At 42.4% G+C, this 144179-nt stretch overlaps 5 protein-coding genes and 2 long non-coding RNA genes across 12 annotated transcripts; 4 read left to right on the top strand and 3 right to left on the bottom strand.

Annotated features, from left to right (window-relative positions):
• The first annotated feature begins 5421 nt into the window (after positions 1-5421).
• LOC124008732 lies at positions 5422-8393 on the top strand. The gene is made up of 3 exons (XR_006834146.1): positions 5422-6139; positions 6243-6407; positions 6538-8393. It is a non-coding gene; the product is annotated as an uncharacterized LOC124008732 (long non-coding RNA).
• Positions 8394-32471: 24078 nt separating this feature from the next.
• On the bottom strand, positions 32472-34611 carry zgc:112271 (uncharacterized protein LOC553698 homolog). The gene is made up of 3 exons (XM_046319845.1): positions 34318-34611; positions 33125-33222; positions 32472-33017 (listed from the first exon to the last, which is right to left on the bottom strand). The coding sequence occupies exons 1-3, from the start codon at positions 34378-34380 to the stop codon at positions 32918-32920; spliced, it is 261 nt and encodes an 86-aa protein (XP_046175801.1). The 5' UTR covers positions 34381-34611; the 3' UTR covers positions 32472-32917.
• A 431-nt stretch (positions 34612-35042) lies between these two features.
• slx1b (SLX1 homolog B, structure-specific endonuclease subunit) lies at positions 35043-43030 on the top strand. The gene is made up of 5 exons (XM_046319423.1): positions 35043-35592; positions 35691-35742; positions 41777-42100; positions 42260-42472; positions 42620-43030. Exons 1-5 carry the CDS (start codon positions 35420-35422, stop codon positions 42647-42649), a joined length of 792 nt encoding a protein of 263 aa, XP_046175379.1. The 5' UTR covers positions 35043-35419; the 3' UTR covers positions 42650-43030.
• On the bottom strand, positions 42761-45557 carry LOC124008271. The gene is made up of 7 exons (XM_046319424.1): positions 45434-45557; positions 44985-45163; positions 44637-44747; positions 44405-44458; positions 44046-44207; positions 43574-43699; positions 42761-43377 (listed from the first exon to the last, which is right to left on the bottom strand). Exons 1-7 carry the CDS (start codon positions 45438-45440, stop codon positions 43342-43344), a joined length of 675 nt encoding a protein of 224 aa, XP_046175380.1. The 5' UTR covers positions 45441-45557; the 3' UTR covers positions 42761-43341.
• A 1159-nt stretch (positions 45558-46716) lies between these two features.
• On the top strand, positions 46717-47932 carry LOC124008164. Its single transcript, XR_006834062.1, has 3 exons — positions 46717-46941; positions 47646-47706; positions 47794-47932. It is a non-coding gene; the product is annotated as an uncharacterized LOC124008164 (long non-coding RNA).
• A 10848-nt stretch (positions 47933-58780) lies between these two features.
• On the top strand, positions 58781-71665 carry LOC124008817 (inhibitor of growth protein 2-like). The gene is made up of 2 exons (XM_046320381.1): positions 58781-59080; positions 70068-71665. The coding sequence occupies exons 1-2, from the start codon at positions 58939-58941 to the stop codon at positions 70772-70774; spliced, it is 849 nt and encodes a 282-aa protein (XP_046176337.1). The 5' UTR covers positions 58781-58938; the 3' UTR covers positions 70775-71665.
• Positions 71666-73963: 2298 nt separating this feature from the next.
• LOC124008721 lies at positions 73964-143958 on the bottom strand. Of its 6 annotated transcripts, none has more exons than XR_006834142.1 (13): positions 143701-143958; positions 126500-126552; positions 98969-99056; positions 98625-98748; positions 81756-81812; positions 79524-79679; positions 76890-77719; positions 76393-76619; positions 75642-75759; positions 75290-75435; positions 74948-75110; positions 74597-74781; positions 73964-74141 (listed from the first exon to the last, which is right to left on the bottom strand). XR_006834142.1 is itself a non-coding variant. In XM_046320233.1 (3 exons), exons 2-3 carry the CDS (start codon positions 126529-126531, stop codon positions 119487-119489), a joined length of 810 nt encoding a protein of 269 aa, XP_046176189.1. In that variant the 5' UTR covers positions 126532-126552; positions 143701-143958; the 3' UTR covers positions 119238-119486. The 6 variants fall into 6 exon arrangements, 1 of the variants encoding a protein (XP_046176189.1); XR_006834144.1 differs by having other exon boundaries at positions 74597-74729; XR_006834145.1 differs by having other exon boundaries at positions 74597-74676.
• Between the last annotated feature and the right edge of the window lie 221 nt (positions 143959-144179).

Genomic DNA, 144179 nt, shown 5'->3' with positions numbered 1-144179 from the left:
TATCTTCAGAGCTCGTGCTGCTAGGTGACCTAAACTGGAACATGCTTAACACCCCAGCCATCCTACAATCTAAACTTGATGCCCTCAATCTCACTCAAATTATCAATGAACCTACCAGGTACCCCCCCAAAGCCTTAAACACGGGCACCCTCATAGATATCATCCTAACCAACTTCCCCTCTAAATACTCCTCTGCTGTCTTCAACCAAGATCTCAGCGATCACTGCCTCATTGCCTGCATCCGTAATGGGTCAGCGGTCAAACAACCTCCACTCATCACTGTAAAACGCTCCCTGAAACACTTCAGCGAGCAGGCCTTTCTAATCGACCTGGCCGGGGTATCCTGGAAGGATATTGATCTCATCCCGTCAGTAGAGGATGCCTGGATATTTTTTTTAAATGCCTTCCTAACCATCTTAAATAAACATGCCCCATTCAAGAAATTTAGAACCAGGAACAGATATAGCCCTTGGTTCTCCCCAGACCTGACTGCCCTTAACCAACACAAAAACATCCTATGGCGTTCTGCATTAGCATCGAACAGCCCCCGTGATATGCAGCTATTCAGGGAAGCTAGAAACCGTTATACACAGGCAGTTAGAAAAGCCATGGCTAGCTTTTTCAAGCAGAAATTTGCTTCCTGCAACACTAACTCAAAAAAGTTCTGGGACACTGTAAAGTCCATGGAGAATAAGAACACCTCCCAGCTGCCCACTGCACTGAAGATAGGAAACACTGTCACCACTGATAAATCCACCATAATTGAGAATTTCAATAAGCATTTTTCTACGGCTGGCCATGCTTTCCACCTGGCTACTCCTACCCCGGTCAACAGCACTGCACCCCCAACAGCAACTCGCCCAAGCCTTCCCCATTTCTCCTTCTCCCAAATCCATTCTGCTGATGTTCTGAAAGAGCTGAAAAATCTGGACCCCTACAAATCAGCCGGGCTAGACAATCTGGACCCTTTCTTTCTAAAATTATCTGCCGAAATTGTTGCCACCCCTATTACTAGCCTGTTCAACCTCTCTTTCGTGTCGTCTGAGATTCACAAAGATTGGAAAGCAGCTGCGGGCATCCTCTTCAAAGGGGGGGACACTCTTGACCCAAACTGCTACAGAGCTATATCTATCCTACCATGCCTTTCTAAGGTATTCGAAAGCCAAGTCATCAAACAGATTACCGACCATTTTGAATCTAACCATACCTTCTCTGCTATGCAATCTGGTTTCAGAGCTGGTCATGGGTGCACCTCAGCCACGCTCAAGGTCCTAAACGATATCTTAACCGCCATCGATAAGAAACATTACTGTGCAGCCGTATTCATTGATCTGGCCAAGGCTTTCGATTCTGTCAACCACCACATCCTCATCGGCAGACTCGACAGCCTTGGTTTCTCAAATGATTGCCTCGCCTGGTTCACCAACTACTTCTCTGATAGAGTTCAGTGTGTCAAATCGGAGGGTCTGCTGTCCGGACCTCTGGCAGTCTCTATGGGGGTGCCAAAGGGTTCAATTCTTGGACCGACTCTCTTCTCTGTATACATCAATGAGGTCGCTCTTGCTGCTGGTGAGTCCCTGATCCACCTCTACGTAGACGACACCATTCTGTATACTTCCGGCCCTTCTTTGGACACTGTGTTAACAACCCTCCAGGCAAGCTTCAATGCCATACAACTCTCCTTCCGTGGCCTCCAATTGCTCTTAAATACAAGTAAAACTAAATCCATGCTCTTCAACCGATCGCTACCTGCACCTACCCGCCTGTCCAACATCACTACTCTGGACGGCTCTGACTTAGAATACATGGACAACTACAAATACTTAGGTGTCTGGTTAGACTGTAAACTCTCCTTCCAGACCCATATCAAACATCTCCAATCCAAAGTTAAATCTAGAATTGGCTTCCTATTTCGCAACAAAGCATCCTTCACTCATGCTGCCAAACATACCCTTGTAAAACTGACCATCCTACCAATCCTCGACTTTGGCGATGTCATTTACAAAATAGCCTCCAATACCCTACTCAACAAATTGGATGCAGTCTATCACAGTGCAATCCGTTTTGTCACCAAAGCCCCATATACTACCCACCATTGCGACTTGTACGCTCTCGTTGGCTGGCCCTCGCTTCATACTCGTCGCCAAACCCACTGGCTCCATGTCATCTACAAGACCCTGCTAGGTAAAGTCCCCCCTTATCTCAGCTCGCTGGTCACCATAGCATCTCCCACCTGTAGCACACGCTCCAGCAGGTATATCTCTCTGGTCACCCCCAAAACCAATTCTTTCTTTGGCCGCCTCTCCTTCCAGTTCTCTGCTGCCAATGACTGGAACGAACTGCAAAAATCTCTGAAACTGGAAACACTTATCTCCCTCACTAGCTTTAAGCAACAACTGTCAGAGCATCTTACAGATTACTGCACCTGTACATAGCCCACCTATAATTTAGCCCAAACAACTACCTGTTTCCCAACTGTATTTAATTAATTTATTTATTTTGCTCCTTTGCACCCCATTATTTTTGTCTACTTTGCACATTCTTCCATTGCAAAACTACCATTCCAGTGTTTTACTTGCTATATTGTATTTACTTTGCCACCATGGCCTTTTTTGCCTTTACCTCCCTTCTCACCTCATTTGCTCACATTGTATATAGACTTGTTTATACTGTATTATTGACTGTATGTTTGTTTTACTCCATGTGTAACTCTGTCGTTGTATCTGTCGAACTGCTTTGCTTTATCTTGGCCAGGTCGCAATTTTAAATGAGAACTTGTTCTCAACTTGCCTACCTGGTTAAATAAAGGTGGAAAAAAAAATCTGCGTTGCAGTTCTTGACACAAACCGTTGCACCTGGTACCTACTACCATACCCCCTTCAAAGGCACTTAAATATTTTGTCTTGCCCAGTCAACTTCTGAATGGCACCCATACACAATCCATGTCTCAATTGTCTCAAGGCTTAAACATCCTCCTTTAATCTGTCTCCTTCCCTTTATCTACACTAAAGTGGATTTAACAGGTGACACCAATAAGGGATCATAGCTTTCACCTGGTCAGTTTGTCAGGGAAAGAGAATGTTTTGTACACTCTGTGTTTTTGTTGTTTTAAGAACATTCAGAATTTCTATTCGACGATAGGATCAAGTTCTATTGTTTGATATTCCAATTTAGACTTTAGTCAATATTTTGGTCTGCCCTGTAATTTAATTTACTGTGGAATCAAAGCTGGGATTTCTTGTCACACCATAGATTGTGCAGAGATATATTTGCTGTCACCTACTCACCTACTATGTGCGTTTTAATAGATTCATTATATAATATTATTCATTTAATCCTTTCCCATTTTGTGTTTAAAAAAAGCAATACTTTGTCAAGAAATTAACATCCTCCTAGCTGATTTAGAAGACCCTGAGTGTGCAAATCCTGCTGTGCCTGGTGCATGACACAGTTGGAGTGTGAGGAAGGAACTCTCACAGGATAGGCAGAGGGAGTCCAGGCCTGAGATTTTATATTCTCTGCTGGCTGCAGAGCATGCTTCTTAAAAGATCTGTCAGTCATGCAATGTGAAAAGGGCTGTTCTGCGATGTAGAGACTGTCTGCTGAAACGGCTTTACTGCGATGCCTCTAAACATGCAAAGTTCCCCCTGCACAACAGACAGTCCATGATCGAGGAGTTCTACACGCCCCTTCCTCCAACTACAGCCATATCGCTCCACAGTGATGGCAAATATGCACTTCATGAACAGGGTGTGTTTTATTTTATTTTTGCGGCTGAATGTATTATGTCAAAGTTGAAATGTATTCTTGTTTATTGTTGTATATAAATATTGTCCCTAGATTGTTTCTTACCATTGGACGTACCAGAGGTGATATGTGGTTGCCTGACAAGCACCATCCATGTTGGCCTTGGGAAACATATAAACCTTGTAGGAATAAATGGCATGTGCAATATCTACAAGAACCAAACAGTGATTTAGCAATGCAATGTAAAACAACATTAATTCAGACTACATTTTTCCCTCAAGGTCGTTACAATGTCACAGTGCCTGTGCTGACCTGCACAACCTGTCTTAGCACCGGGACAGCAAACTTGGCAGATCTGATAAAGAATGGGCGCTGGCCTGCCACTGTCAACTGTGACACCATATACCAGGTAGATCTGTTCAGCTCTTTTGAGGAGCTGAACGTGTCAGCCCCAGGAATGTCCCGTCTGGCGTTTATGCGGATTTTGGAGCAGCGAACTGACTTCTTTGGCAGGGTAACAATAAATTATGCTCAGCTTTACCAATGTATGACTTCAGGTTAACATATTGTTAAGTTATGTTACACAAAGCGTTGTAACAAAATGTATTTCCTGTACTATAACTAGGTTAAAACTGCAGGTGTCTTGCTACAGTATGTGTTAGCCTCCTGCACCACTGTCCTGCCATGCCCCTTATCTGTGCCCCTCTTGCATCCAATATTTCCTGCTCTTTACAACATAAGTACTCATCCTACTTTGCATTGGCTTTCACCTGCTTTGCTGTCAACACTATGTACTGTCCCTGCTTTAACTCAAATCCAGTCAGCCACAGTGAATTATATGTTTTGTTTATACTATTGTTGTAAGTTATTTCATATTTTCTCTATGTATTTTTCCCTTACCTGAACGGAATGACCTGTGGGGACACTTATATTTATACTCTTCTACTTCCTTGTCGAGGGTTATGGAAAAGGGCTATGTTGAGCATCCCAGTGGACTGCAGCTAGTCGTCAAGGATAACAAACAACAAACTTGATGAAGAGGGACTCGGAAGTTGCCGTCTGCCGCCACAGAATACTCCTAAGAAGCATCAACATGACGCGTGGAGAGATATTTGCTGTTCTTGCAGAAGGAATTGTCTGGCAGCAGGAACATACAATTCATGTATACGGATGTGATCTGCAAATTTTGGCCATCCTGACCAAAGTTGCCATTCATTGTCCAGAGCTTGCCACTCTTCTAGACATGAAACCACTTCTTTCCGTCATGCATGCAAAGGCACATTGTTTGAAGTGCAAGTTTTTCTTTATTAAACTGTTCAAAGAGATTTTCCAGCTTCAGTCCTTTACAAGGCTTTCCATTTAGATGTTTGTTATTCACATAATTGCAATAGGAAGTCAATAATGTAAATTAAGATGAACTAGTGAGGACGGAATCAGGAAGAAGCTTGCACAACTCTGGGGGAGGTAGTGGAACAAGGGAACAGCTTCAATCTGTTCCAAGCAAATGTCCAAAGGAGGTAAACAATTTGTTTAAGGTTGTTCTATTCAGCTATTCTATTTGGCTTGTCTAGCAAGAAAGACATGCTAACCATCCAGGCCGTGGGGTGGAACAGAAGGAAGAAAGACAACCTGCACAGAGTATTGTCCAGAAGATACTTTAAGGTGTATTGTGTGGATGAATACATTTATTTTAGAAGTATTATATCTATGCATTTAATTTATTTTAAAACAATCAATTATTCTGTTTTGTTTTTGTCATAATTCTCAGACAACAGCAAAAATCCAGGAGGAGACCCAGACTCTCAAACTTTAAGAGTGATTTGGGTGTAGGCGATGAGACTGTACATTGGAAGTTCAGCAATGGGCTAATACAGGTAAATGAATACAACAACAAAAAACAACCTACTCTCCTGGGCTGTCACCTTGACATAGTGGAGAGGCCTGCGTACTCCAATGACCCTGAGAGCTAACCCTTAGAGGGTGTTCCACTGGATGTCATAAGGTGAATGCACCAATTTGTAAGTCGCTCTGGATAAGAGCGTCTGCTAAATGACTTAAATGTTATGTTTAATGTTAATGTGTATTCCACCAGCAGGTGCAATCAAGCCGGACAGGTGGAAGGGTAGGAGGCAGACAAAACATTCCCTGGTCCTCCAGGTTGGGGCTCACTCACCCCCCACATAACAAATCATTTTTTAAAGAAACCTTCACAGGCCCTATGTTCCTCCAGGAAGTGAGTGCAACTACTCACCGTTGGAGATACGTTGTTCATTTATAGATTTATTGTATTTCAGAGGAAACTAATGAGAACATGGATGGTCCTCAGGTTCTACAGAATTGAAGTTCTGTTTCTTAGCATCAAACAAAAGAAACAGAACCTCTACCGTCACAGGTTTGTTACATTTCATGAATATTGAATTGCACTCTCTTCACTTTTTTCATTTCAAAGCCAAGCAATGTAACAAATAATTCCATTCTCCTTTTTTTGATGACAGGTAGATAGTATAGACACCTTCTGACCAGAAAGCTATTGGAAGAAAAAGCTAAATTGACAGCTGCCATAGAGTACAACACCCGTGTACCAGATTCAGCAATACCATCTGCAGATGAGATCCTTTCCGCAGACCTTCATGCATGGCCTTGGGAGCTGCATGGACAAAGTAAGTAGTAAGTTATTGTAACACACAAACAATGTTTCTGTTTTGCTATCTGTGTTTGTTCAGTTGCTCAAACACAGACAGCACTGCCATTAAAGTTACAAATCCACATTGCATTCTTATGAATTTACAGCTGACCTACTCAAAGACAATAGTCTTTGACCGGGTGATGCTCCTGAGACAGCTGAAAGAGGAGGAGTTAACTATCCTAAAGGAAGTCAAGCAGCACTGGGAAAGCTTAAAGAAGGAATCGGAGAATGTGCAAGACCTTGCTTCACACGTGACAGTTGACCTAAGCAGGAAAAGTAGGGGAACTTTCATGAATTGATGTTGGCACCCTGTAATTGTTATTGTATTTAAGGAATACTTCATTGTATTTACCCTACACATTACGATTGTTGGTGTTCGGCTGGCAATTGAATCAGTCGGAAGCTGGGAGCAGAGTTCTCTTCTCCATGCTTCAGAGGAGAGTCAGCAGCCTCAGAAGACACCAGGACTGTGTCAAACTGATATACAGCAAAGCTATGGGCCAAGACACCACCCTCCTAGAAAATAACTTCATAGATGACCTCCTGGTAGAGGACCTAGATGACAGCATCCATCTGACAGCATCCTCTGATGACGAGTAATCTATGACAGACTGAAGGTGTTCGTTTGGGTGGTTGCAGTTTGCACTGGGTGAAAAGTGATTCCATTTGTTTTGCATATGTGCTTTATCTGCCTTCCTAAGGAAAAATAGGGGTGTATAAAGGTTCATGGCAGAAAACAAGTGTATGCATAGAAATGCTTATATAAACTATGTTACATCGATGTTGACGCTTCTAGAAGTTCAAAAATAGACACTCAACAGTCTAGGGTAGCCTAGTGGTTAGAGCGTTGGACTAGTTGCCGGAAGGTTGCAAATTCAAATCCCCGAGCTGACAAGGTACAAATCTGTCGTTCTGCCCCTGAACAGGCAGTTAACCCACTGTCATTGAAAATAATGTTTTTTTCTTAACTGTCTTGCCTAGTTAAATAAAGGTAAAATAAAAATAAAATGCAGAAATCTTTTTAGAGGAAAACATAAAGCTTACCAGTTTGTTTGCTACATTAACCAAGATAGCATATCTTCCATGTTTCATTGTCTTATTTGCCCATTCATCTTTTGCCTTCATTTTTGGGGGCTCTAACTTGACCTTTAGCCTTTGATGCTACTGCTATTGATGTGTTACAACTAGGACACAGCTTAAGGTTGGAGCCATTCTGCATGAAAGGTGGATACGAAAGTGTCAGAAAGAATAGCCCTATACACATAACTTTGACTGATGGAATGCACCAGGGAGGTCCACTCTGGCATGAGGCTTGAATTGACAAGGAGAACAAGAGATTGTGAGATAAAAAACTACACTAACAATAGCAATTAATAAAGAGAGTTTGGACAACTAAGGAGCTGACGTTGAATTTGCATTAAACATCAAGCCCTGACCCTTCTCAAACCCACTAAAGAAGTGCTGTGTGTGTGTTTGAAGGTGACATGGGTTTGAATGACTCAATCATATGGGTCAGATCTGATAATGGACCTCGCCTAGTAATAAAACTAAGCCTGAGGCTTTAACATGCCACACTGTAACGTAATGTCTCAGACTAACTGTTGACTACTATTGTAACCTAGATGTAGGCTACCTGCCATAGCCTCAGGTGCATAGGGCAATGAGTGTCATTAGTTGACAGATGAAACAATAACTGGGTCAGTGGGATTTGGTTACTTATTTTAAGATGCCATTTTTGAATAGTCTCCAATTGGTTTGCATTTTTAAACTACAACCTGGTTTGTTTTTGAAAACACAAGAAATGGGAAGAAAGCTGAATTAAAAGAGAAAGTTTCCACTTAATTAAAAATGCAGGATACATATTTTAATTTAAAAAATGTAACTGAGCATTAAAATGTACTTAATTTGTAAGTAGATTACATCACAAAAATTACAGGTGGTGTACAAAAATGTAAAGAATGTGAATGATGGATAACAAGATGACCATTGAATAGATACACATTCATTGTGGATGGGAGTATTTCTGTCTGGTGGTCCCAATTCATCCATTGTTTGGAATTGTTTTCTCCACAAGATCTAAAACTGTCATTAGAAAGGTTTTGCAAAGACAAATTGAACTAGAGGTGTCAAACTCATTCCACAGCGGGTCGAGTGTCTGCGGGTTTTGGTTTTTCCATTTCAATGAACACCTGGACAACCTAACCAGGTGAGGGGAGTTCCTTAGTCATTTGTGACCTCCATGTATCAATCAAGGGTGGAGAAAAAACCTGCAGACACTCGGACGTCCTATGGTAGGAGTTTGACACGTAGATTAAAGTAATTAACCACTCAAACGAGTTTAATCAGGTGTTTAGATGTTTCCCAGAACAAAACCCTGCGCCCACCATGAAACTTCATAGACTGTAGCCTAGCTCGCTAGCTGAAACAGTTCGAGTAGGCCTATAGCTAAGATTTTGATTGAAAACATTGACAGATCAGTGAAAATGCATAGTGGTTTGAGAAATGTGGTAAAAAGCAATAAATCAATCTCAACAACATTACATACTAGCGATTACAACCACATTGTTTAATTGCATACTTCACTTACCGGGAAAGAGAATGGTCGCATGGGAGGATCGGGTACGTTACAAGTTGCCTTCTTTGTTGAAGTAATGATGCGCATGTGTGTTGTAGGTCAAATTACACCGATTCCGCACAGAATAAGAATATACATTCAAACTGCCTGCAAAAGCGTTTCTTAGATTCATTTAATTTTATATTATTATATAAACTGAACACAGAAAGTAATCTCCCCTGCAGCCGATTGTGTTGACGAGCTGGAACGTGCTCCGCATTACATTGGATTGAAGTTGCCTATGTACAGGACTGATCTTGGGTCAGTTTTCCGTTATTTTCTCGTACGACTTGAGGAGAAAGCAACATCACCCGCAAGGGCCAACATATGTTTTCTGACTGCAATGAGCGCAACACCCATAAATATTAAGCGAAATCAAACATATAAAACAGTATTTGCCATTGATAATGTATTTAAATGTTCCCTGGCGAAGATCCCAAAGAGTGCCATTAATCTCTGAACGGTTTCAAAATGCCTACCTATTGAATATCATCTTGTCTGCAGCAAATAAATGTATCGGAATAGCGGAGTGGAAGATTAAATACATTTCTTTCAATGGAACAATCACCCATAAAATCAATCTAAAGACAGATGTAGGCTAAACATTGGAACCGCTCCAATATTATTGTGTAAACATGACTTATTAGTCTTAAAGCAAGCAATCAAACATTTAATGTTATATTTAATTTTTTGCATTTATTTCCTTATTACTTTAGTTTCTTAATTCTATAGTTATATTGTTTGTTGTATAGCCTGTATCTCAGACGACCAGAACCTTAATAATAATCCCCATGCTTACGTCAAAAACAATAATTATACTAGTTGACTGCACGGACACATAGTAGGATACTGACACTCACTCCGCGGTGGTGGTGAATGGGTATGAGGGCTGGACACGCCGCGACCCAGACCCTACTGTTGTCTATTACGCAATTACACATACTAATGCCTCGTTCAGGGGCTATCGGTGTTCTCGGAAATCCCTAGTTCCAACGGGGAGGTTTCACTTGAAAGACCCTCCAAATAGGAATTACAAGTGAGAAGTGAGAAAATGATGTGGCCTATCTTATTGGTTTAAGAATTGTTCCGACTTCAAAAGCACTTGAACACAATCATGTCGGAGTTACAACTTCCCATTTTCCACGAGAATGTGAAGCCAGCATAATATTGCATTCCAGTGCTAGTTAATACTAGGAAACTGACATTTCTGACTTGCTAACTAGTTGAACGCGTTACAGTACCCTAAGTATATAACATGGCCGTAATAATCATAATGGAAAGGCCTTGGAAGTGCCATAAGTGTAAGCTAACATAATTCATTATTTTACATGAACCTGTTTAACATGTAATGAATGCATTATGAATAAAATTGTTTAATTTAGGCTCCACGAAATATGAAATGGGTAATTTAGAAAATCGTGTACTGTTGCCTACATGACAAAAGGGCCTTCTGATTACAAGTGCACCAGTATCCCAAGGTATTAAGCGAAATCAAGAATAGAAAACAGCATTGGCATTAATAAAACCATTTTCCCCACGAAATAAGTTGCATGTAAATGTGCGTCTTTTCTCAATAATAATGTTCAGCAAGTCTAAAACAGTACATATGCATACGACACATTTTAAAACATGGTTAAACAAAGACAACCTTTCTGTATATTCTTAACGTTGAATTAGCCATTAAGAAGAAAAAAAAAGAAATATAAACTATCGCGTCTATATATGGTTGTTGCTAAGGCTTGTGTGTGGCCTACTTGTTAAATGTGTCTTTTCGCATGAATTAAGAAGAACATAAATTCGTGTCTTTCATTAATTAATACACACAAAAACACACGAAATTTGCTGAAATGCATTATGTACATATATGCACGAATTTAATGTGACACTGAAGGGGCTTGTGCACAAAAGCGCATGAATCCTAACGTTATGTGAAGGGAGACTCTTCATCAAAGAACAACAGCATGGATGAAGTGAATGGATGGATGAATCATGGATGAATCTTCGTCCACCTTACAGGTCAGTCAACATGCACCACGCACTCCATCGATGTCTTCAGTTATATCTCAACCTTTATTTCTTGCGCCATTCTATAAAAAAAAAACTTGATAGGCGCCCTGCTACGAAAATCCATGCAGGAAACATTCCACTCCGACATCTTTTTGAGTCTTAAAACACGCTTCAACTCCACAGACACACCAACAATCTAAATAAGTAGCATTGATCCAAAACCCTGACTCCAACTAAAAACGACTCTAGTGGTTTCCTATTTTCCAACATAGCTTTACTTCTCGGTTCCCTTTTTCTTTGCCACTGTAACCCACTCATTCTCACTTTCTGTACTATTAGCTTCACCCGACTCATTAACAGTTTCAAACAAAACCTCAGTTTCCGTCACATTCCAATCAGACCACGCTCCCCCTTGATTAGTACTTCGCCTTCTCCAACTGGTATGATGACAACCAGTGTTGCCAACTAATTTGCAGGGCAAATTGCTAGAGGCAGGTTGATTTGTTGCTAAATTACGTTGTGATGTCATTGCGTGATAACGTCAAACTGCGTCATTATGTAGAATACACAATAACGTTACTCAAATTGACTGGCCATCTCGGCGATAAATATGATTTGACATTTGTTCAGGTACAGACTCCCACTCTTCTGCGCAATTTTGATTGAGACATGTTGATTGATGTTGTAAGTTCTGTTCAAGATCAAACATTCGTGACCAACTACATTCATTGGGTTTGGCATGTGGAAGCCATACTACTGCTATTGCAGTCAGCCAACAATGATTAGCAATTTGCTGAAATTGCTGCTGGCCTGCTGCTGCCTGTGCACGAGCTGAGCGCCTGCTGCTGACGTCACTCACAATGTACTTTTGCAGCCAGACACTTGTGTATGACAGAGAATTTTATGTTTGTGTCAGTCAGAGGGAAAATGTGTGCATTTTAGCATTTGAGTCACTTTTCAAAAGTTGCTAAAAGTTCCAAATACATTTTAAAGGTAGCTAAATTTGTTGCTAGGTGCTGTTTGACAAAAAAGTTGCCAGGGTCGTCTGAAAAGTTGCGCTTATCTCGCAACAAAATTGCTAAATTGGTATCACTGGTCCCAGGATTGCCCAGAATGCACCGCGTGGCCCTTTGACTTAGCATTGGCAACATACACAATGGGCGTTAATACGATTTCACTGTATGAATGTATGAATCTTATTATAATCTAAATACTGAATATAATGTGTGTAGTTTTAGTCAAGAATTAGAACAAGGACTTTCTGTTCCTTGTTAGAAACGAATGGAGCTATCATCAGACCGGCTGGAATACTGTGTTCCTTACAAGACATTCTTTCCCCACCCAGGGAGGGGAGAGATCTTGGGCTTGTAGTAGATTGTCTGACACCTGTTAAACAATGTGAGAAGGCTTGTGAACTATATTGCCATTGTATCTGATAGGAGGGACATTTATGACGAAATGTGAGGTATATAAACCAATGTACATGGTATTATGACCAGAGGTCTCGAGAATAAGAGACCTTCTGTAAATAAGAACCTTACAAATTATTTTAAATGGACAGTGTTTTAATTGAATTGGTTAATGAACACATAGGAACTAAATTCCTCTAACAGGATGGCAGTTAGCCTAGTGGTTAGAGCATTGGACTAGTAACTGAAAGGTTGCAAGATTGAATCCCAGAGCTGACAAGGTTGAAATCTGTCGTTCTGCCCCTGAACAAGGCAGTAACCCACTGTTCCTAGGCTGTAATTGAGAACAAGAATTTGTTCTTAACTTACTTGCCTAGTTAAAATAAAGAGAAAAAGTGTATTTATAGCCTACATTAGATGCAAAATATTTCTACCAACCTTAATATAATGGCAAAATCCAAAACACTATAAGAATGAGTGGTCTTGGGTGGATTTTTCCTTTAAGTCAAAACTAGCCACTCACATATTCAATGTCGTCCTGGTAAGCAACTCCAGTGTATATTTGGCCTTGTGTCTTAGGTTATGCTTGAAAATTTGACGAGTGGTACTCTGTGATATGTTGTGTTGGATTTGCCCCAAACATAAGGCTTTGTATTCTTTGCCACATGTTTTGCAGTATTACTTTAGTACCTTATTGAAAACAGGATGCATGTTTTGGAATATTTGTATTCTGTACAAGCTTTCCTCTTTTCACTGTCATTTACAGTGTGTTCGGAAAGTATTCAGACCCCTTGATGTTACCTGATTAAATTAATCATGTAACAATGAACTCATTAGGATTTGGGGCACCATGGAATAAGTTGTTTAGAGAGTTACCATCTCCCGAATTAAACTATATGTCTTTATCTATTTCATCGATAAACATTCATCTTATTAATCATTACCTCATATCAAATCATCATCATTCTGACCAGTTGTAACCTTGGCTCTAAACAGCCTTGCTTTTTATTCAGTACTACACAAATTGGTTTAATTATTTATTTACTAGCAAACTAAGTAATAACACAGAATACACACACACACACTTACATGAGACAAAGGTCCCTAGTGGACTGATATAATATGTTGGTTTATACACAACGAATGAAGAGGGGTGGGGAAAAGAGAGAGATAGAGAAAAAGGGACACTTATTGTGGATACATTCTATAACTATTCTCCCATTTGGAGTAAGAAATCATTTACGTGTGAAATGCCTTCATTCGTCGCTATCTCATCTCTTTCTGAACCAAGCCTTCTTGGAAAGGGTTTTGGTGGGCTCTCCTGTGGATGTAAGGCTCTGATTGTCCACAAGAGGTCACAATGTCCTTCTAAGTTATCTGGTCTCCATGGGTGTTCATTCCTCAGTGATTGTCTGAGATGAGCTTCTCCTCTCTCCACCTCGGGTAGGTCTGGTAGGTGAGTTCATTTTCTTCAGCTCATGTTGAGGTTGAATGTTTTAACCATTTCAAACGTGTAGCTCACCACTTCATGTTTACTGGTCCAAAGGTTGATTTCTCTTCTAAACCTCTTGGTCAAAGGAGATGTTCAGTCATGCTGTCAAGTTCTCTGACCTCACTCGGGTTCGTGGCTACTTAATGTGCAAAGGATATCAAAAACTATTATCTCATTAGAAAACTAAAATCACATTCCAATCTTAGCACAAATACCTTAATCTATTTTCATAATATATACACAACGAATTGGATGGAAACTTGACAAATAAAGGAGGTATCCTTTCCAAGTTACAGTTTTTAATACATCACAAAATTAAAACCAATATTACATTCATTTTCTGCATCTCCCCACTGACCATTCCCCACATCAGGTCGCAGTTGTAAATGACAACTTGTTGTCAATTGGCCTACCTGGTTAAATAAAGGTGAAATTAAAAATGAAAAGAAAAACATTGTTAGAAATATTTTTCCAATATTTACTTTTTGGACGTTAGAGTTTTGGATGGGCAAAAGTCTCTTGGGACAAAGGGACATTCCTTTAGTTGATACTAAAGGGTAAAGAGAGAGTTCTCTCCTGCCTAATTTACGACAGAGTGTGAATGGTCAACCATCCAGCTGCTCCCCCTCTCCCCTCTGTGGGAGAGAGAGAGGCCTGGTTACTGTCACAATCCCATCAGTCTGATCTGAACTAATTCTGATCCTCACAGGACAGTCATGACACTGGAGAGACCTGAAAATAGCTGTGCAGCGACATTCCCCATCCAACCTGACAGTGCTTGAGAAGATCTGCAGAGAAGAATGGGAGAAACTCCCCAAATACACATGTGCCAAGCTTGTAGCGTCATACCCAAGAAGACTCAATGCTGTAATCGCTGCCAAAGGTGCTTCAACAAAGTTTTGAGTAAGGGTCTGAATACTTATGTGAATGTGATATTTCCATTTTTCTTTTTAATGAACATTTCTACATTTTCTAAAACCTGCTTTTGTTTTGTCATTATGGGGTATTGTGTGTAGATTGATGAGGGGATAACAAGGTTTAATCAATTTTAGAATAAGGCTGTAACGTTAAAAAAAAGGAAAATGTTAAGGGGTCTGATACCCTCCAAATGCACCGTATATAAGCAGGGATTTGCCATCACCAAATGGACAGGCTGAAATCAACATTGAACGGCAAACAAATGGCATCACTATAGTCTCTAGGCCATTCCAAATTCAATGCGGTGCCCCACTTGACCATAGCTTGCTCGGTCTGACCACAGCGACCGTGCAAACAAGTGTGCCTGGAATTAAACCTAACTACTAGTAGTGCTTTCAACATGCTTTTGACATATTGTGGCCTGCGATTTGTAAAATTCCTTTTGCCATGCATTCAGGGCCACCTCTACTCCTTTATGAGAGTATGCGATCCCCTTCATATCCTAAAAGGGAAGTATGAACTTGCAATATATCATATGGCCAATGCACCATATTGCAATTGGACAGCCATCAAGTCAATTTCATACTGCAAATGTTGGTACTGGCAATATATCATATGTCTAATGGACACTGTCCATTTCCAATATATTTAAGCAGTGATTTATGGTCACCAAATTGACTGGTTGAAATCAACACCATGAGCAAGGGAGAGGAACCACTATCACTACTAGGCCATCCCGAGTTCAACGAACCAGACAACATGTTATACTGCAATTGGACAGTGTCCATTGGACAGCACAGATAGTGTGTGTGTACTGTATCATGTCCCAGTAGTGGACTTCAGTAGTTTAAGCCCTTTAACTGCATGTCCAATTTGTGATGCTAAATGCCCATTGAACATACGATGTATTGCCAGTGCCAACAATTGCAGTATGAAATCGTGTGTCTACTGGACACTGTCCATTTCCAAAATATTTAAGCAGTGATTTCCCATCACCAAATTGACAAGCTGAAATCAACACCAATGAGCGAGGGAGAGAAACAACTAGCTCTGCTAGGCCATCCCTGAGTTCAACGAGCCCAACAATTGGGCATCACAGCAATGTACCTGCATGTCCAATTTTGTGATGGTAAATGGTAATATATTGCTAAAAGACAGTGTCCATTACACATATGATACATTGCCAGTCTGAACATGTTATACTGCAATTGGACAGTGTCCATTGCCAATAGGAAAACCACCAAAAACCCTGAAATCTCCAGCATTTTCTGCCAAGATTGAACTGCCAAAGGGGGCGGTGTTGCAATCTACTGCAAAGAGAACGTGCAGAGTTCTGTCTTAGTATCCAGGTCTGTACCGAAACAATTCAAGCTTCTACTTCAAAAAATGCACCTTTCCAGAAACAAGTCTCTCACCGTTGCCGTTTGCTATAGACCACCTTCCGCCCCCAGCTGTGCCCTCAACACCATATGTGAATTGATTGCCCCCATCTATCTTCTGAGCTTGTGCTACTAGGTGACCTAAACTGGGACATGCTTAACACCCCGGCCATCCTACAATCTAAGCTTGATGCCCTTAAACCCACACAAATGATCAATGAACCAACCAGGTACAACTCCAAATCCGTAAACACGGGAACACTCATAGGTATCATCCTAACTAACTCGCCCTCAAAATACACCTCTGCTGTTTTCAATCAAGATCTCAGTGATCACTCCCTCATTGCCTGCATCCGTAATGGGTCTGTGATCAAACGACCACCCCTCATCACTGTCAAACGCTCCCTAAAACACCTTAGGCCTTTCTAATCGACCTGGCCAGGGTATCCTGGAATAACATTGACCTCATCCCGTCAGTAGAGGATGCCTGGTTATTCTTTAAAAGTGCCATCCTCACTATCTTAAATAAGCATGCTCCATTCAAAAAATGTTGAACTAGGAATAGATATAGTCCTTGGTTCACTCCAGACCTGTCAGCCCTTGACCAGCACAAAACCATCCTGTGGCGTTCTGCATCAGCATCGAATAGCCCCCGTGATATGCAACTTTTCAGGGAAGTTAGGAACAAATATACACAGGCAGTTAGGAAAGCTAAGGCTATAGATTTTTCAACCAGAAATTTGCATCCTGTAGTACAAACTCAAAAAAGTTCTGGGACACTGTAAAGTCCATGGGGAATAAGAGCACCACCTCCCAGCTGCCCACTGCTCTGAGGCTAGGAAACACTGTTACCACCGATAAATCCACTATAATTGAGAATTTCAATAAAGCATTTCTCTACAGCTGGCCATGCTTTCCACCTGGCTACCCCTACCCCGGTCAACTGCCCGGCACCCTCCACAGCAAACCGCCCAAGCCCCCACCATTTCTCCTTCACCCAAATACAGATAGCTGATGTTCTGAAAGAGCTACAAAATCTGGACCCCTACAATTCAGGCGGGATAGACAATCTGGATCCTCTCTTTCTAAAAATGATTTGCCGAAATTGTTGCAACCCCTATTACTAGCCTGTTCAACCTCTCTTTCATATTGTCAGAGATCCCTAAAGATTGGAAAGCTGCCGTGGTCATCCCCCTCTTCAAAGGGGGTGACACTCTAGACCCAAACTGCTACAGACCTATATCTATCCTACCCTGTCTTTCTAAAGTCTTCGAAAGCCAAGTTAACAGATTACCGACCATTTCGAATCCCACCGTACCTTCTCCGCTATGCAATCTGGTTTCAGAGCTGGTCATGGGTGCACCTCAGCCACGCTCAAGTCCTAAACGATATCATAACTGCCATCGATAAGAGACATTACTGTGCAGCTGTATTCATTGACCTGGCCAAGGCTTTCGACTCTGTCCAAATTGTTATTGACAGACTAGACAGCCTTTTGTTTCTCAAATGAATGCCTCGCCTGGTTTACCAACTACTTCTCTGACAGAGTTCAGTGTGTCAAATCGGAGGGCCTGTTGTCCGGACCTCTGGCAGTCTCTATGGGGGTGCCACAGGGTTCAATTCATGGGCAGACTCTTCTCTGTATACATCAATGATGTCACTCTTGATGCTGGTGATTCTCTGATCCACATCTACGCAGACGACACCATTCTGTATACTTCTGGCCCCTCTTTGGACACTGTGTTAACTAACCTCCAGACGAGCTTCAATGCCATACAGCTCTCCTTCCGTGGCCTCCAACTGCTCTTAAATGCATGTAAAAACTAAATGCATGCTATTCAATCGATCACTGCCCGCACCTGCCCGCCTGTCCAGCATCACTACTCTGGACGACTCTCACTTAGAATACGCAGACAACTACAAATACCTAGGTGTCTGGTTAGACTGTAAACTCTCCTTCCAGACTCACATTTAAGCTTATCCAATCCAAAATTAAATCTAGAATCGGCTTCCTATTTCGCAATAAAGCATCCTTCACTCATGCTGCCAAACATACCCTCGTAAAACTGACCATCCTACCGATCCTCAACTTTGGCGATGTCCTCTATAAAATAGCCTCCAACACTCTACTCAACAAATTGAATGCAGTCTATCACAGTGCCATCCGTTTTGTCACCAAAGCCCCATACACTACCCACCACTGCGACCTGTATGCTCTCGTTGGTTGGCCCTCGCTTCATACTCGTCGCCAAACCCACTGGCTATAGGTCATCTACAAGTCTCTGCTAGGTAAAGCCCTGCCTTATCTCAGCTCACTGGTCAACATAGCAGCACCCACTCGTAGCACGCGCTCCAACAGGTATATCTTTGGTCCCCAAAGCCAACACCTACTTTGGTCGTCTTTCCTTCCAGTTCTCTGCTGCCAATGACTGGAATGAACTGCAAAAATCACTGAAGCTGGAGCTCACTAGCTTTAAGCACCAGTTTGTCAGAGCAGATCACTGTACCTGTACATAGCCTATCTGTAAACAACCCATCTATCTACCTCATCCCCATACTGTATTTATTTGTTTATCTTGCTCCTTTGCACCCCAGTATCTCTACTTGCACATTCATCTTCTGCACATCTACTATTCCAGTGTTTAATTGCGATATTGTAATTACTTCGCCACCATGGTCTATTTATTGCCTTAACTCCCTTATCTTACCTCATTTGCACTCACTGTATATAGACTTTTTTTCCTACGGTATTATTATTCCATGTGTAACTCTGTGTTGTTGTATGTGTCAAATTGCTATGCTTTATCTTGGCCAGGTCGCAGTTGCAAATGAGGACTTGTTCTCAACTAGCCTACCTGGTTAAATAAAGGTGAAAATAAAGGTAAATAAAGGTTAAATAAAGTTGGAAAAAAATGAAAAAAGAAATTATGTTTTGCCAATAAAATACGCTGCTAATTGGACAGTACATGTGTCATTGCTCACAATAAGGATATTGACAATGGGCACTGTCAAAAACAGTCCAAGGACAGCACAGGTAGAGTGTACGTACAATGTACAATGTCCCAGTAGTGGACTTGTGAGTTTATGCCATTTAACTGCATGTACAATTTGTGGTGGTAAATGCCCATTGTAATAGATTGTTTTCAGACAGTTTCCATTTAACATATGATATATTGCCAATGTCAAAGTTTCATACTGCAAAGCAGGAGTTGCTTAATTAAGGAGAAGTGTCAGGGGCCTCCCGGGTGGTGCAGTGGTCTAGGGCACTGCATAGCAGCGCTAGCTGTGCCACCAGAGACTCTGGGTTCAGGCTCTGTCGTAGCCGACCATGACCGGGAGGTCCGTGGGGTGACGCACAATTGGCCTAGCGTCGTCCGGGTTAGGGAGGGTTTGGCCGGTAGGGATAACCTTGTCTTATCGCGCACCAGCAACTCCTGTGGCGGACCGGGCAAAGTGCACAGTGTTTCTTCCGACACATTGGTGTGGCTGGCTTCCGAGTTGGAGGCGTGCTGTGTTAAGAAGCAGTACGACTTGGTTGGGTTGTGTTTCGGAGGATGACATGGCTTTCGACCTTCGTCTCTCCCGAGCCCGTACGGGAGTTGTAGCGATGAGACAAGATAGTAATTACTAACAATTGGATACCACAAAATTGGGGAGAAAAGGGGGTAAGTGTCAATGTCCTTGAGTGGCCCAGCTGGGGCCCGGGCTTGAACCCGATTGAACATTTGTGGAGAGACCTGATAATAGCTGTGCAGCGACGCTCCCCATCGAACCTGATAGAGCTTGGGAGGATCTGCAGAGAAGAACGTGAGAAACTCCCCAAATACAGATGTCACAAGCTTGTACCTTCATACCCAAGAAGGCTCGAGGCTGAAATCGCTGCCAAAGGTGCTTCAACAAAGTACTTAGTAAAGTGTCTAAAAACGTATGTAAATGTGATATGTTTTTTATTTTTAATAAATTTACAAAAAATCTAAACACATTTTTTTGCTTTGTCATTATGGGGTATTTTGTGTAGATTGAGGGGCTGTAACATAACAAAATGTGGAAAAAGTCAAGGGGTCTGAATACTTTCTGAATGCACTGTATTTTGCAAACCAACCTAACATCCTGAGTTGGTACTTTCAATACTTACATGTGCCATTTGGACATTATATGGGCCATTTGGACATGGTTTGCTGACTTAGGCATTTGGAACTTGACTTCCTATGATCATATGTGGCGAATGGACATATCAACCTGATTTGGTACTTTAAATACATACATGGGCCATTTGGACATGGTTTGCTGACTTTTGTGACAAGTGGACATGTTGTCCATTTGGAGTATTACATGCCTGATATCAAATCAAATTTGATTTTTCACATGTGCCAAATACAACAGGTGTAGACCTTACTGTGAAATGCTTACTTACAAGCACTTAAGAAAATAGAGTTAACTGCATTGTTGGTTAAGAAAATATTTACTAAATAAACTAAAGTAAAAAAATAAAAAAAATCGTACAATAAAATAACAATAATAAGGCTATATACAGGGGGGTACCGGTACCGAGTCTATGTGTGGGGGTACAGGTTAGTCGAGGTCATTTGTACATGTAGGTAGGAGTCAAGTGACTATGCATAGATAATAAACAGCGAGGAGCTGGGTGGGGGGGGGGGGGTCAATGTAAATAGTCCGGGTGGCCATTTGATTCATTATTCAGCAGTCTTATGCCTTGGGGGTGGAAGCTGTTGAGGAGCCTTTTGGACCTAGACTTAGCGCTCTGATATCAGTTGCCGGTAGCAGATGGAAGAGTCCATGACTTGGGTGACTAGAGTTTGACAATTCTTTGGGCCTTCCTCTGACACTGCCTAGTATATATGTCCAGGAAGCTCGGCTCCGGCAACCTACGAGCTGTTGGACATAATATAGGCCTTATGGACAAAATCGCATTAAAAAAATACAAGAAACTATATCCATACGGCTCTTTAGTAATGGATAATTGACAAACAATTCAAAACATTTTCAAAAAGGGTGCAAAACGTACTTTCATTTGCCATATGGTTTCTGACAGTAGAGTGCACCTGCCATCTATAGGATTTTTAGTTTATTACATGGTACATTAAGCATATACCATTTGCAAAATGTTTTGGATGATCCGCCATACAAATCTGTGGTATTTTCTTTTGTGTATCTGGTTTGTCCAATGGCAATAAGTCACCATTCATTTTTGTACATAAAGCATATAGTTTCACTTACCATATTAATTACATTGGTAGAAAAGACAAAACAACCTACTAGTTCGCTGACTATATAGCTAAACACTGCAACAATTTCCATGGGACAGAGAGCAATCATTTGAGCTCCACCACTGATGTGCTCGACTGTACCAACCAAGGTATTATGACATAATAGGACTGGTTAATCTAAGAGCTATTACCCAAGTTTGACCGTTTCAAACAAACAAATGTCTGCTGTTTAATTTAATATTTCACTCACCTAGACATCGTTTATCAAAGTGCAAGGACTTGTCTGAATCCATGTCAGTAACCAACATAGATACAGCCTCTTTCACAGTGAAAAATAATGGCCGCATCAGCGCCGTCATTTTGAGTAATGAAAAAAAAGAAGGTAAAGTGACAGCATACCCTGTTTACGGTTTCTGGATGAGGACAACAGTCACCCGAACACGACAACAGATTGCTGTTAAGAACAATACGAAATGTATTTTTGATACTGTCGCAAAGCTAACTAAAAAGCAGCATTCCCCAAGTGAGGATGGCTTTCACTTCAGCAGTAATAAATTCATTAACTTCTTTGAGGAAAAGATCATGATTATTAGAAAGTAAATTACGGACTCCTCTTTAAATCTGCGTATTCCTTCAAAGCTCAGTTGTCCTGAGACACTCGTGTTTTAGTACTATATCTCTTGAAAAATAATCATGGCCTCTAAACCTTCAAGCTGCATACTGGACCCTATTCCAACTAAACTACTGAAAGAGCTGCTTCCTGTGCTTGGCCCTACTATGTTGAACATAATAAACGTCTCTCTATCCACTGGATGTGTACCAAACTCACTAAAAGTGGCAGTAATAAAGCCTCTCTTGAAAAAGACAAACCTTGAACGAGAAAATATAAAAAACTATCGGCCTATATCGAATCTTCCATTCCTCTCAATAAAAAAAAGCTGTTGCACGGCAACTCACTGCCTTCCTGAAGACAAACAATGTATACGAAATGCTTCAGCCTGGTTTTAGACCCCACCATAGCACTGAGACGGCACTTGTGAAGGTGGTAAATTACCTTTTAATGGCATCAGACCGAGGCTCTGCATCTGTCCTCGTGCTCCTAGACCTTAGTGCTGCTTTTGAAACCATCGATCACCACATTCTTTTGGAGAGATTGGAAACCCAAATTGGTCTACACGGACAAGTTTTGGCCTGGTTTAGATCTTATCTGTCGGAAAGATATCAGTTTGTCTCTGTGAATGGTTTGTCCTCTGACAAATCAACTGTAAATTTCGGTGTTCCTCAAGGTTCCATTTTAGGACCACTATGGTTTTCTCTATATATTTTACCTCTTGGGGATGTCATTCGAAAACATAATGTTAACTTTCACTGCTATGCGGATGACACACAGCTGTACATTTCAATGAAACATGGTGAAGCCCCAAAATTGCCCTCGCTAGAAGCCTGTGTTTCAGACATAAGGAAGTGGATGGCTGCAAACTTTCTCCTTTTAAACTCGGACAAAACAGAGATGCTTGTTCTAGGTCCCAAGAAACAAAGAGATCTTCTGTTGAATCTGACAATTAATCTCAATGGTTGTACAGTCGTCCCAAATAAAACTGTGAAGGACCTCGGCGTTACTCTGGACCCTGATCTCTCTTTTGACGAACATATCAAGACTGTTTCAAGGACAGCTATTTTCCATCTACGTAACATTGCAAAAATCAGAAACTTTCTGTCCAAAAATGATGCAGAAAAATTAATCCATGCTTTTGTCACTTCTAGGTTAGACTACTGCAATGCTCTACTTTCCGGCTACCCGGATAAAGCACTAAATAAACTTCAGTTAGTGCTAAATACGGCTGCTAGAATCCTGACTAGAACCAAAACATTTGATCATATTACTCCAGTGCTAGCCTCCCTACATTGGCTTCCTGTTAAGGCAAGGGCTGATTTCAAGGTTTTACTGCTAACCTACAAAGCATTAAATGGGCTTGCTCCTACCTACAAAGCATTACATGGGCTTGCTCCTACCTATCTCTCTGATTTGGTCCTGCCGTACATACCTACACGTATGCTACGGTCACAAGACGCAGGCCTCCTAATTGTCCCTAGAATTTCTAAGCAAACAGCTGGAGGCAGGGCTTTCTCCTATAGAGCTCAATTTTTATGGAATGGTCTGCCTACCCATGTGAGAGACGCAGACTCGATCTCAACCTTTAAGTCTTTACTGAAGACTCATCTCTTCAGTGGGTCATATGATTGAGTGTAGTCTGGCCCAGGAGTGTGAAGGTGAATGGAAAGGCTCTTGCTGTCTCTGCCTGGCCGGTTCCCCTCTCTCCACTGGGATTCTCTGCCTCTAACCCTATTACAGGGGCTGAGTCACTGGCTTACTGGTGCTCTTTCATGCTGTCCCTAGGAGGGGTGCGTCACTTGAGTGGGTTGAGTCACTGATGTGATCTTCCTTTCTGGGTTGGCACCCCCCCTTGGGTTGTGCCGTGGCGGAGATCTTTGTGGGCTATACTCGGCCTTGTCTCAGGATGGTAAGTTGGTGGTTGAAGATATCCCTCTAGCGGTGGGGGCTGTGCTTTGGCAAAGTGGGTGGTGTTATATCCTTCCTGTTTGGCCCTGTCAATTTGTGCCATCCTGAAAGAATTGTTAGGATGGAGATGGGGCCACAGTGTCTCCTGACACCTCCTGTCTCAGCCTCCAGTGTTTATGCTGCAGTAGTTTATGTGTCGGGGGGCTAGGGTCAGTTTGTTATATCTGGAGTACTTCTCCTGTCTTATCCGGTGTCCTGTGTGAATTTAAGTATGCTCTCTTTAATTCTCTCTTTCTCTCAGAGGAAAGGACCATGCCTCAGGACTACCTGGCATGATGACTCCTTGCTGTCCCCAGTCCACCTGGCCGTGCTGCTGCTCCAGTTTCAACTGTTCTGACTGCAGCTATGGAATCCTGACCTGCTCACCGGACGTGCTACCTGTCCCAGACCTGCTGTTTTCAACTCTCTAGAGACATCAGGAGTGGTAGAGATACTCTTAATGATCAGCTATGAAAAGCCAACTGACATTTACTCCTGAGGTGCTGACTTGCTGCACCCTCGACAACTACTGTGATTATTATTATTTGACCATGCTGGTCATTTATGAACATTTGAACATCTTGGCCATGTTCTGTTATAATCTCCACCCGGCACAGCCAGAAGAGGACTGGCCACCCCTCATAGCCTGATTCCTCTCCAGGTTTCTTCCTAGGTTTTGGCCTTTCTAGGGAGTTTTTCCTAGCCACCGTGCTTCTACACCTGCATTGCTTGCTGTTTGGGATTTTAGGCTGGGTTTCTGTACAGCACTTTGGGATATCAGCTGATGTACGAGGGGTTATATAAATACATTTGATTTGATGTCAACAAATGAGAGTGCCTGGGTTAACCTCCACATCACCCGAGGAGCGTAGGATGAGGGTAAGGCTAAAGGCTATCAAAACTGGTTGTCTAGTGCGTTGGGAACAGAGAATAAAAGGTGCAGATTTCTGGGTGTGGTAGAATAGATTCAGGGCATAATGTACAGACAGGGGTATGGTGGGGTGCGGGTACAGTGGAGGTAAGCCCAGGCACACATGCACGACCATGGAAACCCATTTCATGAAGCTCCCAACAAACCGTTCTTGTGCTGACATTGTGTCCAGAGGCAGTTTGGAACTCGGGAGTGAGTGTTTCAACCAAGGATAGACGAGTGTTACGCGCTTCAGCACACGGCAGTTCAGTTCTCTAAGCTTGTGTGGCCTACCACTTCGCAGCTGAACCGTTTTTGCTCCTAGACATTTACACTTCACAATAATACCCCTTCAGTTGACTGGGGGCAGCTCTAAAAGTACTGTTGGAAAGGTGAAATCCTATGACAGTGGTGGAATCCTATGACAGTGCCACGTGAACTCGTCAGTAATTCTACTGCCAATGTTTGTCTATGGAGATTGCTTGGCAGTGTGCTCCTTTTTATTCACCTGTTAGCAATGGATGTGGCCGAAATAGCCAAAACAGCTAATTTGAAGTGTGTCCACATACTTTTGTATATATAGTGTATGAACCGATTGGGACCGGCTAGCATATTGATTAGAGACAATGAGGGCACAGTGGGAGTTGCTTATCAGATGGAAGATCAATCAACAAAGTGAATGGTCTGGGGAGCTAAAGGTGAGAAAATCTTAGGAAATCAGTTCTTACACAGTAGGAATTGTTGTGTATTGGAGATTGAGGAGAAATGGCACCTCAATCACTCTCATACACAACAATACATTTACTGTCTACGCACATCCCTGCACAACCAAAAAACCCTTCTTCATCTCAAAGTACTTACTGCAAACCTCCCCCCAGCCCATTGACTTTGACAGACCAATCTTGTCAATAGTAGCCCTTTGCAGGGAAATTATGCAGACATGTCTTTGTATTGCGTTTTGAGAATCTGCAGAGAATAATGAGGTGGTTGTGTCATTACTGTTGTAGACTTCATTTTATATTTTTCAGTGTCCGTTGCTGGTTTCTGTTCCAAAATCTTGTTGTGCTCTATCACCGCAAGGTGTGTCCACTCCCTCATGCTTGTGTACCCAAAATGCCCCCGCTTTTGGGAATTTTTCAGCAGGGCACTGGAATGACACCAGATAACCTGAGTTTAACAAAAATAATATGTCAAAACAGAACAGCTCCTCCGCTCTCTCCACTGGCTTCCAGTTGAAGCTCGCATCCGCTACAAGACCATGGTGCTTGCCTACGGAGCTGTGAGGGGAACGGCACCTCAGTACCTCCAGGCTCTGATCAGGCCCTACACCCAAATAAGGGCACTGCGTTCATCCACCTCTGGCCTGCTCGCCTCCCTACCACTGAGGAAGTACAGTTCCCGCTCAGCCCAGTCAAAACTGTTCGCTGCTCTGGCTCCCCAATGGTGGAACAAACTCCCTCATGACGCCAGGACAGCGGAGTCAATCACCACCTTCCGGAGACACCTGAAACCCCACCTCTTTAAGGAATACCTAGGATAGGATAAAGTAATCCTTCTCACCCCCCCCTTAAAAGATTTAGATGCACTATTGTAAAGTGGCTGTTCCACTGGATGTCATAAGGTGAATGCACCAATTTGTAAGTCGCTCTGGATAAGAGCGTCTGCTAAATGACTTAAATGTAAATGTAACGGGGAACTAAACACTACCCAATTCATGTTTATACCATGCCTACTGTAAATCTTAGTCGTCAGCTTGTAAATGTTTTGGCCAATTTACCCTTACATTGTGCAGAGCTAGGTGTTCGAAGCATATGTTGGTGGAATCAGATTCTGTACCACCTACAACAAAATACACCATTTAACCACCCCACTAATTGTATTGATCTCTATTAGGCTGGCTAGCTAAGCATACCTAACGTGGACATTTCAATATTGTCAGCTTGCTGTTAGCTAACTAGCGTCACAAGATTGCTAGCCAACTGACAACCCACCATATACAATTTATACACATTCATCATTGCTTGCAACACACAGAGTGAGTTAGCTATATCAACAATTCTATTTTTAGTAACAGTGTTTTCCAGACAAGGGTGGAATAGATGGCTAGATACTCTTAATTTGGTAACATGAGCTAGCTTACATTAGCTTAACGTCAGTCAAAGATAAAACGAACAAACAAATATGTTTACTCTGCTGAAGGTAGCTACCAGTCTAGTTGTGACACAGCCTCAACCCCCACCACCAGGGGATTTGTATCCTCCACTAGACAACCTAAAAATGTCCCGCAGATCGCTCAGATGTTCCTCTGCATCCTCCTCTAGTTCATCGAAGTATTGCATGGAAGCTATTAAAAATAAATCCACCAAAACTGACAGTCGCTTACAGGCAGCTCAGCTACAGTTTTACACAGCAGGTGCTTTTCAAACTGGGGGCCATGGTCGCAGTCGTGGCAGGGGTGGTGACAGCAGAGCAGCTAGGGGGATAGTGATGGAGTTGGAATGGAGATTGAGGCTGCTTCTATTATCACAACCTCGGCCACTGGAGAAATTAGTGTCCAAAGAGGTTGGAACCACAGAGGAGAGGAGATGGCTCAGAATACGGACACCACTCAGGGGAAACAACATCTTTAATACAGCAATGCCCACAAGTAAAAGTAGACCAATCTAGCCCAAACCTTATGGTAAAAATACAGGGAAAATAAATTCCTATGTTGTTAGATACGGGTGCTACTACATCCACTTTTGGTAAAGGAACTGGATTTGGCTTTACCCTAACCAATAAAACTATAAACGCATTCCACCACCCCATTAGTACAATTTGAAACAAAACACATGCCCAGTAAACATTGAAGATTATTTCATATATAAATATTCTTCAAAGTAGCCACCCTTTGCCTTGATGACAGCTTTGCACACTCTTAGCATGCTCTACCAGCTTCACCTGGAATGCTTTTCCGACAGTCTTGAAGAAGTTGATAAGCACTTGTTGGCTGCTTTTTCCAACTCATCCCAAACTATCTCAGTTGGGTTGAGGTTGAGTAATTGTGGAGGCCAGGTCTTCTGATGCAGCACTCAATCACTTTTCTTCTTGGTCAAATAGCCTTTACACAGCCTGGAGGTTTGTCGGGTCATTGTCCTGTTGAAAAACAAATTATTATCCTACTAAGCGCAAACCAGATGGGATGGCGTATCGCTGCAGAATGCTGTGGTAGCCATGCTTGTTAAGTGTGCCTTGAATTCTAAATAAATCACAGACAGTGTCACCAGCAAAGCACCCTCACACCATCACACCTCCTCCTCCATGCTTCACCGTGGGAACCACACATGCGGAGATCATCCGTTCACCAACTCTGCATCTCACAATGACAGCGGTTGGAACCAAACATCTCAAATTTGGACTCATCAGACCAAAGGACATATTTCTACCAGTCTAATGTCCATTGCTCGTGTTTCTTGGTCCAAGCAAGTCTATTCTTCTTATTGGTGTCCTTAAGTAGTGTTTTCTTTGCAGCAATTCGACCATGAAGGCCTGATTCATACAGTCTCCTCTGAACAGTTGATGCTGAGATATGTCTGTTACTTGAAGTCTGTGAAGCATTTATTCGGGCTGCAATTTCTGAGGCAGGTAACTCTAGAGAAATTGCAGCCCGAATAAATGCTTCGCAGACTTCAAGTAACAGACATATCTCAGCATCAACTGTTCAGAGGAGACTGTATGAATCCTCTGCAGCAGAGGTAACTCTGGGTCTTCCTTTCCTGTGGCCGTCCTCATGAGAGCCAGTTTCATCATAGCACTTGTTGGTTTTTGCGACTGCACTTGAAATTCAGATTTCTTGAAATTGACTGACCTTCATGTCTTAAAGTAATGATGGACTGTCATTTCTTTGCCTATTTGAGCTGTTCCTTCCATAATATGGACTTGGTCTTTTACCAAATAGGGCTATCTTCTGTATATCTTGTCAAAACACAACTGATAAGCTCAAATGCATTAAGAAGGAAAGAAACACACCTGTTAATTGAAATGCATTCCAGATGACTTTGACTGGTACTGTATGTATTTCACCCACCCAACCATTTCATTTACTGGGAAGAGACTTGCTAACGACACTAAACACTACGATTTATTGTACTCATGAGTGGGCAAATTGAACCACTCCTCGAGACGGAGTGGGAAACTGACTCTGTCTCAGTATATTCTGTCTCAAGTTCCAGACTCATTATGAACAGAGCACTCTAATAATGCAATATTTTAGTAATCTGAAGCTAATCTACCTTTTATTGTTTGCTTTCCTATGGGAACAGAGGGATCAAGCTTGGGACTGATATTACATTTGAGGTCTCCATTCCCCGACACATCTGGAGTTTGGGTCAAAGATAAGATGTGTCCTTGGTGTTGAACTCAAATAGGCTGTAAGGGACTGAGGACAATTTGGAACGGAGGTATGAATAATTGAAAAGGATACAGATTTTGTCAACCTGACATGATGATTTCCAAATACTATTTCGATAGCGTTTGAATAACACTGGTGATTTAAGTAAGAAGGTCATTTTAAAAGAAAGAAGACATGATGTCCCTGATGTGCTCAATTGGATTCAGGTCTGGGGAACGTGCGGGCCAGTCCAGAGCATCAATGCATTCCTCTTGCAGGAACTGCTGACACACTCCAGCCACATGAGGTCTAGCATTGTCTTGCATTAGGAGGAACCTAGGGCCAACCGCACCAGCATATGGTCTCACAAGGGGTCTGAGGATCTCATCTCGGTACCTAATGGCAGTCAGGCTACCTCTGGCGAGCACATGGAGGGCTGTGCGACCCCCCCCCCCCAAAGAAATACCACCCTACACCATGACTGACCCACCGCCAAACCGGTCATGCTGGAGGATGTTGCAGGCAGCAGAACGTTCTCCATAGCGTCTCCAGAGTCTGTCACGTCTGTCACATGTGCTCAGTGTGAACCTGCTTTCATCTGTGAAGAGCACAGGGCGCCAGTGGCGAATTTACCAATCTTGGTGTTCTCTGGCAAATGCCAAACGTCCTGCACAGTGTTGGCCTGTAAGCACAACCCCCACCTGTGGACGTCGGGCCCTCATACCACCCTCGTGGAATCTGTTTCTGACCGTTTGAGCAGACACATGCACATTTGTGGCCTGCTGGAGGTAAATTTGCAGGGCTCTGGCAGTGCTCCTCCTGCTCCTCCTTGCACAAAGGCGGAGGTAGCGGTCCTGCTGCTGGGTTGTTGCCCTCCTACGGCCTCCTCCACGTCTCCTGATGTACTGGTCTGTCTCCTGGTAGCGCCTCCATGCTCTGAACACTACGCTGACAGACACAGCAAACCTTCTTGCCACAGCTCGCATTGATGTCCCATCCTGGATGAGCTGCACTACCTGAGCCACTTGTGTGGGTTGTAGACTCTGTCTCATGCTACCACTAGAGTGAAAGCACCTTCAGAGTTCAAAAGTGACCAAAACATCAGCCAGGAAGCATAGGAACTGAGAAGTGGTCTGTGGTCACCACCTGCAGAACCACTCCTTTATTGGGGGTGTCTTGCTAATTGCCTATAATTTCCACCTGTTGTCTATTCCATTTGCACAACAGCATGTGAAATGTATTGTCAATCAGTGTTGCTTCCTAAGTGGACAGTTTGATTTCACAGAAGTGTGATTGACTTGGAGTTACATTGTGTTGTTTAAGTGTTCCCTTTATTTTTTTGAGCAGTGTAAAATGGATTAAAAAAATCCTCATCAATCTGCACACAATGCCCCATAATGACAAGCCAAAAGCAGGTTTAGGCATTTTTGCAAATGTATTAAAAATAAACTAATTAAATATGGCAGGGTAGCCTAGTGGTTAGAGTGTTGGACTAGTAACCGAAAGGTTGCAAGTTCGAATCCCCGAGCTGACAAGGTACAAATCTGTCGTTCTGCCCCTGACCAGGCAGTTAACCCACTGTTCCTAGGCCGTCATTGAAAATAAGAATTTGTTCTAACTGACTTGCCTAGTAAAATAAAATATATTTTTTTACATAAGTATTCAGAACATTTACTCACTACTTTGTTGAAGCACCTTTGGCATCGATTACAGCCTTGAGTCTTCTTGGGTATGACGCTACAAGCTTGGCACACCTGTATTTGGGGAGTTTTTCCCATTCTTCTCTGCAGATTCTCTCAAGCTCTCTCAGGTTGGATGGGGAGCGTCGCTGCACAGCTATTTTCAGGTCTCTCCAGAGATGTTCGATCGGGTTCAAGTCCGGGCTCTGGTTGTGCCATTCAAGGACATTAAGAGACTTGTATTGTCTTGGCTGTGTGCTTAGGGTCGTCGTTCTGTTGGAAGGTGAGCCTTTGCCCCAATCTGAGGTCCTGAACGCTCTGGAACAGGTTTTCATCAAGGATCTCGCTGTACTTTGCTCCGTTCATCTTTCTCTCAATACTGACTAGTCTCCCAATCCCTGCTACTGAAAAACATCCCCACAGCATACTGCCACCATCATGCTTCACCGTAGGGATTGTGTCAGGTTTCCTCCAGACGTGCTTGGTATTCAGACCAAAGAGTTCAGTCTTGGTTTCATCAGACCAGAGAATCTTGTTTCTCATGGTCTGAGAGTCCCTTGGGAGCCTTTTGGCAAACACCAAGCGGGCTGGCGTGCCATTTAACTGATTAGTGGTTTCCGCCTGGCCACTCAACCATAAAGGTCTGATAAGTGGAGGGCTGCAGAGATGGTTGTCCTTCTGGAAGGTTCTCCCATCACAGAGGTCCTCTGACCAAGGCCCTTCTCCCCCGATTGCTCAGTTTGGCCAGGCGGCCAGCTCTAGGAAGAGTCTTGGTGGTTCCAAACTTCTTTCATTAGGAATGATAGAGGCCACTGTGTTCTTGGGGACCTTCAATGCTGCAGAAATATGTTGGTACCCTTCTCCAGATCTGTGCCTCGACACAATCCTGTCTTGGAGCTCTACGGACAATTCCTTCGACCTCATAGTTTGGTTTTTGTGCTGACATGCACTGTTAACTGTGGGACAGACAGTGTGCTTTTCAAAATCATGTCCAATCTATTGAATTGGCCACAGGCGGATTCCAATCAAGATGGAAACATCTCAAGGATGATCAATGGAAACAGCATGCAGCTGAGCTAAATTTCGAAAATCATAGCAAAGGGTCTGAATACTTATGTAAATAAGGTATATCTGTGTTTAAATTTGAATAAATTTGCAAACATTTCTAAAAACCTGTTTTCGCTTTGTCATTATGGGGTAGTGTGTAGATTGACGAGAAAAAAATATAATTTAACTGACTCGCTACAAATGAAGAGCCAGTGATAATTGAAGTCTCTTCAGAATTGGACTACTTGATAACCAACCACAACTATAAAAAAGCAGGTCGCTACCTGTACTGTGAAATCTCCAGCTCTCTGACGGTTGTGTGGCATCTAGCATTATCTGAAGCTTCAATAGACATCAGTGCACATACACACTATCTAGTCCTTGGAAAGAGAGCTTTGTACAACAGACGAGTCATATAATAAATTCTCAAAGCTATACCAGCCCATTTTATTCATTTACACACTTGATCTCACATAAATCATTTTATTTGGGGCTTTCCCATCTGAAAAGCCATTTCCTTGAGTCAAGTCATTCATTGTTATGACCGACAAAAGCAGTAATGGTTTACTTAAGTGATAAGATTTCATTTGAGTTTTTCTGCCCGTTCCGTGTTATGCGTTGTTCCATTCCTAATAACAATTTGGTATAATGTCAGTAATAATCACATACCTCCACAACAAAAACTGAAAGTGAAGTTTCAGTACACTCATTCAATCATTAAGGAATTCGGACCAGGATTGTTTTGTCATCATGTTTAATACTTAATTTCAGTCATCATTGACGTTAGGCCAGAAAGTCAACATTGTGTGAGCAAGTGTTGCTTATTTACACATAATAAGTTGTCAAGTAAATATGGTCAGTGTGTGTCTTCATCACTGTGCATTCTGTTTCTCCCACTGTTCTGGTGTCAGCGTCTTCTGTTCAAAGGCATGGATCTCTTTTAGCTCTTCAGCCAAGCAGGTGTTCACCATCCTGAAAAAAACAAAAATCAGAAACAAGAGTCAACTACAGTCTACTCCACATATCCATTCAAAGTTAGCTCATAAGACATATCAGCTCTACCTGCCCACTGTGCCTACCTGTGTCTCGCCAGCAGTGGTTTCCCCTCAAACTGGGGAGACACTATTAGAACTTTGAAGCTGGCAGCACATCTGTTAGGGGATGTGTCTTCAACTTCCTGTGAAAATAAAGCCGGTAGAACAGGTCATTGGTGGGATGTGTCACACCATAGCTCAGGAGTGGCAACGCACCTCCCGGGTGTGAATGGTTTTGCTCCAGTCCTGTACTAACACACAAGACTCAACTAAGGTTCTGATCATGAGCAATTGATTAGTAGAATTGGGTAAGAGCAGAGCTAGAACAAAAGCCTGTACACCCAGTAGCTCTCCAGTAAGAGTGTAAATGTACAAATACAAAATGACCAAAATGACCAAAATCAGCCCAATTCTGTATCACTAATTGTTTTTTCACCAATCAATCACAGCATAGGGCTCACAGCATTGGATTTTTTTTAACACTTTTTTTCTCCCCAATTTTGTGGTATCCAATTGAGTTACAGTCTCGTCCCATTGCTGCAATTCCCTTACGGACCCGGGAGAGGCGAAGGTCGAGAGCCGCGCGTCCTGCAAAACACGACCCAATCAAGCCGCACAGCTTCTTGACACAATGCCTGCGTGCCAAACCCTCTCCTAACCCAGACGACGCCTCATGGGTCTTCCAGTCAAGGCCAGCTGTCAGACAGCCTGGGATCAAACCTGGGTCTGTAGTGACACCTTAGACCACTGCGCCACTCAGGAGGCCCACGCACATTGAATTTAACAAACAATTGGTCCCCCAAAACATGCACACCTCTGTTGAATTTCAAAATCCCGATGTGGCCCGAGCTTAAAATAAGTTTGCCCACCCGTGGCATAGGGGTATACTACAAAGCAGTATCAATGAGTTAGCCTGCTAACTTGGCAAAATATTCTAAAATAACTTTTTATTCTTGGAAATATAAGCTTGAAAAGTGCATGTTCTAATGGTCCAACAACCAAAACCACATGTCTAAGTTTCTTAATTAAGCAGAAAATCTATATTAATTTCTGGTTGTTTATCAAAGTTGTTTATCAAAGTATAACACCCATATCTCTTCAAATCAGATTTTCAGAGGTGATCTGATTAGTCAAAAGACCAATTAGTCCAAAAAAATATCAGAATTGAACACCCTGTGTAAACGCAGCCTATGATGCGCAACATCCATGTTCATTCACTGCAGAATAGGGATACATACCACATGCACCGCTCCGATCTCCTTGATTAGTTTGTCACGGATGTGATCTGTTGTAACAGACATACTTTTGGTGTCGCTTTATGATCCAAAACGTTACGGTAGGTTATTTTGTTAAACAAGATGACGAAGCGAAAGGGAAGGTCCACTACCATGTATGTATTGAGAGGCGGAACTAGATACTCAGGAAATGTGAAAGTATCCAATCGCAACTATGGAGTCAGAACTTCTAACCAAACAGCTACCAAACAGGGCTGGAAAAATATTTTTACACCAGTGAGCGCTAGAATTGGACCATCTCGGAGTGACCAATCAATCGGGACATGTGGGGGTCCTTATTTTACGATCTTGTTTCATTTCCTGCATGAATAAATAGTTTGTAAATATACCTTCTCACGTGACCAAAGATACACAATTGTGGGATTTTTCTCGTAAATTCACATTTTGAAATGTATAAAATGTTAGTAGAATGTGTGCTTTGAACTATGTTGTGTCAGGCATTAGCTTGAACCTCTATTAATTTGAAAAAAATAAACGTTTTGTTAAAACAAAGATTATCTATTATACTGAGAAGATAGTCGAGTGACCGCTCTAAACAATGGAAATACATGTCCTCCAAGATGGAAGGCAGGCGAGATCAGGTGGGACTATTCTAGCCAATGAGAGGGCAGATACGCTTGACACACCTATACGTCGTTTTTCTCAAAGTTGCAGGAATGCCACGTGCATCCACTTATAGTAAGTAGGACGTCTGTAACAGCATGAATATTAAACGCTATTAGTCAAATAAGCCTCAAGTAATTCGACACTATCATAGATCTAAATACAAAATGGGTTTACCTCACATGGACAGATTTTGGGTGGAGTAAATGCTCTCGCTTCGCTTCTTCCTTCTTTTGTTTACCGTACATTTTTCTCACGTAGTATCGGTTAGGGGGAAATTAATGTGCATATGTATGTATCATAATGCTGGAGTAAAACTATATATTACCATACTACTCACATCAGGTTTAAGTTCCTTTTGTAACCAGGTAGAAGTCAGACTAGTTAGCTAACTGTTAGCTGACACTAACTTGCTTATTATTGACACAACTCGACATATACTATGGTCTTGGAGGTAGAGAGTTTATTCGGGGTGTACATGCTGTATTGTACCAATCCCAAATTCAAGGGTCGTATCTACATTGGTTTCACTGTGAATCCAGAGCGTCGTATAGGACAGCACAACGCCGGGCGACACCGAGGTGGAGCCAAGAGGACCAGTGGAAGGGGACCTTGGTAACTAACAGAACTCATGTAAAATAATATGTTGCCATTTCTACAGTCTTTGAGAGACCTTGTGCATCATGTGGATTTTGTCTTTGTGCTGTCTCCAGGGAGATGGTTCTCATCATTCATGGCTTCCCCTCTGACATAGCTGCTTTGAGGGTAAGTCAGTAGGAGCTGCATATCTTTAGCCTAATAGGCTGATCACACCGCTGGCGTCGCGAAATTTAGAAATCGATGTTATTAAATGAATGTGCCAACGAGCATCTGCGTTGCTAAGGGCTAAAATAGAAGTCATTCCTATTTCTGACGCAGATCGCGCTGCAAGTCCTGCCTCTCCCACATCTCCTCATTGGTTTAAGCTTCGAACACACCGACTGTGTCTTTGCGTTTTGATACATCATTTGCACTGGAACTGCGCTTGCCTTGCAGCATTGTGTTGCAGAGGCAGTTGCAGTGCGTTCTGCGTGGTGCATATTGGATTTTTCGAACGTATGCATCAAATTGTATGCATTGAATTGACAGAAAGTAGCAAAATGTGAATGTTGAATTTTTATTGCACACATATCAAGTAAAAACAAATGTGGGATAACATAATTAAAACATTTTGGCTGTAGAACTTCTTTACATTTTTTTATATAAATGTATTAGTCAAGTATATTATTTATTCGATGACATCCACAAATTAATTGTGAGAGAGAGCCTATCGTATAATTTCCCTCCAAAATACCGTTTTGGAGCGAAATGCAATAATAAATAGTCAAGATAGCAGAGTAGGCTCTTTCAACAATGAGAACAACATTGAGGAAGGTGGTCTTGATCGTGCTGTTGGACCGGGACCAGCCCCGCTGAAAGCGCCGTTCTGTGTGGGTCCAGAGATGGTTAAAGTCCCGAAAGCAAGTAGGGGAGTACCACCGTCTCATTGTTTGGAAGAGGAATTCCGAAGTTACTTTCGTGATGGACCGAAGCCAGTTCGATCACCTGCTCCAGATGGTCGGAGCCAGGATCGCTTGAATGGATACCAACTACCGGGAGTCCATCAGCCCAGATGAACGCCTGGCGATTTGTCTCCGGTAAGCTAAATTCTAGTACATTTTTAAAGCCGTTGATAGCATAATTGATTGATATTTGATATATTGCTTGTATGTGCAAGCTAAAGGGCTCTCTAGTTAATAGTCCCTATTTGACATCAGATGTATTTTTACAGAATGTCCATTAGGACTATAACTTTTCCCAAAGTTGGTTTATAATCCTTTTTTAATTATGCAATGTTACCAAATGAAAAGAAAGTTGGGGTGCCTTCTGCTCTGATGACGGTAGGCTAGTCTTCTCCAGGACCCATTGTTGTTCAAGACAGTTAGTCATTCATTACGTTCTTATTGGACTCGCATTCACTCTTAGAGAAAAGTGTTCTAAAAGTGTCCTTCTGCTTTCCCCATAGGTTAACACTTTTTGGTTCCTGGTATAACCCTTAGGGGAAAAGGTTATACATGGAACCAAAAAGGGTACTACCTGGAACCAAAAAGGGTTCTCCTAATGGGGACACCCGGAGAACCCTTTTAAGTAGATGGTACCATTCTTTCTAAGAGTAGAGTTGGCCTGGGCTACAGTTTATTGATATAGTCATAGACTGAATTGTACTGTTTCAAGGCATTGTTAATGATGGTTGATGAGTATTACAATATAATTAGTAGAGCATAATAAACAGTAATGAGTAACAGTAACAGTACTCAATATGAGTATATAAAATATGTGGGTGGAATTCAGGTTACACACACTGTTGATAATTATTTTGAATTATATTTTAGATTCTTGGCGAGACTCCTACAGGACCATCAGATTCAGCTTCCGAGTTGGACGTTCCACGGTGGCAGGCATTGTCCCCTCTGTGGCACAAGCCATTTGGGACTGTCTGGTTGGTGAATACATGTCTCTCCCCAAGGAGGAAGATTTGAGGGGTATCGCTGCCGAGTTCCTGGAGAGGTGCTATTTGCCCAACTGTCTTGGCTCCATTGCCGGGAAACATGTGGTAATCCAGGCTCCACCGTGCTTAGGTTCACAATTCTACAACTGCAAGGGTACATATTCAGTTGTACTCTTGGCTGTAGTAGATGCCGTCTGTGGTTTCCGTGTTATCAATGTTGGTGCTTACGGCAAGGGAAGTGATGGCGGGACCCTCCGGGACTCTGCCTTCGGCCAAGCATTTCAGGATGGCACCCTGGAGATTCCACCACCTGCATCACTCCCTGGGGCAGAAGACCTGGGACCTGTTCCCCACGTCTTCGTCGGCGACGAAGCCTTCCCTTTGCGACCCAACCTCATGAGGCCCTACGCAGCGTAGGGCCTCATGAGGCCCTACGCTGCCATTGCTAAAGCCTGTAAGGATCTTCAACAAACGACTGTCCAGGGCAAGGTTAGTTGTTGAATGCGCCTTTGTGATTCTGGCAGCCAGGTGGAGAATGTATCGGAGAGTGCTTGGTCTCAGTCCCTCAAATGTTGATGCCTGTGTGAAGGCCACATGTGTTCTCCACAACTACCTGCGGAGGTCTTTTCCAGAAGCCGCTCTGGATGAAGATGTGCACGCCAAATGGTTACCTACCTGATGTCACCAGGGCAGGTGTCAACAACACCCCCAGACAGGCACTCCAGGTGAGGGAGAAACTGACCACCTACTTCTCATCGCCAGCAGGTGAAGTTCCATGGCAGTATGCCGTGGAGTGAAACAGCTCTTTTAAGAGCCCCCTAACACAAAGGTTATTTTAAGAACCATCCACCGTTGTCCATAAAATTGCATTTTTTACCCATATTATTTTATGTATAATTTCCTCTCTTCATTTGGAAGTTATATTTAAGTGAAATTTGGGAGTAAAGATCACACCTTAACCCCTTCCCTCTCCCATTAACGGCAGTATTATACACCTGGCATGGTACATCAGGTGAGCGGGAGCACTAACTAAGGTTATACGACATGATAACAAAGGGAAAGGGTAACCTAGGGTCCATACAAATATTACAATTTACAACCATGTTCACTGGTCTGACAAAATACAGGTGGGGAAAAAAAACTAATTAGGAAGAGAATGTGTTTTTACTTTTTTTTCATCTGCAAATGTGTAGGGAAGAAATAAGCAGATTAAGTCTAAATGAGATTTTAATAAACAACTGAAACAACTGACTATGAAAACATAATTTAATAAGTCTTCAAGTACAGGAAAGAACATGACAGGTATGTATGTTGTTGTTTTTTTAACTATTGAAAGAGGTGTGTATGTGCTTGTAAAAATGAAAAATAAATGAATGTATAGCCTGTAATCTGTAAGAGAACAACAAGAGCATATATTTTTGGCACAACTGCAGACAGATACAGGCACTACTCATAAAGCCTAGACATAGTAGGGGAACTTCAGACATGGCCATAGAGAGAGAGAGAGGGCAGGGCACTGAAGATCTGAGGTACAGAGGGGACTGGAGGAGAGGTGTGTGTGTGTCTGTCTCTGAAAAAAAGAAAATAATATTTAGCCATAACACAGCTAAACAAACAAATGGCCCCTGGATGTCATGGACCAGTCGATGGAACTTAACTTCACAAAAAGTTTCAACACCCTGGTTTTCAAGTGGTTTTAAATGAAATAAATATATTTATCTTTAGTCTTGTAAGAGACCAACAAGAGCATCTGTGAATTCTCCAGTGTATGAGTTTGAATTCTGTCAATTCAGAAATCTAATAATAGATAATAATAACTAATAATGAATGCTGTCCTAAGACTTTATAAACAAATTACTTTATGAATTGACTGAATTTAAACGGAACTGGCGTGTGTGAAAAGAAAGGTACAATGATGAGGGAGGTCAAAACAAAAACCAGACAACTCCTCTTCCTGTCCTTCCTGTGAGCTGGTCGGCTAAATTGACTCCATTTATGGAAGGGAAGAGAAAAACAACACATACAAGCTTAACATAATATAACACCATAAAAGGTGAGATTTATGTTAACTAAATACTGCTTGTATAGTGTAGTTAAAGTTGTAATACTTACATTTACATTTGTCATTTAAATATTGGAACAGTGTGGTAAAGTGCATCTAAATATTTTTGGTAATACTTGCTGTTTACTCATTGAATTTGTATTTCAGATCAAAAGATTAATATGACAGGCAAATATTTAGACAGCAAACCATGGTTGTTTTAGGATATTTTCTAGACGGGCTGCGGCGTTCTGGATGAGTTGTAGGGGTTTAATGGCACAGAAACAACAGCTATAGTGCCATTTGCCTCATGCGGATTAATACTTTGATCAGTTTGTTGTCCAGGATACCAAGGTTCTTAGCTCTGGGAGGAGGACACAGTTTAGCATACTGTTAAAATGACCTCACTGAGGTTGACTTCACTGATATGTCTGCCAGACATGCAGAGATTACCTGGACACTGTTTACTTGTGATGTGGAGGACAGCAAACCGTTGTTTTAGGATAAACGGATCATTGATCTGAAATCAATTAGACTTTGTTAAAATGACCTACTTTACTTCACAGCTGATACTTGTGATGTTTTAACGACTTTGAAAATGACTGCTTGCTTTTCTTTGCTGGCAGCCTCTTCGGTGTTGGCACCAGGCTCATGGAAAAGAGGGTCTCTTCATCCTCCTTCCTGTGAGCATCAGGTTGGGCTGCATCCCTCTCGACGGCTTGGAGGAGCCTCTGCTGAAATGAGTTGAGTGGATCTGGCGATGGTCGCCCTTGTAGATGACATTGAGGGTCTTGATGCACCGGTAGCGACAACGCTTGTGGATGACGTAGTAGAGGGTCTGGCTGTAAAATTGTCACTCGTTGCCCTAGGCACAATAAATGGATCCAGAAAAGAAAAAATGTGGCAGAAGCGCCAAGGCTGTTGGTCTGAAGCTGCTGACCCAGACCTCTTCTTCTCTTTCTCTGCCCTTCTCTCTCTCTGATACCTGTCCCTGAGTCCTCTCCACTTCCTCCTACAGTCTTCTTAAGATAGACATGAACATGATAAGCCAAACCATTACCTAGCATAATTATAGTTATTAGATAGCTATCATGGACATGTCACCTACTGTACACAGACACACACATGGTTCTGACCAAAGTACTGTACCACTAATAATATCTACCAATTCTATTACTATTTATCTGACATTCAAAGGATAGTAAACTAGCATAATTTATATGACTATTTCACACACACACACCTCATTAGCTAGGTTAGCTAGCTAATGTTAAAAATCTGTCGCTATGCCCCTGAACAAGGCAGTTAACCCACTGTTCCTAGAATGTCACTGAAAATAAGAATATGTTCTTAACTGACTTGCCTAGTTAAATAAAGGTTAAAATAAAATTGCTACATCTAACACTGCTCACTACCAAACTGACCTGGCAATCCTACTCTGGTGGACACTTGTCTCCAAGCAGCGTTCTTTGTGTTTATGTCCCTGTAGCTGTCAGCAGTTGTGTCAAAAAGACACTGTTTTGAGGAAACTGCGAAAATAATTCTCCCTGTGTCCAACCGCATGCGACCATCTGCAAAAGATACCTGCATCGGTATAGTTACTTAGCTGCACAAAATGTTATGCAGTAGTGATGCAAACATGCAGTCGGTGTGTTCGAAGCGTTACAGAATCAGGTACCCATGTGCCATCTCATTGGTTATACCCACGTGGGTGACTGAAAGACAAATGAGGTCAGCAGCGGTAATGAACCTAATTTATGAAAGTTGCAAATCATAGTATAAAGTCAAGAGAAGAAAAGGCCTGGCAGGAAGAGAGATGACTAGAAACGATTCGGTTTACCCTTTTATGTGTGGATTAATTGGCGAAGTAGAGGATCTTGTGTATTTCAGGTAAAATAACAACTCAATGTTTATATCCCATGACAAATTAGTTAGCAAGTGCAAGCTACTAGCTAAATTGCCATAAATGTTTAATGCTTTTCGACCTGTCCCCAAATTAATATAATTGGTTCAGAGTTTGTTTTGATATTTTAACCTGCGTGTCGTGATCACGTTTGGTGTGGGGTGACAAAAGACATTTATGCACGATGGCGCACGCGCGCAGCCGGTTTGGGTTCTGTGTAACTTTCAATTCAACAACCTTAGTTACACCCCGCCCCATACGTGTCACTTCCCCACCAGATTGACGTTTCAAGACCTAACCTCTGTCTTCTCCTTCCTTCCATCAACAGTTTGAATGGGCATGGCAGAATCCCCACTCCTCCCGACGCCTGTCCCACGTTACCCGGCGCTCAAAGAAGGAATCCAGCCTGCAGTTCCACTGGCGTGTGGTGTCCAACATGTTGCGAGTGATGCCGTGGAGCCGCCTGCCCCTCACCACCCGCTGGATCAAGCAGGAGTACAGGATGGACTTTGAGCCTGGCCTTCAGCCGCCGCTGCACGTCCCTTTGGCCTTCGGCAGCATCAGGGTCAGGAAACAGAAACCGAAGGATGTGGAAGAGGAACAAGAGGAGAAGGGTGCAGATATATGCCTCCTTTGTCAGGGGACTGTTAAGGTAAAGCTCATGCCGCTTTATAGTAAAGCTGTACAGTGGCCACCTATCCTGGTCCTGGAGAGCATTGAAGACGCAGGGTTTTGTTCCAAACCTGCATCGAAACATCTAATTTAGCTAGTTGACTGCTCATGTGGACCTTGATTAATTTAATCCTTTCAGTCTGCAGATAAGATGACTTGCTTCCATCCCTTATGTCACATGACCAGCCACCTGATTTGCTTAGCTAAACACTTTCTGACGGGTGAAGCCGCACATCTCCTTCCTGTGGAGGGGGAGTGTCCCGGTTGCCGTCACTCAGTACTGTGGGGGAGTCTGATTCGCCACAAGAATGGCTGTTACGGAGACCTGGAGAAGAACACATCCTCATCCCAAGTAAGTGGCAATTTTTTTTTTTTAAATTTTTATTTTACTTATTAATTGCCTCAATAACTAACAATAAAAATATTAGGATGAAGGCCCAAGGCATCTGTGATACTTCTGTTAAATTACTTGTAATAATGCATCTGTGCTGTTCCACAGAACCATTGGACAGATGAACTGCAGTTCTAATCTGAATGTGATCAGTCAGAACCTTCCTAATATGAACTTTGAACTGCTACCGAGTCACCATGATTGTACAGAGAAAAGACTGCGAAGATAGGATGAAATACAGTAGATCAATGACTAGCAAGTTACTCTTTAATGGACTTCCTGCAACAGCAAAGGGTTGATCAATTGATTGATCCATCAGAAGATTTAATGTATGCACAAAAATCATGCTGATCTGGTGTGAAAAATGTTTTTAATGCAGCATCTGAACCCTTTTTAGATTGTATCTGTTAACTAAAAAACAATCATGAATAAGGCAGTTTTAAATGTGTGTAAAACCTATATGTATTGTATGTACAACCAATAAAACATAGATGCTTTGTTTTGGAGCCAAGGAAAGCACATGTTTTTGACCCTGAGGAAGTGTTTATTTCAATATGATGTACCCACAAAGTTTCACCCCTTAAACCCATCACTAAAATAGCACCTGAGACCATATAGATCTAAACAGACATACTCTATCATCAGAACACACAACAAAATAACCAAACTATATCATAAAAAAGGCAACCATATAACATATCAACATCAAGTGTTTGTGCAAGACAGAAAACATAGTGACAAATAGATTTGAAAAAAGTGCATGGCTAGATAGACCCATCAGTGTCTCTTCATGATGGCTTTAGGTTCCTTTCTATGTACTTCATCTCTTGTCACTGAGCAGGGCTAGTATATGCAGTGACCACAGGCTTTAAGAAAGAAAACATGATTAAACAACAATGAAAGCATTCTCAGATTAAGCATAGCAGCTAAACTGTAAATACATTGTGTATGTGATCAAATAGCTTCAGTGAAGTGTTCAAGAGCATGTGAGTATGGAACATGCATCTGGTCAAACCATTTGGCATGTGTTCAAATTCTCATGCTCTTGAAATGAACTCTTACCATGCTGGGTGCTGCAGGGGAGCAGAAGCGGAGCAGCTTGCAGCTGTAGATAGTCAGGGTGACAGAAATGCCGAGGAGAGTTGCGTGCACGAGGAACCACTCGACATAGAATGGATACACTGAATTCTGGGTTGGTGTGGGCGATAGCAGACAGAAACAGAGTTTGAGGTATGAGTGAATGACGCTACCATACTGTTGCTACGTTTACTTTTCTAACCATCTTCAGCGCTATTTGTATTGTGTTTTAATATTCATGTATTCCATCAACAACCTTTGATTGACACATACAGATGTTCTGATTGCTACCAATTACTAAGTCTCTGAGCTGTACAAGACAATAGTTTCCCCAGAACTTCCCCAAATCTTGTCACTGAGATTCAGCTGAAGTAGTTGATCTCGGGACAGATACATTATATAGGCCTTATATACAGTATACTGGATAGTCTGTTCTAACTATTTCTATGCGACTCACCATCAGCTTGTCGCAGGTGATGTGATGATGTGTGTTGTTGTAATCAGTGAAAAGCCAGCAGTCTGGCACTAAGTGGGTGTCAGACAGCTTTCCTCCTACGACGACCACGTTGAACATGGCCATAAGGCAGGTAGCCAGCTGTGTCCCCAGACACGCCTTCAGCTGAAAGGACGAGGAAAATAAGACAATAGATGTTTTTGTCTTCCAGATATAAATGAACTCTCAGAAAAATCAGGTAATCTCAGTTAGATAATATGATAATTTATCCTGGTCACAGATCTGTTTGTGCTTTCTTGCCAACTGACTGTGAGTAGGCAAAACAGCACAAACAGATCTGGGTTCCGACTATGATGACTCACTGTGGGAACATGAAGACTCTGTGCTGCTATGGCCACACTTCCCGCCACTATCGCCTACAGAGAGCACAGCACAGTTAGCTGAAAATCCCCCATTTCATGGCAAGATACAGCAAGGAAAAACAAGAACAAATCATAACTTTTGTCACTTGTTCAATAATAGCATGAATTTATTTACCATAGTAATAAACCTAATAAGCGGCCAAGGACATGCATAAAGAAGTATCCTACTCACAGACAGGGAGCCTATCGCCCTGGTTACTTCTTCATTTCTCTGATCCAATCGGTTGGCTACACTGACATAAACTGAGTTGAGCACAAACACACCCAAAGTGATCTGAGAGACCTATGATGAGAGGAAATATCCACAAAGTTAAGATTCCTACAGAAAAAAATGCAGTAGAAAGAACAGTTTTATGGTTGCATTTCAGCGTTATTAAATCAAGTTAAGTAATTGAGAACCAATTAACAATGGAATACATTATCAGTAGTTTAGAAAAATAGCCTTATTTTGTAGGGAATTGATGAGGATTTAGTTAGTTGTTTCTTAGATTTCGCCTTCCGCAAAAATAGACTCACACACCCCCAGTGCTTTGGGCTGGAACTCCTGGTATGTCTTGCGGGTCGGGGTCTCAGTCTCAGCACCTGGAAAGTCGTGGTCCAGAAATGTAACATCGAAGAGGGAACCTCTCTCTTCATTCACGTCGCCGGCAGGTTGTGAATTGGCGGGTGAGTCCGCAATAACCCCAGTTTCAGCAACAACTTCGGCGGGATAGAGGATGGAAAACCATATGCCAATGTGGAAAACAGACCCCTAACTGTTTTAGCCTATACATAACCATAACTGTTCTAGGCAATAGGCCAAGGTAGGCTTCCAGAATTGGACAAAAATAAACCAATTTATTTTTTAGGGTTAGTTTTCGTTTGTTTGGAAATTACATTTGTTGACCACATTATCCGGACATTTTGAAGGAATTATGCAGCCTAGTAGGTTGAATTTAAATAAACAAATGCAATACGAAAATAATTTACCTTCCATTTCCACAGAGTTGCTGCAAAGATATCCTACAGCCTATTTAATAAACAGCCTACGTTTTGTATTTGAACGTAGCACATAAAATGAGACGAGTAAACGCCCAGTAAAGTTTTATTTTCCATAATGTCTGCCCTCTAGTGAGAGAAATTTGATCCTACATTCCGAAGTTGTGGCATAGGCACATGGGCAAACCATTTTTCAGAAATTGTATTCCATAATCATACATCTTATTACTAAAATCCCAGTATGTTTTGAGTCGCACATTAATCAATCAACCAAATTGATTTATAACGCCCTTTTTTACATCAGCCGATGTAAACAAGTGCTATACAAAAACCCAGCCTAAAACCCCAAACAGCAAGCAATTCAGATGTAGAGTCACCGTGACTAATTTGGACATTTGGAAATATAACAGAACGTAAAAGTTACCTCAATACAATTTATTTTAAAAATAACACTTTTTTTTAATTACAAGAAGAAACACAATATTACTCTTAGCAATCAGAAATGACATATACTGTACAACCATATACAATATTTCAGTCAATGGGGAAAAAAATAAATGTTTCTGCTGGTTGATTAGTTAATATAAACTCAGCTAAAAAAGAAACTTCCTCTCACAGTCAACTGTGTTTATTTTTAGCAAACTTAACATGTGTAAATATTTGTATGAACATAACAAGATTCAACAACTGAGACATAAACTACGCAAGTTCCACAGACATGTGACGAACAAAAATTGAATAATGTGTCCCTGGGGGGGGTGGGGGGTCAAAATCAAAAGTAACAGTCAGTATTTAGTGTGGCCACCAGCTGCATTAAGTACTGTCCAGTGATGGTGGGTTTGTGCCCATAGCAATGTTGTTGCCAGTGATGTCTGGTGAGGACATGCCTTACAACAGGCCTACAAGCCCTAAGTCCAGCCTCTCTCAGCCTATTGCAGACAGTCTGAGCACTACTGGAGGGATTGTGCGTTCCTGGTGTAACTCAGGCAGTTGCCATCCTGGTATCTGGTCAAATAGTTGATTTTAAACTATTAGAATATAGGCCCAGTCAGCTCAGACACACCATAGGTCTAGTATTTGTGGGCATGCAGTCGAAACTAAAACTTCGACCTGGTCGAGTCTGTTATTTAAACTCCAACCAAACGTTTATTTTCCATGAATGCTAGTGTCTATTCTTTATGTTATATTTCTGTTGACACGGACCATTCTGGCAGCAACAGTAGACCACCTTGCAGCAGCCAGTGTGACAGAGATAGCAACGAGAGCAGCCTGTATCAGGACCTGTGAGAAGCTCCTGACTGCAGCGTGCAGTTCAGGGCCGGGCTCAATGTGGGCGGAATCAAACATCGGGGCAGGGCTCAATGTGGGTGGAGTCAAATGTGTTTAACCCGAACCCTTCCCGTCTCCTTCAAGGTCACCCAAGTTGAGGTAAACGTCAAAGGTATCAACGTCAACAAATCTTAATCGAACCTACATGGATAAAAATATAAACCATGGAAGTAAGTGAGACTGTCATTATGCATAATGTACTTTGTAATATTAATGTTATACCAGTGCAGTGGTATATTTTTATATGACCAACTACCGCACAGATGTTAGCATAGCGTTAATTAGCACCCATTTGCACGTGAGCTAGCTAATTGCTCACAATGAGGGAATCTTATTTGGACAAATTTGTCTACTTGAGCAGTAAGCCTAGGTTTAAATGTACAGTTTATGCAATCGATTTGATTGTTGATTTTCTGTGTTTCTTCAATGTATGCCTTGTTGTGTTTGGTTGACTCTAAATGTGTATCATTGATGCCATTCCCTTAGTTACACATAGCGGGTCTACACAGCCTACACAAAGTATGTACAATAATGAAATCACCTGGTTCCAACAAACATGGCAATTCAAGAAAATACATTACAACTTGTCTATATTGCAAACTGAAGTTAAATAAGAAAAACTTCAAAACACATTTCCGAAGAAAGCATATACACATTGCTTTGAAGGATTTTTTGCACGTGAGTGCATTGATGTGAGAAATGGTGTGTTTGCAGTCAAAAAATAAATTTTCTAGTCCAGCAACACCCATACATGTTGTGAAAAATACTTGGGCTAATTCAGTTCCAACTGTGTTCAAACCTGTTATGCACGCTGGAGTATAAAAAGCTGTTGAATTGTACTTTTTCTTTACTTTCACATACACTGTGTTCACAGAAACATTGCTCGGATCTTGTCCCCTGGACCTTGGAGGACTTTTGGTGTGGATGATGTTCAGGTTAGATATTCATTTAAATTATTCCACTGAACTGTACCATTTGATTGTCATTCCTTTATTGAAAATTGTACCTTGTTCACACCACAGGGCCTACAAAGCAAGGTTTCTCAAACAACTGGGAGGAGTTTGTTTTGAAGGTAAGATGCTGGCTATTCAGTATATTATATTTTTTCTGTTATAACATTTGAAAAGCTATTACTATTTCTGTTCTTGCAGCATGAAAAGCACACTATTGTTATTGCTCATACCTTTTCTTGTCTATTATTCTTGACACTTTTTGGGACCTATTTCCTACCATTTTTACACTACATACACAATTCATACATCAAACTCCTGCAAAGCTGGATGCTGATGTGACATGCTGTGACTTATTGGTGTCTTCTACATCCTGAAATATATTCCTAGAGGGGGGGTGGTATTATTATTATGATTTACTATTGTCATTATTGTTATCATAACTATCTAACTGAACAACCTACTCTTTCTTAACTTACAGTACGCTCTGATAATCAGACGCCTCACAAGTCTTCAACTGGCAGCTTCAGGAAATAGTAACCGCAAAACACCAGTCTCAACATCAACAGTGAAGATGCGACTCCGGGATGCTGGCCTTCTAGGCAGAGTTGCAAAGAAAAAGCCATATCTCAGACTGGAGTTGCCTCTTCACTGTTGACGTTGAGACTGGTGTTTTGCTGGTACTATTTAATGAAGCTTCCAGTTGAGGACTTGTGAGGCGTCTGTTTCTCAAACTAGACACTCTAATGTACTTGTCCTCTTGCTCAGTTGTGCACCGGGGCCTCCCACTCCTCTTTCTATTATGGTTGGAGCCAGTTTGCGCTGTTCTGTGAAGGGAGTAGTACACAGCGTTGTACAATATCTTCAGTTTCTTGGCAATTTCTCATATGGAAGAGCCATTTCTCAGAATAAGAATAGACTGACAAGTTTCAGAAACAGTCCTTTGTTTCTGGACATTTTGAGCCTGTAATCGAACCAACAAATGCTGACTCTCCAGATACTCAACTAGTCTAAAGAAGGCCAGTTTTGTTGCTTCTTTACATTTACATTACATTTAAGTCATTTAGCAGACGCTCTTATCCAGAGCGACTTACAAATTGGTGCAATCACCTTATGACATCCAGTGGGACAGTCACTTAACAATAGTGCATCTAAAACTTAGGGGGGGGGTGGGGTGAGAGGGATTACTTAACCTATCCTAGGTATTCCTTAAAGAGGTGGGGTTTCAGGTGTCTCCGGAAGGTGGTGATTGACTCCGCTGTCCTGGCGTCGTGAGGGAGTTTGTTCCACCATTGGGGGGCCAGGGCAGCAAACAGTTTTGACTGGGCTGAGCGGGAGCTGTACTTCCTCAGTGGTAGGGAGGCGAGCAGGCCAGAGGTGGATGAACGCAGTGCCCTTGTTTGGGTGTAGGGCCTGATCAGAGCCTGGAGGTACTGAGGTGCCGTTCCCCTCACAGCTCCGTAGGCAAGCACCATGGTCTTGTAGCGGATGCGAGCTTCAACTGGAAGCCAGTGGAGAGAACGGAGGAGCGGGGTGACGTGAGAGAACTTGGGAAGGTTGAACACCAGACGGGCTGCGGCGTTCTGGATGAGTTGAAGGGGTTTAATGGCACAGGCAGGGAGCCCAGCCAACAGCGAGTTGCAGTAATCCAGACGGGAGATGACAAGTGCCTGGATTAGGACCTGCGCCGCTTCCTGTGTGAGGCAGGGTCGTACTCTGCGGATGTTGTAGAGCATGAACCTACAGGAACGGGCCACCGCCTTGATGTTAGTTGAGAACGACAGGGTGTTGTCCAGGATCACGCCAAGGTTCTTGGCGCTCTGGGAGGAGGACACAATGGAGTTGTCAACCGTGATGGCGAGATCATGGAACGGGCAGTCCTTCCCCGGGAGGAAGAGCAGCTCCGTCTTGCCGAGGTTCAGCTTGAGGTGGTGATCCGTCATCCACACTGATATGTCTGCCAGACATGCAGAGATGCGATTCGCCACCTGGTCATCAGAAGGGGAAAGGAGAAGATTAATTGTGTGTCGTCTGCATAGCAATGATAAGAGAGACCATGTGAGGTTATGACAGAGCCAAGTGACTTGGTGTATAGCGAGAATAGGAGAGGGCCAAGAACAGAGCCCTGGGGGACACCAGTGGTGAGAGCGCGTGGTGAGGAGACAGATTCTCGCCACGCCACCTGGTAGGAGCGACCTGTCAGGTAGGACGCAATCCAAGCGTGGGCCGCGCCGGAGATGCCCAACTCGGAGAGGGTGGAGAGGAGGATCTGATGGTTCACAGTATCGAAGGCAGCCGATAGATCTAGAAGGATGAGAGCAGAGGAGAGAGAGTTAGCTTTAGCAGTGCGGAGCGCCTCCGTGATACAGAGGAGAGCAGTCTCAGTTGAATGACTAGTCTTGAAACCTGACTGATTTGGATCAAGAAGGTCATTCAGAGAGAGATAGCGGGAGAGCTGGCCAAGGACGGCACGTTCAAGAGTTTTGGAGAGAAAAGAAAGAAGGGATACTGGTCTGTAATTGTTGACATCGGAGGGATCGAGTGTAGGTTTTTTCAGAAGGGGTGCAACTCTCGCTCTCTTGAAGACGGAAGGGACGTAGCCAACGGTCAGGGATGAGTTGATGAGCGAGGTGAGGTAAGGGAGAAGGTCTCCGGAAATGGTCTGGAGAAGAGAGGAGGGGATAGGGTCAAGCGGGCAGGTTGTTGGGCGGCCGGCCGTCCAGGACAACAGTTTTCAGCGGTGCTAATGTAATTGCAAATGGGTTTTCTAATGATCAATTAGCCTTTTAAAATTATAAACTTGGATTAGCTAACACAACTTTCCATTGGAACACAGGAGTGATGGTTGCTGATAATGGGCCTCTATACGACTATGTAGATATTCCTTTAAAAATCAGCCGTTTCCAGCTACAATAGTCATTTACAACATGAACAACGTCTACACTGTATTTCTGATCAATTTTATGTTATTTTAATGGACAAAAAATATGCTTTTCTTTCAAAAACAAGGACATTTCTAAGTGACCCCACACTTTTGAATGGTAGTGCACGTATGGTTCAAGCAAACCACCATAGTCCCTGTGCCTAAGAACACCAATGCAACCAATGCAACCTGACTACTTTCCTGTAGCAATCATATCTGTAGCCATGAAATACTTTGAAAGGCTGGTCATGGCTCACATCAACACCATCATCCCAGAAACCCTGGATCCACTCCAATTCACATACCACCCCAACAGATCCACAGATGACAAAATCTCAATTGCACTCCACACTGCACTTTCCCACCTGTACAAAAGGAACACCTACGTGAGAGTGCTGTTCATTGACTACATCTCAGCATTCAACACCATTGTGCCTTCCAAGCTCATCACGAAGCTAAGGACCCTGGGACTGAACATCTCCCTCTGTAACTGGAACCTGGACTTCCTGACGGGCCACCCCAGGTGGTGAGGGTAGGCAACAACACATCTGCCAGACTGACATTAAACACGGGGCCCCTCGTGTGCTCAGTCACCTCTTGTACTTCCTCATCACTCAGGATTGCGTGGACGCGCACAACTCCAACATCATCATTAAGTTTGCCGATGGCATGACGTGGTAGAACTGATTAAAGACAACCTATAGGGAGGAAGTCAGCGACCTGGCAGTGTGGTGCCAGGACAATAACCTCTCCCTCAATGTGAGCAAGACAAAGGAACTTATCATGGACGACAGGAAACGGAGGGCTGAACACACCCCTTCACATTGACGGGTCTGTGGTAGAGCGGCATTAAGGACCTATCCTGTTCCAAACACAGTCGTGAAGAGGGCACGACAACACCTCTTCCCCTCAGGATGCTGAGAATATTTGCCATGGACCCTCAAATCCTGAAAAAGTTATTCAGTTGAACCATTGAGAGAATCTTGAATTGCTACATCATCCTTGGTATGGCAACTGCTCGGCATTTGACCGCAAGGTGCTACAGAGGGTAGTGCGCATGGCCAGTACATCACTGGGTTTGAACTCCCTGCCATCCAGGACCTCTATTCCAGATGATGTCAAAGGTGTTATGCAGGTGAGTGAGGACCCAAAAGCGATATAACAGAAACAGAGTCTTTTAATGTCCAAACAGGGAGAACATAAATCCTCAATCATTACAGGGGAAGTCCAAACAGGGAAAACACAAATCCTCTAGTTTAACAGGAGAGTCCCCCTTCTAGTTGTTGAGGAGAGTTGCAGGGCTAGCGGCAACAGACTGCAGGTCCCTTCGGGTAGGCGCGGGCCGTAGAGGATAGAGACACCTGCTCACACGCAGTATCTGATGACGAGGCAGAATACAACAGGACGGAACAAAGGCAAAGCAAACAAGAATCCGACAAGGACAGAAGCAGAAACAGAGAGAGAAATAGAGATCTTAATCAGAGGACAAAATAGGGAACAGGTGTGAAAGAGTAAACGAGGTCGTTAGGAGAATGAGGAACAGCTGGAAGCAGGAACGGAACGATAGAGAGAGAGAGGGATAAAGAGAGAGAAAGAAACCTAATACGACCAGCAGGGGGAAACGAAGAGAAGAGAAAGCACAGGGACAAGACATGACAATACAATACATGACAAAAGGAAGGCCCTGTCACATGAGTTGACGCTGGAGAGACGAAGCAGGCACGGGGAGTAAAACATTTCATATATAACGGACATGGAACGTGACAGGAACAGCGTCAGCAAACTAATACAAAGACAAAAAACAATGCAGCAGCTGGGAACAGAGCAAGGGAACTGGCAAATATAGGGAAGGAAATAAACAGGTGATGAATGAGTCCAGGTGAGTCCAATATCTCTGATTTGCGTGACAAGGGAAGGCATGTGTGCGTGATGCAGGGCAAATCAAATCGAATCAAATTGTATTTGTCACATACACATGGTTAGCAGATGTTAATGCGAGTGTAGCGAAATGCTTGTGCTTCTAGTTCCGACAATGCAGTGATAACCAACAAGTAATCTAACTAACAATTCCAAAACTACTGTGTTATACACAGTGTAAGGGGATAAAGAATATGTACATAAGGATATATGAATTAGTGATGGTACAGGGCAGCATACAGTAGATGGTATCGAGTACAGTATATACATATGAGATGAGTATGTAGACAAAGTAAACAAAGTGGCATAGTTAAAGTGGCTAGTGATACATGTATTACATAAGGATGCAGTCGATGATATAGAGTACAGTATATACGTATGCATATGAGATGAATAATGTAGGGTAAGTAACATTATATAAGGTAGCATTGTTTAAAGTGGCTCGTGATATATTTACATCATTTCCCATCAATTCCCATTATTAAAGTGGCTGGAGTTGGGTCAGTGTCAATGACAGTGTGTTGGCAGCAACCACTCAATGTTAGTGGTGGCTGTTTAACAGTCTGATGGCCTTGAGATAGAAACTGTTTTTCAGTCTCTCGGTCCCAGCGGTCCCTGGATGATAGCGGGGTGAATAGGCAGTGGCTCGGGTGGTTGATGTCCTTGATGATCTTTATGGCCTTCCTGTAACATCGGGTGGTGTAGGTGTCCTGGAGGGCAGGTAGTTTGCCCCCGGTGATGCGTTGTGCAGACCTCACTACCCTCTGGAGAGCCTTACGGTTGAGGGCGGAGCAGTTGCCGTACCAGGCGGTGATACAGCCCGCCAGGATGCTCTCGATTGTGCATCTGTAGAAGTTTGTGAGTGCTTTTGGTGACAAGCCAAATTTATTCAGCCTCCTGAGGTTGAAGAGGCGCTGCTGCGCCTTCTTCACAACACTGTCAGTGTGAGTGGACCAATTCAGTTTGTCTGTGATGTGTATGCCGAGGAACTTAAAACGTTCTACCCTCTCCACTACTGTTCCATCGATGTGGATAGGGGGGTGTTCCCTCTGCTGTTTCCTGAAGTCCACAATCATCTCCTTAGTTTTGTTGACGTTGAGTGTGAGGTTATTTTCCTGACACCACACTCCGAGGGCCCTCACCTCCTCCCTGTAGGCCGTCTCGTCGTTGTTGGTAATCAAGCCTACCACTGTTGTGTCGTCCGCAAACTTGATGATTGAGTTGGAGGCGTGCGTGGCCACGCAGTCGTGGGTGAACAGGGAGTACAGGAGAGGGCACAGAACGCACCCTTGTGGGGCCCCCGTGTTGAGGATCAGCGGGGAGGAGATGTTGTTGCCTACCCTCACCACCTGGGGGCGGCCCGTCAGGAAGTCCAGTACCCAGTTGCGGGCGGGACCCAGTGTCTCGAGCTTGATGGCGAGCTTGGAGGGTACTATGGTGTTGAATGCCGAGCTGTAGTCGATGAACAGCATTCTGACATAGGTATTCCTCTTGTCCAGGTGGGTTAGGGCAGTGTGCAGTGTGGTTGAGATTGCGTCGTCTGTGGACCTATTTGGGCGGTAAGCAAATTGGAGTGGGTCTAGGGTGTCAGGTAGGGTGGAGGTGATATGGTCCTTGACTAGTCTCTCAAAGCACTTCATGATGACGGAAGTGAGTGCTACGGGGCGGTAGTCGTTTAGCTCAGTTACCTTAGCTTTCCCAAGGAACAGGAATAATGGTGGCCCTCTTGAAGCATGTGGGAACAGCAGACTGGTATAGGGATTGATTGAATATGTCCGTAAACACACCGGCCAGCTGGTCTGCGCATGCTCTGAGGGCGCGGCTGGGGATGCCATCTGGGCCTGCAGCCTTGCGAGGGTTAACACGTTTAAATGTCTTACTCACCTCGGCTGCAGTGAAGGAGAGACCGCATGTTTTCGTTGCAGGCCGTGTCAGTGGCACTGTATTTTCCTCAAAGCAGGCAAAAAAGTTATTTAGTCTGCCTGGGAGCAAGACATCCTGGTCCTAAGATGACCTGGGGTACTAATGTAAGAAATAACACGTAAAAAAACAAAAAGCTGCAAAGTTTCCTAGGAACGCGAAGCGAGGCGGCCATCTCTGTCGGCGCCGGAAGTTCACTCATCCAGCTGAGGCAAAGCACCTGGCGATCCCGCTGTAGAGAGGGAGCCTGATGATTCTGTGGAGTTTGATGTGGAATGGGAAGCCACCGAGCCAACCGGGGCAAGGAAACCTCTCGAGCCAGCTAGGGCGTGGAAGCCTGACAGGCTGTCTTAAGCACCCCCGGTTCCATCGGCGGCGGAATCCACCCCGACGTCACCAACAAAACAAAAGACAAAAAAACTCCTGGACCGGCCAGGCGAACAAGAACTGACGATCTGGCTGAAGCCTGACGTGGGATGGGCGCCGTCCGAGCCACCCGGGGCAAGGAAACCTCTCGAGCCAGCTAGGGCGTGGAAGCTCGACGAGCTGGCTAGGCACCCGTGGTTCCATCGGCGGCGACCCAGAGCCAATGTCACCATACCAACCAGAACGCCAGTACTCCACGATGCTTTGAATGTTGGCTGCTGTCACATGAGTTGACGCTGGAGAGACGAAGCAGGCACGGGGAGTAAAACATTTAATACATTGCTCAAAAAAATGAAGTGAACACTTAAACAACGCAATGTAACTCTAAGTCAATCACACTTCTGTGAAATCAAACTGTCCACTTAGGAACAACACTGATTGCAATAAATTTCACATGCTGTTGTGCAAATGGAATAGACAACAGGTGGAAATTATAGGCAATTAGCAAGACACCCACAATAAAGGAGTGGTTCTGCACGTGGTGACCATAGCCCACTTCTCAGTTCCTATGCTTCCTGGCTGATGTTTTGGTCACTTTTGAATGCTGGCGGTGCTTTCACTCTAGTGGTAGCATGAGACGGAGTCTACAACCCACACAAGTGACTCAGGTAGTGCAGCTCATCCAGGACGGCACATCAATGTGAGCTGTGGCAAGACGGTTTGCTGTGTCTGTCAGCGTAGTGTCCAGAGCATGGAGGCGCTACCAGGAGACAGGCCAGTACATCAGGAGACGTGGAAGAGGCCGTAGGAGGGCAACAACCCAGCAGCAGGACCGCTACCTCCACCTTTGTGAAAGGAGGAGCAGAAGGAGCACTGCCAGAGCCCTGCAAAATGACCTCCAGCAGGCCACAAATGTGCATGTGTCTGCTCAAATGGTCAGAGACAGACTCCATGAGGGTGGTATGAGGGCCCGACGTCCACAGGTGGGGGTTGTGCTTACAGCCCAACACCGTGCAGGACTTTTGGCATTTGCCAGAGAACACCAAGATTGGCAAATTCGCCACTGGTGCCCTGTGCTCTTCACAGATGAAAGCAGGTTCACACTGAGCACGTGACAGACATGACAGAGTCTGGAGATGCCGTGGAGAACGTTCTGCTGCCTGCAACATCCTCCAGCATGACCAGTTTGGCGGTGGGTCAGTCATGGTGTGGGGTGGCATTTCTTTGGGGGGCCGCACAGCCCTCCATGTGCTCGCCAGAGGTAGTCTGACTGCCATTAGGTACCGAGATGAGATCCTCAGACCCCTTGTGAGACCATATGCTGGTGCGGTTGGCCCAGGGTTCCTCCTAATGCAAGACAATGCTAGACCTCATGTGGCTGGAGTGTGTCAGCAGTTCCTGCAAGAGGAAGACATTGATGCTATGGACTGGTCCGCCCGTTTCCCAGACCTGAATCCAATTGAGCACATCTGGGACATCATGTCTCGCTCCATCCACCAACTCCACGTTGCATCACAGACTGTCCAGGAGTTGGCGGATGCTATAGTCCAGGTCTGGGAGATCCCTCAGGAGACCAACCGCCACCTCATCAGGAGCATGCCCAGGCGTTGTAGGGAGGTCATATAGGCACGTGGAGGCCACACACACTACTGAGCCTCATTTTGACTTGTTTTAAGGACATTACATCAAATTTGGTTCAGCCTGTAATGTGGTTTTCCACTTTAATTTTGAGTGTGACTCCAAATCCAGACCTCCATGGGTTGATAAATTTTATTTATATTGATAATTTTTGCGGGATTTTGTTGTTCAGCACATTCAACTATGTAAAGAAAAAAGTATTTAATAATAATATTTCATTCATTCAGATCTAGGATGTGTTATTTTAGTGTTCCCTTTATTTTTTTGAGCAGTGTATATAACGGACCAGGAACGAGACAGGAACAGTGTCAGCAAACTAATACAAAGACAAAGAACAATTAATGCAGCAACAGGGAACAGAGCAAGGGAACTGACAAATATAGTGGAGGAAATAATCATGTGATGAATGACTTCAGGTGAGTCCAATTTCACTGATGCGCGTGACAAGGGAAGGCAGGTGTGCTTGATGAAGGGCTCCCTGGAGTCCTCAAGCACCAGGGGGAGGGAAAAGCGGGAGCAGACGTGACAGGCCCTAGAACATGGGTCTCCAACCTTGTTCCTGGAAAGCTACCCCCTGTAGCTGTCACTCCAACTGTAACTAACCTGATTCAGCTTGTCAACCAGTGAACTGATAGAATCAGGTGCGCTCGATTAGGGTTGGAGTGAAATTCTACAGGACATTAGCTCTCCAGGAACAGGGTTGAAGAGCCCTGCCCTAGAAATTTTCAAAGACTCCATCCACCCAAGTCATAGAGTGTTTTCTCTGCTACCGCACTGCAAGAGGTACCGGAGTGCCAAGTCTGTGAACAAAAGGCACCTGAACAGCTTCTACCCCCAAGCCATAAGACTGCTGAACAGTTGGCTATCCGGACAATTTATATTGACCCGATTTGATATTTATTTATCTTAATTGTTTTGCACGAACTCCCTTGCACTGGCTTTATGCACACTCAATAGACTCTACCCACACACTCACACATACTACAATGCTGGGGCGGCAGGGTAGCCTAGTGGTTAGAGCATTGGACTTGTAACCTAAAGTTTGCAAGTTCAAATCCCCAAGCTGACAAGGTACAAAATCTGTTGTTCTGCCCTTGAACAGGCAGTTAACCCACTGTTCCTAGGCTGTCATTGAAAATAAGAATTTGTTCTTAACTGACTTGCCTAGTAAAATAAAGGTAAAATACATTTTTAAAATGACACACTACATACGCTCACACACACACATGCATATTGACGCCATTCACATACACTGCTGCCACTCTGTTTATTATATATCCCGATTGCTTAGTCACTTTTACCCCTACCCACATGATCATACCTCAATTACCTCGTACCCCTGCACATAGACTCGGTACTGGTACTCATTGTATATAGTCTCGATATTGTTTTTATTGTGTTACTATTTCCTTTTTTATTTAGCAAATATTAGTCTTACTTTTTAAATCTGCACTGTTGGTAATGGGCTCATAACTAAGCATTTCACGGTAAAGTCTACACCTGTTGTATTTGGCGCAATTTTATTTTAATATGATTGCTTTTGGGGTTTCCTGCCAGACATTGAATATCTTGTTTTGAAAGATGTACTTTGTACTTTGTTGAAGCACCTTTGGCGATTACAGCCCCAAATCTTCTTGGGTATGACGCTACAAGCTTGGCACGCCTTTATTTGGAGAGTTTCTCCCATTCTTCTCTGCAGATCCTCTCAAGCTGTCAGGTTGGATGGGGAGCATCGCTGCACAGCTATTTTCAGGTCTCTCCAGAGATGTTCGATCAGGTTCAAGTCCGGGCTCTGGCTGCGCCACTCAAGGACATTCAGAGACTTGTCCCAAAGCCATTCCTGCATTGTCTTGGCTGTGTGCTTAGGGTCGTTGTCCTGTTGGAAGGTGAACCACCCCAGTCTGAGGTGCTTGAGCGCTCAGGAGCAGGTTTTCATCAAGGATCCCTCTGTACTTTGCTCCATTCATCTTTTCCTCAATCCTGTCTAGTTTCCCAGTCCCTGCCACTGAAAAACATCTCCACAGCATGATGATGCCACCACCATGGTTTACCGTAGGGATGGTGCCAAGTTTCCTCCAGACGTGACACTTGGCACATCTGGAGTGAACAACTATTTTACCAGTCGACCAAAATAGTAGTACTTAACGGTTTACTTTCCCGGGAAAAGTTCATAAAAATAAAGGTGACCTTTATTTTATTCATAGCCAATCCAAACGCTGGAAATAAAAATGGCCAATCCCCCTGTCAAGTAAAATGCGAAAACGCTGTGCATTGCCATAAAAGGAATACACCGTGCTCATGCGCACTGTGAACAGTTCTGTTTGAAGTGAACTGACCAGTGAATATAGTATGCAACAATACTGGCGCAAGAAAACCATTAGAAATCATACTAAATGCATTATCTCAAATCTATTTACAAGTTTTCTTGAGTGGCTCAATGCATCGGTGGAACAATGTTAGGTCATCACTATCCAAACGTGGAAAAGTCACAACTGGTCAGCTATGTGGAGGATTATTTGGAATGTGTTGAGTCCATGCCATTGGATATACAAAGAAACGTCTCTCTGCTGCGAGAAATTGACTCAAAGTATCAAGGTATTGTTTTTCCTCTCGTTGTTTTAGTACTTATATTTGCGAGTTTGACGATAAAATTACAAAACCGGGTGTGCTGGATTGACAAATTCCCGATCCACTTTAGCTAACGTTAATGTTCCACATACTAGCTAGCATTGAAAGCAAGTGTTTTGTGTGCTGAAATATAGATAGTTTAGTCTTTCGAGTACGATATATGCCTTCAATTTGTTATCCTCAACATGTCCCGGTGTCAGGTCCGAGTTGGCTTGATATAGCTACAGAGGATCAGCCATTTTGACAAGAGAGGTGTTGTGGCGTTTAACGGCGTTCTTTCGAGTTGGTAAACCTGTTATCTGCATTCGTTTTGTTTATTTGACAAGGGGTGTTTACTTATTGTTGATAGTGTTGCCTATTAGCAAATATACAATTCGTAGTGTAACAGTAACGTTAACAGAAAGAAACGAAACTGTCGTTGTTGCAATCCATTCTAACGCTGGTGATGAAAATGTGCCATGTACGAGAATTTTGGTAGTAATTTGTGCCGCGTTCAAAACAACTAGGACTCGGCGATTTCCGAAACCGGTGCATTCACGACAACTGGGGATTTTTCTCGGACTGTGATTTTTCTTGAAGCATCACCCATCTCGCATCGGGTCACTTTCTAGAACACAGACTGGCTAAACCTGGATATTTGTATTATTTCGCTCTAAAAATCGGATTAAAAACTTAACCACACTGCAAACCTTTTATGCCTATGGTAATCCCTGCCCACTCTAGTGCCATTACGAAGGTTGGGTTGGCAACAATAGCTAGCTACTTCCCTCGCTGTAATGTTAACAACACTGTGGGAAAGCAGTGCTCGGCAGGTGGGTGTGGAGGACACTACCGTTGTCCCCAGGAAAACTAGCAGCATCCTTCTTTGGTGTTTTTCGGCAGTTGGCATTACTACCACCCACTGTGCTGGATTGTGGGCCAGAGACAGCGCTGGCAGCCCAATGGCAGTGGGCGCGGCATGTAAGTAACCGCAGTGTGCAGATAGACGGTATTGGCTGTTCAGGCGGAAAGGTTTTTTCACTTCTTGAATCGGGTATTAGAACAACCTGTGGTAACCTAGTTTACCCAATTGGCTAGCAGCAAAAACTTTACCTTTTTCAAACCTAATTTTATTGTCTTCTTGTTTTAGTCAATGACAACTAGATTTAAGTACGTGTTAAGATTTATTTCCAACATTGCTCGCTCCTGAGTGTTCTCACTACTTAGAAAAACATATTTTAGGGCTTCCCTCAAACCCCCTTTTCACGTGAGTGCTAGCTAGCTTCTGATGTAACATTAAGCTAGCCAAGACAAGCAACAACACAAATGGATTATACAGCGACAAGTAGAGAGTGGCGTTAAACGGACTATACCAAACAAGTTAAATGTATTGCCTGTGATTTAAATGTGATCCCCACACATAGCTACATGTAGCCTCCTTGGATTCCCTACATTTCCCACTCTCCCATGCCGAATAGTCTGAAGCTACATGACTCTACTCGCTGGCTGTTTCCTTATGTGGGAGCATTGTGAATTGTAGGTCGGGATTTTTGCTTTTGCACAACAAACACAGCTTTTCGGCATGTTTTGTTATTTCTGTATAACTAAACATCGACAAAAGTTCTCTTTTACAGCAGTAGTCGATGTCAAATAATGTTGGTTTTCCCCAGTGTGTGTGTGTGTGTGTGTGTGTGTGTGTGTGTGTGTGTGTGTGTGGTGGTCGAGGGGAATTCCTACGGTGCCGAGCAATCGATTTGGCTGCTGTGGGGCAAGGAGATCCCCAGCTCCACTAAAACCATTGACAACTACGTGCCGTTTAAGGGATTGTTAAATCAGTAGTAGAAACAATAAAAAATCTACCTCCCCACACCTTGTTTGTTAAAAAGCTAAGGGATGGGGCTGGAGAAATGTAATCACTATCAAATTCATAGACTCTATGGATGCATGGATTGACCATCCCTGATATCATTTACATTACATTTAAGTCATTTAGCAGACGCTCTTATCCAGAGCGACTTACAAATTGGTGCATTCACCTTATGACATCCAGTGGAACAGCCACTTTACAATAGTGCATCTAAATATTTTAAAGGGGGGGCGGGTGAGAAGGATTACTTTATCCTATCCTAGGTATTCCTTAAAGAGGTGGGGTTTCAGGTGTCTCCGGAAGGTGGTGATTGACTCCGCTGTCCTGGCGTCGTGAGGGGGTTTGTTCCACCATTGGGGAGCCAGAGCAGCGAACAGTTTTGACTGGGCTGAGCGGGAGCTGTACTTCCTCAGTGGTAGGGAGGGGAGGCCAGAGGTGGATGGGCGTAGAATGTATGCACACATGACAGTCGCTTTGGATAAAAGGCTAAATGGATGAACGCAGTGCCTTTATTTGGGTGTAGGGCCTGATCAGAGCCTGGAGTTATCACAATATCACAATGAGTTTTAACCAAGTTTTTGAGGCTATAGTATTTGTTTACATTTTATTTTGTTTACACACATTGGAGTAAAACAAGTTTATTTGTTGGGTTCTGATGAGCTTAGTTCAACTGTCGTTCCCCATGAGTCATTTTTAAGTTAGGGACTGTTATTTGTGATGAGGGATACCTGGAGAAAATCGGACTTCTGAAATAAAAATAGATGGCCTTCCCTAGAGTAAAATACATTTTTACCCGATCCTCCCTGAACGCTTGTAAAAAAGACAAGTGACCCTCCCATATACCCAAAATAATAACACAAATAGCAGAGAACATGCCTACCGTTTATCCTCACTCCTAGGACAGACCAGCCTTGGCAAAGAAGGTTGCAATCGCTGACCACTGCGGACAATGGTAGGGGTGAAAAGATATTCATGTTGTGTTTTTATTATGACTATCTTATTTGCGTTCCAAGAATTAGCCTTTTTATAAATGCATTTCATGCAATTCTATGTCGTTTTACGTGACTGGAGACAAGCAGAATATTTTAATACCACAACAGAGCATGACATTGAATGTGCACATGCTGCCGCCACAGAGACGTTTTGATTTCTACACATACTATTGTTAACAAGAAGTTAGAGTCTAAGTTTGGGACGGTCCTAAAGTTTTATCAGCTGTAAAAGTTGAGCTCAACAGAACCAGTCACATCTGAAGTATCTGATCATCAATGAAATCGAGAAGGCTATTTCCTTAACTTATTGACGCTACCCATCCCTGTCGCGGGATCTTTTTCGTCAGCAACCACTGAATAGCATAGCACAACAGTTACTAAAAAATATTCATATTCATGAAATCACGAGTGCAATATTGCAAAACACAGCTTAGCCTTTTAATCCACCTGTCTTCTCAGATTTTGAAATTATGCTTTACAGCGAAAGCAATCCAAGCGTTTATCGATAGCCGAGCATAGCATTATTTACACTTAGCATCAGGAAGCTTGGTCACAAATCAGAAAAGCCTTTTAAAAAAAAGGCCGTTTACCTTTGATCTTCGGATGTTTTCACTCACGAGACTCCCAGTTACACAGCAAATGTTCCTTTTTGTTCCAAAAATATTATTTTATACCCAAACGCAACAAACAAACGTCGGTATTTATCTTCAGAAATCCACAGGAAAGAGCTGTCACGACAACGCAGACAAATTCCAAATAGTCTCCATAATGTCCACAGAAACATGTCAAATGTTTTTTATAATCGTTCCTCAGGTTTGTTTTTAAAATATATATTCAAATTAAAATCAAATCAAATTTTATTTGTCACATACACATGGTTAGCAGATGTTAATGCGAGTGTACCGAAATGCTTGGTTCCAACAATGCAGTAATAACCAACAAGTAATCTAAATAACAATTCCAAAACTACTGTCTTATACACACAAATGTAAGGGGATAAAGAATATGTACATAAAGATATATGAATGAGTGATGGTACAGAGCGGCATAGGCAAGATACAGTAGATGGTATCGAGTACAGTATATACATATGAGATGAGTATGTAAACAAAGTGGCATAGTTAAATTGGCTAGTGATACATGTATTATATAAAGATGCAGTAGATGACAGATTACAGTATATACCCTACATTATTCATCTCACATGTATACGTATGTAAACATTATATTAGGTAGCATTGTTTAAAGTGGCTAGTAATATATTTTACATAATTTCCCATCAATTCCCATTATTAAAGTGGCTGGAGTTGAGTCGGTGTGTTGGCAGCAGCCACTCAATGTTAGTGGTGGCTATTTAACAGTCTGATGGCCTTGAGATAGAAGCTGTTTTTCAGTCTCTCTGTCCCAGCTTTGATGCACCTGTACTGACCTCGCCTTCTGGATGATAGCGGGGTGAACAGGCAGTGGCTCGGGTGGTTGTTGTCCTTGATGATCTTTATGGCCTTCCTGTAACATAGGGTGGTGTAGGTGTCCTGGGGGGCAGGTAGTTTGCCCCCGGTGATGCGTTGTGCAGACCTCACTACCCTCTGGAGAGCCTTACCGTTGTGGGCCGAGCAGTTGCCGTACCAGGCGGTGATACAGTCCGCCAGGATGCTCTCGATTGTGCATCTGTAGAAGTTTGTGAGTGCTTTTGGTGACGAGCTGAATTTCTTCAGCCTCCTGAGGTTGAAGAGGCGCTGCTGTGCCTTCTTCACGATGCTGTCTGTGTGGGTGGACCAATTCAGTTTGTCTGTGATGTGTATGCCGAGGAACTTAACTTGCTACCCTCTCCACTACTGTTCCATCGATGTGGATAGGGGGGTGTTCCCTCTGCTGTTTCCTGAAGTCCACAATCATCTCCTTAGTTTTGTTGACGTTGAGTGTGAGGTTATTTTCCTGACTCCACACTCGGAGGGCCCTCACCACCTCCCTGTAGGTCGTTTCGTCGTTTTTGGTAATCAAGCCTACCACTATAGTGTCGTCCGCAAACTTGATGATTGAGTTGGAGGCGTGCGTGGCCACACAGTCGTGGGTGAACAGGGAGTACAGGAGAGGGCTCAGAACGCACCCTTGTGGGGCCCCAGTGTTGACTATCAGTGGGGTGGAGATGTTGTTGCCTACCCTCACCACCTGGGGGCGGCCCGTCAGGAAGTCCAGTACCCAGTTGCACAGGGCGGGGTCGAGACCCAGGGTCTCGAGCTTGATGACGAGCTTTGATATATCGATAATATATCAACAGAGTGTGTAGGTTATCAATAACAGCGGGAGGAACAATGGCGGCTTTACTCAGTTGTGTAAAAACTCACTCAGAGCCCCCACCTATCCACTTAAGCAATGTGATCTTTCACACTCATTTTTCAAAATAAAAGCCTGAAACTATGTCTAAAGACTGACACCTTAGGGAAGCAAGAGAGAAATGAATCTGGTTGATATCCCTTTAAATGGAGGATAGGCATGCATAGGAACGGAAGGGTTTCAAAATAAGAGTCACTTCCTGATTGGATTTTCCTCAGGGTTTCGCCTGCAATATCATTTCTGTTATACTCACATACAATATTTTGACAGTTTTGGAAACTTTAGATTATTTTTCTATCCTAATTGGTCAATTATATGCATATTCTAGCATCTGGTACTAAGATATGGGCTGGTTACTTTGGGAATGTTTTTTTTCCAAACATAAATAGTGCCCCCTAGCTTCAAGAGGTTAACATGTTGGAGACACCCGTTCCAATTTTGGAACACCCCCCCCCCCCCCACGTTCAGCTGGAATGTGGCGCAGGGAACGCAAGAAATATTCCTAAAAATATTTAACCTCCACACATTAACAAGTAAAATAGCTCAAATGAAAGATAAACAAGTTTATCTACCCAGCAAGTCAGATTTCTAAAATGTTTTACGGCGAAAACATAGCACATATTTATGTCAAACCACCACCGCAGACATAGCTCATTAGCATAGCCAAGTAGGAAAAAATATGCAATCAACAAACGCAGGATTAAAAAGAAAATCATTTCACTAACCTTTTGAAATCTTCATCAGATGACAGTAATATAACATGTTACACAGTACATTTTTTTTCAATAATATGCTATATATATCCATAAATCTGTTTACAATGATGCATCGTTCAAAAAATGCTACTAAAATGTCAGGAGAAATGAAATGGCTCCGCCAGATAACGTCAGCTAACAAGGTATACACATCATAAACTTTGACTAAATATGCATGTTTTACATATGTATAGGAAGATACAGCGATTACATTTATTTTTAACGTTACAGTTTGCGTTCATTAGGCTATACTAGGAGGCGGCGCTCCAAAGGTATCATTATGCCTCTATCTTGGAGTCGACAGAAACCCAAAATTAACACAAATATTCCCTTACCTTTGCTGTTCTTCCATCAAAAGACCTGGAAGGGATTATACTTACCAAAACAGCGTTTAGTTTTCAAGTCTGCGTCTTTCGGTTCTCAAAATAGCCTCATTTCGGTCAACATGTAGGCAAAATTCAAGTGGATGCGCACCAAAACGTCGAAATTATATATTATATGTCGAGCAAACTTGTCAAACTATGTTCATAATTAAGCTTTAACATGTTATAAAGGTGTAGAGCAATTGTGAGGGCGAAGCGAAACACACTACTTTTAATTGATCCTGATGAAAAGAGAGAGCGGGAGCAGAGCCCATAAACGTACACTTTTTTTGGCGTGACCGAGACCTTTCGGCACGCTCAACGTCTCGTGTGGGCGCGGATGTCACAATGAGAAGCCCCATTGAAAGCAGGCTTCGCGCTGAACACGTAGGAACTGTTCCCAGAGCGGTAGCCTTTTGGGAAGTGCGTTTAAGATGACGTCAAAGTTGGGGCAACTTTTTCCATGACGAGAGATTTTGGGAGAATGCATGCCCTGACACTTCTGCTTTACATAGAGACAAAATTTAAACGGTTTTAGAAGCTTTAGTGTTTTCTATTTGATAATATCTTTTATATGCATATATTAGCAACTTTTGACAAAAAATTATCCTGTTTTATATGGGTACCCAATTTCTCCAGAAGGGGCAGTAAACAGGGGGTATCCTTAATTAACAAGACAAAACAAACATTCAGATAGGATGATGGGGACAATTTCAGTGAAAAATATAAGAGGGCAACAGTACTCGTTTCAGAATTATAACTTCCAAAATGAGTGTGCTACATGACATTTATCATGAAGTCACCCAGGTGTCCCACACAAGTAGCCCAAATGTACCCAAGTGGCCAAATTGGTGAAGGTATACATTTCAAAATGTATACCTTCACCAATAACTATATACAAAATTGCAAATATGGTATTCTAACACCCCCCCCCCCCCAACCCCCCTATATATATAATTGGTAGATTTGGATAGATTATTTTTTCTTTTCTAACACATAAGTCACTACTCCTAATTTCCTTCCATATTTTGATACATACTTAAACATTCTCAAAACATTTTTAGTCAATCTCCTCAGGAACAATATACACACTTATTTTCCTCAAAACAAAAATAAATTGACCAAACAAGAACAAATAGAAAAGTAAATTATAATAACTGCATATTTGCAATAAATTACCACTATTTGTAATGTAATTCAACCTGGGGAAAACGTCCATCCGTTTCATTCTATGTACAGGTTATGTTTGTCTCCTTCATCCTTGGGTATTATCGCACAACAGCCTACCTTTGACATTATAAAACAAAATAAACAACATTTAATCTAGGATTCTGTCACCCTGTCTCAGGATTAGTTTCCAGAGCTTCCCTAGGCCTAGTAAATTTAAACAGTCCTATATCCAAATCATAACTAAACATTGTTTATACATTGTCCAACCCAATATTCAGGATAAGTCCTTAAAGTAAGCACTAACTCAAATTTGACCTTATCTATTCAATACACATCATCCCTTTACTAATGAACATTTATACTAAACTTTTAGTACCAGTAATATCTATTTTCTAATACACCCTTTTGTCTCTATTTTTCTGTCATGAGTGGCCTGGTAATAAAATGTCAGTAACTCATTCCCTTTTAATCTTTCTTCTCCCAGCACATATCATTCCCGCATGTCTATTTTAGATACAGTTCACAGATCCGACACAGTTTTCCAGTAGGGTGGGTTTGAGTTTCACACACACTTGTTGTGGTGATAATCTCTCCCATTCATTAAAGCATTCTGACGTCACCTTATTCTACTGGCGATCTCTCAGACGAGTTACAGGTTTATGTAGTTATCAACACAACCCTCGCAGAGACCCCCACTCCAATTAACCATTTGGAGTAACTGTCATCCCGTGTTAACATATATTTCCCTTTTATATGCAGAATGAACAAAGCACATTTCTGTATTTACCCAAAGACCATAACCCCCAGGGAACTGATAATTTCTCCTATGAACCCATGTTAAATAAAAAAAGTGGTCTCGTCAATATAATATCACAACTCATCATTTTCCCAAGTAAATAATAGAATTACAAAGTGATTGTACACTTATCCGGAACTCCATTTATAGCCTTATCCAGATACTTTGACTTTAAAGTGGCCGAATATCTCTTAACTGCTTTCCCCAGTACCGCAGTCTCCAATTACATTTTGAATAGAGAAAATTAAACTTCTTTTTTTCTGGAAAAGAAATTTACATTTTGTTAACATTCACAATGTTACCTTTTAATCAGCAAGCCAATAGTATTACTTATATTGATTTTATTCTATTCTTATTCTAACCCAATTAACCCCTTTTACTTTTTGGTCATTCATAAAAGTTTTAGCCATGCCACAAAACGCATAGTTTCTTCTCTCACATATTTATTTTCAGTCTTTGACGCTAATAACAAATTATCCACGTATTTTATCACCACAAACTATTGTTTCAATGCAAAATGATACTACGTGGGACTATGAGTAAATCCCATCGGTACATTACTAGAAGTCAGGTAAAACGTGATCTAATACGTCTTTCAACACATATAACTGTAATCTCTATGAACCACTCATTGATGGATCAGAGACTATATACCGCCAGGTGAAAATTCCATTCTTACTAACCTCAAAACGATTAGTTAAAGTCAAATGTATTTATTTATATAGCCCTTCGTACATCATCTGATATCTCAAAGTGCTGTACAGAAACCCAGCCTAAAACTCCAAACAGCAAGCAATGCAGGTGTTGAATCATTAGTTGTTTCTCTTTTGAAAAAAGTGCAAACTCTTGTATAGCGGCATTTCCTGCTACCGCACTAAGTTCCAGTGTCATCTTACACTCATTTTCCCCATACTTGTTAGCTCCACACCTACATATTAGATATTTTCTATAGCTCTGCTAACCACTCGCACGTCTGCAAGGGCGAGCAGAGTCATATCTGTCCCCATCGTAATGTATTTTCTGATGATAGAATGTGCCATCTGAATGCTGGTAAATTGAGCTTCTTATTATGGTTTTATGTAATTGTTCCAATTCCTAATTGTCTCCCTAAATTGTTTATTTTATTTATCCTGTTTACCGGGTAATGTTGTCCTCCATTATCCAGTTTGCTCTTTCATATTCAAGCCGAATTTGGTAGAATTCACGTGCGCTTCCTTCAGCGACTCCATGGCTTTATTAAATTCCGCTATCTCTGTATGCTGGGGAGAAACAGTCCTTTTGTTTCCTATGCCACTATACATTTTTCCTAAACATTCCCATCATATTATACACCTTGTGATATTTTTAATATGTGTTTTTGGACTTCTATTTTGGTGTCTCATGCAGTTTTGTCACTTTATTCTAGACCTCCCTATCTATTCACCTGAGCAGTCCCTCTCTTTTCTAGAGGTGGTAACTGTGAATACACCACCCAAGCAGACCCCTTTTCTAATCTCTTTTAAAGGGCAGTATTCATGGACTTTAACTACTTATTTATGCAGAGCTCTATTCATAAGTAACCTGTCCATTCAGTCCTACTATCTTTATTGAAGCGGTATTACAGGATTTTAAAAACTACTTATTGATTTGTTTTGACCATATGATCAGGCCGCAGCAGCCCTACATCGGGCCAAGCAGCTTAGCCAGAGAGTGCGAACAGCCACACTAGTCATCCCACACAAGGTCCCCAAATTAATGGCTCAATGAGAGGGGCAGTCCGAATCACACACTCTACACAAGTCGCCCGCTCAGGTTGATTGGGCTGTGTTTACGCACATCCCAAAGCAGATCCTGAGACAGTCGAGCCCGGCCAAGCAAAATCAGACGGAACAACTGCCCCAATCAACCCAGACACGTGGGTCCGTTCGAACGGTCCGACCAGAACGAGTGCAAGCCCCCTCCGCTAAATGCCTGACTCCAGCAAGGTTCACAACCCCTATTCACTTAGTCCCTACACATGGACACATACATTTACATTTAAAACAACCCCAAATTCACACATGCATGCAATTCATTAATTTAATTTTTTTTAGCTTTTACTGGATTTTTAGGAAATTTAAAGAGACACCTACGTGACGCCCCTCTCGCTGAGACAGGATCTCTGAAGCGATCTATACAAACATTTTAACTATGTAAGAACATGCTTACCTTTTTATAGACTATGCATTTTACACCCTAAACATTTATGCATTTTATGGCTTTGGCCATTACGTCTGTTATTTCTTGGTTTCCTGTTTTTACCAGAATGTCAAATGCACTCGAAGTGGATCTTCCTCTTGTGGTCTAATGTTTACCTGTCTTTGCTCAATAGTGTCATATCTGTCTCTATATGTAACAATAACTACAACACTAGCTAGCTAAAACACTGGCACACATTTTCCAGCTCATTACTCATTTGTCAGATTGCTATTAGGTGATTTTCAGTGCTCCCAGAGTTTGCAGCAGCTATTTTAGACATGCATAGAATTGTGCTCACCACATTTCTCATGCATTTTTCCCCTGTTCCTACCAGGGTCCTTAATGAGCACTTACATTTTCCCTGCCCTGACTGACGGTGTCAGATGTTATTTCATCCCTCATGATTATTCTACTCAGTAACTAAAACAAATGCAGGAGATGCCCATCCTAACAACTATTTTCTCATTCTGTGTGCTTTGCAGAGGTCCTGAAGGAGGTTGACGATGTCTATGAGCGTTACCAGGGCGAGCAGGATGCGGCACAGCGCAAGAGGCTTCAGATTCAGCTGCAGCGGGCCCTCATCAGTAGCCAGGAGCTCGGCGACGAGAAGATCCATGTGGTTACCCAGATGACCGAGCTGGTAGAGAATCGCTCCCGCCAGATGGACTCCCTCTGCCTCCAGGAGCCCAGCGAGACCAGTGATCGGGTCGTCACCGAGCGGCGCTCCAGTTCTGTCCAGGAGGCGGCAGTGTCCACCCCTGCTGAGCGTTCCTCGGCCCGCCGGCCGAGACGCCAGCGCAACAGTGAGAGCCGTGACTCCAACCACACCTCGGGGAATGGAGCGGTGATGGACGACCCGGTGGATGAGCTGCCCCTGCAGCCGCGGGAGAAAAGGTCCAAGTCGTCCAAGAAGAAGAAGCGCAAGGCCAAGCAGGAGCGCGATGCCTCGCCCGTGGAGTTCACCATCGACCCCAACGAGCCCACCTACTGCCTGTGCGAACAGGTGTCATACGGCGAGATGATTGGCTGCGATAATGACGCGTGCCCCATCGAGTGGTTCCACTTCTCCTGTGTGGGGCTCACCTACAAGCCCAAGGGGAAGTGGTTCTGTCCCAAGTGCAGAGGGGACAACGAAAAGACTATGGACAAAAACCTGGACAAGAACAAAAAGGACCGGAGGTCCAGGTAGTAGGTACAAGTCTTCCGTCCGTTGTCCCTTTCCTCTCGGAACATTGTTGAACTGAGGGTGGAGTTTATTGAAGTGATTCATTCAAGGGATGATGAAATGTCAAGTTCTGAGAGCAATCGGAACACTATTTCCATCAGCGCTTACTCTGAGTAAAAGACTTGACCAATACTGAACTGGTGCTGTTACAATACTGGCAACTCACACTGAAGCCTAAATGTTGTTTTGCGAAGTCCGATGTTGACTGTAAAAGGCTCCTCAGCCTAAGCTGCCATCTTCTCTGTAATGTGTGTTACTTAACTTCCGTTCTAACAAGTGTATTGAGTAACTCGAGAAGCAAATTTTGGCTTACTGGCCCATTTGGAAATGTTGATTTGATATAATGTATCTGAATGAATGATGTCCTTTTTGTAAAAATTAATACATTATGTTTGGCCCATTTTTCTTAATTATGTGTTTTTAAAATAAGTCTGTTCCAAATCGTGTGTCGATTCATGAATCACTGTACCAGACGGGGCTAAATAGATTGTGCAATGTTATATTTTGTATGGCTGACAGAGGGGTAGTTTGCGCTGTTTCTGTGAGGTGTTCATCTGAGTTGGGATTTCAGGTCATTTTATGATTTCCCAACTGTCATTTCAATTGACCATCCACAGGTGCAGCACTTCAATTTGCTAAAAAGTGATGGTCTGTCTGGAATGGGATTTCATATTTGTGGAGACAGTCTACGTATTCTGTCAAATGTGTAATCCCCCCCCCCATTTCTGTATATCCATTAAAACAAAGTTATACCGGTGAGAGGGGAACCAATTTATGACTTTTATATCTGTTTCACTACACCCGCAATAACATCTGCTAAATAAGTGTATTCGACCAATAAAATTGAACTTGAAATATACATTTTACCTTCCATTCTTCTGCTTATCAGGTCATATTGTTAAACTGAAGTGTTTCAGTAAGTCAAGATATTTTCAAATACTCATAAATAACATGAGTATCACAGATAAAGTTCCCAAAAACGAACTACTCCTACATGCGTCTCTGACTGTCCTATGTGTTCATCCTCGCTACTACTGGACCCTCTGAACAAGTAGTCCTTCCTGGTTATTGTGGTGATCCCCTGTGATTGTGATGTCAGCCTGAGGGCAGGGCTGAGGTCCAGCAGTAGGGTCAGACACTGGACGTGGGTATCAGAGAAGAGGACGGACAGGATGTTGCAGTCCTCCAGGTCCTATAGCAGGGGTACCCAACCAGTCGATAGTGATCTACTGGTCGAGCACAGCGTGCTTGCCAGTCTTATTGAGATTATGCTTCTCTAATTTATCTACACAACTCAATGCCTATAATCTTTGTTTTAATGTTCAATAGTCTTCCATTAAAGCAATGTCTGAAGTCACGTGATTTACATAAAATATGACCAGTCCATGCCCAGTTATTGACATATGCCTAGTTAGCGTGGTCAAATGCTGCCCGCCAACTCAAAGTTGAGTTCACGGTGATGCCAGGCAGGTAGCTAGCTAACTTTGTAGCCAGATTTGTTAAGTTCGGTCGACAATAGCAATGAGTGAAGGGAAGGATACAAAAGAAGGAATGGGAGGATCATTTTTTTTCATGTCAAACTCAATGTGTATGCCTCATCTACCATAATGGCATCGATATCCCATAGAAAAGTAACATTTTAAAACCACACTCAAAAGATTGTCCAGCATAGACTGAATTATGAAAAGTACAAGAACTAAAAAAAATAAACTGGCAGTGCAGCAGTCAATTTTCACAAGGCCTGTGACCAAAGGGAAGGCGGCAACCATAGCATCTTATCCTGTGACTCTGGTTCTGCCCCTGAACAAGGCAGTTAACCCACTGTTCCTAGGCTGTCATTGAACATAATTTGTTCTTAACTGCGTTGCCTAGTTAAATAAAGATAAAATAAATTCCCTCCAGTTTGACGAGTCCACAGATATGGTAGATGTGGCACACTTATGCATTTTCATCAGAATGGTATTTGATATGAGTACAAAGGAGGAACAACTCTCCATTTTTTTCACTGAAAGGACATACAAGGGGCGAATATATTTTTCCATCTTTTATGGAGTTTGCTAACAAATTCCAACTGCCCTTTTGTAAGCTCGTCTCCATTACTACCAATGGGGCACCTGCTGTGGTGGGTTCGTTACATTGTGCAAACGAGATTATTTCGTAATTCATCAGCAAGCTTTGTGCAGGAAGATGTTAAACATGAAAGAGCTGATGGGTGTTGCGATGAAGATTGTGTGTTCTATTTGAGCAAGAAGCCTACAGCGGAGGCTATTTCGTGCTCACTTAGAAGAGACTGAAGCATAGCACACTGGCTGAGCCGAGGTACATTATTAGGGAGATTCAGTGAGTCGTTGCCTGAAATCAAGGAGTTTCTCAAGGTCTCCAAACATGCAGAATATGCACAGCTAGAGGACATACAGTGGCTCTTGGATTGAGCCTTTCACTGACCTAACTTACATGCTTAAGGAATTGAATGTAGAGCTGCAAGGAAAAGGCAAACATGTAATCAACATGATTAGCTCTGTGAACACTTAAATGCAAACTACAGCTGCTCACAAGAAAGCTGCAACGTAAGGACCTGCACTTCTTTCAACACATGCATTCAGAACTTGAACACCAGGGCAAGGATACAGCACAGCTTGACAGTGCACGTTACGTGGAGCAAGTCCAGAGCGTCTTATCTGAGTTTGACATTTGTTTCCTTGAGTTTGCTTCACTTGAGCCTATTGCTACTTAGATGTGCTTTCCATTTGGCACAGACATAAAAGTGGAAGTCATTGCCTCCAAAATGGGATCCCTTTTTCAGTTGGACACAACTATAGCAGAAACTGAAATTCTCACCCTTAAAAATGAAATTCAGCTGAAATCCAAGGCAACCACTGAGATGAAGGAAGAATTCTGGGAGCTATTGCTAGAGGTATCTCAACTTTAGAAGATCTGCTCTCAACTTATCAACCCTTTTTGGATCAACCTACCTCTGTGAGTCTGCATTTTCTCACATGAAGATAATAAAGTCCAAGTACAGATCTACTATGACTAATGACCACCTTGTGGCCTGCATGAGACTTGCAACAAGCTGCTTCAGCCCTGACTATGAAAAACGACTTGCCAATGCAAAAACGACCCAATGCCAAAAGTTACACAAAGGTAGGAAATTATATTAGTTGCATTTATTTGTGGAAAACATGTTATTGGTCCACATATTTGCCTATCAAATTGGTATCACAGCGGCAGGTCCATACTCAGTGGTGGGTTGTGTTTCATCCATTTTGTTGGTTGGTTTAGATTTATAGACTGGTAGATCTCATCAGGCTGGCAAATAGGATCAGCTCACCTGTGTGAACACACAAATGCCATGAATTGTCACTTTACCATCACCTGGGTGTCACACACTAGTGGCACTCAGTAAATAAACAAATTGTAACTCCCTCAACTTTTACCCAACACACGTTTCTATCACTTGTCTGTGAACGTGGCTTCAGAAAGTATTAATACCCCTTGACTTTTTCCACATTTTGATGTTACAGCCTGAATTCAAAATGGATGAAATCGATTTCTGACCCATCTCAACACAATACCCCATAATGACAGTGAAAACATGTTTTTAGAAATTTTAGCCAGTAATTATTTTTTAAATCAAATTTAAATTCAGGCTGTAATACAACCAAATGTGGAAAAATAAAGGGTGTGACTACTTTCCGAAGGCACTATATGTGTGCACATAAACCTAATCATATTTCTCTAAAAAAGGCAAAGATGGCTGAAACTCCAAAGTAATCTCTGTCCTACCTGTTAGTAGAATGGATGTTGCTCCTCTCATGGATATACATCTGGTTGGACACTCCTAGCCTCAGGCTAGCCTCAGGCTCCTGTAGCCAGAGATAGTCTTGTGTGACCCCAAAGGCGACTCTGCTGGCATCATCTGTGATCGCCACACAACAGACTCCGGGCTCATTCATTAATCATTTCCTTACCTTCATTAAAATAAATGCAATAATTTAAAACATATTGGGTGGGGAGTCATCAAATAATGTAGCTTGTATGGACAATATGGACAATATATGGACAATAGTGTTGACAGTGATCACAGATGGACAATAAAGTTATTTGAATTTGAATCTGGCTTGATACTGTACATACCGTGCCTTTCTGCAGGTCCCAGAGGGTGAGTTAGGGTGTATGTTGAGCCTGGCTGTAGTTAGCCAGGACCAGATGTCCCCCAGGGCGAGTGAGGGCGATGATGTGGCGGGTCAGCAAGGACGTTCTGGCCTCCAGGATATGGAGGTGTTCCTGGGACTTCACGCTGAACACATTGAGGTGGTGGGAGAAATAGGAACACACCACCAGTTGATGGAGAGGGGTAGAGAGGAGATCAGAGGGATGGAGAGACATCGCATAGGTTAATTAAACTCTATAGAGCCAGCCACATATTCAGAGCACACGAGTAAAATAGTAGACATGGCGCACACACAAACACTTTACCTGTTGGTCCCCACGGAGGAGGTATTGGTCTATGGAGTTGTATGTCTCCCTGTCCAACCTGCTCTGCTCCCTTTGCGCCTCCCTTTTCGTCCTCCTCTTCTTAGCAGAGTGTCTCTCTGTTCTTCCTTCCCAGGACATCACCTGAGCTAAGGTTAATAGTATTCCACAGAGCAATATAAATTTGTATATTGTTATAGCTACAACACTGGAGTGTTCAGAATTATTGAGAGCATTAGACTACAGGGTAATAGCAAGGTAATACAATAGTAACATTGACAACAAGTTATGCTGGATTTTTGGACAGATAGCTTAGCTTGCACTACTTTTCTGGTAGAGTCTCTGGTTTTGTTACCTGTGGTCTCCTTAATGATGGTAGTATCCGGGACTGCCTGTCTCTGACGATGCTGCTTGACACTTTGATCCTCCCTTTGATATACCCAGACTCTAGGTCCCACACTACCAGATGGTCCCTATAACACCCAACAGTCCAAACAAAATAGGTTATGGACAATATAAGTGTTATAAAAAAGTGTTAGCCTTCCACATCCCAAAACCGGTTCACAACAATGGGGAAAACCATATTAGGGGCAACAATGAACAAAACATTGTTAAGCTGTGCAAGAATTAGGATGCTAGAGGGTATTATTTCTCTGAAGTAACTGACTCAGAGGGACTGTTTTTGGAGTGTGGTGTTTCAGGTGGTGGACTAAGTTAGCTGGTGCTTGTTTCAAGTAACCAACTCTCTCTCCCCTTGTCTCAGACAAGCCCAGGAGTAGCTGTCCGACCGGGAGCCTTATTTGTGTCGGGGACAGGGGACGATGTAAAGACCAGACTGTCTCTTAATTAAGCTAGCTTCTCTTGAACAGGTCATAGAAAAGCAGAGTATATGGAGTCAGAAGCTTAATGACTAGGCTTTAGCTCAGTGGGCTAACATAGTCTTGTTGCATGCAGGAGACCTGAGCTTGAACCTAGGGAGTCACAAATGTAGAGCACATATTTCACGACAACTAATAAGGTGACTTCAATCCATGAAGTGAAACAACAGTGTAGAGCAGAGGGGATTCAGTATGGATACCAGGCAAATTAATAAATTAGTTGGTGACCTGGAATATGGGTGAGGGGGTGTCAGTGAAGGTGGCTGTCCCTCTGTCTGTCAGGATGTACAGCTTCATGTCATGGGCCAAGGCCACGTTGGTGTTGCCATGGAGACCATAATCCACTCTGACTGGCCACCCTGTGAACCTTGACCTGGTCAGGTTCCAGACCCGCACCGTGCAGAGCCGTAGGGATCTGCACACCTCGTAGCTATCACCAAAGGGAGACAGAGACCCTGGAAAGATCAAGATATCAAAGCAGATACCTGGGGCACAACTAAACTGTCTAAAGTGGCTTCCTTCCTGCTTGTCATCACCTTCAACTGCATTGATGTGAAAGGAGAAGCAAATTCCCAGTAGGTATCTACACATCTCGTCTATGCCGTATAAATAGAACAGTGAATATGAAGGAGAGGAGATGAGAGGAGGATATCAATTTAGACTATTGAGTTGTCCCCAATTACATGCTAAAACGTAAACAAACATAAATTATTGATAAAACCTACTGTTGGCATTTCGTCATGGGGAGGACCTCCTCTGTGTTGCCCCTCCTCACCTTGTGGACGTTGTCGGTGAGGGTCTGATCGTTGACCCAGGAGGATAGGTCCCACAGCCTTAGGTATCTCTACCCTCTGCACACCCCCAAACAGAACCACAGCTCCAAAGACACACCTACAGACAGGGGAGAGTAGAGTACCAAAAGGAAATGGTTTGTATCTGTCGATGTAAACCAATGTAAGTCCCTGAGTTCACTAAGATTGCGCATGTGAATAAAACGGTTATATTTATATTCACTGGGCTTTCCCATATTAATCCACAGAAGTCTCTCCTGCTCTAACACAAACACTGCAAGATAATGCTGCAGGTAGCGTAGTGGTTAGAGCGAGTCTGCCAGTAACTGAAAGGTTGCTGGATTGAATCATAGAGCTGACAAGGTTATTCTGCCCCTGAACAAGACAGTTAGTTAACCCACTGATCCCTGGTAGGCCATCACTGTAAATAAGAATTTGTTCTTAACCGACTTGCCTAGTTAAATAACGGTTAAATAAAACAAATGTTTAATGCATGATGAATTAACCCTAAGCCTTTTCTGTCGTTATGACTTAACATTTTCAATCTCCGACTCCGTCACATTCTAACCGATCTCCAATCAGTCGACCTGCCAGTACGGGATAGGGGCAAAAGGCCACGACGTGCGTCCCTTCGCGGTTGATGGTGGTGACCTGTGAGATGTAGTCCTGGCTGTAGCCCAGGATGGAGCGCTGGTGCTCAAAACTGGCCATGCTGTATGGCTCGATATGGATGATCTCACTCACTTTCCCGCTTGTAAGGGTACCTGGGAGGGAGGGATAAACATGTTAACACGTGCACTATGAACAGTCTGTGTTCTGTTTCTAAAAATATATTATAATGTGATTATAATGCTGTGACAACTTTCGGAAGCATTTATGAACAGGGGTTGGAACCAGTTCAAGGAACAGAACCAGAACTGGGAACAAAAGCGATCTATAGTGTTCTGGAACGGAACCATTATTTTAAATGCATGGGAACTGGTTATAATATTATTTGTATATTATTTCAGTCCCACAAAAAAAACACAACAAACCGCCTATGCAAAGCCCTTCCTCTGTCAATCAGAAACTTATTTCAGAGTCTGCCTGCCTGCTGTAAATCTTTGCCAGTGTGTGTGCATGTAGCCAGGCTACAGCATAACTGTAGCCTACTGACATTACAATCATGATTCAGAAGATAGGGAGAGACATTTTTATCAAGAATGGAAGAATAGATGAACTTTTTCAATGCTCGTTAGGGATAGTATAGTTATTACATTTCACATTGGATTTATTAACTACAAAAAGGTAAGACTTGTTTTTAATTCAGGTGCCCATCTGACAAACAAGCTTGTTAGCTAGCTAGCTCTGATACAAGTTCAAAGACAAAGGTCCTCCATAGAAGCTGCTACTTCGTAGGTTTAATTCTGTGGGCCTAATTCAGATAATGACAATCTACACAAGATGCCCAGTGCTTCAAGCCAAGCCTCCTCTTCCACCCTCTCGCTCCCTCCCTACCTGCAAAATTAAATTGCTGAAGCAATTTAATGTCAAGCACACACAACATAGGTGCTAAGGTTTATTAATAGAGGGGACGCATACTTGCCGTTGAAGTTTTATCAAGTTAAATGAAGGTTGGCCTAGATAAAACCGATACCTGCCAAAGAGCAGTAGGTACTGAGCAGTAATTGTGAAAGAAAGACTCCTTCAATGTACACAAAATTTGTCCACACTAGTTGGGTAGTGCATTTTAATTAATGACAACCTGAATTAACAAAACCTGGAATCCCCAAAACATTTCCAGATAGTTATATTTTAACTTCAATAAAACTGTAGTTTGTAGGAGCTACCTTAAGTACGATGAGTAGAGACCAGCAGTAACAAGAAAAGAGTACCAGAGACACAGGTACCAGAGACACATGAATGGGTGGAGTTAGGGCGCTTCCACCAGAGTTCTCCAATGGCACCAAGGGGTGACCTAGTTTTAGTGGGTTGGGAACATGGGAGATCATATCAACCATTATTTAAAACGGGAAAAATTGACCATACCAATCAAGATCTTGCTCAAACTGTTTAGTGAGAATTGGTATAATAGGAGGGGAGAAGGCTAAAGTATGAAAGCAGACTGTGGCCAATTATATCCCCCTTTGTCCTTGTTAGTGGAAAAAGTCCATTAGTCACTTCCCTGTTTAGTGATGTGTGCCCCGTAGTAATTCACTGCAAAGCCAGCCTGAGTTATCTGATCTCTAACCACTTTAAACATGTATAGCTACATTCTATAGATTGTTTAATGGTTGGGGTCCATAATGGTTCTTTTTTGTTTGTAGGAGTTACCTTACACGCAGGAGCTGAAAGTCCTAAAATCCTAAAACCTAAATAGAAAAATATTTGGACCCAACTTGATCAATTCTCCTTCATGTACTCTTTCCACCCACACATGTTCCATCATCTCCCATTTTCTCTTTGTCTCCCTTGCATGCTCTCTCCCATCAGTTTCACTCATTGTCTTCCTGCTCCATCTACCTCCGTCTCTTAAGAATCACATGCATAATTCTCTTTTGCATACAAACTAAAATGTAATAGATGTACCTGATCCAAAATTTGCATGATGTTAGTGGTCTTTTCCCACGTTGCTCCTCCTTTGGCTAGGATTACTTTGATCAGCTGACTTGAATGCATGTCTAACTGGCCCATGAACTTCGCTTTCAAGGTAACAGTCATGATTCTGAGGAACTCTTAATTTATCTGGAACAAATAGCATAGCACAGAGCTTTGAAATCATTATAACAAATCCAACCTGAATGTCCATAAAAATCACCAACATCTACTTCCTCTCAACCTTCCCACATTGTGACAAATGCATCACAGCCCACTGTAACTAAAACCAATCACTTCAGCTCATACATCCTCTCATTTCGATTGAAAGCGAAAGTCTGAGCCATTTTGTCCCTGACAGTCTTGCCATTATTCCTTTTCCCAAACTCTTTCAGAAGTTGAAGTCTCTCTTTTTCAAAGCTTTCGGGAGAATGACCAGTAGGGATGGATGGATAATAGTTAGCCTCAGTTCATTTAGGCTTTTTAACCTTTTTTTGCTGGGACAGCATCTGCAGTCGCTTTGGATTTCAGTGAGTTAACTGAGAGCTCAGGACACCCGTATAATTTGAGCTGGGTCCTGTAGTTTCCCCATTTTGTACTCTAGTCTTTGTTTCCAACCGTAGAAGCCATTGAACGATCCATATTCTTTCAAGCAGGGTTTTGTCTTGATTAAGGCCTCCAAAACTGTCAGCTTCATTAAATAGTACCTGCAAAACACCAGTTTCAACAGACAGTGAAGAGGCGACTCCGGGATGCTGGCCTTCTAGGCAGAGTTGCAAAGAAAAAGCCATATCTCAGACTAGCCAATAGAATGAAAAGATTAAGATGGGAACAAGAACACAAGACACTGGACAGAGGAACTCTCCCTAGAAGGCCAGCATCCTGGAGTCACCTCTTCACTGTTGACATTGAGACTAATGTTTTGTGGGTACTATTTAATGAAGCTGACAGTTGAGGACTTGTGAGGCGTCTGTTTCTCAAACTAGACCCTCTAATGTACTTGTCCTCTTTCTCTTCTGGTTAGAGACAGTTTGCGCTGTTCTGTGAATGGAGTACTATACAGCGTTGTACGAGATCTTCAGTTTCTTGACAATTTCTGGCATGGAATAGCCTTAATTTCTCAGAACAAGAATAGACTGACGAGTTTCAGAAGAACGTTATTTGTTTCTGGCCATTTTGAGCCTGTAATCGAACCCACAAATGCTGATGCTCCAGATACTCAACTAGTCTAAAGAAGGCCAGTTTTATTGCTTCTTTAAATCAGCATACAGTTTTCAGTTGTGCTAACATAATTGCAAAAGGGTTTTCTAATGATCAATTAGCCTTTTAAAATGACTTGGATTAGCTAACACAACGTGCCATTGGAACACATGAGTGATGTTTGCTGATAATGGGCCTCTGTATGCCTTTGTTAGATATTCCATAAACAATCTGCCGTTTCCAGCTACAATAGTCATTTACAACATTGGCAATGTCTACACTGTATTTCTGATCAATTTGGTGTTATTTTAATGGACGTCAAAAACATTTTTATTTCAAAAACAAGGACATTTCTAAGTGACCCCAAACTTTTGAAAGGTAGTGTATTTTGTCCTTAGAGTCCTTAGAGCCTTCATGTTCAAATCCAGTATCGAAATTCACTTCATTACATGATATATCATCCCCATCCAAAGTGTCAGCAGGAACACTGTCAAAAGATTGTTCGTCATAATGAGCAAGGGTCATTGTTTCTACAATTCCAGGTTTAAAGTAATTCACTGCATTGGCGTGTTTTCTAGTTTTGAAATTCTCATAAATGTTGGTTTTCTATGAGCAATCCTGAAGCATACAAGTGAAAGCCTTTTGATTTTTCAGGTGTTTGCCAATGTCTTGAAAATATTCCTTTTCTGTAAACGTCCATAATGCCTATGATCAAGTTTATAATGTTTGAGAAGTTCAGATCTTCTTGCAAAAGACTTCCTACAATCATCGCAACACTAGAAAAACAATAGAGAAGATACTTTACTATTTCCCAATCAGAATGCCTTAAGGAGCCAGAAGCCAATCTAGTCCAATTTAACATCCAATCAGAATTATGGCTAGGGATAGGCTGTGACACACAGCATGTTACTAAATACATTAGGCTATTTTGTTTGATATAATCCATCATCAATTTACTAGCTTTTGAGACCACCACCAGCGACAGTAATATTATACCAAGTGCTACACAATATTATAATGACTTACTAACAGCAGTGAAAGGAACAGGTCCAACCATCCAACAGGAATTGGGTGACTTCAAGGCTGGGGAAAAAATGCAAAGTACTTTTTAATGTTGAGAACAGAAAAGTCTCTATGATGCTCAGATGTGATCAACACTGTTTAAAAAAAGCTAGCGAACTACAATACATTCGGAAAGTATTCATACCCCTTGACTTGTTCCACATGTTGTTATGTTGCAGCCTTATTCTAAAATTGATTACATAATTTTTTTACTCATCAATCTATACACAATAGACCCATAATGACAAAGCAAAAACAGGTTTTTAGAAATCTTACCCTAAAATACAGAAATACCTTATTTAAGTATTCAGACCCTTTGCTATGAGACTCAAAATTGAGCTCAAGTGCATCCTGTTTCCATTGATCATCCTTTGGATGCTTCTACAACTTGGAGTCCACCTGTGGTAAATTCAATTGATTGGACATGATTTGGAAAGACACACACTTGTCTATATAAGGTCGCACAGTTGAAAATGTCAGAGCAAAAACCAAGCCATGAGGTTGAAGAAATTGTCCGTAGAGCTCAGAGACAGGATTGTGTCAAGGCACAGATCTGGGGAAGGGTACCAAAACATCTCTGCAGCATTGAAAGTCCCCAAGAACACAGTGGCCTCCATCATTCTTAAATGGAAGGAGCTTGGAATCACCAAGAATCTTCCTAGAGCTGGCCGCTTGCACAAACTGAGCAATCAGGGGAGAAGGGCCTTGGTCAGGGAAGTGACCAAGAACCCAATGGTAATTCTGACAGAGCTCCAGAGTTCCTCTGTGGAGATGGGAGAACCTTCCAGAAGGACAACCATCTCTGCAGCACTACACCAATCAGACCCTTATGGTAGAGTGGCAAGACGGAAACCACTCAGTAAAAAGCACATGACAGTCCACTTGGAGTTTGCCAAAAGGCACCTAAAGATTCTCAGACCATGAGAAACAAGATTCTCTGGTCTGATGAAACCAACATTGTACTCTTTGGCCTGAATGCCAAGCGTCACATCCGGAGGAAAGCTGGCACCATCCATGCTGTGGCGATGTTTTTCAGGAAAAGTGCCCTTGATGAAAACCTGCTCCAGAGCGCTCAAGGCCTCAGACTGGGGCAGGAGTGGCTTCTAAATGTTCTTGAATGTCCTTGAGTGGCCCAGCCAGAGCTCGGACCTGAACCCGATTGAACATCTCTGGAGAGTTCCTCAAAATAGCTGTGCACCGACGCTCCCCATCCAACCTGACAGAGTTTGAGAGGATCTTCAGCGAAGAATGGTAGAAACTCCCCAAATGTGCCAATGTGCCAAACTTGTAGAGTGATACCCAAGAAGACTGCCAAAGTTGCTTCAACAAAGTACTGAGTAAAGGGTCTGAATACTTACTGTGCCTTGAAAAAGAATTCACCCCTTTGGTGTTTTTCCTATTCGGTTGCATACACAAAATAGTTCAAATTGGTGAAGTGAAAGGAAAAAAATTACTTGTTTCAATATTTTAATTTTTTATTTAAAAAGAAAAAGTGGTGGTGAAGTGAAATTAAAAAATGACAAAAAAACCCAGAAAAGTTGTAACGCTTGTCGTCTGGGGAAGGAGAGGAGGACCAAGGTGCAGCGTGGTAAGTGTTCATATTTTAAATATTTTAATGAACACTGAAAACAAAACAACCAACAAACTTCTGGTTCCGGTTTGGAGCGAGTGGTCGCATCCCACTTCGCTCCCGCAGGTAGTATAACTTTTTCATTACATTTCATTATATTTCATTATAGCACAACGGTTTGATTTGTCTAATCTTAGCAATTTCTTCTCAGCTAGCTACATAGCCGTCTTTGTATCAAAGATAATTGCGTAATTATCGTATTTCACCGTCCTAACGTAGTCTTCACTAGCCAGCTAGCCAGCTAGCCAGCTAGCAAACGCCCACTGATTAGCTGCACTGGAAAAACTATTACACTCAACTGAACGACTTGATCAGTGTAGTGTTAGCTAGCTACATAGCTGTCTTTGCTGTCTTCGTATCTTCGTATCCAAGATAATTGTGTTTTTTAGGTTTAGAGTGTGTAGTCTTAGAGTGATTATCTTAATTTACCGAGGTTAGCTAGCCAGCTATTTGTCGTCCTTAACGTAAGAGACTCTGCTAGCTAGCCAACAGCTAGCCAACGCTAGCCAACGTCTACTGAATAGAACTCAACAACCCGGTCGCATTCACAGGTAGTATCACATTTTCATTTCATTACAGTACAACGGTTTGATTTGTTTGATCGTAGCTAGCTACATAGCTAGCTACATAGCCGTCTTTGTATCAAAGATAATTGTGTAGTCTAGAGCGATTTTCTAGGTTAGCTAGCCAGCTATTGTCGTTCTTTTAACGCAACGTAACATAAACAACACTACTAGCTAGCCAGCTAGCCCCCGAATAGCAGCACTGTAGAAACTATTACACTCAACGGAACGACTTGATTAGTGTAGTGTCAACAACGCACCCACTGCCAGCTAGCCTACTTCAGCAGTACTGTATCATTTTTAATCATTTTAGTCAATAAGATTCTTGCTACGTAGCTTAACTTTCTGAACATTCGAGACGTGTAGTCCACTTGTCATTCCAATCTCCTTTGCATTAGCGTAGCCTCTTCTGTAGCCTGTCAACTATGTGTCTGTTTATCCCTGTTCTCTCCTCTCTGCACAGACCATACAAACGCTCCACACCGCGTGGCCGCGGCCACCCTAATCTGGTGGTCCCAGCGCGCACGACCCACGTGGAGTTCCAGGTCTCCGGTAGCCTCTGGAACTGCCGATCTGCGGTCAACAAGGCAGAGTTCATCTCAGCCTATGCCTCCCTCCAGTCCCTCGACTTCTTGGCACTAACGGAAACATGGATCACCACAGACAACACTGCTACTCCTACTGTTCTCTCTTCGTCCGCCCACGTGTTCTCGCACACCCCGAGAGCTTCTGGTCAGCGGGGTGGTGGCACCGGGATCCTCATCTCTCCCAAGTGGTCATTCTCTCTTTCTCCCCTTACCCATCTGTCTATCGCCTCCTTTGAATTCCATGCTGTCACAGTTACCAGCCCTTTCAAGCTTAACATCCTTATCATTTATCGCCCTCCAGGTTCCCTCGGAGAGTTCATCAATGAGCTTGATGCCTTGATAAGCTCCTTTCCTGAGGACGGCTCACCTCTCACAGTTCTGGGCGACTTTAACCTCCCCACGTCTACCTTTGACTCATTCCTCTCTGCCTCCTTCTTTCCACTCCTCTCCTCTTTTGACCTCACCCTCTCACCTTCCCCCCTACTCACAAGGCAGGCAATACGCTCGACCTCATCTTTACTAGATGCTGTTCTTCCACTAACCTCATTGCAACTCCCCTCCAAGTCTCCGACCACTACCTTGTATCCTTTTCCCTCTCGCTCTCATCCAACACCTCCCACACTGCCCCTACTCGGATGGTATCGCGCCGTCCCAACCTTCGCTCTCTCTCCCCCGCTACTCTCTCCTCTTCCATCCTATCATCTCTTCCCTCCGCTCAAACCGTCTCCAACCTATCTCCTGATTCTGCCTCCTTAACCCTCCTCTCCACCCTCTCTGCATCCTTTGACTCGCTATGTCCCCTATCCTCCAGGCCGGCTCGGTCCTCCCCTCCCGCTCCGTGGCTCGATGACTCATTGCGAGCTCACAGAACAGGGCTCCGGGCAGCCAAGCGGAAATGGAGGAAAACTCGCCTCCCTGCGGACCTGGCATCCTTTCACTCCCTCCTCTCTACATTTTCCTCCTCTGTCTCTGCTGCTAAAGCCACTTTCTACCACGCTAAATTCCAAGCATCTGCCTCTAACCCTAGGAAGCTCTTTGCCACCTTCTCCTCCCTCCTGAATCCTCCTCCCCCTCCCCCCCCTCCTCCCTCTCTGCAGACGACTTTGTCAACCATTTTGAAAAGAAGGTCGACGACATCCGATCCTCGTTTGCTAAGTCAAACGACACCGCTGGTTCTGCTCACACTGCCCTACCCTGTGCTCTGACCTCTTTCTCCCTCTCTCTCCAGATGAAATCTCGCGTCTTGTGACGGCCGGCCGCCCAACAACCTGCCCGCTTGACCCTATCCCCTTCCCTCTTCTCCAGACCATTTCCGGAGACCTTCTCCCTTACCTCACCTCGCTCATCAACTCATCCCTGACCGCTGGCTACGTCCCTTCCGTCTTCAAGAGAGCGAGAGTTGCACCCCTTCTGAAAAAACCTACACTCGATCCCTCCGATGTCAACAATTACAGACCAGTATCCCTTCTTTCTTTTCTCTCCAAAACTCTTGAACGTGCCGTCCTTGGCCAGCTCTCCCGCTATCGCTCTCTGAATGACCTTCTTGATCCAAATCAGTCAGGTTTCAAGACTAGTCATTCAACTGAGACTGCTCTCCTCTGTATCACGGAGGCGCTCCGCACTGCTAAAGCTAACTCTCTCTCCTCTGCTCTCATCCTTCTAGATCTATCGGCTTCCTTCGATACTGTGAACCATCAGATCCTCCTCTCCACCCTCTCCGAGTTGGGCATCTCCGGCGCGGCCCACGCTTGGATTGCGTCCTACCTGACAGGTCGCTCCTACCAGGTGGCGTGGCGAGAATCTGTCTCCTCACCACGCGCTCTCACCACTGGTGTCCCCCCAGGGCTCTGTTCTAGGCCCTCTCCTATTCTCGCTATACACCAAGTCACTTGGCTCTGTCATAACCTCACATGGTCTCTCCTATCATTGCTATGCAGACGACACACAACAAATCTTCTCCTTTCCCCCTTCTGATGACCAGGTGGCGAATCGCATCTCTGCATGTCTGGCAGACATATCAGTGTGGATGACGGATCACCACCTCAAGCTGAACCTCGGCAAGACGGAGCTGCTCTTCCTCCCGGGGAAGGACTGCCCGTTCCATGATCTCGCTGTCACGGTTGACAACTCCATTGTGTCCTCCTCCCAGAGCGCTAATAACCTTGGTGTGATCCTGGACAACACCCTGTCGTTCTCAACCAACATCAAGGCGGTGGCCCGTTCCTGTAGGTTCATGCTCTACAACATCCGCAGAGTACGACCCTGCCTCACACAGGAAGCGGCGCAGGTCCTAATCCAGGCACTTGTCATCTCCCGTCTGGACTACTGCAACTCGCTGTTGGCTGGGCTCCCTGCCTGTGCCATTAAACCCCTTCAACTCATCCAGAACGCCGCAGCCCGTCTGGTGTTCAACCTTCCCAAGTTCTCTCACGTCACCCCGCTCCTCCGTTCTCTCCACTGGCTTCCAGTTGAAGCTCGCATCCGCTACAAGACCATGGTGCTTGCCTACGGAGCTGTGAGGGGAACGGCACCTCAGTACCTACAGGCTCTGATCAGGCCCTACACCCAAACAAGGGCACTGCGTTCATCCACCTCTGGCCTGCTCGCCTCCCTACCACTGAGGAAGTACAGCTCCCGCTCAGCCCAGTCAAAACTGTTCGCTGCTCTGGCCCCCCAATGGTGGAACAAACTCCCTCACGACGCCAGGACAGCGGAGTCAATCACCACCTTCCGGAGACACCTGAAACCCCACCTCTTTAAGGAATACCTAGGATAGGATAAGTATTCCCTCTCACCCCCCCCTTTAAGATTTAGATGCACTATTGTAAAGTGACTGTTCCACTGGATGTCATAAGGTGAATGCACCAATTTGTAAGTCGCTCTGGATAAGAGCGTCTGCTAAATGACTTAAATGTAATGTAAATGTAAACAGTCCTGTAAGGTGCAACACAACACTAAACAGAAAATAACCACCCACAAAACACAATGGAAAACAGGCTACGTAAATATGGTTCTCAATCAGGGACAACGATTGACAGCTGCCTCTGATTGAGAACCATACCAGGCCAAACACAGAAATAGAAAATCATAGACAAACTGACATAGACAACCCACCCAACTCACGCCCTGACCATACTAAAACAAAAGACAAAACAAAGGAACTAAGGTCAGAACGTGACAGTACCCCCCCCAAAGGTGCGGACTCCGCACTCCTCTGAACCTATAGGGGAGTGTCTGGGTGGGTGTCTGTCTGTGGTGGCGGCTCTGGCGCGGGACGTGGACCCCACTCCACCATAGTCTTTCTCCGCCTCCTTGGCCTCACCGCTGACCTCGGACTGGGGACCCTAGCCACGGGTTCCGAATGGACGGGAGATTCCGCCAGCGCCGGATTGAAGGACGACTCTGGCAGCTCAGGACAGACGGGAGACTCTGGCAGCTCAGGACAGACGGGAGACTCTGGCAGCTCAGGACAGATGAGAGACTCTGGCAGCGCTGGGCAGGAGGAAGGCTCTGGCAGCGCTGGACAGGCAGGAGAACTGAGAAGACTGAGAGACAGCCTGGTGCGGGGGGGTGCCACCAGAGGGCTGGTGCGTGGAGGTGGTACCGGATAGACCGGACCGTGAAAGCGCACTGGAGCTCCTGAGCACCGAGCCTGCCCAACCTTACCTGGTTGAATGCTCCCCGTAGCCAGGCCAGTGGGGCGAGGTGGAATAGCCCGCACTGGGCTGTGGTGGTGAACTGGGGACACCATGCGTAAGGCTGGTGCCATGTACACCGGCCCGAGGAGAGGCACTGGAGACCAGATGCGCTGAGCCGGCTTCATGGCACCTGGCTCGATGCCCACTCTAGCCCTGCTGATACGAGGCACTGCAATGTACCGCACCGGGCTATGCACACGTACCGGGGACACTGTGCGCCTCACGGCATAACATGGCGCCTTCCCTGTCCCTCTCGCTCTCCGGTAAGCACGGGGAGTTGGCTCAGGTCTCCTAACTGACTTAGCCACACTCCTCGTGTGCCCACTTCCCAATACATTTTTGGGGCTGCCTCTCAGGCTTCCTTGCAAGCCATCGAAAAGCGCTGGCTCCCATTACCTGCTGCCTCCGCTCTCCTGGCTACCTCCACCTGTTCCCATGGGAGGCGATCCCTTCCAGCCAGGATCTCCTCCCATGTGAAGAAACCCTTGCCGTCCAAAACGTCCTCCCATGTCCAGGAGTCCTGAGATCGCTGCTGCCCGATACCACGCTGCTTTGTACTTTTTGGGTGGGTGGTTCTTTAACGCTTGTCGTCTGGGGAAGGAGAGGAGGACCAAGGTGCAGCGTGGTAAGTGTTCATATTTTAACTATTTTAATGAACAAATCAAATCAAATGTATTTATATAGCACTTCGTACATCAGCTGATATCTCAAAATGCTGTACAAAAACCCAGTCTAAAACCCCAAACATCAAGCAATGCAGGTGTAGAAGCACGGTGGCTAGGAAAAACTCCCTAGAAAGGTCTAAACCTAGGAAGAAACCTAGAGAGGAACCAGGCTATGTGGGGTGGCCAGTCCTCTTCTGGCTGTGCCGGGTGGAGATTATAACAGAACATGGCCAAGATGTTCAAATGTTCATAAATGACCAGCATGGTCGTATAATAATAAGGCAGAACAGTTGAAACTGGAGCAGCAGCACGGTCAGGTGGACTGGGGACAGCAAGGAGTCATCATGTCAGGTAGTCCTAGGGCATGGTCCTAGGGCTCAGGTCCTCCGAGAGAGAGAAAGAAAGAGAGAAGGAGAGAATTAGAGAACGCACACCTAGATTCATACAGGACACCGAATAGGACAGAAGTACTCCAGATATAACAAACTGACCCTAGCCCCCTGACACATAAACTACTGCAGCATAAATACTGGAGGCTGAGACAGGAGGGGTCAGGAGACACTGTGGCCCCAGTGGATATAACCCCAAGGATATAACCCCACCCACTTTGCCAAAACACAGCCCCCACACCACTAGAGGGATATCTTCGACCACCAACTTACCATCCTGAGACAAGGCTGAGTATAGCCCACAAAGATCTCCACCATGGCACAACCCAGGGGGGGGGGGCGCCAAACCAAACAGGATGACCACATCAGTGAATAAACCCACTCAGGTGACACACCCCTTCCACGGACAGCATGAGAGAGCCCCAGTAAATCAGTGAGATAGGTAGGAGCAAGCCCATGTAATGCTTTGTAGGTCAGCAGTAAAACCTTGAAATCAGCCCTTGCTTTGATGGGAAGCCAGTGTAGAGAGGCTAGCACTGGAGTAATATGATCAATTTTTTTGGTTCTAGTCAGGATTCTAGCAGCCGTATTTAGCACTAACTGAAGTTTATTTAGTGCTTTATCCGGGTAGCCGGAAAGTAGAGCATTGCAGTCTAACCTAGAAGTGACAAAAGCATGGATTAATTTTTCTGCATCATTTTTGGACAGAAAGTTTCTGATTTTTGCAATGTTATGTAGATTGAAAAAAGCTGTCCTCGAAATTGTCATGATATGTTCTTCAAATGAGAGATCAGGGTCCAGAGTAAGGCCGAGGTCCTTCACAGTTTTATTTGAGACGACTGTACAACCATTAAGATTAATTGTCAGATTCAACAGAAGATCTCTTTGTTTCTTGGGACCTAGAACAAGCATCTCTGTTTTGTCCGAGTCTAATAGTATAAAGTTTGCAGCCATCCACTTCCTTATGTCTGAAACACATGCTTCTAGCGAGGGCAATTTTGGGGCTTCACCATGTTTCATTGAAATGTACAGCTGTGTGTCATCCGCATAGCAGTGAAAGTTAACATTATGTTTTCGAATAACATCCCCAAGAGGTAAAATATATAGTGAAAACAATAGTGGTCCTAAAACGGAACCTTAAGGAACACCGAAATTTACAGTTGATTTGTCAGAGGACAAACCATTCACAGAGACAAACTGATATCTTTCCGACAGGTAAGATCTAAACCAGGCCAGAACTTGTCCGTGTGGACCAATTTGGGTTTCCAATCTCTCCAAAAGAATGTGGTGATCGATGGTATCAAAAGCAGCACTAAGGTCTAGGAGCACGAGGACAGATGCAGAGCCTCGGTCCGATGCCATTAAAATGTCATTTACCACCTTCACAAGTGCCGTCTCAGTGCTATGATGGGGTCTAAAACCAGACTGAAGCATTTCGTATACATTGTTTGTCTTCAGGAAGGCAGTGAGTTGCTGCACAACAGCCTTCTCTAAAAATGTTGCGAGGAATGGAAGATTCGATATAGGCCCATAGTTTTTTATATTTTCTGGGTCAAGGTTTGGCTTTTTCAACAGAGGCTTTATTACTGCCACTTTTAGTGAGTTTGGTACACATCCGGTGCATAGAGAGCCGTTTATTATGTTCAACATAGGAGGGCCAAGCACAGGAAGCAGCTCTTTCAGTAGTTTAGTTGGAATAGGGTCCAGTATGCAGCTTGAAGGTTTAGAGGCCATGATTATTTTCATCATTGTGTCAAGAGATATAGTACTAAAACACTTGAGCGTCTCTCTTGATCCTAGGTCTTGGCAGAGTTGTGCAAACTCAGGACAACTGAGGTTTGGAGGAATACGCAGATTTAAAAAGGAGTCCGTAATTTGCTTTCTAATTATCATAATCTTTTCCTCAAAGAAGTTAATGAATTTATCACTGCTAAAGTGAAAGTCATCCTCTCTTGGGGAATGCTGCTTTTTAGTTAGCTTTGCGACAGTATCAAAAAGGAATTTCGGATTGTTCTTATTTTCCTCAATTAACTTAGAAAAATAGGATGATCGAGCAGCAGTAAGGGCTCTTCGGTACTGCACGGTACTGTCTTTCCAAGCTTGTCGGAAGACTTCCAGTTTGGTGTGGCGCCATTTCCGTTCCAATTTTCTGGAAGCTTGCTTCAGAGCTCAGGTATTTTCTGTGTACCAGGGAGCTAGTTTCTTATGAGAAATGTTTTTAGTTTTTAGGGGTGCAACTGCATCTAGGGTATTGCGCAAGGTTAAATTGAGTTCCTCAGTTAGGTGGTTAACTGATTTTTGTCCTCTGGCGTCCTTGGGTAGACAGAGGGAATCTGGAAGGACATCAAGGAATCTTTGTGTTGTCTGTGAATTTATAGCACGACTTTTGATGTTCCTTGGTTGGGGTCTGAGCAGATTATTTGTTGCAATTGCAAACGTAATAAAATGGTGGTCCGATATTCCAGGATTATGAGGAAAAACATTAAGATCCACAACATTTATTCCATGGGACAAAACTAGGTCCAGCGTATGACTGTGACAGTGAGTGGGTCCAGATACATGTTGGACAAAACCCACTGAGTCAATGATGGCTCCGAAAGCCTTTTGGAGTGGGTCTGTGGATTTTTCCATGTGAATATTAAAGTCACCAAAGATTAGAATATTATCTGCTATGACTACAAGGTCCGATAGGAATTCAGGGAACTCGGGGGATATAATATATAATATATGCCATTTAGCAGACGCTTTTATCCAAAGCGACTTACAGTCATGTGTGCATACATTCTACGTATGGGTGGTCCCGGGAATCGAACCCACTACCCTGGCGTTACAAGCGCCATGCTCTACCAACTGAGCTACAGAAGGACCACTAAGGATATGGTCTCTAGTGTAGCCAGGAGATGAGGCCTCATTTAAAACAGGCTTAAGCCATGTTTCAGTCAGGCCAATCACATCAAGATTATGATCAGTGATTAGTTCATTGACTATAATTGCCTTTGAAGTAAGGGATCTAACATTAAGTAGCCCTATTTTGAGATGTGAGGTATCATGATCTCTTTCAGTAATGACAGGAATGGAGGTGGTCTTTATCATAGTGAGATTGCTAAGGCGAACACCGCCATGTTTAGTTTTGATCAATGCCCAAACGCACAAAGTCCACAACCCAGGGAACCGGACTGTCCTCAGTTTCTGAATCAGGGCGTTTCAATTGTCAACACTGGCGGGTGCTGAACTGAAATAGCCTTTAACCCTCCTGCTGTCCTCGAGTCAAAATGACCTGCCACTGTGTTTAAACAAATCAAAATATATTTTATATTTGAGATTCTTCAAAGTTGTCACGCCTTGGTCTATGTATTTTGTGTTTTCTTTAATTATTTGTTCAGGCCAGGGTGTGACATGGGTTTATTGTGTTGTCGTATTGGGGTTTTTGTAGGCATTGGGATTGTGGTTGATTAGGGGTGTGTCTAGCATAGGCTTGGCTGCCTGAGGTGGTTCTCAATCAGAGTCAGGTGATTGTTGTTGTCTCTTATTGGGAACCATATTTAGGTAGCCTGGGTTTCACTGTGTATTTTGTGGGTGATTGTTCCTGTCTCTGTGTTAGTTATTCACCAGACAGGCTGTATAGGTTTTCACGTTCCGTTTGTTGTTTTGTATATTTATAAGTTATTTCATGCATCACTATTCTACATTAAAGAACATGAGTAACCACCACGCTGCATTTTGGTCTGACTCTCCTTCAACAGACGAACACTGTTACAAAAGTCGCCACCCTTGATGACCGCTTTGCACACTCTTGGCATTCTCTCAAACCTTTTCATGAGGTAGTCTCCTGGAATGAATTTCAATTAAACTTTTTGATATAGGGGGCAGCATCTTCACTTTTGGATGAATAGCGTGCCCAGAGTGAACTGCTTCCTACTCTGTCCCAGTTGCTAATATATGCATAGTTTTATTAATATTGGATAGAAAACCCTCTGAAGTTTCTAAAACTGTTTGAATCATGTCTGTGAGTATAACATAACTTATTTAGCAGGCGAAACTCCGAGGTCAAACCATTCAGATGTGTTTTTTTAGGTCACCGTCTTTTCAATATGATTTCATGGGGAATCCAGAATTCTAATCGACTTTCCTGCAGTTCCTACCGCTTCCACTGGGTGTCACCAGTTTGTAGAAAATGGTTGAGGTTTTTCCTTTGTGTAATGAAGAAGTACCATAGCTCAGAATGAACGTCACTTCATGTGTACCTTTTGATTGAGGCGCGTAACCAAAAAAGTAGTGTCGGTTTGTTTTGCTCCTGTATTGAACACAGATCATCCAGTCTTCAATTTGATCGATTATATACGTTTAGAAATACCTAAAGTTGTATTACAAAAGTAGTTTGAAATGTTTTGGCAAAGTTTACAGGTAACATTTGAGATATTTTGTAGCGACGTTGTATAAGTTGGAAGCTGTGTTTTTCTGGATCAAATGTGCCAAATAAATGGTCATTTTGGATATATATTGACAGAATTAATCAAACAAAAGGACCATTTGTGATGTTTATGGGACATATAGGAGGGCTAACAAAAGAAGCTTGTCAAAGGTAAGGCATGATTTATATTTTATTTCTGCATTTTGTGTCGCGCCTGCAGAGTTGAAATATGCTACTCTCATTGTTTACTGTTGTGCTAATAAGATAATAGCATCTTATGCTTTTGCCGAAAAACCTTTTTGAAATCTGACATGTTGGCTGGATTCACAACGAGTGTAGCTTTAATTTGCTATCTTGCATGTGTCATTTAATGAAAGTTAGATTTTTATAGAAATGTCTTTGTATTTGGCGCTCTGCATTTTCCCTGGCTATTAGCCATGTGGGAAGCAAGTGTCCCGCCTACACCAGAGAGGTTAATTTAGAACTAAAGTCTTGCGTAATTGGTCAGCTGCTTGATTATGTTTTGTGGCCATACATGTTAAGAGAAGGGATTGAGAGATGCTTTAACTGTGATGTGGTAAAGTTGGACCCAGGTGCAGAGAAGAGACCAGAAGATGAAGCAGAGGTTCCAACCAGTGTCTACACCCCTCAAGGGCCCACTTAACTGCCAAGAGCTCCCGGTTGCCTACATCGTAGTTGAGTACCACTGGCGAGAACGCTTGGAGAGAAAGGCGAATGGGTGCAGTTTCTTGTCCTCCTCGTTTCGCTGTGAAAGGACAGCCCCATCTCCGGTGTCTGAGGCGTCCACCTCTACCACAAAGGGATGAGTAGGATCAGGATGAACGAGGATGGGTCCGGAGGTGAAACGTCCCTTGAGCTCTATGAATGCCCTGTCTGCCTCGGGATTCCAGCAAAAACCTGTTTGAGTGAGTTGGGACAGGGCCGTATGTGGTCCCGGAAGGGTTTTTGGAGAAGATCAGGATGTCGTCGAGGTAAACAAATATGAACCGATTCAACATATCCCTAAGAGTGTCATTGATCATTGCTTGAAAGACTGCGGGTGAGTTCGATATTCCGAAGGTCATGACTAAATACTCAGTCATAGAAACATGGACATGCTCCAACTGAAATGTTCCCTCCTCAGCATTGATGTTGAATGGCATTAAATACATTAACTTCATCAACCTTGGCCAAGGCTTTCGACTCTGTCAATCACCGCATTCTTATCGGCAGGCTCAATAGCCTTGCATTCTCAAATTACTGCCTCGCCTTGTTCACCAACTACTTCTCAGATAGTGTTCAGTGTTTCAAATCGGAGGGACTGTTTTCCGAACCTCTGGCAGTCTCTATGGTGGTGCCACAGGGTTAAATCTTCGGGCCGACCCTTTTCTCTGTATATATCAATGATTTCGCTCTTGCTGCTGGTGATCCTCTGATCCACCTCTACGCAGACGACACCGTTCTGTGTACATCTGGCGCTTTTTTGGACACTGTGCTAACAAACCTCCAAACAAGCTTCAACACCATACAACACTCCTTCCGTAGCCTCCAACTGCTTTTAAATGCTAGTAAAACTAAGTGCATGCATGCTATTCAACTGATTGCTGCCCGCATCCTCCCGCCCGACTAGCATCACTATTCTGGACGGTTCTGACTTAGAATATGTGGACAACTACAAATACCTAGGTGTCTGGTTAGACTGTAAACTTTCCTCCCAGACTCGCATTAACATCTCCAATACAAAATTAAATCTAGAATTGGCTTCCTATTTTGCAACAAAGCGAAATAGAAAATTAAATCTAGAATCGGCTTCCTATTTCGCAACTAAGCCTCATTTACTCATGCTGTCAAACATGCCCTTGTAAAACTGACTATCCTACCGATCCTTGACTTTGGCGATGTAATTTACAAAATAGCCTCCAATACTCTACTCAGCAAACTGGATGTAGTCTATTACTGTGCCATCCATTTTGTCACCAAACCCCCATATTCTTCCCACCACTGCTACCTGTATGCTCTCGTTGGCTGGCCCGCACTACATCTTCGTCGCCAATACCATTGGCTCCAGGTCATCTATAAGTCTTTGCTAGGTAAAGCCCCGCCTTATCTCAGGTCACTGGTCACCATAGCAACACCCACCCATAGCACGAGCTCCAGCAGGTATATTTCACTGGTCATCCCCAAAGCCAACACTGCCTTTGGCCGCCTTTCCTTCTAGTTCTCTGCTGCCAATGACTGGAACGAATTGCAAAAATCACTGGAGCTGGAGTCTTATATCTCCCTCTCTAACTTTAAGCATCTGCTGTCAGAGCAGCTTAACCAATCTCTGTACCTGTAAACATCTGTAAATAGCACACCCAACTACCTTGTCCCCATATTATTGCTTACCCTCTTGCTCTTTTGCATCCCAGTATCTCTACTTGCACATCATCATCTGCACATCTATCATTCCAGTGTTAATGCTAAATTGTAATTATGTAATTGTAATGAACTATGGCCTATTTATTGCCTACATCCCTACTCTTCTACATGTGCACACACTGTACATAGATTTTTCTATTGTGTTATTGACTGTACGTTTGTTTATGAGTGTTGCTGTTTTTGTCGCACTGCTTTGCTTATCTTGGCCAGGTCGCAGTTGTAAATGAGAACTTGTTCTCAACTCGCCTACCTGGTTAAATAAAGGTGAAATAAAAAATGAATATATATAAAGATACAGTTGGGTGTGATTACTTTCCTAGCCACAAGATGGCAATGTTGTCTCTCTTTACAATGACCCCTAATCTCAAGAGGTGTCTTTTGGTTCAGTGATGTGAATGCGGAATTTAATGCAATAGGTCTCTCAGCCATTCTTTATCTTGTTAGATAAATTTGGATTGAAGCCAGAACACCCAGGACCTTCACATCTCACAATATGATCAAAACATTATATTGTCATTCTGATTGCGGACTCAATACACACCAAAGTGAACAGTCGTTTCATAGAAACTGAAAAGGAAAGTATGAGTACATTATACCACCATTCTCTTAGTAACCAGCTTAGGCTAGGTTGATGATTAAATGGAAAGCAACCTGCTTCATAATAGTGACATGATGCTCCCCTCTGACAGTTTAAAAAAATGATCTCTGTTGCTGTTAATGGTGAATGGGGTCCTACTTTACAGTTAGACAGGGCCTCATCCATCAAAGAATATACACACACATGCATGCACACACACACACACGCACGTCAAATAGGAGACGTCTTTACTCTCCCCTGGTTCATTCATCTGAAGATCCAAAGAGCACAGGCACTCACGACCTTGAATCGTGTATAAGGAGGGATGAATGGGGAAAGAGAGAGTAGGAAGAAAAAGTTTGAGTGAAGTTACTTTTAAGTGACGGTGGGGATGAATAAATCTTGGCGTGGCAACGGTGAGGCAGAATTAGGTATGGGCACGGCATTGGGTCTTCCTCCCCCTCCCTCCCTCCCTCCCTCCCTCCCTCCCTCCCTCCCTCCCTCCCTCCCTCCCTCCCTCCCTCCCTCCCTCCCTCCCTCCCTCCCTCCCTCCCTCTCTTCCCCCTTGTGTGCTCCTTCTTTCTCCCCCTCTCTGTCATGGTGGGCAGGCTGCCAGTAGAACACTCAGGGGTGGGAGAGGCCAGCTCAGGAGGGGAGACAGGGGTGTAATTTATGGAACTAGGGGAATCTTGCAGGGTAATGGACACCAAAAAAAGCATGGTGCTCTGATTCCCGCATATACAAACATCCACAGCACATGACCATTAGGGACACAAAAAGACAATAGACTCAAACTTCAATTGATGTTCATCAACTCCGACTTGCCTCACATGTGGCAAGGACTACAGACTAAAAAGGCAAATCCAGTTGTGCTGTGCACACAGAAGCCTCCATCCCAGACCAGCTTAACACATGCTATGCTCGCTTCAGGGCACACAATACCGAGCCGTCCAGGAAGACTCGCTTCTCCGGACGACCAGGTGCTTTGTTTCTCTGAGGCTGACGCGAGGAAAACTATCAATAAAGTGAATGATCACAAAGCTGCCGTCCCAGATGTCATAGAAAGGCCAAAACCTAGGAAGAAACCTAGAGAGGAACCGGGCTATGTGGGGTGGCCAGTCCTCTTCCCCGTCAAATAGCCATAATAGTCTGGGGCCAGGCACATGACCAGCTGGCGGGCATCTTTACTGATATCTTCAGCCTGTCCCAGGCCGTAGTCCCTACCTGTTTTAACCTCTATGGGATCGGTGTCCCCCCGCGGGATGGTTGAGCTAACGTGAGCTAATGTGATTAGCATTAGCTCATTGATATGGGCAGAAACCTTACATTCTTGTTAATCTAACTGCACTGTCCAATTTACAGTAGCTATTACAGTAAAATAATACCATGCTATTGTTTGAGGAGATTGCACAGCTATGAACTTGAAAATATATAAATTAACCAATAAGGCACATTTAGGCAGACTTGAAACAACATTTTGAACAGAAATGCAATGTTTCATTGGCTCAGTCTAAAACGTTGCACTTACACTGCTGCCATCTAGTGGTCAAGATCTAAATTGTGCCTAAACTGGAATAATACATTATAGCCTTTCTCTTGAATTTCAAAGATGCAAAGAAATATTTTAAAAACATGTTTTTTTTCTTTGTATTATCTTTTACCAGATCTAATGTTATATTCTCCTACATTAATTTCACATTTCCACAAATGTCAAAGTGTTTCGTTTCAAATGATATCAAGAACATGCATATCCTTGCTTCATGTCCTGAGCTACAGGCAGTTAGATTTGGGTATGTCATTTTAGGCAAAAATTGAAAAAAAAGTGTCCGACCCTTATTAATAACACCACCATCGTACCAGTGCCCAAATGACTATCACCCCGTCACACTCACCTTGGTCATCATGAAGTGCTGACAGAGGCTGGTCATGGCCCACATCAAGGCCAGCACACTGGATCCATTTCCATTTACCTACCTCTGCAACAGATCCACTGACAATGCAATTTCCGTAACACAGCTGGACAAATCAAATCAAATTTTACATGGTTAGCAGATGTTAATGCGAGTGTAGCGAAATGCTACACTCGCTACACTTTTTTATCAACAAAAAAACACAAATGTCTGAGCAGGCTTTGTGGGTTATTGTTTAATTCTTTTTTCTGTGACAAGAGTCTTTTAACCAAAATATCACAGATGAGACAAATGTTTCAACTGCCATTTTAAGGGTGGGAGGTTACCTTGGTAGTGCAAATCGAGTTACGTTTCTGCCTGTGAGATTGAGTCTGACTAGTTGAAGCGTTGTCTTCTCTTCCATAGTAGTTGAAACTAAAACATAGAAAACATCCTTGCTTGTGAATCAAACAATGTAAATAGCCAAGAAACACAAGGACAAAGTCTCACGTCAATATACTTTTGTTTCAAGTAAATTTGTTATATATGCACATTTAAGCAGGGATGTTTTCCCTTCACACCGTGATTTCAATTTTACAACAATGTTTGAAAAGAACAAATGGAGAAGAGCAGTTATTTTGATTAAGCTAAATTTGTTTTTTGCCTTTTTTGTACCAGAATGTATTTTTGAAAGCTTTTCGTGTTGTACATTTTTTTTTACACTAAAGTGCCTGTGCGCAGTGCTTCCAAAAATTAATCTTTCACTGAGCTCTTTATGTGCGGACAGCCCCCAGCCATTGGTGAAATGGACATCTTACACGCAATGCCAAAATCTATGGCATTTGGCAGGTGGAGAGTGTTCATTTTAGGCCCCCTTCCCCAATACACCTGTAAATATTGGACTCTAAATTGTGCCTTCCTGTATTATGCTTATGCTGAAATGTATTATTCTATTCTACTGCCATTTAATTTATGTTCGTATTCTTATATTTTATTATTTTTTATTGTTGCATTGTCGAAGGAATCTGCAGGTAAGCATTTCGTTTGCCGATGTACTGTATACCATGCATATCCGGTACCTACAACTAATAGAACTTGAAACTTGAAGACATTACCCCGCTCCTCTCTCTTCAAAAAGTAAAGTTTCTATTAACTCATACCCAAAACATTTTGTTTACTCATCCTATCTTTGTGTTTGTGGCCATATCATACTTTTTAAAAACATTCATAATAAAATCAAACTTTAAATTGGATGTCAGACAGTTTAAAATAAGCTTGCTATTTCCTCATGTCATCCTAAGGAGGAAGAGCTGGCCAATCAGCAGTCTACTGGCGTTAATATTTTTAATGACTAGTATATGCCCACATAATTCTGTTGTTGGGATACACCCACACCATTCCACCACAGAAAAGCTGCTTTTTAACATAATATAAAACAATTGGAAGGAAAACTATTTTACTCAAACTGTAATTAAAGATGCACTATGCAGAAATCGCTGTGCAATTTCCTTGTTGCTAAAATTCAAATAGTTCGCTTAATTTTAGTTTATGTAACAAAACAAGCAAGTATTGTGTAGTCTTGAGACGCATTATACCATCTAAACTGTTATGGGATATATTTTCTACAACCAAAAATATTGTATTTTTATCTGTTTGAAGCTGGTGAACAAAACCAAAGTACAAGAGGCAAAAACTACACTTTAGAACAGGAGTCATAAAAATAGCGCACAAAATATCTACCGCTTCTTAAACTTGCTTTCAATGCGAATGACAGATCTATAACACACATTTCGGTGAATTTGGTCGGGTCCCCGAAAAAGTGACATATTGCAGCTTTATTTATGGGTCATAATTCATAGACATCTGGAAACACTGGACAGTTACTTTAAGGCAGGACACTCCTTCACATTGTACACACACACACACACACACACACACACACACACACACACACACACACACACACACACACACACACACACACACACGCACACACGCACACACGCACACACGCACACACGCACATACGCACACACGCACACACGCACACACGCACACACGCACACACACACACACACACACACACACACACACACACACACACACACACACACACACACACACACACACACACACACACACACACACACACACACACACTGTAATAATATTTTATTTATTCTGTCCCTTTTGGGAAATGTGTCTTGCATCTCCTCTCAAACTCAACAGCACAGTATCACCACATATAGTACACTCTTGCACACTCCTCCATTTTTAGGTCTTCCCAGGTCAAACATGATTAATAAAGACTTTAATAATTGAATCAAGAGAGTGCAGCCGGCTTGAAATAGTACAGCAGAGATACTCTGTCCAATTAGTAGAGCAGTGGTTATCTCCGGTCCTGGAGAGAGCCATAGCGTGTGCAGGGTTTTTGTTCCAGTCCAGCACTGAATCCCATAATTTGGATTAGTGGAATCTGGTGTGTTGGTGATGGGATGGAACAAAAGCCTGCATTTCATGGAGCTCTCCAGGACCAAGGTTCATGATCATGAATACTAGAGTGTCTTCTACTAAGGTCAGATTCTTGTCTTCTGGTTTACAATAAACCTTTAGTCATTGTGAGATTGTCTGCCGAGCGTGTATCACCAGTGTGCTGGAGTGCCTTCCTTTTTTTCATCTTACCCTTTTCAACCTTCTTTCCCTCCACAGCCTACCACTGACTCCAACCACCCCCACCCCCTATCTCCCCCGGGTCCCCGCCGGGGTAGCCAAACACACCTGTAACCACCTGCACACCATTGGAGGCATGGAAGGTCACAAGAACATACGCAACCTCTGCAACCATAAGAAGTGGCCCTTGATGAGGGGCGTGTCCCACAAGAGGATAGCAGACAGGGGGAGCCAAGGAGAGGTCACAGTGCTGGCTGTGGGGAGGTAGGAGAGCGAGAGTGTCTGAGAGACAGGAAAGGTGGTGGTGGTGATTGTGTCAGTATATAGATATGTGTGTGGATGTGCGTGATTTTTTTCTCTCACTGAGATAGACTGCCCAGTTCAAGTGAATGAGTGTGTATCATCCCATCCTCCACTTCTCCTTCCTGTAGAGTAGCTCATTTGAATGCAGATGGGGCCTCTGTTTTTAATTTGCTCATCCAGATGAATGGAAGCATACGTCGGGGGTCGCGCTGACCTGGGAGGGAATATTCATTACGTGATTTAATTTAATCTATCCAGTGCCAGGGAGTGTGAAGTTATATCATGGGACCCTCAGTGAGAATAATAACATAGCCCCTGGGCCAGGCAGGAATACATTTTAAATAGCATCACACTAATGTCACTATTGATCTACTCTGGCTGTAGTAACAATGTTAGGGTATGGTTGAATGACATGTAAAAACAGTTGATGTTGATGTTAAAGGCCCAGTGCAGTCAAAAATGTTATTTACCTGTTTTTATATACATTTACACAGGTATGAGGTTGGAATAATACTGTGACATTTTAAAAATGATAAGCCCTTTTAGTGTAAGAGCTGTTTGAAAAGACTGCCTGAAATGTCAGTCTGTTTTGGTGGGATGGAGTTTTGACCTGCCTGGAGACAGCACCAGGCACTAAATGTAGTAGTCCAAAGACCAATAAGAAAGAGTTCCAAACTTTTCTGCCATAAGCTAGTTTTCACTCCCCACTCAGACCACTCCCAGACAATTTTAGAAAAATGATTGCTTGAGAAATTACTCTTTGCGAAGAAGCTATTTAAATGTTTTTTTTTAACCATTTTAATTGTAAACAATCACAGTAAGGTACTTCATTGTTACCCAGAAATGATTTGATATTTAGATAAAAACAGCTGGATTGGACCTTGAAAAACTTCTTCGGGATCGGTGTCCCTTCCGACGGTTGAGCTAACATAGGCTAATGCGATTAGCATGAGGTTGTAAGTAACAAGAAAAGTTCCCAGGACATAGACATATCTGATATTGTCAGAAAGCTTAAATTCTTGTTAATCTAATTGCATTGTCCAATTTACAGTAGCTATTACAGTGAAAGAATACCATGCTATTGTTTGAGGAGAGTGCACAAGTTTGAACATGAAAAGTTATTAATAAACATATTAGGCACATTGGGCAGTTGATACAAAATTTTGAACAGAAATGCAATGGTTTATTGGCTCACTCTAAAACTTTGCACATACACTGATGCCATCTAGTGGCCAAAATGTAAAATTGCACCTGGGCTGGAATAATACATTATGGCCTTTCTCTTGTCTTTCAAAGATGACACAAAAATAAAGTTTTTTTCAAAGTGTTTCCTTTCAAATGGTACCAAGAACATGCATATCCTTGCTTCAGGGCCTGAGCTACTCGCAGTTAGATTTGGGTATGTAACTTTAGGCAACATTTTTATAAAAGGGGCGCATCCTTAAGAGGTGGTCCTATGGACAGATACTCCACTCTCCGCTATGGAGCTTTGAAGCTCATTTATGGTTATCTTTGGTGTCTTTGTTGCCTCTGATTAATGCCCTCCTTGCCTGGTCCTAGAGTTTTGGTGGACGGCCCTCTCTTGGCAGGGTTGTTGTGGTGCCATATTATTTCCAGTTTTTTAAATAATGGATTTAATGGTGCTCCGTGGGATGTTCAAAGTTTCAGATATTTTTTTATAACACAACCCTGATTTGTACTTCTCTACAACTTTGTCCCTGACCTGTTTGGAGAGCTCCTTGATGTTCATGGTGCCGCTTGCTTGGTGGTGCCCCTTGCTTAGTGGTGTTGCAGACCCCGAGGCCTTTCAGAGCAAGTGTGTATATACTGAGATCATGTGACACTTTGTGGACTTTATTTAACTAATTATGTGACTAAGAAGTTGAGACTACGTTGCGGTGTGTTTGAGAGAGAGCCAGGAGCCAATAACCAAATACACATCAGATGCTAAAGGTACAATCTCTATCAAGCCTTCATGTCCACTTCTGAGCTACTGCACTTGACTCAGTGCTTCTCTCATTTAACATTTTACATTTAAGTCATTTAGCAGATGCTCTTATTCAGAACAACTTACAGTTAGTGCATTAATCTTAAGATAGTTAGGTGGGACAACCACATATCTCAGTCATAGTAAGTACATTTTCCCTCAAAGTACAGTAGCTATCAGAACAGCCAGAGCTAGTAAGGGGGAAAAAAGTCAAGTGTCAGTGTTATTTTTAAAATTATGGTGCTAAACCTGTTCCTTAAACAATATAACCCCCCCACCCCCGACACATTCAAACACGTTCTGAACATTTGTCTCTCTCAGTTCCTCTGAACTATGCCTGTTGCTTTCCCCTTGACTCTGTGTTTACAGTGTGACCTTTTGGTTGTGAAGACATATGGAACCGTGTCTGATTTCACCCTGATGAAACAACCTATTTTAATTCGCCATTGACTCCTCTCTTTTAAAATAATGCATATGGTTTCTATTATTTTTATTCATCACTGTGCAAAGATACTGTGAACAAATCCCTTTTCCACTTTTGTAAAAGTCTTATAATTTAACATGTATTTATTTCTGGATCCATGCACTATACAGGACTGTAGATGGATGTAACCCATTTTAGTGCGGGAATTGCCACTGAGGTCTTCCACCATTTTAAAGTGGTCAACTGGGTGAGGATTCTTATTGGTTGGGAGTGATCAGCCAATGATCAGAGCATTGTTTTTTTTAAAATTCGGTTGCCTATGGTGGGAAATTGCTTTCAGTGATATATCCACCATGTAGTGGCCACAATCAATGAATGCCACAAGATTACGTTTAGGTCTCCAGCACCGCAGGGCGTGGTAAAATAACCAGTATTAGCTTTACGTTTTTTTCAAACACAAAATAATAAATTTGACTACTTTGAAATGGAGATGGGACTGCCCATGTCACAGATGCCATAATGGTACATATACGAAGTTCATTCCGCTATCTAACTGTATGACAGAATGTACACTTTTGTGTGTGTGTGGGAGTGTGAGAGAGACATTTTGTATTTACAACAGTTTTTTAGGGCTATTGACTGGCATATCACCATTTTTTTTATTTATTAATGTTGAATAATGGTTTTAGTCCAAGACTTTGATACATAACATTACCTCTGAAAAAACAGTGGCCTTTAAAGTGTGTGTGTGTGAGTGCTCGATTTGTTTCTGGCTGAACCAAAATTATTCAAAAACATTCTCAGTGAGGAAAGTAATGTATTAGGCTTTAAAATGTAATTTATACAGTAACAATTCATCGTTTGTCTCGGAATTGTCATGAATAATAAACTCATTAAAAGTATGTTGAAACAGACACTGTTTCAAATGCTTACCCATACCAAAGCCAAAACTATTTTCTTGTTTGGTGTTACTTTTTTAAAAGATTCCATTTTACTCTGCCAAAACTAAATTATAGATTTACAATCTTCAACGAGTAGGCCTACATTGACCAAATCTGAACAACACATAATGCAGCTCCAGAAGAAATGTAAATCCAAATCTAGCCTCAGACATTTAAAAATGTCTCAACAGTCTAAAATCACTCTCTATTAATGTCTCCCCTCCTTGCAGATGAAGGAAAGGCGACTGGGAGTGGAAGACTATTGAAAAGTATGTCTGACCTTTTTGTCAAAACAGGAACGCCTCTCATTTACTGTAATAGCTTTAATATCAGTGTTTATAAGAATGTATTTGTATGACCTTTTAATATAATTTAATGTTTAATTTTTATTGCATGAAAAGGGCTTTTTGCCTTAGCTCTTACTTTCAGTCCATTTTGTCACTGTTTGCTTTGGAGACTGTAAAGTATAAAAAAAACAAAAAATATTGTCAGAATTATCTGCCTTTTAATTAACTAAAATGTGGAAAGTTAGCTTTTTTCTCACAATTTGTTCACACCAATAAAATATACTGTAGAATTTAATGAGCAAATAAATGTTTATAAATAAAGTACTATATTATGTTTTTTTTTAAGATATGTTAAAACAATACATTAAATTGATTATACCAACAACTTTGTGTCTTTCAATTATTCTCTTCAATAACATGTATTTTCTCTCTCTCTTTCCTTACCTTTCTCCCTCCATACCCTCTCTCCCTCTCTATTTTCAGTATTCAATAACCTCTGATTTCCCTCACCATATCCTGCCAGCCCCCCCTCCTCACTTTTCTCATAAAGTAGTGATTTTTTTATATATATTCTATCCACCCTCGCTGCCAACGCTCTTGTCTTAATTTCATATTACTGTCAGAGTGATGAGAGGGGAAGGGAGGAGATGTTTTGTTCCAACATGTAATACCTGGAATTATCAACTGCTCTTGACCTTACCAGACGTAATCAAATTCACCACCTACACACGCACACACACATACAGCCTACACTGTTTCCATTGAGATATGTGTGTATGTTGCACCTGTCATTTTACTTAGCCTTTTGAGAAAGAAATGAGAATCAGATTTAGTTAAATCATTCAAAGTATAATATGACCATACCAAATATGGCTGACACCCAGTGGCGACACGTCATTTTTTGTTTTTGTTGTTGCCTGTTTGCATGTTATTCTGGCATTAATACATGTCACATATCAGTTTACAATGTAATACAAATGATCATTGAGTTAATAAAGCCGCATACAAACACGGTCTCTTTTTTGCTTTCTTGAGTATGGCAACTCCAAAATGCAGATGTTTCAGCCAACTCTGTGGTGGTGGGGCAGCCAGCAGAAAATACGGAGTGTATGGGGTTGGTAATGTTCTCTAGTTGCACTGTGATTGGCTCAGTGTTCTGTCTTTTAGGATACATTTAGGATCTTAGCTAGCAAGCTAGAAAAGTAGTCATCATGAATCAAGTCGACAATCTACTGGCAAATCCTTTTCTATCCTTGTCATATGAAGAGAAATTATAGATTAAACATATCGTTGCTCATCGGCCATTGGACATAAACATTACACAACAAGTTGGAAATCGCAAATTCAACAATGAGTTGGTTTGGAAGGAATCAGATGCAAACTGCAAGCTTTGTAAAGCAATCACTAGCCTGCAATTCAGTCAGAGTTTGAGAGCCTCTTTCTCAAGCTTAAAATTATGAAAATCCACATGCAACACCATGGGCCAGAAAAGTTTGAAAACATTGGCCATGATGTCAGTCCAGCATGACTTCTGCTGCGTTCAAAAGAACTGGAAACTCGGAACTAGGAAATCTCAGACTTCAGTGAATTTAAGACACAACTGGGAACTCTGGAAAAAACAAGCTCCAACTGGAAAAATATGTTTTCAACAGTCATCCAACTCGGAATTCCAAATCGAGAACTCTGGCCTCTTTCTAGAGCTCCAACCTGAGAATCACTGACGTCATGATTCAACCTTGTTTTTTCCCCATAGTTCCCAGTTGTCTTAAAAGCACCATAAATGCAGAGAATGTCAGACTTGCCCACAAAAAGGACCACAGCACAACAAGGTGAGTCCAAAAATGTATTGTATGCTGCTATGTAAATTATGTAATATTCCAGGGAGATATGTATACTGTAGCTAAGAAAGTAATACCAAGTGTATGTTGTGTAGTAAGCTGTTAGTAGCCCATGTGCCTCACCCTAATAATTTGGTATCTTTCTCCCTCATAACTTAGCCTACTGTTCTGACTTGGTGGTGACCATGTAGCCTTTAGTCTGTTTTAGAGAAATGTAATCATCAAATGTTGTAAGAGCTTTCATTGTCTGATTATATGCCCCCTTTATTTATCGGTTCTGACTTGTTGTACAGGGATAATACTGTAAGAACAGCCCATGTTCTGAATTTTGCAACTGTACACTTCAAAAGTGCTGAACAAATAGTTATATTGACTATGTCCATCCTATCTCGATCATTGTCTTAATCTAAATTACAGACTGCCTGTTATCCACTCATCGTTCCCTTATGCCATAGTTTGTACATCTCAATTGTCAGTAGAAATCACATTTGTGATCGGTGTCCCTTCCACGGGATGGTTAAGCTAACGTAGGCTAATGCGATTAGCATGAGTATGTAAGTAACAAGAACATTTCTCAGAATATAGACATATCTGATATTGGCAGAAAGCTTAAATTCATGTTAATCTAACTGACTGTCCAATTTACAGTAGCTATTATAATGACATAATACCATGCTATTGTTTGAGGAGAGTGCATAATTTTGAACATGAAAAGTTATTAATAAACATATTAGGCACATTTGGGCAGTCTTGGTACAACATTTCGAACAGAAATGCAATGGTTCCTTGGATCAGTCTAAAACTTTGCACACATACTACTGCCCTCTAGTGGACAAAATCATACATTTCACATGTGCTGGAATAATACATTATGGCATTTCTCTTGCATTTTAAAGACAATGGTACAAAACAAATACAAAATAACGGTTGTCTTTTTCTTTGTATTATCTTTTACCAGATCTATTCTGTTATATTCTCCTACATTCCTTTCATATTTCCAACAAAGTTCAAAGTGTTTCCTTTCAAATGGTACCAGGAATATGCATATCTTTGCTTCAGGGCCTGAGCTACAGGCAGTTAGATTTGGGTATGTCATTTTTGCCCCCCAAAAAAGGGGTGTATCCCCTTAAGCAAGCATGGTGCTGAGAAGAAAGCTCTTCTGTTGGGATAGCATTATGTAGGCTGTAACAGTTTGTGGGCACCATTTATGGGCACCATTTGTTACCGTTATAGTGCAATTCATGTATTATTTAGTTTTGTGTTGTGGCTTTGCTTGGCATGTATCTAAACAATTTTTGGGGAGTTTGCCCCACGAAGGTTTACATGCTAAAATCGGGCACTGTCGACACCAACTTATATTTACTGTGTTAATGACAGGAGATAATGTTGTGTACTTGTTTATGAATATATTTTGATTGTAGTTCAAGGTGTTGACAATGACTGGGACGTTTGCATCTAGTGGAAAAATACCTCGCAACAACATAATTGGAGCGTTCATTATAGTAACTATGCTTACAACACCAGGTTACTGTATGTCACCGCACCCATGGCTGTATATATTAGACATGTTAGCTAATACTAACCTACCGTACCGCACGCACGCACGGGGTAAACGGTAGTAGGGCTTAAGGGTAGAGAGCGTCAGGTTGAAAACAAGCCCTGAGTGGTGACAGAGTACAGGACATGGGATAGCAATGAGTGTCATGTTTTGTCATTGATTATCATGCCTTGTCCCTGTTCTTCTCCTTCTATTCGTTTCCCTCTGCTGGTCTTATTAGGTTCTTTCCCTCTTTCTATCCCTCTCTCTCCCCCTCCCTCTCTCACTCTCCTGAGGTTGGAATAATACTGTGAAAATGTGAAAAATTATGATAATGTCCTTTCAGTGTAAAATATGTTTGATCTTCTCTCTATCGTTCCGTTCCTGCTCCCAGCTGTTCCTATTCCCCTAATCAATCATTTAGTCTTCCCACACCTGTTCCCGATCCTTTTCCTTGATTAGAGTCCCTATTTCTCTCCTTGTTATTCGTTTCTGCCCTGTCGGTTCCTTGTCTAGAATTCACCGTGCTGTGTTTGTGTATCGCCCTGTCGTGTCGTGTTTTCCTCAGATGCTGCGTGGTGAGCAGGTGTCTGAGTCTGTTTGGTTCAAGTGCCTTCCCGAGGCAACCTGCTGTTCACCTGCTGTTCAAGATCGAGTCTCCAGTTTGTCCTCGTCATTTCGAGTGAAAGTTGTGTTTTTTGATTGTATTTACTTTACTGGATTAAAGACTCTGTTTTCGCCAAGTCGCTTTTGGGTCCTCTTTCACCTGCATGACAATGAGAGGACCTTGAGCAAATATTGACTGTAGTGTCATTTTCCCTTGCTCTTACCTTGGACAAACTGGTCACAGCCATGCTTGGTTAATATCAATCCATCTTCCTATTCTTTCTTCTCTCTCTTTTTCTTTCTGTTCAATGAACTAAGTTCACATGATATGTTATGGTACATAATTGCAATGGAAGTAGAAATGAGATAGAGTGCAGTCAGTGCAGTCAAACGTGCAGTACAGGCCCAGTGCAGTCAAACGTGATTTCCTGTGTTTTATATTTCCACACTGAGGTTGGAATAATACTGTGAAAATGTGAAAAATTATGATAATGTCCTTTCAGTGTAAAATATGTTTGATCTTAGAGTTCCAAACCTCTCTGCCAATACGTTTTCAGTTTTCCCCTCCCCACTCATACCTCTCCAAGACAGTCCAAGCAAAATTCTTCCTGGAGAAATTGCTCTTTGCTGAGAAGCAATTTTTTGTTTGTCTTTGACCATTTTAATTGAAAAGAATACCATTAATTTACTTAATTTTTCCCCAGGAATGATTTAATATTGACATAGAAATGGCTGCATTGGACCTTTTAAATGAACAATGGGGCGGCAGGGTAGCCTAGTGGTTAGAGCGTGGACTAGTAACCGAAAGGTTGCAAGTTCAAATCCCAAGCTGACAAGGTACAAATCTGTCATTCTGCCCCTGAACAGGCAGTTAACCCACAGGCTGTCATTGAAAATAAGAATTTGTTCCTAACTGCCTTGCCTAGTTATATAAAAAATATAATTTTAGGAATAATGTCTTTCTCTCTCCAGTGCTGCTCAGTGCTGCGTGCTGTGTTACTACAGTACATGTGGTTCCTGATGAGTTTTTATCTTAATATGAAATCATTTCTGGGTTACCATTAAGTACCTTGTGCGTGGCCATCTTGTCGCACTCAACCGAGGAGCCCCTGTGTTGAGGGTCAGCGTGGCGGATGTGTTGTTGCCTACGCTCACCACCTGGAAGCATCCGGTCAGGAAGTCTAGAATCCAGTTGCAGAGGGAGGTGTTCAGTCTCCGGGTCCTTAGCTTAGTGATGAGCTAGAAGGGCGCTATGGTGTTGAATGCTGAGCTGTACTCAATGAACAGCATTGATGTTCCCTTCATCCACGTGAGAAAGGGCAGTGTGGAGTGCAATAAAGATAGCATCATCATCTCAAATCATAAAGCCTCAGTGCATACATGGTTCATAGGACTGAAAGTTAATGACTCATAAGTTAAAATAACTAATTTATACTGGGTTTATTTCTCAGGCAGTATTAATAGTTCACTTCCTTAACTGATAGCCTCCTCTAAGTGGTGTGTATTTAAATCTGGTGTGAAACATTCATCTGTAAATACAAAATAAATGCTTTTCCTGGTTCCTCGTGTGCTGTTCACACAATATCCCAGAGGGAAGTTAACCAGGGATGTCATATAAGTCACATAACTAGGGAAGTGTAACTCATCCTTAGGCAGAGCTTCAATGGTTACAGTGGTTACTTTCTGTTGTTAAAAACTGATTTCAGATCAGCTCTCCTCTAAATAATATGTTATTAATCATATACAATGCCTTCTGAAAGTATTCAGATGCCTTGACTTTTTCAAAATGTTGTGAGGAGTTTCTCTCATTCTTCTCTGCAGATCCTCTCAAGCTCTTTCAGGTTGGACGGGGAGCGTTGCTGCACGGCTATTTTCAAGGCTCTCTAGATATGTTAGGTCAGGTCAAGTCCGGGCTCTGGCTGGGCCACTCAAGGACATTTAGAGATTTGTTCCGAAGCCACTCCTGCGTTGTCTTCGCTGTGTGCTTCGGGTCGTTGTCCTGTTGGAAGGTCAACCATCGCCCCAGTCTGAGGACGGGAGCGCTATGGAGCCGGTTTTCATCAAGGATCTCTCCGTACTTTGCTCCATTCATCTTTGCCTCAATCCTGACTAGTCTCCCAGTCCCTGCCACTGAAAAACATCCCACAACATGATGCTGCCACCACCATGCTTCATCGTAGCGGTGGTGCCAGTATTCCTCCAGATGTGACACTTTGCATTCAGGCCAAAGAATTCATCCTTGGTTTCATCAAATCAGAGAATCGTGTTTCTCATGGTCTGAGGGTCTTTAGGTGCCTTTTGGCAAACTCCAAGCGGGCTCTCATATGCCATTTACTGAGAGTGGCTTCCATCTGGCCACCTACCTTAAATACATGATTGGTGGAGTGCTGCAGAGATGGTTGTCCTTCTGGAGGGTTCTCATCTCCTTAGAGGAACTCTGGAGCTCTGTCAGAGTGACCATTGGGTTCTTGGTCACCGCCCTTCTCCCCCGATTGCTCAGTTTGGTCCGGAGGCCAGCTCGAAGAAGAGCCTTGGTGTTTCTAAACTTCTTCCATTTAATCATGATGGAGGCCACTGTGTTCTTGGGGACCTTCAATTGCTGCAGACATATTTTGGTACCCTTCCCCTGATCTGTGCACAATGCTGTCTCGTAGCTCTACGGACAATTCCTTTGACCTCATGGCTTAGTTTTTGCTCTGAAATGCACGGTCAACTGTGGGACCTTATATAGACAGGTGTGTGCCTTTCCAAATCATGTCCAATCATTTTAATTTACCACAGGTGGACTCCAATGAAGTTGTAGAAACATCTCAAGGATGATCCATGGAAACAGAATGCCCCTGAGCTTAATTTCGAATCTCATAGCAAAGGGTCTGACTACTTATGTAAATAAGGTTGATCTGTTTTGTATTTTTAATACATGTGCAAACATTTCTAAAAATTCCTTTTCACTTTGTCATTATGGGATATTGTGTGTAGATTTTTGAGGATTTATTTTTATTTAATCAATTTTATAAATAGGCTGTAATGTAACAAAATGTGGAAAAAGTCAAGGGGTCTAAATACTTCCCGAAGGCACATATGCCGTTTGCAGACTCTTATTATCCAAAACAGTCATGCATGCATACATTTTTACGTATAGGTTGTCCCATGAATCAAACCTACCTTACTGGTGTGGACTACCAGGGTATTTAAGTTTAAGTTACACCATAAGTTACACCATAAGTTACACCATAATTATTGATGACATCACTCCAAACCCAATAGCCTTGAGAAAAACAAGCATTTTAAATGTACAAACCTCTAACCCAATGTACATAAGGAACTAAGACCTAATTAAAACACCATACATGGAAATCAGCCATATACCACCAGTGCCAACAGTTATTTTCATGGCCATTTTATTTATGTGAATTTTACAGAGACCGTACAATGTACACACATTTGAAAGAAGAACCCTTTATTTATCAACTGAAATGTATCTTTCTTCACAATGTGTGCTTCATCCTAAGGATACTGTTCTGTTTATAATGGGAAGTAGACAATCTGCTGTACAGCTTGGACAGACAAAGCTCCATTCACTCTTCAGCAAATAGATTTCTATCTGACCTTCAACCCCAGGTATCAGAGTTGAAACTGTACCCCTTTGTCTACTGTTCATACACACACACACATACACACACCTAAAGTAAGATCCCAAGATGGTTGAAGGGGTAGTAGCTAGTTTATCCCACTGTGTGACATTGCAGTCAATTATGAAGCCCAGATTCTTTGTCATTCAGTAGTAAGATTAACTCTTTGGTTCTGTTGTGTGAGATGTTTAATAACAGTCTCCAAACCATGTGATCTCTCTCTGGGAGGATTTAGTAGTTAAGTTACATTTCAGTTTTCCTTCTAATAAAACAAGCAACTTTACACTTCAATCACCAGATGAGATGATAACCTGTCTGTCTGAGCAGTCACTTTGAGCACCTTGAAAAAGGAGTTGATAGTGTGACGACCCTCCCACTCTGTCTGCCGTATTCTCTATCTTTGCTCTTGTTTCCTTGTTAGGATGCCGGTGGGCGGAGTTGGGAGGGTCGTCAGCTACATGGGAAATACATGGGCCCGGGTGTGTCCCAGGATAAATAGAGATCTTCCACATTCATTGAAAATACTCTCTCCATACAGACACCTTTACAGATTGTGTTGTGTATCTTGGTGGCCTTTTGGTTGTTTGCTTTAGCACCTTTCAATACCCTGCATTATCACATTCATGCATGCAAAACACTCACTTACACTACTGATTATACACACACCATTGTATATTGTACTTAGTTAACTTTATTTAATAAATATATATTTTGTTACTCCTTATCTCCTCGTTGTATCCCTTTTGTTACGGGCTTTGAGCCGGTTCGTGACAATATGAAGGCGATATTAAGGGCTCGATTCAATCCGTAGCACTGAATGTCTGCATTGTAGCGCGATTGAAATAAAATGGTAATTTCCAATTGAGCCGACATATGCAACGTTTACCAGGAATGCAGTTGCCTTTAAATTACAATCGTGCTATAGCGTAGATCTTCAGCGATACTCATTGAATCAAGACCTAAGAGGAAGGCCACTGGCAGAAGCAGTCACTTTACACCTTAACCTTTTGCGACGATCAAACCCGTATCCGGGAGCGTAATCATAGCCTCAAATGCATTAGCATAACGCAACGGACATAAATACCCCTAGAAACTTTTCCTATTCATGAAAATCGCAAATGAAATTAAATAAATATATTCAAACACAAGCTTAGCCTTTTGTTAACAACACTGTCAGCTCAGATTTTCAAAATATGTGTTACAGCCAACGCTAGACAAGCATTTGTGTAAGTTTATCATGGCATAATGCTACGCTAGGCTCTGCTGGCAGCAGGCATCATTTTCACAAAAATAAGAAAAGCAACCAAATTAAATCATTTACCTTTGAAGAACTTCGGATGCTTTCACTCAGGAGACTCCCAGTTAGATAGCAAATGTTCCTTTTTCCCAAAATATTATTTTTGTAGGCGAAAAAGCTCCCGTTTCTTCACCATGCTTGGCTGAGAAATCGACCGAAAAATGCTACAACTATAACGGCAAACTTTTTTCAAAATTAGATACATAATATCGACAGAAACACGGCAAACGTTGTTTAGGATCCATCCTCAAGGTGTTTTTAACAAATACATTTGATAATATATCTGTTGAGGCAGTTGGTTTCTCATAAGAAGCGATTGGAAAAATGGCTACCTCAGTATTTTACGCAAGGTTTTCTGCGGGAGAAAACGTGACCACATGCCATATATGGTCCCTTACAGCCATTCTTCAAGAGAAATGCCTAAAAAGACGTCACAATGCTGTAGACAACTTGGGGAAAACGTGGAAAACGTAAGCTCATTCGTAGCTCATTCACAGCCATATAAGGAGTCATTGGCATGAGGCGGTTTCAAAAAATGCATCACTTCCTGGTTGGATTTTTATCTGGGTTTCGCCTGTAACATCAGTTCTGTGGCACTCATAGACAATATCTTTGCAGTTTTGGAAACGTCAGAGTGTCTTCTTTCCAAAGCTGTCAATTATATGCATAGCGAGCATCTTTTCGTGACAAAATATCTTGTTTAAAACGGGAACGTTTTTCATCCAAAAATAAAAATAGCGGCCCCTAAATCCAACTGGTTAAAGACCTGACAAAAAGCACATGACCCTGTAATGCCACAGAAACAAAGATAGGTTGGAGGGTGGATGCTCCATTTTAAACTTACCCCCCAAAACAACGTCTAATGGTGAGAGGGATGGTGTGTGATTATACCAAGACAAACAGAGACACAATTTGAGGAAGGAAATCAAAAAGGGATTGGCGAGATAAAGCAGCTAAAGAACATTACAAGATCTGCTTAAAAGCTCTATTCTACTGCAAGGGGACATTGGGAGAAACACACTAACGCTATCATGTGGTCAGCTAAAGTTAGCATGTTTACCGCCTTAGCCGGGTGTTGTACTTTTGGCGTCTCCTTTTGGCCTAGAAAATTACATCTAAATATATTATGTATATACTGTATACATTGGAATATAAATGATTTCGGCAAACAAACAATGACTTAAAAAAAAAATAATGTTCCTTCATTGAAACGAAGACCCTTCACAATTTTACCAGGCAAGTCAGTTTTGAACAAATTCTTATTTTCAATGATGGCCTAGGAACAGTGGGTTAACTGCATGTTCAGCAGCAGAACGACAGATTTGTACCTTGTCAGCTCGGGGGTTTGAACTTGCAACCTTCCGGATACTCGTCCAACACTCTAACCACTAGGCTACCCTGCCGCCGGAAACAAACACCCACCAACCCAAAGTGTAATCCAGGCTACCTAAGTATGATTCTCAATCAGGGACAACAATTGACAGTTGCCTCTGAGAACCATACCAGGCCTAACTCAAAAACCAACATTGAAAAACCAACATAGACTGCCCACCCCAACTCACACCCTAACCATACTAAAACAAAGACAAAAACAAAGGAACTAAGGTAAGAACATGACAATATCAGTTATATAATTCCTTCTTTTCATAGGGTCTTATGTCATCATGTCCGCCCTTGGTCAACTCAGTATGCTTCACAATGGGAAGTTGTAAGCTGATCTAACGTCACTGGTCAGACAACAGACAGGAACAACAAACAACCCATGTGGTTACCTCTCACTATGGTCTTTTTCTTCATGTGTCTAATTATTTTCTACAAACTTTGGGCAATGTCTCTGAAAGGACTGGGCCAACCAGTCAGGATGTCAGGATATAAATAACATAGGAAAAACTGGTAAAAAAATAACATCAACATGGATACAATACAAAAATAGATAGCTGGAGATGACCTATCAATGTGTGTTCATACAATGAAGCACAGCAAGCTCTCTGAAGACAAACAAAGCCATGGCAATAACCTATCTGGAACCTAAAAGGCTGGCTGTCCCCATACGAGAACCCTTTGAAAAACATTTTCTATAGAGGGTTCAGCCAAAGAAACCTTTTTTTCTAGGAGTGTACGTCCACTAAATAGAGCATGTATAGAATAGAATATAGAAATATAAATTCTATAAGCACTGTAGAACTATATTGGTGGAATATTGAAATGTAGAACCATACACTGAGTGTACAAAGCATTAAGAACATCTGCTCTTTCCATAACATACTGAAAGGGTGATACCTAGTCAGTTGTACAACTGAATGCCTTTAACTGAAATGTGTCTTCCACATTTAACCCAAACCCTCTGAATCAGAGGTGGCCTGCTTTAATCGACATCCACAGCGCCTGGGGAACATTGCTCAGTGGAAGAACAACAGATTTTTACCTTGTCAGCTCAGGGATTCAATCCAGTAACCTTTTAGTTACTGGCCCAACACTCTAACCAGTAGGCTACCTGCCGACTGCCCAGGTGTATCCAGGTGAAAGCTAATGTATGATCCCTTATTGATGCCACTTGTTAAATCCACTTCAATCAGTGTAGATGACGGGGATGAGACAGGTAAGCAAATGCATTTTAAGCCTTGAGACACATGGATAGTGTATGTGTGCCATTCAGAGGGTGAATGGGCAAGACAAAGGATTTAAGTGCCTTTGAACTGTGTATAGTAGTAGGTGTCTGGTGCACCGGTTTGTGTCAAGAACTACAAAGGCTGCTGGGTTTTTCACACTTAGCAATTTCTGTGTGTTTCAAAAATGGTCCACAACCCAAAGAACATATAGACAATTTGACACAAAGGCCAGCATCCCTGTGGAAGGCTTTCAACACCTTTTTAGAGTCCATGCCCAGATTAATTGAGGCTGTTCTACTGGGGGAGTTACAAGTCAATATTAAGAAGGTGTTCCTAATGTTTTGTATACTCAGTGTAGACCAAAGAGTGTAAAACGTACTGTAGTTTAGGAATTAGGTTTAGGGAATATTTACAGTCGAGTGCCTAGAGTATTATTCTCTTGCTCCTGAGAGTACAACAAAAATTGACACAACAGACTACCGTTACGCAACCCAATCCTTGGCAAAATAGTCACACAAACAGTACCAGTCAAAAGTTTGGACACACCTACTCATTCCAGGTTTTTCTTTATTTTTACTGTTTTTGTGGAATAATAGTGAAGACATCAAAACTATGAAATAACACATGGAATCATGTAGTAACCAAAAAACTGATAAACAAATCAAAATATATTTAATGTTTGAGATTCTTCAAAGTAGCCATCCTTTGCCTTGATGACTTTGCTAGGTAAATCTCTGCCTTATCTCAGCTCACTGGTCACCATAGCAACAACCACCCGTAGCAGCACTCCAGCAGGTACATTGCACTGGTCATCCCCAAAGCCAACACCTACTTTGGCTGCCTTTTCTTCCAATTCTCTGCTGCCAATGACTGGAACGAATAGCAAAAATCACTGAAGTTGGAGACTTATATCTGCCTCACCAACTTCAAGCATCAGCTGTCAGAGCAGCTTACCGATCGCTGCAGCTGTACAGAGCCCATCTGTAAATAGCCCATCCAACTACATACCTCATCCCCATATTTGTTTTTGTTTGTCTGCTCTTTTGCACACCAGTTTTTCTACTTGCACATCCTCATCTGCACATCTATCACTCCAGTGTTAATTGCTAAGTTGTAAATACTATTTATTGCCTTACCTCCTTACTTCATTTGCACACACTGTATACAGATTTTTCTATTATGTTAGTGACTGTACATTTGTTTATCCCACGTGTAACTCTGTGTTGTTGTTTTGTCACACTGCTTTGCTTTATCTTGGCCAGGTCGCAGTTGTAAATGAGAAATTGTTCTCAACTGGCCTACCTGGTTAAACAAAGGTAAAATAAAACAATTTTAAAAAGACAGCTTCGCACACTCTTGGCATTCATTCAACTAGCATCATGAGGTGGTCACCTGAAATGCATTTCAATTAACAAGTTGTTAAAAGTAAATTTGGGGAAATTCTTTCCTTCTTAATGCGTTTGAGCCAAGCTGTTGTTTTGTGACAAGTTAGGGGTGATAAACAGAAAATCTCATGAGGCCTGCCACAGGAAAGGAAGACCCAGAGTTACTTCTGCTGCAGAGGATAACTTCATTAGAGCTCTCTGCACCTCAGATTTCTGTCCAAATAAATGCTTCACAGAGTTCAAGTAACAGACACATCTCAACATCAACTGTTCAGAGACTGCGTGAATCAGGCCTTCATGGTCGAATTGCTGCAAAGAAACCACAACTAAAGGACACCAATAAGATGAAGAGACAAGCATTGGCTAAGAAACACAATCAATGGACATTAAACTGGTGGAAATCTGTCCTTCAGCCTGATGAGTCCAAATGTGATATTTTTGGTTCCAACCTCTGTGTCTTTGTGAGACACGGAGTAGGTGAACGGATGATCTCCGCATGTATGGTTTCCACCGTGGAGGAGGTGGGATGGTGTGGGGGTGCTTTGCTGGCGACACTGTCTGTGATTTATTTAGAATTCAAGGCACACTTAACCAGCATGGCTACCACAGCATTCTGCAGTGATACACCATCCCATCTGGTTTGCGCTTAGTAGGACAATAATTTGTTTTTCAACAGGACAATGACCCAAAACACACCTCCAGGTTGTGTAAGGGCCATATGTGAACAAGGAGAGTGATGGAATGCTGCATCAGATGACCTGAAATCCACAATCACCCAACCTCAACCCAATTGAAACAGTTTGGGATGAGTTGGACCATAGAGTGAAGGAAAAGTAGCCAACAAGTGCTCAGCATATTTGTGAATTCCTCCAAGAATGTTGGAAAAGCATTCTACATTTTTTATTTTTTATTTAACCTTTATTTAACTAGGGAAGTCAATTAAGGACACATTCTTATTTACAATGATGGCTGGTTGAGAGAATGCCAAGAGTGTGCAAAGCTGTCATCAAGGCAAAGGGTGGCAACTTTGAGGAATCTAAAATATATTTTGATTTGTTTAACTCTTTTTTTGGTTACTACATGATTCCATATGTGTTAGTTCATAGTTTTGATGTCTACACTATTATTCTACCACGTAGAAACTAGTAAAAATAAAGAAACTTTTGACTGGTACTGTATGACCATGTGACTCACAAGACAAATATGCATGATCTACAGTATGTTAAAAAATAAATCCATATTTTAGTAAAAAAAGCAGCAGATATTGAAGCTGAATAGATATCGAAGTTAGATTGTGCTTTTGGAATATTAAGAGGCCTTGTAGAAAATATTTAAGAGTTTTTAAAGAGTTAGTCCTCATAGTCCTCCCCGGCGGTTGCAGCATCTAGAGCCGCTAGAGCTTCCGCCACCATAGAGTCTGTGATGTGATATACATCATCTTCTTCCCGTCCCTCATCTTCGCTCTTCGTCACCGAGATCCTGATCCCGCTCTCTACGGTAGTGGCGTCCGGCGCCCTCCTATCATCCTTCGTGTCTGCCGAGGACAGGCTAGTTGTACTAGTTGGAATATCCGCAGACAGGACGCTCTCCTCATCCCCTGTGTCACACAGGTACTCAGGTGTGCCCCCCACCCCCTCATCCAGCTCATCCGTCAACGAGGTGTAGCACCCCACACCGGGCCAGGAGGGGTCCGAGCTATTTCGGAGCATCCTAATCTTGTGGGAGTCATTGTCACCCAAATGTGTCAGATGGTGACTATTATCCAGGGAGAGTGTGTTAGGGTAGATTGGAACTTGGCTGGGGCCCTTAGATGGATCTCGTATTGGAACCTGGCCCTCTGGATGGAGGATATACAGACCCCTACCACCACCACCACCCTCCCCTGCCCAAGGTTTGACTCCCTGCCCCCTCTCTGGGTTGGCGGGCACGGCGTGAAGCCTGTTGATCTGGTTGTTGTCGATCTCCAGCTTGAGGCCTCGTCCTCCATCTTCTCCATCGTTGTACTTGTTACTGTTGCTGAAGTCCAGGTTGTGAAAGTCCTGCTTCTGCTTGTTGTTGGACTGGTCCCTGCCGTCTGCTGGGAGGTGGTGGGGCTGGTAGAGAGAGCTCTCTGCCGGGTCCCTATTCCTGCCGTGGACGTCCACCGGAACAGTCGGATCATAGATGTAACAGGGAGAAGGGAAGAAGAGAGGAAAACATTTCGAGAAATAGAGAAAGGGGAGAGAGAGACCATTAGAGACAGACAAACAAATAGATGAAATAGCAATTAAATAACAATATTTATCATTCCCCGTCTTGTCAGCGGTCCCTGTGTTCTATAGAAAACTGTCAACTTTCAATAACCAGTCACACATGACTTTCATTGTTTCTCTAAGACACAGAGAAGAAATACGACAGGCGGACTATTTAGGTGCATTGACACAGTAGTCTCAGGGTGTCAGCTTTGCCTGAGAATCGATTAAACACCCGCACATACCCCCTTGCACACTGTCAAAACAAGGACATCTCTCCTAGTAGCAGAGGGAGACAGAGAATGACAGAGAGGGAGAGCGACAGAGAGTGACAGACAGAAAGAGAGAGAGATCAACAGAGAGAGAGCAGAGAGTGAAAAAGGTAAACACTAACACAGATAGTACAGGAGCAGTATAGATGGGGGCCTTAATTTGTGGACATTGTAACAGGCTGTCAGATACTTCCTGCTGTGAGCACCTTATGCTGATAACTCTCTCTTTCACCATGCATGCACTCCCTCATACCCCACAAATCACACAACCCCCACACACCATCTCACACCTCTAAAGGTCTCTTGCTTTACCTCTCCCCCTCACTTCAACCCCACCTTTCTCTTCTCTCTGTGTTTGAGCACTCCTCCTCTCGCTGTATGATATTGTCCCCCAAAACCTCTCCCTCTCTCCAGTCCTCTCCTCATTCCCTCACTCGAGTATCTTCCTTCAAGTTTTAATCAGGCAATAACTAACTCATTAGGAATCCGGGGCATCACGGAAGCATTAGTTTATATAGAGCGGCTATCTCCCGAATCCACTCTTAAAGATCTGAAGATCTTTTACATCAATAGCAGTCAATCATTCATTATTCTTTACCTTATATCAGTCTCATCTGAACGTCGTAAAATTCTCGGTTATCTGCATGAACCCTAGCATAAATTATGAATATGCGATATACAAATTGGCTTAATTATTTATTTACTAACTAATCAAATCACAGAAATACATAACAAACAGTATATATTATACATTGGGTTTCTACATGATACATAGTAAAGTCCCTAGCGGATTAAACCGATATGACGGCTTGGTAGACAAAAGAAAAGGGGTGTGGAGTTCAAGAGCGGGAAACTCATCAAGGATTACAACACTCATAGAAATCGCTTATACTTTACATGAATGACCTCTCATTAGAAAATAAATTGCATTTATATTTACGCCTGTCGGTCATTGTGGCCTTCTCTGTTGGTATTTGGTCCGTCTGCTGGAGAGAGTTGACAGAAAAGTCTCTGGTTGTGTTTCCCCGAAGATCAAAGTCTTTTTTGATTTGTTAGAATTGTTATTTTTTGAAGACATCCTCCTCCCTCATGTGGTACCCTTCCTACAGGCTCATCCTGACATGACCCATCAGCATGACAATGCCACAAGCCATACTGCTCGTTCACTCCACAAATTTCTTGTTAACAAACTATAGTTTTGGCAAGTCAGTTAGGTCATCTATTTTGTGCATGACACAAATAATTTTTCCAACAACAGATTATTTCACTTATAATTCACTGTATCACAATTCCAGTGGGTCAGAAGGTTACATACACTAAGTTGACTGTGCCATTAAACTACTTGGAAAATTCCAGAAAATTATGTGCTTTTAGAAGCTTCTGATAGGCTAATTGACATAACTTGAGTCAATTGGAGGTGTACCTGTGGATGTATTTCAAGGCATACCTTTAAACTTGACATCATGGGAAAATCAAAATAAATCATCCAAGACCTCAGAAAAAAATTGTAGACCTCCACAAGTCTGGTTCATCCTTGGGAGCAATTTCCAAATGCCTGAAGGTACCCAGTCCATCTGTACAAACAATAGTACGCAAGTATAAACACCATGGGACCAGGCAGCCGTCATACCACTCAGGAAGGAGACGCGTTCTGTCTCCTAGAGATGAACGTACTTTGGTGCGAAAAGTGCAAATCAATCCCAGAACAACAGCATAGGACCTTGTGAAGATGCTGGAGGAAACAAGTACAAAAGTTACAATATCCACAGCCCTATTATGACATAACCTGAAAGGCCGCTCTGCAAGGAAGAAGCCACTGCTCCAAAACCGCCATAAAAAAGCCAGACTACGGTTTGCAATTGCACATGGGGACACAGATCATACTTTTTGGAGAAATGTCCTCTGGTCTGATGAAACAAAAATAGAACTGTTTGGCCATAATGACCATCGTTATGTTGGGAGGAAAAAGGGGAGGCTTGCAAGCCGAAGAACACCATGCGAACCGTGAAGTACGGGGGTGGCAGCATCATGTTGTGGGCGTGCTTTGCTGCAGGAGGGACTGGTGCACTTCACAAAATAGATGGCATACTGAGGCATGAAAATTATGTGGATATATTGAAGCAACATCTCAAGACATCAGTCAGGAAGTTAAAGCTTGGTCGCAAATAGGTCTTTCAAATGCACAATCACCCCAAACATAATTCCAAAGTTGTGTCAAAATGGCTTAAGAACAACAAAGTCAAGGTATTGGAGTGGCCATCACAAAGCCCTGACCTCAATCCTATAGAAAATGTGTGGGCAGAATTGTAAAAGCGTGTGCGAGCAAGGAGGCCTACAAACCTGACCCAGCTACACCAGCTCTGTCAGGAGGAATGGGCCAAAATTCACCCAACTTATTGTGAGAAGCTTGTGGAAGGCTACCCGAAACGTTTGACCCATTTGGTCTTCTATAACAGTCTTGATGGATTTCACAGGAGTCCTCTGTGATTTGTGATCAGGCATGCGAAGGTCTGAGAGAATGGAGAGTTGGCAGGCAGTCAAAGTCGGAACTGACCCAGTAACCTACAGTACCGTCCCTCCAAGCCAATCTGTTTAATATGCTAAGGAAATGGCTAAGCCAAGAAATGTGACACTGAGAACAATTAAGGGGAGGTGTATGTTTGTGTGTGAGTGTGTGTGCCCATGCATTTTAAAGTGTGAGAAACAGAGGTTGTGTGTGTGTCTTTCTACCTTCCTGTACATGGGAAAGAGAGGTGTGTGTGTAGGAGGGATTACAATATGTGAATTGGTGTAAAGCCCTTTTATTTATATTCAATCAAAAAGTATTACTCCTTTCCCCTTTCCTCTTACATTTACACTTACAGCAAAGTAAGCTGAGAGGAGGGTGATGAGATAACTATTGGCATATTGACTGGATGTTTATACGGAAAGCCAATGTTAGAGGTCACTGTGAGTGACAATTTATAATGTAGCCCATCTCTATATATATGAAACAGAATTAAAGCAATCATTAGGATGGGAAGAGAATGTACAGTGACATTCAGATAGGACATCTGTCTGGTTCAATAGGATAGATAAGGCTATACGAGGAATACTGTAGCTGTAGCTCGTGATAGTAAGAATAAGGACTGGATTTTGATAACCATCTAACACATTTTGTTAAGCAGTGTGACCTTCGCTTAGAGATGGAGAGCTGCTGTCAATATGTAAACCTTCCCCCTCTCCTCACACAACCATAAATGCAATGGGTTCATACAGACAAACGTCAGAAGCCCTCATGCAAGCACACACACACCAGGGTTTCCGTTAGGAAAATGACTGGGAAGTTACCAGGAAGACTTTAATTTACCGGCCATTTGAGAATTATGGTAATTATTCTAAACAGAACTTCTGTAATGAAAAGTTTGCCAAAATGTAATTCTGGGAAAACACCATTCTAAACAGCACACCTGAGTGGTTACATATGTGACAGAAATGAACATTTCGGTTCGAAAGTTAGAAAGATGGGGAATCTAAAGATGCAACAACTAGCATTGCACCTTTGCTTTCTGGACAAAAAACAAAATTTTATTTTCGAAAACCAATAGAACAGGAGAGAAATCCTGGTTTCAATGGCATATGAAGAAAGTCTTTATAAAATAATTGCCTCCAAGATTCTATGGTTGGGTTTTACCTAGGCTACATTGAAGCAAGGTAAGACATGCCTCATAATACGAAGTAAATCATTCAGGTTTCAAACAACTAAATAGATGTTTTGAGAATGCACACTGCCTCCAGCTCACATTGCAAAGTGGTGGATGACGTGCTGATAGTCTGCCTACCGTTGCCTATACACTTGAATGGGGAATGACAGGCATGCTTCCATTACCAGTTGAGAAACAAAAATATTAGCTCTTTTTAATCGTGGCAATCAAAACTTTTTTTAACATGCGATTGCATTTACAATTGTTGGTTAAGTGAGCCTTGAATTAAAAATGAATCACATACAGTGTCACCAGCAAAGCATCCCCACACCATCACACCTCCTCCTCCATGCTTCACCGTGGGAACCACACATGCGAAGAAAATCCGTTCACCTACTCTGCGTCTCAAATCTCAAAGTTGGACTCAAAGGACAGATTTTCACCGGTCTAATGTCCATTGCTGGTGTTTCTTGGCATCCTTTAGTAGTGGTTTCTTTGCATCAATTTGACCATGAAGGCCTGATTCATGCAGTCTCCTCTGAACAGTTGGTGTTAAGATGTGTCTGTTACTTGAACTCTGTGAAGCATTTATTTGGGCTGCAATCTGAGATGCAGTTAATTCTAATGAATGTATCCTCTGCAGCAGAGGTAACTCTGGGTCTTCCTTTCCTGTAGTGGTCCTCATGAGAGCCAGTTTCATCATAGCGCTTGATGGTTTTTGTGACTGCACTTGAAGAAACTTTCAAAGTTCTTGAAATGTTCCACATTGACTGACCTTCATGTCTTATTTGAGCTGTTCTTGCCATAATATGGACTTGGTCTTTTACCAAATAAGGGTATCTTCTGTATACCACCCCTACCTTGTCACAACATAACTGATTGGTTTTAACAAGGCACACCTGTTAATTGAAATGCATTCCAGGTGACTACTTCATGAAGCTAGTTGAGAGAATGCCAAGAGTGTGCAAAGCTGTCATCAAGGCAAAGGGTGACAACTTTGAAGAATCTCAAACATAAAAAATATTTTGATTTGTTTAACACTTTTTTGGTTACTATATGATTCCATATGTGTTATTTTATAGTTTTGATGTCTTCACTATTATTCTACAATGTAGATAATAGAAAATAATAAAGAAAAACCCTTGAATGAGTGGAACTACCACTTAGGGGTGGCAGGTAGGTAGGCTAGTGGTGTAAGGGATTTCTTCCATTGACGGAGAGGCGGTCCAAAGCGCAGCGTGGTTATTTTGATTCATGTTTTAATAAATCACTTCACATGAACAAACTAACAAAAACAAGAAACGTGAAAACCCAAAACAGTCCTATCTGGTGCAAACACAGAGACAGGAACAATCACCCACAAACACACAGTGAAACCCAGGCTACCTAAGTATGATTCTCAATCAGAGACAACTAATGACACCTGCCTCTGATTGAGAACCATACTAGGCCGAAACATAGAAATACCCAAATCATAGAAAAAACAAACATAGACTGCCCACCCCAACTCACGCCCTGACCATACTAAATACAGACAAAACAAAGGAAATAAAGGTCAGAACGTGACAAGTGGTCAGAGCGTCGAGCTAGTAACCGGAAAGGTTGCTGGATCGAGTCCCTGAGCTGACAAGGTAAAAATCTGTCATTCTACCACTGAACCCACTGTTCCCTGGTAGGCTGTCATTGTAAATAAGAATTTGTTCTTAACTGACTTGCCTAATTAAATAAAAAGTCAAAACTTTTGACTGCTACTATACAGTACATGATGACTAATGAAAATACACATACCCCAATTTAATAAAAAAATTGTTTTAATTAACCTATAGACCTATAAGCATGTCGGTCAAATGTATTTACATCGACAGATATTTCTATCAATGAATAAAAAGCCTTATTTAACGATGGGATTGTTTTTTTGGCCAGCAACAATTTATCAGCTTTCATATTTTTCAATCTGCTAAAACTGTCTACTGGAAACCTTGACACACACACACACACACACACACACACACACACACACACACACACACACACACGCACACGCACACGCACACGCACACGCACACGCACACGCACACGCACACACACACACACACACACACACACACACACACACACACACACACACACACACACACACACACACACACACACAAACAAATATGCTCCTACTCACCTTTTAATCATTTTACAGCATTGGCATCCCATCTGGCCAACTGGGCAGTGAAGCTGTGAAAGGACAAAAAGCATTTTGTTACTAAAATAGAAAACTTAAAATAATAAATAACCACTATAATGTCGAAAACACAGAAAAAGGTTACGGCTGCCGCACATCAATAACTCTAATGACAAGCAAAGTCCCATCAAACTTGGTGACATTTTCAATCAGTGACATTTTCTTTTAAGACCCAGATGATAGAAAGGTTGAGACTGACAGTCCAAGACTGTCTGAGCAACAAACATTTTGACACATACTCTCAGGAAGTGTCAATTTATTTATCCAAGAGTTCTCTACTCACCTGTCCTGTGACATTGAGGTAGCCTTTGTTGAAGGCTTTTCTAAACTATCGGGAGGATTTGAACCTCATAAGTCAGGTTTACACTTGGCTTGCCCTCTGTGGCCATGGTGACGCCTGAGCGCTGTGTTCAGGGATGATGTAGTGTGTCTGTCTGAAGCGCTGATAAAGCTTTGGTATTCATCCATCCCAATTTATGTGTGTGTGTGTGAAAGAAAGAGTCTAACAGCGTGCTTACAGTAGGTATTATGTGTGTGTGTGTGTGCGTATGTGTGTGTGTGTAGAGGATGGGGGTGATCTTTTCTCTCCTGGCTGTGTGTGTGTTTCCCTAAGCTTTGGTATTTCTTTGCCTGGATAAATAATTAACAAGAGAGGCTCGAATGGGTCTGTCTGCTAGCAAGAGAGAGAGAGAAGCAAGGACACAGTATCTTTCTCCCCTAGTTTTGGTCTTCACTAAAAAACAGAAAAAAGTGTAGCCGCAATGAAAAGCCATGCACATCTTAAAGGGACTAACTATTTTACTTTCACAGAGACAATGTGGTGCTTACGGACAGCATTATGACATAAATAAACATTACTGTGAAATAAGAAATTACTAAGATATAAAGACAGTGAATTTTCAGCATTCACTTTCAATGTAACAGTAAATGTCACATTGACATTCACTGCAACTCTGAAACAAGTAACAAAATCTGTTACAGAGTTATGTTTACCTATCCAATAACACAGAAATCCTTCCCCCCCTGTTGCATCATGTTTTCCTACAATATTTCCTACTGAACATGACCCAGGACTGATGGGTCAGGGGCACAAGCAGGTTTACATTGGCTTTGGACAGTTTGATAGAGTAAAATCCCACTTAGCTAATGGCTTCGATTGGGTCATTAGTGCACAGCTTCAGCCAATCCCCTCAATGACACCTGTTGGGTTGATGGAAAGGAGAGTTCTCTTGATCGTCTACACAATATTTAAAGTAGCTTCCTTCTGCATGTCCTCTAGATACAGTGGGGAGAACAAGTATTTGATACACTGCCGATTTTGCAGGTTTTCCAACTTACAAAGCATGTAGAGGTCTGTAATGTTTATCATAGGTACACTTCAACTGTGAGAGACGGAATCTAAAACAAAAATCCAGAAAATCACATTGTATGATTTTTAAGTAATTATTTTGCATTTTATTGCATGACATACATACAACTAACAAAAACTTGAAACTACTTTCACATAATGATTTCTTGCTTTCTGTTTCGTTTGATTAAAATGCACCTGGTGTCTTTCTGATCCTGGCTATGCACAAGTAGCCTATTCATAAATGGTTTCTCAATGGTCTACTAGTGACACATTTGCCACATGCTTTTGCATTATTCACAACTCACACACAGTAGGCCTACATAGAGTCAGGGCCGGCGTTATTGGCAAGCCTTAGTGGGCCTGGCCTGGCCTGGCCCACCCCCTACCATACCTCCTTGCCCTTCCAAATAAAATATTAAAATCTAGATAATTTATTTGACCGAGACACGCGCCGACAGAAAGACGCATCAATCTCAGATAAAGCAACCGAACGAGCGAAACAGCGCCCCTCTGTTTCAGTATGTGTAGCCCATGTATCTGCTGCTGTCTGGACAAAAAGAATATGGCATGTCATGCTCTTTATGTCCAGACGGAGAGGCGCTGTTTTGCTTGCTCAGATGCTTTCTCCGTTGAGATAGTTTCGTCCTCTTGTGAATTGAACTAGGATATAGTGCTGCCGTAGCAAAGGGGAGAGGTGCAGAATAAATGAAGCTGGTAAAAATATTTATAGACAATGTATTCGGGTTAAATTCTAAATTCATTATTTAATTGCTACTAAAATTCCATGAAAATTATAGAATGACAAAGTAAATAAATATGTAGGCTATAGCAGACTATATGTAGGTAATTGGTGGTTGCTTCCATATCTTCGAGCTCTCAGATAGACCTATACCTGGAAATTATTGTCAGGATATGTTCGAGACAATGCTTGATGTTCCCATTGAAATGAGATAGGGATGGTTGATATTTTCAAAGCAAAACCTTAGGAACATTGAGGAATACTGTATACAGCCGTGGCCAAAAGTTTTGAGAATGACACAACTATACATTTCTACAAAGTCTGCTGCCTCAGTTTGTATGATGGAAATTTGCACATACTCCAGAATGTTATGAAGAGTGATCAGATGAATTGCAATTAATTGCAAAGTCCCTCTTTGCCATGCAAATGAACTGAATACCCCCAAAAACATTTCCACTGCATTTCAGCCCTGCCACAAAAGGACGAGCTGACATCATGTCAGTGATTCTCTTGTTAACACAGGTGTGAGTGTTGATGAGGATGAGGCTGGAGATCACTCTGTCATGCTGATTGAGTTCAAATAACAGACTGGAAGCTTCAAAAGGAGGGTGGTGCTTGGAATCATTGTTCCTCCTCCGTCAACCATGGTTGCCTGCAAGGAAACACGTGCCGTCATCATTGCTTTGCATAAAAATGGTTTCTCAGGTAAGGATATTGCTGCCAGTAAGATTGCACCTAAATCAACCATTTATCGGATCATCAAGAACATCAAGGAGAGCGGTTAAATTGTTGTGAAGAAGGCTTCAGGGCGCCCAAGAAAGTCTAGCAAGCACCAGGACCGTCTCCTAAAGTTGATTCAGCTGCGGGATCAGGGCACCACCAGTACAGAGCTTGCTCAGGAATGGCAGCAGGCAGGTGTGAGTGCATCTGAGGCAAAGACTTTTCGAGGATGGCCTGGTGTCAAGAAGGGCAGTAAAGAAGCCACTTCTCTCCAGGAAAAACATCAGGGACAGACTGATATTCTGCAAAAGGTACAGGGATTGGGGTGCTGAGGACTGGGGTAAAGTCATTTTCTCTGATGAATCCCCTTTCCAATTGTTTGGGGCATCCGGAAAAAAAGCTTGTCCGGAGAAGACAAGGTGAGCGCTACCATCAGTCCTGTGTCATGCCAACAGTAAAGCATCCTGAGACCATTCATGTGTGGGGTTGCTTCTCAGCCAAGGGAGTGGGCTCACTCACAATTTTGCCTAAGAACACAGCCATGAATAAAGAATGGTACCAACACATCTTCCGAGATCCTTTTCCAGCATGATGGAGCACATTGCTGCCAAAAGTAATAACTAAGTGGCCGGGGAACAAAACATCGATATTTTGGGTCCATGGCCAGGAAACTCCCCAGACTTTAATCCTATTGAGAACTTGTGGTCAATCCTCAAGAGGCGGGTGGACAAACAAAAACCCACAAATTCTGACAAACTCCAAGCATTGATTATGCAAGAATGGGCTATCATCAGTCAGGATGTGGCCCAGAAGTTAATTGACAGCATGCCAGGGCGGATTTCAGAGGTCTTGAAAAAGAAGGATCAACACTGCAAATATTGACTCTTTGCATTACCTTCATGTAATTGTCACTTATGAAATGCTTGTAATTATACTTCAGTATTCCATAGTAACATCTGACAAAAATATCTAAAGATACTGAAGCAGCAAATTTTGTGAAAATTAATATTTGTGTCATTCTCAAACTTTTGGCCACGACTGTACATCTTCAGTCACAGGCTTCATTAGGAAATGTGGTGATGTTGCACCCACAATAACAATTCGGACACACCCCAACCAAAAAACCCTGGATGAACGGAGATATCAGTACCATGCTGAGAGCCCATACTGCAGCAATAAATGTTAGCAGAACGAACCCTGGTGACTCGGTGGCGTGCAACGTGTACAAGGCAAGCAGGTACAAGCTCTGAAAATCCATGAGGGATGCAAAAACATAATACAGACTCAAACTTGAATTGATGTCTGACAACTCAGACTATCATGGACTTTAAAGACATATCCAGCTGTGTGGTGCCCAATGAAGCCTCCCTCTCAGACGAGCTTAAAACATTTTATGCTCACTTCCAGGCAAACAATACAGAGCCATCTAGGAAGACTCTCACTCTCCGAGGCTGATGTGAATACTCACAAAGCCGCTGGACCAGATTGCATACCTTGGCTAGTCCTCAGAGTGTGTGCTGACCAGCTGGCGGGTGTCTTCTTGAACATCTTCATCCTGTCCCTGTCCCAGGCTGTAGTCCCCACCTGCTTCAAGGAGACCAAAATCGTCTCACTGCCAAAGAAAAACAAGGTGACATGCCCAAATGACTATCGCCCCTGTCGCACTCACCCCGGTCATCATGAAGTGCTTTGAGAAGCTGGTCATGGCCCACATCAAGGTCAACATGCCAGGCACACTGGACCGAATCCTATTTGCCTACCGTTCCAAGAGATCCATGGAAGATACAATTTCCATCGTTATTCACATCTGGACAAGAGGAACACCTATATGAGAATGCTGTTCAATGACTACAGTTCAGTATTCAACTCAATCTTGGATCGTTCCCTCCAAGCTCGAAACCAAACCCAGCGCCATGGGTCTGGACACCACCCTCTGCAACTGGACTCGTCCACAGGGCCCATAAGCGGTGTGTCCTCAGCCCTCTGCTGTACTCCCTGTTCACCCATGACTGCATGGCTTTACACAACAGAAACTCATCATCAAGTTTGCTGACAAGACCACGGTTGTAGGTCTGATCAACAACGAAGAGTCAGCCTGTAGGGAGGAAGTAAGTGATCTGGCATTGTGGTGCCAAGACAACAACCTGTCCCTCAATGTCAGCAAAACAAAGGAGTTGATTGTTGACTTCAGGAAGAAGAGGAGGGAACATTCCCCAATCCACATCAACGGGGCTGCAGTAGAGAGAGTCAGCAGCTTTAACTTCTTGGCGCACCAATCCCGTTAGCGGGATCATTTTCGTCAACATCTGCTGAATTGCAGAGCACCAAATTCAAATTAAATTACTAAAAATATTAAATTTTCATGAAATCACATGTGCAATATAGCAAAACACAGCTTAGCTTGTTGTTAATCCACCTGGCATGTCAGATTTCAAAAAAGCTTTACAGCAAAAGCTATCCAATATTATTATTATTATTATTTATTATTATTATGTTAGGACATCTCTCTCTCAGCAGACAAAACATTACAATCAGCTAGCACCAAAGTAGATTGGTCACGAAAGTCAGAAAAGCAATACAATGAATCGCTTACCTTTGATGATCTTCGGATGATTGCACTCACGTGACACCCCGTTACACAATAAATGTTATTTTTGTTCCATAAATAGTATTTTTATATCCAAAATACCGCCATTTGGTTGGTGCGTTTTGTTCAGAAATGCACAGGCTCGAGCGGTCACGACGGGGCAGACGAAAATTCCAAATAGTATCCGTAAAGTTCGTAGAAACATGTCAAACGTCTTTTATAATCAATCCTCAGATTGTTTTTACAATAAATAATCTATTACATTTCAACCGGACCGTAGCTTTTCAATAGGAGAGAGAGAAAATGTCTTCTCCAAGCTGTTGCGCATGCAAAACTCTGCTGGCACCCAGCCATCCACTGACATGATGTGATCATTCTCACTCATTTTTCAGACTAAAAGCCTGAAACTATATCTAAAGACTGTTCACACCATGTGGAAGCCATAGGGGAAGGAATATGGTTGATATCCCTTTAAATGGAAGGAAGGCATGCAATGGAACAGGGAGCTTTCAAAATAAGAGGCACTTCCTAGTTGGATTTTCCTCAGGTTTTCACCTGCAATATCAGTTCTGTTATATTCTGACAACATTTTGACAGTTTTGGAAACTTTAGAGTGTTTTCTATCCTAATCTGACAATTACATGCATATTCTAGCTTCTGGGCCTGAGAAATAGGCAGTTTAATTTGGGTACGTTTTTCATCCAAACATCAAAATACTGCCCCTTACACTCAATTACGTTCCTCTGCATCCACATTTTGACACAGACCAACAACACCACCACTCTTGTCAAGAGGGCACCCTCCCACTGCACCATTGAGTGCGTCCTGACTGGATGTATCACAGCCTGTTACGTGAATTGCTCTGTCCATGACCACAAGAACCTCCAGCGGGTGGCGAAGATGGACATGTAATATCACTGGGACCATACTCCCCACCCATAAAGGACATCTACTCGAAACAGTGCCCGAGGAAGGCCCGCAGTATCATCAAGGACTCCACACTTCCCAGCCACATTCCGCTCACTCCCTTACCGTCGGGCAAACACTATCGGGGTATGAGGTCTGATACCAACTCACGCACAAAACCACACAGATATACACTCATCCACACACGCAAGCAATGCACACACACACACACACAAACACACAAACATATACATTCATGCTATATACACATCACAACGTTGGATGGTGTATACCATGTATATCCTGTAAATACAACAAATGCAACTTATAACTTCAACTGTGCTTGATTGAACTTTCCTGCCTAAATGGAACCAAAATAAATGTCCCCAAAGAGCAAACTCAACCCACCTTGCACTCCAGGTGGGCTTAAAGCAAATGCTGAAAGTATCTGAATGTTTTCAAATAGTATTTGAAACCAGGTCTGCCTTGGGCTAACTAAGACACTCCACTGAGCAAGAAAGAGACCCTAAAAAAATAAGTTACCTGAACGGACCTGTTAAACAAACTGTAGCCTATTAGCATTTACACTGTAGCCCTTAAGTTGTGCACCACTGACCTAAAAGATAAAGACTGACAGACTGACTGACAGACAGTACAGTAGACCAGAAGAAGGAGAACTAGGGAAGGATGAGTGAGGGATGAGTTAGAGACCGTCACTACTGTCAATAAAAAGCATATTATTACATCACATCAATACTCCCTCTTCATAGGTCCCTGGGTAACCAATAATGGTAGCCTTTGAGTTACATCAGAACATCAAAATGACTAATCATTGTTCTCACCTGGAGCCTTCCACAAGCTTGCCACAATATGTTGGGTTTTGGCCCATTCCTCCTGACAGAGCTGGTATAACTGAGTCAGGTTTGTAGGCAACCTTGATCGCACACGCTTTTTCAGTTCTGCCCACAAATTTTCTATACGATTGAGGTCAGTGCTTTGTGATGGCCACTCCAATACCTATATTTTGTTGTCCTTAAGCCATTTGGCCACAATTTTGGAAGTATGCTTGGGGTGATTGTCCATTTGGAAGACCAATTTGCGACCAATCTTTAACTTCCTGACTGATGTATTGAGATGTTGCTTCAATATATCCACATCATTTTCATGCCTCATGATGCCATCTATTTTGTGAAGTGCACCAGTCCCTCCTGTAAGCAAAGCACGCCCACAACATGATGCTGCCACCACCGTGCTTCACGTTTGGGATGGTGTTCTTCAGCTTGCAAGCCTCCCCCTTTTTCCTCTAAACATAACAATGGTCATTATGGCCAAATAGTTATATTTTTGTTTCATTAGACCAGAGGACATTTCTCCAAAAAGTACGAACTTTGTCCCCATGTGCAGATGCAAACCGTAGTCTGGCTTTTTTAATGGCGGTTTTGGAGCAGTGGCTTCTTCCTTGCTGAGCGGCCTTTCAGGTTATGTCGATATAGGACTCATTTCTACATTGGATATAGATACTTTTGTACCTGTTTCCTCCAGCATCTTCCCAAGGTCCTATGCTGTTGTTCTGGGATTGATTTGCACTTTTCGCACCAAAGTACGTTCGTCTCTAGGAGACAGAACGTGTCTCCTTCCTAAACAGTATGATGGCTGCATGGTCCCATGATGTTTATACCTGCATACTATTGTTTGTACAGATGAACATGGTACCTTCATTCAGGCATTTGGAAATTGCTCCCAAGGATGAACCAGACTTGTGGAGGTCAACAATGTATTTTTGAGGTCTTGACTTCTTGAGATTTTCCCTTCTGTCTGACTTCTTTTGATTTTCCCATGATGTCAAGCAAAGAGACACTGAGTTTGAAGTTAGGTCTTGAAATACATCCACAGGTACACCTCCAAATGAATGAAATTATGTCAATGATGCCTATCAGAAGCTTCTAAAGCCATTATATAATTTTCTGGAATTTTCCAAGCTGTTTAAAGGCACAGTCAACTTAGTGTATGTAAACTTCTGACCCACTGGAATTGTGATGCAGTGATAAGTGAAATAATCTGTCTGTAAACAATTGTTGGAAAAATGACTTGTGTCATGCACAAAGTAGATGTCCTAACTGATTTGCCAAAACTATAGTTTGTTAACAAGAAATTGGTGGAGTGGTTGAAAAATTAGTTTTATTGACTCCAATCTAAGTGTATGTAAACTTACGACCTTACTGTAGCTATCATTGATGACAATATTGGTCATTATTCTTCGGCGGTAATAGCGTTTTATCTGAATTGTATGATTCTGTTGCCTAGTACTGTTTTTTTATGATCTGAGATGATAGGAAGAAGATTAAAAAAGAGGGCGATAAAAAAAAACTCCAGGCCTATGACTTTGGCAGAGCCTATGCTCAGAGTCATTTTCCTTGGGAGGAAATTGAAATATTCCATCTTGGAAAAGTAGGCAATAAAAGTTGGATTGCTGCAGATTGTTCCCTAAATGTGAATCTGATTAGTATTGGGGGCAAGCCATCGCATTGCTAGTAAGATCCATTTTTTTATGGCCTGAAACTAGATTTCAGCCCAAATGATTGAGCTGAAAAGGCCCTAGCTGGTTTAATCTTTAGATGAAAAATGAGTGTTCCATCTCTCATATCTAGAGATGCCAACCTGCCCTGATGGTATCTCTGTTACAAAAATACTGCAGGCAAAGTGACGTAAGACTTATACACTGTAGTTTTGTCATTTGTGGATAGTTTTATTACCTTTGATTGCATGTGCAGTTTTATAAACACCATGAAAGTTGTTGACTTCACGTTGATGTCAAGTTGTTGATTGAACTTTTCCATAAGTGTGCCTCGGACAACCAAACCGATCACAATCCTCAGTCCTCTGGAGATAATTCAATGTTTTTGGTTTTGTGAGTTCAAATCAAAGTTTATTTGTCACGTGCGCTGAATACAACACCTTACAGTGAAATGCTTACTTACAGGCTCTAACCAATTGTGCAAAAAGGTATTAGGTGAACAATAGGTAGGTAAAGAAATAAAACAACAGTAAAAAGACAGGCTATAAACAGTAGCGAGGCTATAGAAGTAGCGAGGCTACGTACATACACCGGTTAGTCAGGCTGATTGAGGTAGTATGTACATGTAGATATGGTTAAAGTGACTATGCATATATGATGAACAGAGAGTAGCAGTAGAGTAAAAGAGGGGTTGGCGGGTGGTGGGTGGGACACAATGCAGATAGCCCGGTTAGCCAATGTGCGGGAGCACTGGTTAGTCGGCCCAATTGAGGTAGTAGGAACATGAATGTATTATAGGTCGACCGATTATGATTTTCAACGCCGATACCGATACCGATTATTGGAGGACCAAAAAGGCCGATGCCGATTAATCGGACAATTTTTATTTATTTATTTGTAATAATGACAATTACAACAATAGTGAATGAACACTTATTTTAACTTAATATAATACATCAATATAATCAATTTAGCCTCAAGTAAATAATGAAACATGTTCAATTTGGTTTAAATAATGCAAAAACAAAGTGTTGGAGAAGAAAGTAAAAGTGCAATATGTGCTATGTAAGATAGCTAACGTTTAAGGTCCTTGCTCAGAACATGAGAACATATGAAAGCTGGTGATTCCTTTTAACATGAGTCTTCAATATTCCCAGGTAAGAAGTTTTAGGTTGTAGTTAATATAGGAATTATGTTTCCCTCTATACCATTTGTATTTCATTAACATTTGACTATCGGATGTTCTTATAGGCACTTTAGTATTGCCAGTGTAACAGTATAGCTTCCGTCCCACTCCTCGCTCCTCCCTGGGCTCGAACCAGGCACACAACGACAACAGCCACCCTCGAAGCAGCGAAAGGGAAACATGCAGAGAAAGGGAAACAACCACTGCAAGGCTCAGAGCGAGTGACGTTTGAAACGCTATTAGTGCGCACTAACTAGCTAGCCATTTCACTTCGGTTACACCAGCCTCATCTCGGGAGTTGATAGGCTTGAAGTCATAAACAGCGCAATGCTTGATGCACAACGAAGAGCTGCTGGCAAAACGCACAAAAGTGCTGTTTGAATTCATGTTTACACGCCTGCTTCTGCCTACCACCGCTCAGTCAGATACTTAGATACTTGTATGCTTGTATGCTCAGTCAGATTATATGCGACGCAGGACACACTAGATAATCTCTAGTAATATCATCAACCATGTGTAGTTAACTAGTGATTATGATTGATTGTTTTTTATAAGATAAGTTTAATACTAGCTAGCAACTTACCTTGGCTTACTGCATTCGAGTAACAGGCAGTCTCCTTGTGGAGTGCAACGAGAGAGAGGCAGGTCATTATTGCGTTGGACTAGTTAACTGTAAGGCTGCAAGATTGGATCCTCCGAGCTGACAAGGTAAAAATCTGTCGTTCTGCCCCTGAACGAGGCAGTTAACCCACCATTCCTAGGCCATCATTGAAAAGAAGAATGTGTTCTTAACTGACTTTCCTAATTTAATAAAGGTATAAAAATATATATATATATTTTTATCAGCAAATCGGCACCCAAAAATACAGATTTCCGATTGTTATGAAAACTTGAAATCGGCCCTAATTAATCGGCCATTCAGATTAATCGGTCGACCTCTAGAGTGTATAGTTAAAGTGACTATGCATATATGATAAACAGAGAGTAGCAGCAGCGTAAAAAGAGTGGTTGGGGGGGAGCACAATGCAAATAGTCCGGGTAGTAATTTGATTACCTGTTCAGGAGTCTTATTGCTTGTTGAGCCTTGTTGTCCTAGACTTGGCACTCCGGTACTGCTTGCCATGTGGTAGGGTAGTAGAGAGAACAGTCTATGACTGGGGTCTTTGACAATGTTTAGGGCCTTCCTCTGACACCGCCTGGTGTAGAGGTCCTTGATGGCAGGCAGCTTAGCCCCAGTGATGTATTGGGCCGCACGCACTGCCCTCTGTAGTGCTTTGCGGTTAGAGGTCGAACAATCGCCGTACCAGGCAGTGACGCTCTCGATGTTGGAGCTGTAGAAACTTTTGAGGATCTCAGGATCCATGCCAAATCTTTTTAGTTTCCTGAGGGGAATAGGCTTTGTCGTGCCCTCTTCACAACTGTCTTGGTGTGTTTGGACCATGAGAGTTTGTTGTTGATGTGGACATCAAGGAACTTAAAGCTCTCAATCTGCTCCACTACAGCCTCGTTGATGAGAATGGGGGCATGCTCGGTCCTCCTTTTCCTGTTGTCCACAATAATCTCCTTAGTCTTGGTTACGTTGAGGGATAGGTTGTTATTCCGGCACCACCCGGCCAGGTCTCTGACTTCCTCCCTATAGGCTGTCTCGTCATTGTCGGTGATCAGGCCTACCACTGTTGTGTTGTCTGTAAACTTAATGATGGTGTTGGAGTCATGCCTGGCCATGCAGTCGTGGGTGAACAGGGAGTACAGGAGGGGACTGAGCACGAACCCCTGGGGAGCTCCAGTGTTGAGGATCATCATGGCAGATGTGTTGCAACCTACCCTCACCACCTGGGGGCGGCCCATCAGGATGTCCAGGATCCAGTTGCAGAGGGAGGTGTTTAGTCCCAGGATCCTTATCTTAGTTATGAGCTTTGAGGGTACTATAGTATTGAACGCTGAGCTGTCGTCAATGAACGGCATTCTCACATAAGTGTTCCTTTTGTCCAGGTGGGAAAGGGCAGTGTGGAGTGCAATAGAGATTGCATCATCTGTGGATCTGTTTGGGTGGTATGCAAATTGGAGTGGGTATAGGGTTTCTGATAATGATAATGGTGTTGATTACCAACCTTTCAAAGCACTTCATGGCTACAGACGTGAGTGCTACGGGTCTGTAGTCATTTAGGCAGGTTGCCTTTGTGTTATTGGGCACAGGGACTATGGTGGTCTGCTTGAAACATGTTGATATTACAGACTCAATCAGGGACATGTTGAAAATGTTAGTGAAGACACCTGCCAGTTGGTCAGCACATACCCGGAGCACACGTCCTGGTAATCCGTCTGGCCCCGCAGCTCAGGAGAGCGTGATCACACAGTCGTCCGGAATAGCTGATGCTCTCTTGCATGCCTCAGTGTAGCTTGCCTCGAAGTGAGCATAGAAGTGATTTAGCTCGTCTGGTAGGCTCGTTTTATTGGGCAGCTCGCGGCTGTGCTTCCCTTTGTAGTCTGTAATAGTTTGCAAGCCCTGCCACATAAAACGAGCATCGGAGTCGGTGTAGTATGATTCAATCTTAGCCCTGTATTGACGCTTTGCCTGTTTGATGGTTCGTCACAGGGCATAGCTGTGTTGATTGTTGTTTTTAACTGAAATAGCTGAAAGCCATCCACCATATCTGTTACACTGCAGGTTCGTGTTGATAGTCCAAACATTTCACCATACCAAATAAGACAAAATACAGGTAGCATAATGTACAAAACACAGGGCTATAACATTTATTTTTCATGTTATAATTATTCATCAGAATATTTTCTCTGAGAGATAGACGTTGAATATCAGTCTCTGAAATTCTCCTCTGAGAGCTTGTTTAATGAGACGCTGGGGATCTGCTAGAATTTGGCCAATAATGGGCAATAATATAAGCTGTAAAAGTTTTAATGTGAAATATCTCAATTTCTCCACTGTAAAAGGCCCCAGCGAGCTACAGTATCAAACAAATAAAATAAGGGCCCTTTGACTATTCACACAGAGAGATGGAAGACAAGAACAGAATGTCACTATGTGACTCCTGTAGACCTTTAGAAAGGTCGGCTTGTAATACATTGAAAATATATACTGTAACTTACAGTACAGTGTGCTTGTGTGCAAGCATCAGTGTGTGTGTGGATAGTGTGTTGTTATAGAACAGCCCATATGTTCTTCATAGGAGGGCAATTTTGGACCGCTCTTATCAACTTTATGCCGTTTAATACCCTACGAAATTTATTCAAAAGCCATGCCTCTCACCGGTTCATTCACTCTTGTTCTTCTGTATATGGCATTTGGCAGTTAGATGTGTGTGAGAGTTTATCAAGCCTATACTTCCTTGCCACGAGCTTTGCGTAGACTTATCTCGCTCTTGATAACCAAAGCACTTTCACAGAAAAGCTGATACTGTGACTGAATTAAGTAAACACAATATTGTAGTTTGTGATGCCATCATAATACGTTTCACAGATATAATGCTTCAGTCTAAAAGTCATCAGCCTACATATTTTTTTGCGAAGCGAAATGTGAGCCATGAACACACAATGACGCAGCATTAAAAGTGGGTTCATTTGAATAAGGCCAGGTAAGGCCAGATGGGTCACCCTGGTGCCCGTAGCCATGGTGATATGTCATGACGACTAAAGTACACAAAATGTGGTCTCATGAGATTGCAATAGGACCTCATTAGATTATCAAATACACACAATACATAACGAACACACACATCAGTATTGACTTCCAGGATACAGGAATTGGTCTATAAAATTATTTTTGTCCTGTAAAAAGCTGTGTCAAGTAAAATTGGTGACTTTTAACATTATGTAAGCTATTTGACATTGACACAGCCGATGTAAAACTCACTATCACTGAAATGTTACCAATGGCCATAATCATGCAACACACTGGGTGATACCCATATGAAAAAAGTATAATATGTTATACTATGCTCTAAATACTGTAGTATTACCATATTTATATACTATAGTATTCACTGTAATGTTTTTGCGGAACTATACTATAGTATTCACTGTAGTGTTTTTGCAGACACTACTGTAGTATTCCCTGTAGTGTTTTTGTGGACATGACTGTAGTATACTGTAGTAAAGTGTATTATAGTATAAATAATGTAGTATTACTATAGTACAAACTATAGTATATACTATAATAATTACTGTTGTGTTTCTGCAGATATTACTGTAGTATTTACAACAGTGTTTTTTTCTTTTATTATCTTTGACATAGAAGTGGGGGGTTTCTCCTTGAAGAAACCTACTAGTCACATACTAAGAGGAAATTATCCATAACCTGTAGGAATGTATGACTGGAGTCTGAACAGATAGTTCGGCACTTCTGCTTTTATCTATAACCTGCGGTCTATAATATACATGTAGGTTTTTCACTCATGGCTGCATATGGGGGATGGGTTATAGGTGCAGCATATGCAAATTAGATCATATTGTATTATTATATGTTTAAAAACTGTGTTTTTGGGGACATTACTGTAGTATCTACAGTGTTTTTTTTGCGGATAATACTCTAGTATTTAATATAGTATTCTACAGCATACTAGAACATTCTATAGTAAGCTCTACACGGTCAAGGGATACTACAGTTTTAGTGTTGTCACGATACCAATATCGTGATGCTAGGAAGTAAAGAGTGAAAGGAAACAAAACATGAAGCAGACTACATTACTTGAGGAAAACAATCACAATGTTAGAAAAACAGCCTTATGTTGTCACCAAGAGTCACATTTGTTTATTTTGCAAGCTATAGCACACAATATTTTACAAAAGTAGGTTTTAAAGGACCATAGATTTTATTATGCTTCAGGTATCATAGTATTGCAATATTGTTATCATGACAACACTACAGTGTGTAGTTCTAGTATTCCGCAGTACACTACAAAATTATATAGTAAGCACTACATGATCAAGGGATACTAAAAAGTATAGTATAGTATTCTACAGTATACTACAGTTTTCTACAGAATACTATAATATTAAATAGTAAAATGTAGTATTTTTGTTACGTGGGTTGGTGTGGTGAGGTCATATAGACACAATGTTTGTGTGTGTGTGTGTGTGCAGTGTGTGGGCAGGGGCAGAGAGCTCCAGGTGCTCTGTACACAACCTAGTAATAATGACGCTGTCCAACAGTGTTTGTTAAATTTTAAGCGTGCTTGTCTGGAGCTGAGCGCAGAATGGGCAGGGCAATTACTTTACCCATCAACTAATGTTACATCTATGTTTGTTGTGTGTGTGTGTGTGTAATGTTTATCCAAATGAGAGAAAGAGAGAGAAGGGGGGTATCAGTTCATGTTCAATGAGTACACATAATGCACCTGCGTGTGGCTGTTTGGAGCCAAGAACAGCAAGAAAAAACATTCTTAACCAGAGGGGAAAACACACTATTTCAGGTTGTCTAGACGGGAACTTTTTCACTCAGGCCCACTCTCCAGCATTGGGGAACGTCAAGTGGTGTTGAGCTAGATGTTTCTGACAAGTTATAAATAGCTCTCTAAGGTATGCAATGACTGACATGACAAGATGAAAATTGATGATGCACTACCCAATTTCGAAATGGCACCTTGTGCATTCTACTATTACAACCTTCAAGAGTAAGTTGAAAGCCAGACTGAGTTCCTTAAAAATGCATTGTTTGATTGGGGGGGGGGGGGGGGCACTGGTCTAGACGATCAGTAACAACCTCAGACTGCTGCAATGAGAAGCACGGGTCTGGAGGTGAAAAGTTAACACTTTTATTACATTAAAATGTTCCGTACAAACAATGCATACAAATGTTTGTGTGCTTGTGTGTATTCCCCAAACACCCCTTTTAAATGGCCTTGGGCATTTCCTCTCTCTCGCTCTCTCTCTTAAACTCTTATCAGCATTTCTTATCACCCAACCCCACTACCCCCATAGTGCCAACAAACCGGCTGTTGGTCTCAGTACAGAGCCACTTAATAGGAAGTTACTGATCTAAGGTCAGTTCAGTGTTCTTATCCTAACATTATAGGGGATGGTAAGCTGATCCTAGATCTGTTGCCAAGGGCAAATGGACCCTGCTGAAACTTCCTGGTTGTCACTCGGTTACAAGAACGGTAGGATGGGCACTAGGACACTTCTTCTTCTGCTTCATCTTCTTCTTCTTATTCAACGTAAGGTGTTCTTAGGCAGGAGAGAGCCACACTGATCAACATTGCACTGATGCGTAGCCTTTACCAATGACATTATGTCACAGAGTATTTTCAACAACACCCATACCTATGAGGTCAGTTCTATGTGTGTACAGCAGCCTCACTACCTGTGAAACACACAATCGTGGTGTACTGAATGATCCACATATTGAAATAGCTATGCCTACATTTGGCAAATTGATGTGATTTGTAACAGCTGATAGATATGAAGTTCACATGGCACACATCAGGAAGTGCAAACAGTGCCCAAGGCCAAGCAAACAGCTTTTAGCTGATTTCAATGGACCATTACTGTTAAATCATTAACTTAATTAACTGTTATTCTTTTAACTGCTATTGACAACATTAAATAAGACCTGCCCATTCATCACTGTTATGGGGGGTGAGCTCTGCACATGTTAATATCATATAGGCCTACCATACATCACACAACCATCTATCCCTGTCTCTTTTCAGTCTCCAACTAAATGGCATTCAACAGGTCAATACACATTTTTGGCATATAGTTAAAGTCAAATCCATTTTAGACTCACACACACCCACACCCACATACACACTTTAAACCAATAGCCTTAATTACATTCTTAATTATTTGACATCCCTCATTCTCTTGTGTTAGTGCAGTACTTACTAAAACAAAACGTATTTTATTTTCAATAACTGCATTTCCAAAGTTGATCTTATAAATTGTATACATGCAAATATTGTTCAAGGATTTAAATTTAACCATGGAAATGCGATGGGAAGCCTTTGAAACTCGCGCAACATGTGTGCAAACCTGCTTTGTGCGTCATTGTAAATAGCCATAGGCCTGTCATAACAACAACTACTTTCCACTGTTGTTGTTGTCAATGCGTGACTTATAAACGTGTAATAACATTTTTCTAGTCTTCTACTACTTAGCAGAGGAGATGGAGAGAGACTTTACCTGTCGCGCTAACTGAAGGTGTGGGCACCCTTTCGCTGTAGTATCAACAATTCACGGATAAAAGTTCAAACCATCCGAAAAGTGAAGGTAGCATATTCGGGTTAATATTTGACTATGATATTTCCTTTCCTTGTCGTGTTTGTTGCCGTCTGTCGCTGCGAAGGAAAAGTTCACCGTGACTACTATGTCCCATGTCACTGGCAAAGCACGGATATTTGAATGTTTGATGTTAGTCTAAGCAAGGCCTGGACTTGGGCTGCCCAGAGTTTGCATGGCTTCAATGAGTGATCATGTGACTTCGAAGTCGCTAGTGCACGTAAAAAGTGAGCTACTGCACATAAACATTTACATAAGGTCCTATTAGGTGCTAAAATAATGTGCATTTGTTTTGTTCAATCTCATTTATGCACAGATAGACAATTGACTTCCTTTTACATGACAGTGACACAGCCATCCATCCCCTGTCACCTGTGATTTAA

The sequence above is a fragment of the Oncorhynchus gorbuscha genome, linkage group LG21, assembly GCF_021184085.1.
Source record: "Oncorhynchus gorbuscha isolate QuinsamMale2020 ecotype Even-year linkage group LG21, OgorEven_v1.0, whole genome shotgun sequence".
NCBI lineage: Eukaryota > Metazoa > Chordata > Actinopteri > Salmoniformes > Salmonidae > Oncorhynchus > Oncorhynchus gorbuscha.
This window is presented reverse-complemented; position numbering and strand designations above follow the sequence as displayed.

Excerpts from the sequence above, each read along its gene's own strand:
- LOC124008271 (XM_046319424.1), bottom strand. Across the intron at positions 44,748-44,984 it reads TCCAGCCCAAAGCACTGGGG|GTCTCTCAGATCACTTTGGG; the intron begins GTGTGTGAGTCT and ends CTCTCATCATAG. Across the intron at positions 43,378-43,573 it reads CCCCTGCAGCACCCAGCATG|CCTGTGGTCACTGCATATAC; the intron begins GTAAGAGTTCAT and ends TCTTTCTTAAAG.
- LOC124008721 (XM_046320233.1), bottom strand. The coding sequence starts at position 126,531 with ATGGGATGCCAATGCTGTAAAATGATTAAAAG. Across the intron at positions 120,265-126,499 it reads TGCTGTAAAATGATTAAAAG|GAATAGGGACCCGGCAGAGA; the intron begins GTGAGTAGGAGC and ends CGTCCACGGCAG.
- LOC124008817 (XM_046320381.1), top strand. The coding sequence starts at position 58,939 with ATGTTAGGTCATCACTATCCAAACGTGGAAAAGTCACAACTGGTCAGC. Across the intron at positions 59,081-70,067 it reads AATTGACTCAAAGTATCAAG|AGGTCCTGAAGGAGGTTGAC; the intron begins GTATTGTTTTTC and ends TGTGCTTTGCAG.
- zgc:112271 (XM_046319845.1), bottom strand. The coding sequence starts at position 34,380 with ATGTCTGTTACAACAGATCACATCCGTGACAAACTAATCAAGGAGATC. Across the intron at positions 33,223-34,317 it reads AGATCGGAGCGGTGCATGTG|GAAGTTGAAGACACATCCCC; the intron begins GTATGTATCCCT and ends TTATTTTCACAG. Across the intron at positions 33,018-33,124 it reads CCACTGCTGGCGAGACACAG|GATGGTGAACACCTGCTTGG; the intron begins GTAGGCACAGTG and ends TGTTTTTTTCAG.
- slx1b (XM_046319423.1), top strand. The coding sequence starts at position 35,420 with ATGGTCTTGGAGGTAGAGAGTTTATTCGGGGTGTACATGCTGTATTGT. Across the intron at positions 35,593-35,690 it reads ACCAGTGGAAGGGGACCTTG|GGAGATGGTTCTCATCATTC; the intron begins GTAACTAACAGA and ends TGCTGTCTCCAG. Across the intron at positions 35,743-41,776 it reads CTGACATAGCTGCTTTGAGG|TTTGAATGGGCATGGCAGAA; the intron begins GTAAGTCAGTAG and ends TTCCATCAACAG.